The sequence below is a fragment of the Labeo rohita genome, chromosome 4, assembly GCF_022985175.1.
Source record: "Labeo rohita strain BAU-BD-2019 chromosome 4, IGBB_LRoh.1.0, whole genome shotgun sequence".
In the NCBI taxonomy this organism is placed as follows: Eukaryota; Metazoa; Chordata; class Actinopteri; order Cypriniformes; family Cyprinidae; genus Labeo; species Labeo rohita.
Genome location: NC_066872.1, coordinates 38,648,210 through 38,767,755, shown reverse-complemented (window position 1 = coordinate 38,767,755; position 119,546 = coordinate 38,648,210). Strand labels below are relative to the sequence as shown.

At 34.5% G+C, this 119,546-nt stretch overlaps 4 protein-coding genes across 6 annotated transcripts; 3 read left to right on the top strand and 1 right to left on the bottom strand.

The window, feature by feature from the left end:
* Positions 1 to 756: 756 nt before the first annotated feature.
* On the bottom strand, positions 757 to 21,271 carry tspan12 (tetraspanin 12). Of its 2 annotated transcripts, XM_051108450.1 has the most exons (8): positions 20,810 to 21,271; positions 20,327 to 20,458; positions 18,767 to 18,849; positions 15,890 to 16,025; positions 7,727 to 7,792; positions 5,519 to 5,626; positions 5,281 to 5,424; positions 759 to 2,732 (listed from the first exon to the last, which is right to left on the bottom strand). In XM_051108450.1, exons 2-8 carry the CDS (start codon positions 20,390 to 20,392, stop codon positions 2,430 to 2,432), a joined length of 906 nt encoding a protein of 301 aa, XP_050964407.1. In that variant the 5' UTR covers positions 20,393 to 20,458; positions 20,810 to 21,271; the 3' UTR covers positions 759 to 2,429. The 2 variants fall into 2 exon arrangements, with proteins under 2 accessions (XP_050964408.1, XP_050964407.1); XM_051108451.1 differs by lacking the exon at positions 20,810 to 21,271 and having other exon boundaries at positions 757 to 2,732; positions 20,327 to 20,428.
* A 4,098-nt stretch (positions 21,272 to 25,369) lies between these two features.
* On the top strand, positions 25,370 to 34,007 carry ing3 (inhibitor of growth family, member 3). 2 transcript variants are annotated; one of them, XM_051108489.1, is made up of 12 exons: positions 25,370 to 25,509; positions 25,641 to 25,712; positions 26,634 to 26,734; positions 27,472 to 27,537; positions 27,781 to 27,877; positions 28,123 to 28,194; positions 28,276 to 28,392; positions 29,425 to 29,553; positions 30,567 to 30,602; positions 30,777 to 30,963; positions 31,687 to 31,725; positions 33,157 to 34,007. In XM_051108489.1, the coding sequence occupies exons 1-12, from the start codon at positions 25,482 to 25,484 to the stop codon at positions 33,188 to 33,190; spliced, it is 978 nt and encodes a 325-aa protein (XP_050964446.1). In that variant the 5' UTR covers positions 25,370 to 25,481; the 3' UTR covers positions 33,191 to 34,007. The 2 variants fall into 2 exon arrangements, with proteins under 2 accessions (XP_050964446.1, XP_050964444.1); XM_051108487.1 differs by having other exon boundaries at positions 29,425 to 29,585; positions 30,412 to 30,602.
* A 1,596-nt stretch (positions 34,008 to 35,603) lies between these two features.
* On the top strand, positions 35,604 to 105,802 carry cped1 (cadherin-like and PC-esterase domain containing 1). The gene is made up of 21 exons (XM_051107581.1): positions 35,604 to 36,240; positions 46,584 to 46,755; positions 54,409 to 54,503; positions 55,116 to 55,197; positions 64,649 to 64,733; positions 64,819 to 64,975; positions 67,089 to 67,219; positions 67,444 to 67,516; positions 67,692 to 67,856; positions 68,896 to 69,000; positions 69,194 to 69,345; positions 70,625 to 70,674; positions 70,800 to 70,986; positions 72,621 to 72,789; positions 95,169 to 95,286; positions 96,248 to 96,384; positions 100,641 to 100,861; positions 101,846 to 101,947; positions 102,157 to 102,244; positions 102,340 to 102,486; positions 104,600 to 105,802. Exons 1-21 carry the CDS (start codon positions 36,004 to 36,006, stop codon positions 104,837 to 104,839), a joined length of 2,913 nt encoding a protein of 970 aa, XP_050963538.1. The 5' UTR covers positions 35,604 to 36,003; the 3' UTR covers positions 104,840 to 105,802.
* Positions 105,803 to 107,139: 1,337 nt separating this feature from the next.
* Positions 107,140 to 112,746, top strand: wnt16 (wingless-type MMTV integration site family, member 16). Its single transcript, XM_051108142.1, has 4 exons — positions 107,140 to 107,422; positions 107,587 to 107,813; positions 109,618 to 109,904; positions 111,773 to 112,746. Exons 1-4 carry the CDS (start codon positions 107,262 to 107,264, stop codon positions 112,235 to 112,237), a joined length of 1,140 nt encoding a protein of 379 aa, XP_050964099.1. The 5' UTR covers positions 107,140 to 107,261; the 3' UTR covers positions 112,238 to 112,746.
* The last annotated feature ends 6,800 nt before the right edge of the window (positions 112,747 to 119,546 follow it).

Genomic DNA, 119,546 nt, shown 5'->3' with positions numbered 1-119,546 from the left:
AAAGAAATTCATGATGCTACTGCTTAAAATATTTAGTGTTGCAATGACGCATTCTGTTTTTAAAAATTGGCATTACGAATACAGTGCAGTATACAGTATTCTAGTGTTCTATTCAAGCATAGCTTGTGTCTACTTCCTCCCTCTCTCAGTGCGCTCTCCATTGAGATGTTTTATTCATTGCTGTACATCTGTTAAAATTCATGAAGCAGGCCAGAGCTAAATCCCTTCGCTTTCCCTCAGCCAAGGATGTCTCCCATCAAGTCCGGAGCGGGGCCAAAAATTCCACCGTGTTTCCACCCAGTAGCACTTAAGCGTGACACCTCTGGAATGCTCCCACTTACAAAAAGAGCGCTCTGCAGAAAATCAGCTTGATTCAGCGGAAGTGACTGCGCGGTAAGAAAACCAGGCTTTGCTACATGCCTCAGTTGTTTGAAATGCAGCGTTATGGTTGTTGCTAGGCATGAAATTGGTGAATTATCTGTCAGATACATGTTTGTGAAATATGCTGGAGCTTGCAGTGTTACGACAAAAGTTTGGCCACTCGTAAGGAATTTTAGGCCTTTGGGTTAGCCCAGTAGACTGGTTATTTGAAAACGTTATGAAACATGAATTCAAAATTAATCAAAGATGATTTTCACTTTCTTAATGCATTTGTTGGATCATATGAGTGATTCATTAGTGCACATTATTCCAAAGAGAAAAAAAACAAACATAATAAAATAAAACTTTTTTATATTTGACCCTGGACCACAAAACCAGTCATATGGGTCAATTTTCTAAAATTGAGATTTATACATCAGCTGAAAGTTGAATAAGCTTGTTAAGATAGGACAATATTTGGCCGAGATACAGCTATTTGAAAATCTGTAATCTGAGGGTGCAAAAAATCTAAATATTGAGAAAACCGCCTTTAAAGTTGTCCAAATGAAGTCCTTAGCAATGCATATTACTAATCAAAAATTAAGTTTTGATACATTTATAACAGGATAAATAGTAGTAGTATAATAGGATGTATAGTAGTTTTTGGCTATTGCTACAAATATACCCGTTCTACTTATTGTTTTTAGGTTTTGTGGTCCAGGGTCACATATTACACAATAATATAAAAAATAAAATTAAAAATCTAATTTTATTGACCCACCCTAAACTTGTTGGTGTTCAAGACCTTTTGTAATTTGCTCCTTTGATTCATCCATTGTTAAAATTAAATGAATTCAAATTTTGTGGGGTACGGTTTAGGTTTTGGCTGAAATATTAAGGCCTTGAACAAACACACATTGGATTCGAAAAGCATTATCTTGACGTGTTTAATGCACTGTGATTCACATGCAAGAGGTTTCTCAAACTTTCAGCAGAGTTTAAACATCTTATAATGTATTTTATGTGCAGACTATTACTGCATAGAAAATTAATACTACTTTTGGGATCTAAAACACACTTTAATGCACCAGTCCATATGAATCATATCACGGAGCTGTTAAATTAAGACAATTCGAAAATGTATCCTACAATCTCTACAATGAGCTTTTAGCAGCGACGTTGACATTTACATGGCCATTTTTTTTACTGTGACTATAGAGTTCAATGGTGTGACAAAAATAGAAAAAACGAAGAATTATGGAGAATCATTAAATTATGAATGATTTGATTGACACAAAATATTTTTTCTGTCCTTTATGACTGTCAGATTTCACAATATGAGCCTGTTGAGAAAAGCTGAAGCAAACTGTTTTTGTTTTGTCTGTCACACTGTATGATATATCTTAGACAAAACTGTCATGAAAGCTCATTTAAATGCATATGAATGTTAAAACATTTAAATAGTACCACACAAACCTGTAGAGAAAAAAAGTCGGAGTGTTTGAAGTCTGTCGTAGCTTAGTGAAAGAAGGAATTTGTGAATTTTTCTGAACAAACTTGAGGTATATTGTGATCATAGCGTGACGAGAATGCTAAAAGACTGCCAGTTTTGGACTGCGATAAAAGAAATCTCTTACAATGCTTGTCTCACATGGCAAAACAGTGGCCAAAATCACTATGTTTGCAACTAGGTCAGTGTAAGTGGTGACGGGCCATTTCACAGAGAGGAAGGAAGATTTAAGCGAAAATTGTTCATTCCATAAACCTCCCTCTGGAGAATTCAAGTCTGTAGAGACAGAAGCAGTGGCTTTATTTAAAAAGAACCTAGTAAATCCTCTTGATCTTCCATGTGATGACCACAAAAAGCCACTTTATCCACAGGTATATAAAGTTTTTTTTTTTCTATAAAACCATTCACACCATCTAAATCTTGTTATTCAGGCACCCAGAACTACTTCACATTCCACAAGGTCCATTTTCTGGTCCAGTTCACTGCTGTCCCTTCCATTCAGTGTCATTTTTAGTCTCTGCAGTGTTGAAGTAGCCCATGGGTCACCATGAAGTTACTGCTAGGAAAGTTGCTCCATCTCAAACTGGGTGTGTCCGTTAGCAGGCGCATTGGCCCAGGCTTCAGACGCTCGTGGATGTGAGTGGCTGGGCTTCAGGCCGTCTTCTGCGGAGCTCTGCGTGTGGATTAAAGCATCTGGGGATGCTGGGTCAGGTGGTTTGTGGTCATAATAAAGAGCCCATAGGAGTGTCACAGTCAACGTCATGGCTAAGATCTGAGCCACGCCAATCGACACGCCCAGGAACCTCAACACCTGCAGCTGCTTGGTGCCACGGATAAAACCGTAGATCTTGGGACCACAACCCTGTTAAAATAAATTTAGTATATTAAGTTCTATCATGACAACTCTGGGAATAACATGGTAATGGATATGACAATGTTAACTTTAGTTAGTAGTTGAGCCAAATGTTAACATGTCAGATCAGTCAAACAAACAATGTGGGAAGCACAAAAAAAGCTTCTAATGTCTAGTCCTTTACACGTTAAACTGATCTATGAGAAAGAATTTTAACAGAAAAAATTCACACTTCCGCTTTAACATGTTTTCATGTAACTCTCCCCTACATTTCTGCCAGGACGACAGCTGGCACGTTGATATGCGAGCGATGCGACACGTTCATCCGCTCGCGTGCGAGCCTGTGTGTTTTGGGTATTTCCTATGCTGAATTGTGGAAGGGCAGGTAAACTATTTCCTGTTAGTGAGGGATTTATACTGTGGAGTAATTCCCCTGTCATCCACTTAGAAACAGAGACAAAGAGATAGAGACAGGAAGTGGGTGAGGATCAGTGTCCACACCCTCAATCCTTCACTCCTGACTTTCCCCCAGTGATCAATGTTCCTGTCTTACTTAACAAAGCCCTGCTTTCACTCTTCTGCTGTGGGATCTGTCTGAAAGACTGAGCTGTGCTGGCTGCTTTACCACAAACACACTGTGTTTATATTGTTTACACTATTACTGATAAAGATCTATCTGTCTGGGCGATCTAGAGCTATATTTTAGAAGTTGCTGTAATTTATTTTGTAAAATATCTATCTATCTATCTATCTATCTATCTGTCTATCTATCTATCTATCTATCTATCTATCTATCTATCTATTTATCTATCTGTCTGTCTGTCTGTCTGTCTGTCTATCAGTTGTTTCATTCATCCATCCATCTCTTTCTTTTTCTTTCTTTCTTTCTTTCTTTCTTTCTCCTTCTGTCTATATGTCCATTGTTCAATTGCTCTACTGTTCCATCATCCATCCATCCATCCCTTTGCTTCTATCTTTTGTCCTTTCTTTCCTGTCTAGTTTATACGTCCATCAATCAGTTGTTCTGCTGTTCCATCATCCATTCATCCATCCATCCATCATCCATCCATTCATTCATTCATCCGTCCATCCATCTCTTTTCTTTCTTTCTTTTTTCTTTCTTTCTTTCTTTCTTTCTTTCTTTCTTTCTTTCTTTCGTCTATACGTCTGTTGATCAGTTGTTCGATTGTTCCATCATTCATCCATCCATTCATCCATCATCCCTTTTCTTTCTTTCTTTCTTTCTTTCTTTTTCTTTCTTTCTCCTTCTGTCTATATGTCCATTGTTTGATTGATCTACTGTCCCATTATCCATTCATCCATCCCTTTTCTTCTATATTTTGTCCTTTCTTGTGTATCTATATGTCCGTCGATGAATTGTTCTGCTGTTCCATCCACCCATCATCCATTCATCCATCCATCCATCCAGCCATCCCTGTTCTTTCTTTCTTTCTTTTTCTTTCTTTCTCCTTCTATTTGTCCATTGTTCAATTGATCTACTGTTTCATTATCCATTCATCCATCCCTTTTCTTCTATATTTTGTCCTTTCTTGTGTAGTCTATATCTCCGTCGATGAATTGTTCTGCTGTTCCATCCACCCATCATCCATTCATCCATCCATCCATCCAGCCATCCCTGTTCTTTCTTTCTTTCTTTTTCTTTCTTTCTCCTTCTGTCTATTTGTCCATTGTTCAATTGATCTACTGTTTCATTATCCATTCATCCATCCCTTTTCTTCTATCTTTTGTCTGTCTCTATCTATCTGTCTGTCTGTCTGTCTGTCTGTCTATCTATCTATCTATCTATCTATCATTCTTTTGTTCTATTGTTCTATCGCGCTATTGTTTTATCTTATCTACAAAAAAAAAACCTCCAAACTTCAAAGCTTTTTAAACCTTTTTCAAAACCTTCAAAGTCTAAACTATAGTGTGCAGACGAGTCACAGACAGGGCATTTGAAGAGCAGGGGGTTGGATGAGACTGTGTTGGGTTTGTCCCAGACAGTGTGTTCTGGTGCTCAACACACAGGTGTGTCTCTGAGCTACGTGACTGACTTTAATTGCACCGCTGGAGTCGCTCATAACACTCACTAGCAATACAGCTTGATTTAACACACGCTCAGCAGGTGAGTGAATCTCTCCACTGTCTGGCCTCATTTTCACAAAGTCAACTGCAAAGTCATGTTTTAATTAGGGCTGTCAATCAATTCAAATTTTAATCAAATTAATTACATGCTATTCCACACATATCAATATTTGCCAAGAAAAGCTCCCAAATGAAGATGTCATTATTGCAACAGACAAGTAAATCGCTAAATAAATAGACATTACAAAAAATGGCTTTAGAAGTCCATGTTGCTTTCTTTGTATTTCCATCACTTACCACAATTTATTTTGCAAGTTTATCTATCAGTCCAGGTTAGACTTGACAATATTTTTTTTATGCAGACGAACATCTTTGGCTGTTGCAGCATGACTTGCCATGAGATGCCATTGGACCACTTTAAGAAGACTCTTACGTAAGTACATTATGAAGATTAGCTCAAAAATTAGCTCACCTCCTGGTAAAGGTCGCTGAGGTCATGGTAGTGGGCTTGGCGGGCACATCCTGGATACTGATCGGAGCAGCAGGAGTCAGGTGGCCACTCCATCTCTGTCATTTCCAGCCAATCAGTGAAGTAGATCACTCCACAACACTTTAACTGCAAGGCAGGAATGAAAATTAGTAATTGACAGTAATGATGTTTTCATGATATTTGCATACTGCCATTGTGGCTGGTTATTTTGACTTCTCACCTCTGTTTGTAAAGAGTTCCAGGCATGTGTGAGCCACTGGTAGCGCTGCAGGCCGAAATGAGGCATGCGTGACTTTAGACTTATCATATCAGACCTCTGTACCATAGGCTGAAAAGAGAAAGAGAGAAATGTTCAAAAAGAAATCATTTCACATTTTTAAACACCTTGCAACTGTCCCTTGTGATTTCATAATCACATAAAATCAATTTCCCACACGCTCAGTAATTGTGTCTTTTAAATAACAAAAACAATGTGATTTCCAGGCAGTTTAAAGGACCCTCCACACACCCACACTTCCAATTTTAGGCACTCTTATGACCAGTTTATTGGCTAGTTATGAAATGCCCTATTCACAAGTGTGTGCAAGTGTTGTTTATATACTAGTTGGCATTTTACAGTTCAGTCCTCATGAGACACTTCTGTTTTTACACCTCAGAGACCATCGTGATGGGCATATGATAAGTACCCACAATGCCCAGGGCTAGGTGTGTCGTCTGTTTTTTTTTTTTTTGTTTGTTTTTTTTTTGTTTGTTTGTTTTCAGCAGAACTGGCTAAAGCTTGTCAGTTTAAAGTCAACATGATATTACAATGGATTTTATTAATACATATTCCTGGCCTTATTGAGAGTAATTCATGACTGCATGTTATTCTAAAGAAAAACGTCTTTGTAATATTTCATTTATTTATATATATATATATATATATATATATATATGATTAGATTATATTTTTTATTTTTTTTTTATTTTTATCTTTTTTAATTTAAAGCCGATAAACCTATGTATTTTTTATTTTCTTATTTTTGTGCTTTAATTTTTGTTAATGCATGCAAATATATTATTTTATATAATTTTATATTATATTATTTATTTTCTTAGTCTTATTGCAAGCAGTTTTAGTATTTACAGTGTGCATGCATGCAAAAAAATATAATATTATATCAAATAATAATAATTTTATATATATATATATATATATATATAGTGTATTTTATATAAAGACATTAAAAATATTTTAAAATATTCTATATATTTTTTAAAAACTATAAAACTGACCTATTTATTATTTATTTTCTTAATGTTATTGCAAGTCATTTTTGTATTTATGCATGAAAATATATTATATTATATATTTAAAAATGTATATTTAATGTATATTTTATTTATATTTAATATAAATAATTTTTACATTAAAAAAATAAAACTGACCTATTTATTATTCTTTTTTTAATCTTGAAAATATTAAATTTCTATTAATTAGATTATTTCAAACAATCTTATTATCTTATTACAAACAATTTTTTGTATTTATGCATGTTATTATATTATATTATATTATATTATAAATATTTGTATTCATACATTTTTTTTTTAGTACTTTTAAACATTTTTCATTCTAATGGCCACTTTTCACAGTCCACTAATTCTGATTAATAATTAAGTGTCACCCTTTTTCTCAATAATATACTGATTCACTTTTAAATATGTCACATTTCAGAAACAGGATAGGTTGCGAATGATATTTCATGTTGACTTTAAGCCAAGGAAAGTTGGAGTGGATGCACTGTTGATACAACTGCTAACATGTAACCAGGCCAGGTGCGACGGAGTAAACAAGCTCATTGCCCACCCGCTCACCCACACACAGGGGTCACATTAGGTCACAACAGCACAATAGGACCATCACACCCAACAAAGGTTTTTAGCTTGGTGATAACAGCGTGTCATGCCGCAGAAGCTGTTTAGCTGTCTGAGTGAGAGAAACTAGATTAAGGCCAGGTGTGAGTGATATCTTCCCCTGGAGGTACGCCTTATCTCTCGTATCCCTGGGCTAACAGAAGCAGATGCTACCTGCAATCCCTTTTCCCCTTTGCTGATCAAATCTTTTAGTCTGCACAGATCAGAGGCAGGTTTCTGTAAAGCCTGATGCTAATCTTGCTTCAAGAGCCAACTAGAGCATTTACATAGGTGACTCCACCCTCCATCCGCACATAAATAAACGTAAACGCTCTGCTTATTAACTCCCCGAAAGGAAATGTGCTAGAGCCGGGCTTTTGAAGTCATAATAGTTAAGATTAGATCGTAAACGGGCGGCTTAGAAATCGGATCCTCGTTTCATTGCTTCTGGGAACGGCCGTGTGGCCGCCATGTTGTTGACGTGAGAGAGAGGAGAGTGTAGGCATTCCTGTTTATTCATAGTATCACGCACCTCGTCGTACGTCCACACTCCGCTGGCCAGCTCCACGCAGAATATCACCATCAGACTGCCAAAATACTGCGAACACACACACAGATCAAAACAGATTGGTTAAATATATCCTTTCAAACAATAGGGCAGAAGGAAGGTGTTGATGATTGGACATAGAAAAAGGAGAGCAAATGTTTGTGTGTGTGTGTGTGTGCTCATGTATGCTGGGATCTGACGTCTGGTTTGTCTCTCAGGTTGTCTCTCGGGAGTTTTGCATAATTGTGACAGGCTGTGTACAGAGTAGCACACTAAGCATACCATTTTTTGCAGTATGGAGTAAGTACTGTGCAAAATATAGAAATATAATAGAACTTGCTCATTAACTTCTCATTATACAATCCACTTGACATGACTGTCGAGGTATTATTTTATCACAATTACTATAATTTTTTAAGTCAAGATTAAACTGATCCTATTTAATTTCTTTTTTTTTTGTATTTTTTTTTTGTATTTATTTATGTATTTATATAAAATATACATTTCAAATATTATATTATATTATATTATAAAAAAGTATATTTAATAGAAATACATTTTTTTTAAATATTGTAAAAGTTATATATATTTTTATTTAAAACAGACAAAACTGACGTATTTATTATTTATTTTCTTAATTGTATTGAAAGCAATTTTTGTATTTATACATGCAAACATTTTATTATATTATATTAAATTTATATGTATTATATTTTAAAATAAATACATTTTTTAAAATAATTTAAAATATTATTTTTTATTTAAAACAGATAAAATTGATCAAATTTAATTTATTTTCGTAATCTTACTGCAAGCAATTTTTCATTTATGCATCCAAATATTATGTTATATTACATTATATTACATTATATTACATTATATTATATTATATTATATTATATTATATTATTTTTTAAAAAAGTATATTTAATAGAAATACATTTTTAAAAAATATTTAAAAATATTCCATTTAAATATATTCCTTAATCTTATTGCAAGCAATTTTTGTATTTATGCATGCAAACATATTATATTATATTTGTATATTATATTATATTTATTACAAAATATTCAAAATGTATATTTAATATAAATAAATTCTTAAAATATTTTTAAATATTATATTTTAATTTAAAACCAATAAAACCGACCAAATTATTATTTATTTTCCTTAATCTTATTGCAAGCTATTTTTGCATTTATGCATGCAAATACTATTATATGATATTATATTATATGATATTATAATGTATTATTATATTATATTATATTATATTTAAAAATGTATATTTAATAGAAATACATCAATTTTTTTATATTTAAATCAGTTAAATCTTTGTTATCGTCATAATATTCAACATTTATATGTTATGTTTCATATTTAAGTCATCACGTGGTGCCCAATTTTCATCTTTGAAATGATAAAATAAATTTAATAATATATATTTTAAAACATGATTTTGCCCCTCAATCACTTAAATATGAAATATAATGAGAACAAAATGACAAAAATGTAGCGTACTACTACCTGAATTGTCTATTTTTTGCTTAATTTTCCCCATACAATTATAAAAAAATACTATGCAGTATGAATGCACAGATTGAAGGGAACAAAAGAGTATCAAAATTCCAAAAATATGCTTTTTGGCATTCACAGATGCACAGATTTTGTCTTTAGGGCCTTGTGAACTAACACATCCATCCCATCTCCATCGTCTTTCTCAAACTCTCTTTAACATGTACATAGTTCCCCTCTGTTGAACACACTCTCTGAAAGAGATTATCAAGATGAATGACAGTGTTAGGAGCAGCATTCAGAGCAGACCCCCAGTCTGACAGCTTGTTTATTTGGGAGACTCTAAATATTTGTGGCTGTTCTACTGCTGTGTTAGCATTTCAGTCCATTTGGTCTGCCACAAAAAATGACAACCTTTTCTCTTCACACTCTTCCCTGCTAATATCTTCTGTTCAAATATGTCCAGTGTGAACTTGTAACCTCTGGAAGTTCCCAACAAGCTGGCTCATCTGCAAACACGCACATATTTTTTCTCAGGGTAAGAGAGGTTACATTCTCTCTGCGACCTCTCGGTTTATTGATTTGTTGAGAGTTTTACTCTTCCTCTTTCACACTCACATATTTTTTTGGCAAGTACTGTAACAGAAAACAGGACACGTCAAAAGCGGATGGATTTCCTTTTCACCGGAACAATTTGCACCCCCTTTATCACTTAGTCATGCAAACAGAGCGAGATGCATTTAGAGGCGATTATTAAGTCGTATCAGATTTGTTTTGACAGATGGCTACTGTTAATGCTATTAAACTGGTGCTTTTAGGTTTACTTTTGGGTGAACAGACTGTGCTGTGGACATGAATGACACTTTGATATACCTGTGATATATTGAGGAAAGATGTGCTATTACTTTTTTGGTACCATATCAATTACTGGCCAACATTAAAGGGATAGTTCACACAAAAGTGAAAATTCTGTCATTAATCACTCACCCTCATGTCATTCCAAACCCGTAAGACCTTTGTTCATCTTCAGAACAAATTAAGGTATTTTTTATGAAATCCAAGAGCTTTCTGACCCTGCATAGACAGCAGGGGTCCCACCACGGTCAAGGCACAGAAATTTAGTATTTTGGTTTTCTTTGCGCACAAAGAGTGTTCTTGTAGCTTCGTTAAAATTACAGTTAGGACCCTTGCTGTCTATGCAGGGTCAGAAAGCTCTCAGATTTCATCAAAAATATCTTAATTTGTGTTCTGAAGATGAAGGAAGGTCTTATGGGTTTGGAACGACATGAGGGTGAGTGATTAATGTGAGTGATTGTGAAACAGAATTTTCATTTTTGAGTGAACTGACCCTTTAAACTGTAGTCATATTGATTGATACTGGATGTTTAATTATAAGACTGCACATCGGCTGGACCAACTTTAAATACTTATATAGTTTTGATATTATAAGCAACATGTGACTGATGATAGTTATATGCGAGTAATCTAGTAACAACACTAGAGCAAAATGGGTTAAAATATGGTTTTTGGGGGAGTTAAATAATGGCACACAACATGCAAACATTAGTAAATCATCTTCTCTCATAAAGTTTGCATCTGAAAAGGGAAACTCCTACGAATGCTATGATAAGGTCAGCCACACAAATAAGTGTGTCAATGCCTTTCATCACCAAGTTTTCACTGCTTGTAAATCTTGACTGTAGTTTAATGTCAAAAGAGGTTGATGAAAACTGTTAGTAAATATTAAATATTAAGTGCAGATGTGCAGAAAATATGCTAATACGGGACAGTATGATGTCACACTGCTCGGACAATCAAAACTCTTGATAATTGAGACTATTTAGGTTTTTTAGGGACTAAAAAAAGGAGGGAAAGGAATTTTTAACATTGCAGGGTGGTTGTGTCCACACACTGCTAAGTAAATTTTGCATTTGATGTCCCTTTGCTATGCATTCATGTTTGATCTCCCGATTGTGTGAGTGTTTGACTTAATGTGTGTGTGTGTGTTCGGCCAGGTCGCAGCATTCGGTGAGAGCGCGGCTGGTGAATAGAGCGACCACGTAACCCAAGCGCCTCTCCTCTCTTCATGTCTTCCCGCTCTCCTCCTGGATTGGTTTACCTATTGTATCTCAGCCAGATAATATTGTTTGTCACCCAGCCTCTTGGTAACACAAGCCCACTGGGGCAGAGAGGAGAGGAGAAAGGCTCCTGAGGAGATGAATGGAGACCCAGAGAGAGGAGGAGGGGGAGAGATGGGCCAAGGAGTCCCAGAAAACAGGCCTTCAGTCTGGGTCAGTAGACGGGAACCCCACCCTCTCGCCCGTTGCACACCTGGGACAGAGAGCCACAAAACAGCCCTCCGCCTGGTCTCTCCTCCCCCTCTATGCTGGGATTTCTTAAATTCATCAAAACAGATTTGCTCCACTTGTAAATCACACTGATACAGCATTTAAAAGGGAGCCTGCATAGAAAACAGGATTATCCTTGCTCTATTGAAATACAACAGTCCAACGTGAATACAGTTGGAAAATGGCTGACAAGTAATATGACCATGAACTTTTCTTATTTACCAAGATATTTTAGGTTAAAAATTACAGTGTGATTGAAAAATGGTTAGTTTTTGTAGTTTTCTTAATTAATGCTATTCTTTCATTACACATTATATTATATATAAAATCCCATTAAATAAGAAATATGCATGCATGTAAAAGAAGATTTACCTATTTTAAAAAATAATTTAAATGTATAAAAGTATGAAGATAAGAGACATTTTTATTAATTAATTCAATAAAAAATCACATCTTTAAAATATATCTTTTTAATAATATTAAATGCTATTTTTCATGACAAAAATTAGGAAAAATATAAAATTTTATCTGCAGAATGTAATATGAATTAGTATAAGTTAAGCTCAATCAACAGCAATTTTTAATGCTACTAATAATGATTAATTGAGTATATATAAAAAATGTTTTAATAAAAAAATATAGGTGTTGAGGTGATACACTTACAATGGAAGTGAAAATTAGAATAACATTTTTATAAAATATATATTTTTAATGATTAAAAAAACATTGAATTTTGACATTGTAAAATTTCCTTTTTCATGCAATGCTTTTATAAAATGTGGTATATGTTATGTGTGTGTAAATATATATATATATATATATATATATATATATATATATATAATAACAGATGTTTTTTTTGTTTGTTTTTTAGTTTTCAAAAATCAGTTGTTTTCCTTATGTGTTATGTTATCATGTTTTTTGTGTGTTACTGTGTTTGGTAGCTGTATTTTTTTTATTGTATTTTAGCTGTACTTTTACTTTGAGATTAGTTGGAAAGCACAATGAAAAAGCATATATATACATATATATATATATGTATGTAGTCCTTTTCGTTTCCCTATCAAATGGGTTTGTAACAACATATGAGTGAGTAAATGATGACAGATTTTCATTTTTTTTTTGGGTGGACTGTCGTTCTAAAGTAGGAAAAACAGCCTGTTTAAATTCTAAGGGTCAAATAGAGGGTGGATTTTCCTTCCTCCCCAAATCATTTATATCATCTGTGCTAACAGCCTGTCAAGATCTTGCAATTTCACAAGTCATAATGTCACCGACATATCCGTCTAAACACACAAAAATCTCTCACAATGGATATAACTATGTGCCCTCTGTTTGGCCCTCCCAGACAGTCCATCATGTTGAGTGATGTGCAGTGCTCATATATTACTGCTGTCTAATTCTGTGTCTCAGAGACGCAGAAGCTTCACGGCCTCCATAACCTATGGAACAAGTTGCTACAAGTGTCTGAGGGGGTTATTATCATCTGACACATTCTGATGATAAGCATAACTAGACGCAGGGTGCACCATGACATCTAATAGAAAAAGATATGGGCAGTGTAGTTATGAGATGAGACTTCCTGTGGACATATATCAGGGGCGATTCCTCCAAGAGATACTTGGTTTTAATAAATAGAATATTGATTCTATTTCTGATTCTATTGATATTATTAAAATGACTTTTCCTTTTGGGTGACATCATTAAGGCTGCTTTTGTTTTAACCACCTGATTCCATTTCTTGTATATAATGCCTGCTTTTCACAATCCAATGAATTAACAAGTCCCATTCCCTCTATTTCACTTGGAAATACATCACATTACCAGTGTTGGGCACATTAAAAAAGTAATTAGTTATAGTTACTAGTTCCTTCTCGCAAATAGTAACTAAGTTAGTAACTGAATTACATCATTATAAAAGTAACTAATTACCAGCGAAAGTAACTTTTGTGTCAGTTTTTTAAATGTTCAAATATGTCAAATAACTTGGATACCCCCAATATTAAATATGATAAATGAATAAAACATTGTACACTAATCTACACTATTTTAATGTTGCTGTGGATAATGTGAGAGACACTTAAACCTACGGATATGAAAAAACATCCCACGGCAACACTGTTAAACCTCTAGGGTCGAAGACCGCACCTGCCTTATTTTTTTCTTGATGACCGTGAAAAAATACTCTGTAATTTTGAAACTGCAAAGGATCTACTTTTATTTGTGTATCCACTGTTAAACAAAAAAAACAATTTGTTGAGTCAACTTAATTTAATAATTTGTGACCCTGCTGTAATAAAATTTTAAGTTCAGTCAACTTCAAATGTTAAGTTGTACTAAGTCACAACTTAGATATTTGAGCTGACTAAACTAAAAATTTGGTTTGTTAAACTTAAAATTTTTAGTTGAATCAACAAAATATATAAATTGTCACTTAGTACAACTTAACGTTTCAAGTTGACTAAACTTATTTGAGCTGACTGAACTTTAAAGGCAGCCAGGTAACAAATTATTTTAAGTTGACTCAATAAATTGTTTTTTACAGTGTAGTCATAATAACAAAAACAATGTGTTTTTGTAAAATAAATAAAATAAACAGGGTGCGCTCCCTGCCATCTTGGTCTCTGTCACTTCTCTTCACTGACACGTAAATAAAAAAAAACCTGAACTCTGTGAATGTTTACTTTTAAATGAAGTCAGTCACGTTGAAAACACGTATTTTTTTGATAAAGTAATCCGTATGATACCAACACCCACACTCAAGAGCGGCTCCGCTTTTTAAATGTTAAAGGAGAAGTTCACTGCCAGAACAAAAATTTACAGATAATGTACTCACCCCCTTGTTATCCAAAGTATTCGTCTTTCTTTCTTCAGTCGTAAAGAAATTATGTTTTTTGAGGAAAACTTTTCAGCATTTTTCTCCATATAATGGGCTGATATGGTGCCCCGAGTTTGAACTTCCAAAATGCAGTTTAAATGTGGCTTCAAACGATCACAAATGCGGTTGTAAACGATCCCAGCCAAAGAAGAAGGGTCTTATCTAGCGAAACGATCGGTTATTTTCATAAAAATAATACAATGTAAATACTTATTAATCTCAAACGCTTGTCTTGTCTCGCTGTCCCTGAACTTTTAGGGTATGTTGAAAAACTCCAATCATATTTTCTCCCTCAACTTCAAAAATCATTTCAAAATCATCCTACATCGCTGCAGAAGTACTGACCCAGTCTTTGCAAAGTGAACATGCAAAGAAGGTCAAACACCCTTAAGAAAAAAGGTAAAACAGTGATGTAGGACGATTTTGAAGTTGAGGGAGAACATGAGCTGGGAGTTTTTCGACATACCCTAACTGTCATGAACCAGAAAAAAAACAGAGTCCAGGCAGAGTAAGACGAGTGTTTGACATTAAAAATTATTTAAATTGTATTATTTTTAAGAAAATAACCGATGGTTTGGCTAGATAAGACCCTTCTTCCCTGGCTGGGATCGTTTACAACCGCATTTGGGATCATTTGAAGCCGCATTTAAACTGCATTTTGGAAGTTCAAACTATGGGAACCATAGAAGTCCACTATATGGAGAAAAATGCTGAAATGTTTTCCTCAAAAAACATAATTTCTTTACAACTGAAGAAAGAAAGGCATGAACATCTTGGATGACAAGGGGGTGAGTAAATTATCTGTAAATCTTAGTTCTGGAAGTGGACTTCTCCTTTAAACATCCACATGAGAAGCGCAGACATGTATTTGAACGCCTACATCAGCTCCGTAAACAAATGTGTTCATTTCTGGAAGAAGACGCGCTGAGTGGAATAAGCCAGAATTTACCTCAGAAGAAGAGCGCAATGCAAATTATAAAATAATTATAGTAATGCCACATTTTATTGTCAGTAATGGTGACAGCGTTGTAACGGGGGAAACATTAGTTTGTATAGTCGTTACTAAAAACGTAGTGTAGTTAGTAACGCCGTTTATTTATAACGCCGTTATTCCCATCACTTCACATCACACAAGTAAAATAGTTCAGCAAGACTTCAAGGCTGTGATATCTCTCTCTGCTCCCCTCTAGTGTATGAAGTGAAGACACAGTGGTCTCAGAGGGGATGCGTGGATAAAGAAAGCATGACTTGTTGGAATCTTGTTGGAGGGCGGTTGGGGTCAAAAACGTCACTGCCAGCTAAACTTAAAATATTCTCGGTACACAAAACCACACACATTCCAAACCACACAATGTTCTTTCTGTCCTTGTCATTTGTTTTTTTTCCTTCTTCCCAGTTCTACTTACCCAAGACAGTAGGAGCAGATTGCACTTGAGTGTGCCGCAGTAGCCCACCATAGCCACGATGATTAGAAAACAGCACACGGCGATGACGACAGGATGGACGACGGGGGAGTATGTGAGAACGGCTGCCTCCTCCAGTCTGAGAGAGAAAGAGAGAGAGAGAGAGAGAGGAAGAGTCATTTCTTGGCAGGCCTTTTGTTTATTTATCCGTCCATCCTGCTCACTTGTCTCTTCCTTCTCTCATAGGGCAGCATATTTGAGTAATACACCAGTTGCAAATAAACTGTGATTATACTCTGTAGGAATGCAAGCTCTCTCTCTCTTCCTGTCTCTTGCTGTCTTCTGTTTAGCTTTCTTTTGCTTCAGGTCGCAAAGATGCAACAGTGTTTTTACTATGGGAGGACATGGGTTCAGTACACGTTGTGCTCAGTCGACAGCTTTTGTGGCATAATGTTGTATACCACAATTGTAATGTTTACAGTGAGACACTTACAGTTGAACTGAGGTCTGTCTTTAAGCTTTAAAATACTCATGGTTTCAACAGTATAGCCACAAAATGTAAACAATATGCATGTAAACATGATTTTACGGTGGAAAAAAAACTACAAACCATTTCTGTGTAAATTTATATCCACTTTCCATGACTATGCAATACCATAAAACGACTGTAAAATTATTTGAACCAATTTACTAAGTTTTAACAGAAGAATGAAAGTCTTTTTGAAAATTAGAAGCTATAAAATTGTTTTTTTTCTTATTAATACTTTTCTATATATTTAATTTCTACATATATTTAAAATGCATGTACATGTTAGTACGTTTTTTGTCTTATTAATACTTTTATAAATTAAAATTCTTTTTAAACATTGTTAATTTTTTTGCATGCATTTTTCTTATTTAATGGGGTATTTATATTACATATATTAATAAAAAATTATATATATATATAATTTATAGATTTCATTTATATATTTTAAATGCATGTACATTTATAGTACATGTTAATATTTACATATTAATGTATTAATTTAATGTATTAGTATTACAAATATGTTTAGATATTTTAATTTGTTAATAAAAATGTTTTATCTTATTAATGCTTTCATAAATCTTTTTTGCATGCATTGTTTTTAGTAGGATTTTTATATTACATATATTAATAAATGTTATATATATAATTTATAGTTTTAAAATGCATGTACATTAATAGTACGTTAATAATATATCATTAAAATGTGTTAATATTACAATTAACAATTAATATTAACATCTTTTTTGCATGCATTTTTATATTATATTATTATATTATATTTTCTATATATTTATATTTGATATAATTATAGATAGATTTTTTTTATTTATATATTCAAAATGCATGTACATGTATAGTACATGTTAATAATATTTAAATATTAACACACTGATAAAATCTATTAATATTAAAATTATATACACTACCGTTCAAAAGTTTGGGGTCAGTACATTTTTATTGTTTCTTTTTTTTTTTTTTTTAAGAAATTAATACTTTTATTCACCAAGGATGTGTTAAGTTAATAATTAAAAGTGTCTTAAAAGTTAATAATAAATAATTTACATTGTTATAAAATATTTATATTTTGAATAAACACTGTACTTTTTAAACTTGTTATTCATGAAAGAATCCTGAAAAAAAAAAATCACAGGTTCCAAAAAATATTTGGCAGCACAACTGTTGATATTATCCAACATTGATCATTCTAATAATAAATCCGCATATTAGAATGATTTCTGAAGGATCATGTGACACTTGAGACTGGAGTAACAGCTGATAAAAATTCAGCTTTTCATCACAGGAATAAATTCTATTTTTAAAGTATGTTAAAATAAAAAAAAATATTATTTTATATTGTAAAAACATTTTGCAATATTACTGATTTTCTATATTTTTAATCAAATAAATGCAGCCTTGATGAGCATAAGAGACTTCTTTAAAGACTATTACAAGTCTTACTGGCCCCAAACTTTTGAACGGTAGTGTATGTATATTTTTTATTTATTACTTAATAAAAATGTCTTTTATCTTATTAATACTTTTTAGTTTTTTTTTTAAGCATCATTAAATCTTTTTTTTGCCTGTTTTTGTCTTATTTAAGGGGAATTTTTATACTACAAATATTACAAATGTGTGTATCTGTATGTGTGTGTTAAAATTGCTGTTAAGCACAACTTATACTGAATATTACATAGTGAAATATCTAATTAAGGATCACACATCTATATAAATCTGAAATGTTTCTAGTTGATATCCTATTATGTTTCATTCTGCAGAGACAAGATTTAATAGTCATGGAAGGAGGGCTGATTCAGCATGTTACTGCAGTGCAACTCTGGAAAACCTATTCATTGTGTACAATCAGGTTTTAACACAATTTTCTCTCTGTTGATTCCCATTCATGTCATGACGTGAGCCACAGAAGGCTCAGTAACGAATCTGAATTATAATACACACCTTGGTGATAAATTGCTTTTTGTCAACACTAATTAGATATCACTCGCCTCCAGGATAATATTGATACTTTAGGGATTTTATCCTCTGGATTTGCTGAGTTTTCCTTTAATGCTTGAGAGGATTTGGGAAAACAACTCAACACAATTACAAAACATACACAAATGAATGGTTCTCAACCTGGGCCCTGTCTCAACTGGCAACTTAATGTATTTATCTGATTTCTTCTCCAGAACTGCACACCTCATTCATGCTTGTAATTACTTCATAAGCTCAAGGCAATTTGATCCAAACTGGTTGAAAAGTGGGAAAACAGTAAATTAGACCTTTACATGGACCGCTGCCCCGACTGAAAGGATTTTACGGCTCACACCTGTCCGTCCGCTACCACTCACCTGGTGTCGGCAGTTAAGGTGAGCACATTGTTCAGCTGATCCCTGAGGCAGGCGGACACTCCCAACACACACAAGGCCATAAGCTTGAAAAAAACAAAAGAAAACATGGTACTTGAGCCACAGTTAAACACAGAAATCCTTATTTTTGACAAAGAATCACACGTTTTAAGCAAGACAATAAATCCCCCCCTAAAAGTTTTAATTTAAATGTATTTTTTATATATTTTAGTGGTCGTACTTTACAGTAAGGTCCCGTTAGTTTACACTAATGCATTATCAATTGGCAATACCTTTGTTACAGTATTTATATAAAGAATTTTAATACTTTAAATTTTACTTTATACTTGTTTCTTTATATTAATACTATTAAATACTTTTATAAATGAGAAATATTTTTAAACAATTAAATCTTGTGTGCATATATTACATATATTAATATATTTGCATATATATATATATATATATATATATATATATATATATACATAACATACAACTTTATTTTTTTATAATTACTAAATGCTGAAATTAAAATGAAATTAAATGCTTAAAAAGTGTTTCTCATTGTTAACGACAAATGTAGTTAACGAAATACAAACTTATTGTTAATTTATTAGTTAGTGAAACATCATGAACCTTGACTTCAACAATAATACAATGTACGGGTCAAAATTACAATACAATGTAGTAATATGCACTGCTAAGAACTTCATTCAGGCAACTTTAAAGGCGATTTTCTTGATTTTTATTTATTTATTTTTTGAAGCACCCTCAGATTCCAGATTTTCAATTATCCTAACAAACCATACCTCAATGAAAAGCTTATTTATTCAGCTTTCAGATAATGTCTAAAATTTAAAAAGAATTGACCATTATGATTGGTTTTGTGGTCCAGGGTCACATTTGGACCAGCTGGTAAATGCAAAATTGGCTTAGAAAAGTGAAATTAGTTCTGCATTTGCATTCTTTGCTTATGGATGCCATTTCATGCATTTTATTTGTTTTCAGGTTTTTGGGCTGAAAAAAAAAAAGGTACAAAACTGGAATAATATGTACTTTTCAGTGTAAGTATGTTACAAAGATGTACCTTTTAGCTTTTTTGCGTTATGATACCTTCAGTGACAGCTTTGTAACTTTTTAGTGTATATTAAGAAACTAGTAAGCATTACATGGATCTTTGTTTGTGTACATGGTTGGCTTGGAAACCTATTTAGGTACTGTGCTATGTTTGACATGCTGCAATATTAGTGGCATGGGTTTAGTTTGCCCTACGCAGGCATTCTCGGTCTAAAAACACACCGTGGTGCTTATCACATTTAATTCCCTAAAAATAGCGCCCTGCAGAATGTGAGCTGTGCGCCATTCGAGCATAGCTGGGATTCAGGCTGTCCGCTACATAAAGATAACATAGGATGGGGAGGGAGGCAACACAGATTGCTCGTGTGTCGGAGAGCGAGTGGCTGTTGCGCGTCTTGGAGAGCGCAGAGAGCGCACAGCAGCACCGTGCCATGTAACGTGAGCGCTCGCCCGGCCACCTGCTCCGACTTGGACTCGTCTTACCCAGAAGAGAAAGTTGAGCGCGTAGAGCAGACAGCGCAGACACTTCACCGAATCCTCCCGGGCCATTCTGAGCGCACCAACTGCTCGCCAAAAGACCTCATTTTAACTTCTGCCACCACGGCACCATAACCGCTGAGGAGAAAAAGTCCATTTGAAAGCATTTTAAAACGTTTAACAATCATACAGCTTGCTTGAGATGTCAAGTGGAACACATCGCTGCTGCAGAAACCAGTCTAAAGGGGTTGCTGGTCACCCAGCATGGTCAGATTGAACTGCTTGTTCATTTTAAAGTGATGTTGGACACCTTGTCAATTAGTTTAAATCATCTAAGGCCAGCTGGCCAGGCTGGGAGACAATCTCAGACCACCTAAGAACATCTAAAGACCAGCTTTGCCAGGCTGGAGACCAGCTAAGCGCATCCTAAACGAGTTAAGACCATCTAAAGACCATCTTGGCCATTAGGAGAGATTTTTGAAAACATACCATGTCATAAGTGCTTGTGCGCGTTCAGCGCGCATCCAGAATGTCTTGATATGGTGTTCTAAATATCCGTGGGATGTTTAACACACAACATGTGATTTTAAAAAGAGCAACAGGTTGCAACTTTCTTCTCTTGAACGGCGGTTAAATTCACTCTGGACACTTTTCACACCAAAAACTTTTCTGGAGTATCCAAAAGAGAGAAAGAAAAATGCACTACACAGACGATCCCTTTATATTTTGTCCAGCGTGAAGTTGCAGGAAACTCCTCCAACTTAGTTGCGGCTGCGGTGTAAAATCATATTAGTATTCCTAACAGAGTTGCGCGCAACAGTCGGGCGTTTTCGCTGCGATCCATTCACCGCCACTGTCATTCCAGGCGTTATATACTCCAGTCAGGGCCAGCTGTGTGCACCTCGCCTTTCCACAAGTGTTCTGTTTAACTTGTGCTTGTAAGAGACTTTCGCTCCAAACGCGCGAGTGTTATCCGGATCGGCGGTGCCTCCGGGTCCTAAAGGCAAACCCCGGGTCATCGTATCCATCTCGATTATGGCAAGCCGTTTTAACATGTATTCATATATTCCTATAAACCAACTATTGTCTATGTATGCACTATGGAGGCCAATTTCTGAATTCTGAAAGAAAGCAAGCTATTTTTAACTCAATTCTATCTCATAAGTGAGACTTTAATCTCAAGATTCTAAAATATAAGATCACAAATGCAAGAAAAACGTCAGAATTGTCTTATTAGTCTTACTGGTAACTATTCAACAGGTACACTACCAGTCAAAAGTTTTTGAACTGTAAGATTTTTAATGCTTTTTAAAAGAAGTCTCTTCTGCTCACCAAGCCTGCATTTATTTGATCCAAACTACAGCAAAAATAGTACAATTTTGAAATATTTTTGCTATTTCAAAGCTGTATTTTTAGCATCATTACTCCAGTCACACGATCCTTCAGAAATCATTCAAATATTCTGATTAGCTGCTCAAAAAAACATTTATTATTATTTTTATATTGAAAACAGCTGAGTAAAATTTTTCAGGTTTCTTTGATGAATAGAAAGTTTAGAAGAACAGCATTTATCTGAAATATACATTTCGTCACCCTAAATGGAAGGATCATGTGACTGGAGTAATGATGCTGAAAATTTAGCTTTAAAATCACAAAAATAAATTACATTTTAAAAATATTTAAATAGAAAACAGTTTTTTTTAATAGTAAAAAATATTTCAAAATTGTATTGTTTTGCTGTACTTTGGATCAAATAAACAGCCTTGGTGAGCTTCTTTAAAAAAATTTTTTAAAATCTTACTGTTCAAAAACTTTTGACTGGTAGTGAACGTAAAAATCTTAAACAGGTACTAGTATTTTTTTTCCAGCTGCTATATTAGTATCTATTCCAGCTTTATTACATGCTAGCATGCTAGAATCTAGTATTCTAGTGTTATTTAAAAATATATACACTTTGAAATAAAATGGTTAAGAATAAACTAGGTCATTCAAATAATTAATCCCACAAGCATGTCATTTCTAATAAATAAATAAATATTTTGTTTTTTTTTAATCAGAGAGTAGTAATTCTATAAAGAGGAAACGTGAACAAAACATAGCTGGTAACACTTTACAATAAGGTTCATTTGTTAACATTAGTTTACACTAACTAAGAATGAATAGTACTTTTATACCATTTATTAATCTTAGCTAATGTTAATTTCAACATTTACTCATGCATTATTAAAATCAAAAGTTGTGCTTGGTAACATTAGTTAATGCACTGACTAACATCAACAAACAATCTGTATTTCATTGTATGTCAAAAGTGAGTAAAAACAGGATTCATAAAAGCAAAAACTGACATACAAATATTTATGCATTTGCCAACAAAGCGTAAAAACCTTTTTTTCCCCAAAAAATAATCATAATTATGCACCCATTTTAGGGACAAATTCTGGGCATGCTTATTTTTTGCTGCCACATATTAATTCTAATATGTCATTCTACCCACTTAATCTGTTTCTATGCTCATTACAAACGCATGCATCAGCAGTGCTTGGCATATATCCAGATCCCCGCCCCCGAGATATCATATGCCAGGGTGAAGAGGTCAGATCTGATGGGCGTATTATTGTCTTGAGAAAGACTGTCACAATCTGCTATTATCTGGGAATGTGTGTTGATGAATATTACTATGCTGCAGCTGTCCTGGTACTAATTTATATCAGAGTATCCATGTAAATATTCATTTAGAAAAGCAGTAATAACTACAGCAGTTTATTAATAAGTTGTGTTAATGAATCCATAAAAATAATCTCATTATGGGATAGCTTTGGGCAAGGAAAATACTTGCCCTTTAAGTTGTCTATACTTAGACTTGCTTACTTGCATATTACTTCTTCACTGAGTTCTCACAAAGTGGTCTATTTAAAACTCAGGGTTTAAATATATATGGTAATAGTTGGGTTTTTATACATATTAACTGTTAAACATTCAAAAGCAATACACAAACCAATACAGTCTGGATTGTTTTATTTGGAGCATCCTCACTGCTGACGGACTTATATTATTTGATATTCTAGTGTGCAAATATAGCACCAGGAAACACAGATGAAAAGAAATATAAAAAGACAACTAGAAATAGATTTCAAACTGCCACAAATGCAGATGGAACAGCCATCAGAGGAGCCACATTTCCTGTTTATGAGTTGGAGCATATTTTCATTTGATCTAAATTGAGAGCTGAGGTGCAATGTCACTTTGTGGGACAATTCATGTCTACAGCTGTGTGGTAATTTTGTCTTGGAAATAAAAGATTTTAATGGGATGTTTTATAAAAGCCTCTTCCACCACGACTGCTCCAAGTCATAACTGTCTACAATGAACGTAGGGTCAAGCTGAGGTTTTTTCCTCTCAGGAGACAGCTGGGTAGTTACATTGTCTTCCACTGGCAAATGTCTAGTGGTATGTTTTACAAAAGCCAGACAGCACCAAATCATGTCAAAAGCAAACATCGGAACTGTCAACCCAAATTGCAGGCAGTGCTGCCCTCCAAAGGCCAGAACTGTGTGAAACCGGTCTAATGGAAAACCATACAGAAGTACAAGGGTTGTGTGTTTCTGTTAACTATGATGATGCAGCATTTAAAGAAGGTAAGAATATCTTTCATGCTTAAGCTATACAACAATATTATTTAACTAAAGAAAACGGATAAAGATTTTGTTCAATGCACAGAATTTTTCTTGGAAAAAATGTAATATGACAGAAATAATTTTATAATGTTAAAAAAACAGTTTTATATTATAGAATTAAAAAGTTCATTACATTATCATTATACAGACAGAAACACAAATAAATAAATAGATAAATTATCATTATACAGACAGAAACACAAATAAATAAATAGATAAATTATATATATATATATATATATATATATATATAACATTTATATAACATTTTAATTTAGAGGACCAAATACAAATTAAAAATTTTAATTTCATTAAAACACACAAATAAATAAGTGTTTTATGTAGCATTTTAATTTAGAGGACAAAATGCACAAATAAATAAAGATTTTGCTCAAAACACTATTACTATAAAATGTAAAAAGTCAAGGAAACACATTTTTCTTAACATTTTCTCAAGAAAATCTTAAAATTTTAAGCTTAAAATGACTCTGAGCAAGAAAAAAAATTATATAATAATTTAAAAAATTATATATAATTTAATTATGCATTATATATTATATATCATGTTAAATATTTTTTATATTATATATATATATATTGTTATAAATAACCTTATATATTATTTTACTTTTTCATTTAATTTTGCACTATATATTATAATAAAACATGTTATAGAGCACATAAATAAATAAATCTCAAGTGTTCTATATAACAATTTAATTTAGAGGACAAAAAGCGAATAAAAATAGTCATGTCATTATCATTATACACAGAAACACACACACAAATAAATAAATCTCAAGTGTTCTATATAACAATTTAATTTAGAGGACAAAATGCACAAATAAAGAAAGATTATATTATTGTAATTATTATGGTAAAAGAAACTTTTAAGGAAACTGCACACATTTTTCTTAAAATACTTCTTTAAAAAATCTTAAATTTTTAAGCTTTAAATGACCCTGAGCAAGAAAAAAATTATATAATTTAATAATACAAAAATAATAATAATATATAATTTAATTATGCATTATATATTATATATCATGTTATAGAGCATTTCATATTGTTAAACACCATTTTAAATTAGAGGAGAGAATTCACAAAAAATATTGTTTTGAACTAGTGCTAGAAACCAGCATAAACACACACTGCTAGAGAAAACACATTTGTGTACCAGTGCGTCTGCATACTACCCATATATTGCACGACGGTCCATATGAACATGCGTACATCCAACAACTCGCAGCGATTGATTTAGTTATGAAGTTGCGCAACTAAAGAACTACAAATCCCATGCAAGCCATTCACAAAAAGTCAGCTTCGCGCAACTCCCTCATCGTCCAATCAAATCCCACGCCCTTCACGTAAGCCCCTCCCCTACCAACTTGTGTTTTTTCCTCCCCTTCAGTTCTCCGCTACCTGCGACGCCATATTGACGAAAAACACCCTTTCTCAAAAACGCCTGAAACACTCTCTCCGCCAGAATGTTGTACCTTGAGGACTACCTCGAGAGTGAGTATATGATTTATTTTAATGGTTCGTGTTTATATTAGAGGGGTTAGGTGTCTTAGAGGGCTGTTTTGTACGTGTGAATGCGTCGCAGCCGTTAGCCTGTAACGCGCCTCTGTTCTTCTCCCCGGCAGTGATCGAGCAGCTACCCATGGATCTCCGCGACAGGTTTACGGAAATGAGAGAGATGGACCTGCAAGTGCAGAGTACGAATTCAGTTTACACTCACACTTCTGCCGTAAAACATCACACATGACCTTGGCTAATGCAGAAGGCCATTTATATTAGCGGGGCTTTGTTTGGTGGATTTGCATGCTTAAGGAGCATGCATTTGTTATGCATTTCACATCAGCATGCAATATCATAAGTCCATGTGGAAGTTGAGAGCAACAAACTCAGCTAAGGAAAAACTTGGGATTTGAATGCATTGTTAATTTTAATAAATTATGATTTTGCCGTTCACCAGCTCTGTTGACACTGTCATGAATACTGATATGAATAGGCTCTTCATAATCTTCATCACAATGGTGTTTCATTCATTTGTTGACCGTTATAGGTTTGCATGGTGTGCAAACTGTACGTATTTTGTCTACTTAATAACTCATTTTAGTTTTGACTAACCCTAAACTGCTAATTTAGCCATGGTTATAGTATTATTAGTATAAGGACTGTCGTTCTTGACAGGGTTCACAACTAATTTCATGTGCAAGAACATGTCCAGGTAATAATTCACATAAAAAAACATAAGAAAAATAAGCATATATACTTTATTGATCTATTTATTTGTTTATTTTTAAATATACAATAAACCTTATTTAAACTATAACATTTATTTTATTTTTATTATTTTTTTTTTTTTGAGACTTTTTATTATTATTTTGAGGTGACCTGGACATATTTTTTCCTTTAAACGCCTTGCGTTCAATTGTTATGGTTCACAGATCACCCTTTGTGGGGGTTGAACCTACAACCTTTTAATGATCTACCCAGCCAATAGGCTTCACCACCTCCTCCATCAAAACATTTATTTCAGTGAACTGACCATAGATTCCACAGTAGCCAATCAGTGCGATTGTGAGCTGACTGTTGGGTTCTTGACTCATTCCTGCCCCTGTTCTTTTGTTCAGATGCGATGGATCAGCTAGAGCAGCGGGTTAATGAGTTCTTTACTAACGCCAAGAAGAACAAGCCTGAATGGAGGGAAGAACAGATGGAAATTATTAAAAAGGTAAAGAACAGATGCTGTGCTGATACTGAAATCCAAAAGTGAAATTTTTAAAGGAATAGTTCAGCCAAAAATGAACATTAGCTAAAAATGTACTCACCCCAGGTCATCCAAGATGTAGATGAGTATGTTTCTTCATTGTAATAGATTTTTAAAAATTCAACATTTGGATCACTTGCTCACCAGTGGATCCTCTGCAGTTAATGGGTGCCGTCAGAATTAGATTTCAAACAGCTGATTAAAAAAAAACGTAACATTGTGGATTGAAAAGCTGTGTGCTTGTAATAAACCCATTAAGATGTTTTTAATTTTAAACCATTGTTTCCAGCTAAAATATGAATCTTCTACCCATAATATTGCATTTTCAAGTGAAAAAGCTATCTTTTCTAAACCTGGAGTGAAATGATCTTGATCTGTGCAATATGAACAGTCCAAAAGAGTTCTAAGCAGATATGTTGGTGGATTTTTGTGTTTTCAGTTTCCAAGATGTTAATTTGATAGACTGAAGTCATAGATTTTTGTGATGTTTTTATTCTGACTCTCATTCTGATGGCACCCGTTCACTGCAGAGGATCCTTTGCTCAGCAAGTGATGTAATGCTAAATTTCTACATCTTGGATGGCCTGAGAATTTTCAGAAACTTTTGAGTGAACTATTCCTTTAAGCGTTGACGGATAGTTTTGTATTTGAGTGATCATATGCACAGTTTTCTTTTAAACGTATCTCTTGCTGTTTATCAGGACTACTATAAAGCTTTAGAAGATGCGGATGAAAAGGTCCAATTAGCCAATCAAATTTATGATCTGGTGAGTAATTTTGTTTCCACTAGGTGGCAGCATATCATAGATAGTGAATAGGCCATAGCTCTCAGGGATGCTACTACTCCCACAGTTGATCAACACTGCTTTTCATGTGCTATAACTCAAGTTTATTTAAAAATGTATTTTTTCACAGTCAGAATGATGGGATATGACTATGATCCTGGTGAGAAGGTTTAGGGAATATCTGCTCCCTGTAAATCTTATGCTGATATGTGGGTCTCTACATAGGTTGATAGACATTTGCGGAAGTTGGATCAGGAGTTGGCGAAGTTCAAAATGGAGTTGGAGGCAGATAACGCAGGCATTACAGAAATCCTGGAGAGACGTGAGTGGCACCTGTCAATCACCTTCTTTGTAGTTTGTTCAAGCGCTTATTAAAAAAATGCTTAAATGCCTCGTGTTTTTAAAGATGGTGTTTCCAATGTGTAGCAAATAAACTACTACTTAGTCTTTGGAATAATACCTGATAGGAAGAATTAAAGCTAGTCTGGGTGCATTTCAGTGAACTGATCATTTGGCTTTGCGCTGATTTGAAACTGTTTACCTGAAAGTCAGTTTTACTTTTTCTAGGGTCACTGGAGATGGACAGCCCCTCCCAGCCTGTCAATAACCACCATGTACATTCACACACCACTGTGGAGAGTAAGCCTGATTCAAGACAATGTCTGCCCCTTGTCCTCCTTCTGTTTCAATCCTCTTACCTGTGTTTGTGTCTTTTAACAGAGAGGAAGTATAGCACGCCAGCCCACCACACTACTGAACACGTACCAGAAAAGAAGTTTAAGTCCGAGGCCCTTCTCTCCACACTCACGTCAGACGCCTCTAAAGAAAACACACCGGGTAAGACATACATTCTGTTGCCATATGAAAACATGTCAGACACAACCAAAACATTTTTCAGAGAAAGTAAAATTTTTTAGGCTTTTGACAGTATTTGGTATATTTCAACATTTATACTACCGTTCAGAAGTTTGTCATTTAATGCTCACCAAGACTGCTTTTGTTTGATCAAAACTTAAGTTAAAACCGTAATATTGCGAAAAGAATTTTGCAAAGCAGAATTATCATATTTTCATTGTTCCATGATCTTTTAGAAATCATTCTGATATGCTGATTTGGTGTTATTATCTGTGTTGAAAACTAAAAAATTAATTCATTTAAAAAAAAATCTTAAGCCCAAACTTTTGAACTTTTGAGTGAAAGTATATTTGCTATTAAATGTATTAAACAGGTGAAAAAAAAAAAAAAAAAAATATATATATATATATATATATATTTATTTATTTTAAATAAATATTTTATTTTGCCTTATTTTGATCAAATAGCCATTGTTGCCAAATGCTCATTCAAAATGATTTATGATTTAGAGAATTAATCTGTAAAAAAAAGTAAGGTGATTTTTATTTATTTATTTTTATTAAACGAACACAGGAAATAATATTTTATAGTTACTTGCATCAGAATGCTTACAAAAATGTAGAAAATGTAAGTAAACTTTGCTATTCTCATACACTCTCATACATGCATTTTATGTAAGAGTATTGTTAAATTAATCTAATTTAATCTTTAGGGAACATTATGGCTCAATAAAAAGTGCATTTAAATTACAGTGATTTCCAGCAAATATATAGCAAATATTCAGTATAACTGCAGTCCTAATCCTGATCCTAATCAGTGTCAAGGGAAATAAACAATTATGATTTGTTATAATCATGCTTCAGAACTACTTGCTGTGTATGGTAACTACTGAACTTTTCAAAAGAAATAAGTTTAATGGTGTAACAAGATTAGTTATCCCTCATTGTTACACTGTTACATTGTTCCTCACAAATGTGATTTTTTTTTTTTTTTTTTTTTTGATGTGCGTTGCAGGCTGCAGAGTAAACAGCACGTCCTCTTCTAACAGCGTGTATAACGTAAACTCCTCCCAGTCGCTTTCCTCGTACAACCTGAGCCCACTTCCTGCCGGGCCCGCTGCAGGGGCGGGGGCCATTTCCATGGCAGCAGCTCAGGCAGTGCAAGCCACCGCACAGGTAAAACCGCCATCCCCCGTCTTCCCCTCTAATTCTACATCTATTTGCACCCCCTCCACCCTTCACTTCCTATTTCCGCTATTTTTGGCCTCTTAGAGGTCCTTTTTTCCTCCTGTTTTTGTGTCAGATTATCTTATCGTGGCACTCAGCCCATGTTAATTTCAGCGTTCACTACACAGGGGCACTTTGATATTATCTCTAGAGGGAAATCGTATCGACACATCCTGTCCTGTAATTTTGGAGTTTCAGTTTAAGCTTTTATTTTGTATTTAGGTCCAGTGAGACTCTTTTACATCAAAAAAGCCTAAATAATAAAAGCAACTATAATAAGATAGACACGCAGAATACTTTGTCATTTAAAATGCATTAATAATTTAAATAAAGATAAATAAAAAATAAATAAATGAACTGTATTTTTGATCTATATTTTGATGTAAATGTGTATTTAAAATGTAAATAATATTGTATGTATTTCACCTTTTTTGTATTTTTTGTTTTGTTTTTGTCCTTTAAATAATGTATATGTGTGCATGTACACATTTACATCTAAATATAGACCAAAAATACATTTTATTTATTTATTTTTATTTTATCTTTATTTTAATTATAAATGCAATTTAAATGAAAAAAATATTCAGATATTGTGGCATTTAAAATGCATTTATAATTAAAATAAATAAAAAATGAAAATAAATATATAAATAAAAAGTATTTTTGATCTATATTTTGATGTATATGTGTATTTAAAATGTAAAATTATATATATATAGAGCGAGAGAGAGAGAATTTGTTTCTTCATCCTCTTTAATATTTGTGTGTTTTCAAGATGAAAGAGGGCAGGAGAACAAGCAGTCTCAAGGCCAGTTATGAAGCGGTCAAGAACAATGATTTCTTGGGCCGGGAGTTTGCTCTGAGCCGGGACACTAGCAGTTACTCTTCTTCAGCGCTGGCTAGCACACTCACACAGCCCCTCACGTCCAACAACAGCTCGGACTCTCGCACGGGACGTAAGACCAAGTAAGACTCACAGTGTTGCCGTATTCATCTATTCAGTTCCTGAATGAGCCACCCAGATACATTTTTGTGGTGTTCTGTACATTGTGCCTCCTCTACAAGCACAAAGCTCTTTATCTGGCACATTTTGTGTCAAATTCATATAATTTGCAACCACTTTCTTGCTTGGATTTTCAGAGGCAACACTAAGTCTTCCAACCACCAGTCCTCTTCATCCTCCTCTTCCTCTTCACTGTCATCCTGCTCGTCATCATCAGCATTGGCTCATGAGCTGGTACAGACCACCGTCACAGAAACGGACACCAGCAGTCAGGTGGATTGGACCTACGATCCCAACGAACCCAGATACTGCATCTGCAACCAGGTGCGTTTATGTCACATCGTGTTCATTCTAGATTTACACGCCCTCATTTCAAAAATGTCCTGGCTCTTTCAAGCTTTATAATGGCGGTGAATGGGTGTTGAGATTTTGAAGCCCAATAAAGTTCATCCATCCACTATAAAAAGTACTCTATTTGGCTCTGAGGGGTTAATAAAGTCCTACTAAAGTGAATCAATCCATTTGTGTAAGAAAAATATCTATATTTAAAACTTCATGAGCTGTAATCTCTTGCTTCTATTATTAAAAAAAAACATAAGCATTAAACAATTGCCAGATATGATCAGAGTGAATGTACTGAAAAGGAAAAACTTCTATTTCTCGAGCTATTTATAACCATCCCTGCTAGAGCAAGTTCATACAGGAAAATCAAAGACTTGTTCAGGGAGGTGAGGTGTGTGTGACTCCAATAACGGTTTGCAGAAGGATTCTGTGAGAGTGTGTGTGTGGGTGTGTGTGTTAGTTTATGTGTGAGTGCAAAAGAATTGTCTCCCCATGAATGCATTTGTTTTATGGCCTCAAAGTAATATTGCTTTTGTCAAAGTATCAAAAATAGAAGTGTGTGTGTGTCTCTGAATAGACTTCAAAGAGAAAACTTGCACAGTCTTTGTTTGCAGGTGCGCACATCCGTGACACTCGGCTGCAGGTGTGTATGCGCGTGTTTGTCTCTAACGCTCTGTGTCTCATTCTCTTTCTGTCATTGTGCAGGTGTCATACGGAGAGATGGTCGGCTGCGATAACCAAGATGTAAGTAAACCCTTCATCTCTAGAGACACACAGGCACGTTTCCTCTTCAAACAACTCACACTAGCTCACTTGTGACCCTTGGGCAGTCATGTTTTGCAGAGATGACAGCAAGAAGTCACGAGTATTGTTGTTAATATAATATGAATTTTATTATATATTTATTATTTTATTAAAATAATTTTTGTAATTATTTCATATAAATAAAAAACTATAAGTTGATATTATACATAAAATATTATTTATTAATAAAATGATTGATTGGAAAATATCTATATTATAATTATTTTATAAAACAAAATATTCTATTATATACAATACTACCAGTCCAAAGTTTTTGAACGGTAAGATTTTTAATGTTTTTTTTAAAGAAGTCTCCACTGCTCACCAAACCTGCATTTGTTTCATCCAAAATACAGCAGAAGCTGTAATATTGTGAAATATTTTTACCATTTAAAGTAACTGCTTTCTATTTGAATATTTTAAAATGTAATTCATTCCTGTGATCAAAGCTAAATTTTCAGCATAATCACACATCAGTCTTCAGTGTCATATGATCCTTCAGAAATCATTCTAATATGCTGATTTGTTGTTCAAGAAACATTTTATTTTATTATTATTATTATTATAAATATTTAAAACAGTTGGGTACTTTTTTCAGGATTCTTTGAATAGAAAGATCCATATATCAGCATTTATCTTAAATAAAAAGCTTTGTTACATTATACACTATAACATTCAAATGTTTTTGTTTTTTTGGAAAAGAAATACAGAAATTAATACTTTTATTTAACGAGGATGCTTTAAATTGATTAAAACTGATGATAAAAACATTTATAATGTTACAAAAGATTTTTTATTTGAGATAAATGCTGTTCTTCTGAACTTTCTGTTCATCAGAGAAACCTGAAAAAATTCTCCTCGCCTGTTTTCAACAATAATAATAATAATAATAATAATAATAATAACAAATGTTTTTGAGCAGCAAATCAGAATATTAGAATGATTTCTGAAGGATCATGTGACTGGAGTAATAATGCTAAAAATTCAGCAGTGAAATCACAAGAATAAATTACATTTTAAAATATATTCACATAGAAAACAGTTATTTTAAATAGTAAAAATATTTCAAGATTTTGCAGATTACTTTGGATTAAATAAATGCAGGCTTGGTGAGCAGAAGAGACCTTTTTAAAAAACATTAAAAATGTTACGGTTCAAAAACTTTTGACTGGTAGTGTATAACAAGTTATAAAATATACTGAATTAAACTTCAGTATTTTTTTTTTTTTTTTTTTTTTTTCAGCATTTTTTTTAAAAAATATCTAGTCTTACTAAATATCTAGTAAATTCATTCTAGTCATTCTAAGTGACATTTTGATTGCAGTCAGAGAAATCAATTCGATTCTGACTCTTTCCCGTCTTTTCCCACAGTGTCCGATTGAGTGGTTCCACTACGGCTGCGTAGGTTTGACCGAGGCACCCAAAGGGAAGTGGTACTGCCCGCAGTGTACGGCGGCCATGAAGAGGAGGGGAAGCCGGCACAAATAAACGCCAAATCACCTTGGCCGACCTCTCTGAAATGACTGTCCCCCTCGACTGAGTGTGTACATGTCACATCACCATGCGAGAGAGTTGATGCCTGAAAGATGGTGTGGCTGCTGTGTGTGTGTTGGGCGTTTTTAGCTGGTGAATCTAAGCGCACACTGCCCTCGAAACTTTTCCTGTTTTTATGTTTTTCTCTTCATCTCCATTAATCTTTGGAGGCGGATGGGCAAGATGGTATTGGGAGGCCCATGTTTTTTAACATTCAAGACATTCCTCGGCTTGCCATGTGTGATGACCATTCGCATCTGGCAGCTCCTGCTAATCCATAACGGCATAGTATGGATTGACATGACGCAGACTGGGAATTGTAGTCTTGAACGGTTTGATGGACTACAAGTCTCGAGACATTCAGCTCTGACAAATCTTAAAGGACCCTGATATGAACAGATTACGACGGCAACGGTGACGCCTCATTGCTCGCCAGTGAACGTGACAATTATGCGGGATTATTTGTGTGTAATGGATAGATGATGTATTATGCTCCGCTTAAAGGACAGGATGTTTCTTATTTTACCGAGGAGCTCTTAAGGTGTACAATAGAACAAATGACAACTGTGACAAATGTGTGTATGTTTGTGTGTCTGTGTCTCTAGCCTGTACTGCACTGATGTGGTGATACGTTTTGAGAGATGTGAGGGGAAAAAAAAACAATAAAATGATCAAGAACTTTTGGTATACATTGTCTTAAAGTGCATTGTAAAGGTTGAATAGATTTTTGCATTTTACAGTTTCTTTTCCCACGTAGGACATGCAACTTCCTTTTGGTCCTTGAACACCATTAATATCACCTAGTCGGTGCCCTCTGATTTTAATTGGAGCGTGGGAAGGATATGACAATTGCGAAACGAACTGAGCCACATTCATGAAACAAGTAGAATGCAAATAGCCATCCTTTTCATATTAACTCATTTAATCACAACCCATAAAACCCCATTTGTAAGCAAAATTTGCTGAGTTTGAATGGTTAACAAATGTGTTTTGAGCTACAGATGTTAAAAGTAAATGTCAAAGCTCCATAGATTGTTTCATAATACATGCGGTAAATATTACTTATAATATTTAAAGGTCCTATTCACCTATTATTCCTGTATGAGTGGGCGCAACCATATCAGTGTTGCCAAATCTGTGGTTTTCCTGCAGAATTGGGCTACTTTAACACTGTTGCCACAGGTGGTTTTTCATGTCCTTGTGTCCCTAATAAGGTAATATTTAGCCCCAGAATGCTAATTTTACCAGGGTAACCCCACCAAAAAATGTGTATTTTGGCCCCAGAATGTGATTTTTACCGGGGACCCCTTTCAAAACATGATTGGGATAGTTTTGAGAAGCATTTGGGTGGGTTTTGTTGTGAAAACCTGGCAACCCTGTGCCATGCTTTCATTTTTAGGCTTTGGCTTCCAGTCTTATCCACATACAAATTTTAATTTTATATTTATTTTTTGCTGCTTAATATTGCAAATTGGTATGTCTTACTATATTATTTTAATGTATTATCTTAATTATGAGCACACTAGTTTGTAGTGCAAACAGCTTTGTTGTTTATGGCACGTAACTCTTTTGGCTAATGAACCGGAAGTCTTACCCATAGGCTTACTAGTTATTACTTTCATCAATTTTTTTGTAAATTGATGAAAAGGTGATATAATACAAAGTATAGTGTTACAAATGTAGGTACGTTTAAAAAAAAATCAAAATGTATAAAAAAATAAACGGTTTATGACGCTGATGACCGTTGAAACGCGTCATCAGTCTTGTGAAAAGGGTCCTCATAAGCTTGTTTGTTTGTTTTTGGTAGAATATTAATTTATTTTGTTTCCTTGGGCTCTCCAAGGAGTAAAATGTATGTGCTCGCATTGCTGGGAAAATGTTGGGATTAAATGGGTTAACGCAAACCAGGTGTGCACTTAACAAATCAAAAGAACAGACCCAAACATCCTCTTTTTTGCTGGATTTAACAGTATTTACTACAGTTACCTCAATTTAAGTATCTATGAACAGGAGTAGCACACTTCTCGAGACACGCTTTGTAAACGTTAAGGTAATTCTGAGATAAACGTTAAAAAAACGCACGCGTTTACGCGCGAAATACCTTTTAAAAACAGTGAGACGCGACGCAACGGCTGTAGCTGTCAGTCTCACCCGTCTAGATTGACCAACAATTAAAAAGGAGTGTTAAACACGTTATGTGTGAAAAGGCCTTTAAGTTTGGTATGTTTGAGAAGCCCAGCCGAACCCACAACATTCACAGCGGTTTGGTAAAGGGAGGCAGGCGCTCTCTGACAGCGAGCGCTCAGCGTGAAGGAGGCGTATCATTACTCTCAGTCATGAGGTTTCGCTGCTCGGGAGTGTTTTTAATCAACCGTGGGGCTCAGCAGCTTTGAGGAGAAGAAAGAAGCCTTCAGAGAAACTTTTCACTCTGTTTGGATAGCCGGACCGTTGATACGAGACTTCACAAGCAGCTCTGACGCACGTCGAATTACTTAAAGATCATGTCATGAAGCGTTTCTCAGATATGTGCGCTTTAACCCAGCGCGTCGGATTCCTGAGCTGCGCGTTTGAGCGCTTGTAGCTCGACAGCGCGCCGTGATCCGGAGGGATGATGTGGGGACCAAACGCATATTCCCAATGGTATGTCTCTTGACTCTGTCCAGGAACGTTTGCGCATAAGTGGGAATGCTTTTCCGTGGGATCTGGACGCTCCGCCGGAGGTGCTGCACGGGTCCCCTTCTGCTGCTGGGGATAGCGGTCGGACTGTTTTACCACACTGTGACTATGGACCGGGACGGAACTGAGTTCAAGTCCAGTCAACGGGACCAAAGGAACAAATCTGCGGTGTTTGATTATAAAGTACTACTCAAGAACCCAGAGAGACTCATATCTCTACTAGAAGCATCACAGACAGATCGTTTTGTAAGTATGATACTGTCTTCATGTTGGAAAGCTGTTTGTTTATTTCATCATTGTCTAATAATAATTATAATACTTATTATCACTGTGAATTATTAAAGTATAGATAAAATATTTAAATAGTTATAATACTAAAAAATATTTATGTCTACTAGCCTACTCCTCTTACACCATTAATGTATTTAAATGTATTTGTTAATGTATTTTTCCTGTATTTAATTGGGAACTGAATGCTTTTTTTTTTTTGTAGAAGTAATACTCAAATTTTTTTTATGTTTTGTACTCCTTATCTTACACCATTAATGTATTTATGTATTTATAATAAATTATTCTTTCTGTATTTAATTTGAAATTAAAATAGTTAAAATATATTTTAATTAATAGTTTAATTCTGAAAAATATTTTTAATATTTAATACTCATAAATTAAAATTTATTAAATTAATTTAAAATTATTTATTAATGTATTATTCATGTATTTAATGTTAAACCTAATGCATAATTAATATAATTATAATGCTGAAAAAATTGAGTATTAAATACTCATAATATTCTAGAATTAATGTATTTACTTTTTATTTTTGCATTGTTCGTGTATTTAATTTTAAATGTGATGATTAATTAAAATAGCTTTTTATGTTACTGAAAAATAGTTTTAATATTTGATACTCCGAGTATTACAGAATTAGTGTATTTAAATATAATAATTAATATAGTATTTGTGTTTAATGTGCAATTTAATGGGTAATTAAAATAGTTATTTATAATGCTGAAAATATTTTGAATATTAAATACTAATAATATTACAGCATCAATGTACTTACATTTTATCAGTGTAATATATATATATTTATATATATTTTTAATTTAATTTAATTAAATTTAATTAAGTGACATTTATAATACAGAAAAATATTAAGAATATTTAGGTCATAGTACAGCATTAATGTATCTAAATGTAATTATTTATTAATTTATAAACTTATTAATAATTAATAATAAAAATAGTTATTTATAATACTGAAAATATTTATAATATTAAATACTCATTACAGTATTAATGCATTTTTATTAATGTATTCATGTATTTAATTTTCAATTTAATGCCTAATTAAAAGAGCTCTTTATAATACTGAAAAAAAATATTTTGAATATTTAAGTCATACTACTGCATCACAAGTAATGCATAATTAAATGTTACTTATAATACTGAAAATATTTAGAATATTTAATACTTATATTACAGCATTAATGTATTTGCACTGCATTTATTATTCATGTACTTAATTTTAAATTTAATACTTAATGAAAAGACATAGAATATTAAGACAAGAATATTAAACTCATATTACAACATTAATGTGATTATTTATTGTATTAATGTATTCATGGATTAAATTTTTATTTTCATGCATAATTAAAATATTATATACAAGTTATTTATATTATATATAAGTTATTTATAATACAAATTTTTAGAATATTTAATACTCATAATATTTCTGAATTAATGTTTAATATGTAATTATTTATGTATTATTCAGTGTATATGTATTATTCAATTTAGTGTTATTGTCATTACTCTTTCATTACTCAATGAAATGTCATTACTCAAGTTATTACTCTTTTTTTTCATAGTTTGATATCTGTGATAAATAACCTTAAAGATTTATTTCCACATGTCCTATAGATTTCAAAACAATGGATGTGTTGCTGTTACAAACGTTGTCCAAATCAAAAACTTTATTTTTAAGTTCTCATCACTCACAACTTGCTGTTGTATTGGGATATTTATCTTGCCTCCTTTCAGTCTGATAAAAATAGCCAGTATTGTTTATTTATGATGGGTGTCTTTGTTGTGGGTATTTTAGGAGGAGAAACTCAAGGCTGGACATTCATTGGTTTAAAAGAGCACATGAAGGAGGGGTTATTTATGAGCGCGCACATGCTTTCGTTCGAGCGCCGGGATGATTGACAACTGCGGGGAAGTGTTATGTCAGTACGGGATAGAAAGATCTAAGGAGAGACGCTGGGAATAAAGAACGGCTGTCATGTAGGATGCCCAGCCATAGGTTTATTTATGACTTCTGTATGAGGAGGTGGAGCATGTGTGAAAGAGAGAGAGTGTGTGCAAAGCATGGAAAGAAGCGAGAGAGAATTGGGAAACAGATTTAGGGTCAGTGAGGCAGAAGATGAGGGCAGGAAAGCAATGAGAGGTGAGAGAGGTTTAGTTTTAAGCCGGGACTGCGGCAGTATGTCTTCCCATAATCCCACACTAACTAACTCCTAGCAGGAAGTCAACACTGAGAAGTATGACAGCTGTCCTCAATCAGCTGTTATTTGAGTGTGTGTGTGGAGTTATCAGTCTGTGGTGCTGCCATATAAAAAGTCATAAACACACACAGAGTTAAGCAGAAAATGAAGAATTACCTATTGCATTTGTGGCCATTATGATTGTGAGTGTGTGGGAGTTTGTATTGACGAATTAAGGATTCTGGGCATTTGTTTTGCTTTTGGAAGTTTTTAGCCTCTCAGCAACAGCACATAATGTTTGTTGTGCGAATTAGCATAATGTCATTTCACATTAACATATATTCATAATGTTCATTTGAAGAAGATGCCTATTTCTGTGGTTGCTGTGCGTGCTGTAAAAAGTGTGAAAAAGTTTTCCCATCCCGCAAACCATTGCTGTATCGTTGTCCCTGGAGACTGTTGGAGGACGTTCATTTATGTTAACGAAGTCACGTCTTGTCTGTGCTTTTGGACTGCCTGGTTCTGATCCAGGATCAGTCAATTGCATTCACTTTCAGCTGATTAACTTCTAGTGTTTACACACACACACGTGGTGAATGTGAATAACTGCTTTGACTGTTGCCATATGTCAGTCTAATATGAACCTCGCTATGTAGTGTTTAGACATCGCACTTTAACAGCCAGCCAGAAGGAAGGTCATAATCACATACTAATCTCACACAGTCTACACTATTTTTTAAAATAAATAAATATAATGTTTATTTTTATTTAACGTTTATTATTATTATTATTATTTACACACTTACTATTGTTCGAATTACTTAAGCATTAATGTTTAGCAGTGTTTTTAAAGTTTTATTTTTGAATTTTGGAACCCAAACTATATTGAAAGACCTAAATATCATTGAGAAATTCAGTAAATAATCCAAAATAAAAGTTCAGAATATAAAAATTAATTAAACTGATTAAAATATATTTATAATACTATAAAATATTTGTTTAGTATAATTTTATGTATTTAGGTATTTTTATATATTATTTATGTACTTAATTTTAAATTTAATGCATAATAAAAAAGTTATAATACTGAAGAATATTTGTAGTATGTAATACAATATTACAGCATTAATGTATTTAAATACATAAATGTAATTATTTATTAATGTATTATTCATGTATTTAATATTAAATTTAATGCACAATTAACACAGTTATATATTATATGGAACAATATTTATATTTTATACTCATTACAGCATTAATGTATTTAATTGAAATTTTTAAACAAAAAGAAACTAAAAATGTATTTAGTTTTAAATTTAATGCATAACAAAAAATATATTTATATATAATACTGAACAATATTTGTAATTTTTAATACTCATATTGCAGTGTTATTGTATTTAAATGTAATTATTTATTAAATTATTATTAGTTTATTTAATTAAATGTAATGCATAATTATAGTTATATATATAATACTGAACAATATTTATATTTTATACTCAATATTACAGCATGCATGTATTTAAATGTTATTATTTATATAAGTATTATTCATGTATTTGATTTTAATTTACTACATAATTAAAATAGTTATTTATAATAATGAAAACTATCTGTAATATTTAATACTAATATTATAGCGTTAATATATTAAATTTATTAATTTTATATTTTATGCATAAATATATAGTTATATATAACACTGACCAATATTTCTAATATTTAATTATTGCAATATCGTATTATATTGCATTTAATTTTTTGGGGGGTAATGTATTATTCATATATTTAATATTAAATTTAATGCTTAATTAAATATATTTATATATAGTACTGAACAATATTCATAATTTTTAATACTCACAATACTACAGCATTAATGTATTTAAATGTAATTATTTATTAATGTATTCTTCATGTATTTAATATTAAATATATTAAAATATAGTTATATATAATACTAAACAATATTTATGTTTTATACTTATTATTTTACGGCATTAATATTTTTAAATGTTACTGTTTATTAATGTATTATTTATGTATGTGGTATAAAGGGTGTAAAGTCAAACCTCTGCTGTGACATTACTGTCAGGAGACAGTGTAACCTACTGTCTAGCACATGCTATACATGTTATAGTCTATATTAGGCCTGCGGTTTGCACAAACAACTGCACTCCATCAGTGTTGGGCTGAACGTTCCCCAAGGAGACTATCTTTGAAGTATGCTGAGAGTTTATTGTCTGCCGTTTTCACTGTGTGGGGAGAGGACAAGTACAGGAGGTCAGCAAGTAGCGCGCACTACTTTTCTACACCATGCGTTGCATTGTTTTAGAGGGTTTAGATGTGGCATAGAGGCGGGTTTGGTATGTTATACGTTTGTGAGTGTGTTTGATGTGATTTGTGTTCAAATACGTCTCTAGGAGAAAGGAAAAAGGGTTATTTTTATATATAGGGGCCTCTCGACAGCCATGATTAACCTCTGAACCTTATACATGGAGCCAGTGGTAACAGAACCCCTCATCCAGAGTGGCACAGAGAGAGAGAGAGGTATTTGTGGAGGGGGAGGAAGAATGAGAAAAAGTGCAGAAAAACAGGGAGAAGTAGTTTGTGGGGGGAAAGCTTGAATAAAATGTTGAACAAGTGCCAAAAGTTTAGCCAAGTAAACCATTCACTTTGCATGGACAAGCAGAGTTCGAGGTCTCCTCTGAATACTAACAGAACCCACATTTTGTTTTCTCCCTCCTTTCCACAATCTCAAGCGCTCTCCTGAAGTCTAGGACATGTTAACCCGACCCAGCTGTGCTTTGCGCTGGGTTCAAATATTGAATCTGGATTACAGAGTCTATTTATGTTCTTTTCTATGCAGAAAATGCCTTAGATGAATGAAATATCACATTTTCAACAAAAAGTCTAATAAACACTTCATCTGGCAAGTAAGCATCTATTTATGTAGTACTCATTACGGCGTTAATATATTTAAATGTAATTATTTATTAGTGTATAACTCATGTATTTGATTTTGACTTTAATGCATAATTAAAATATATATACAACACTGAACAATATTTGTAATATTTAGCACTCATATTACAGTGTTTTACAACATTACAACATTTACTTGTTTATTAATTTTACATATTTTGCATAATTAAGAAAAAAGTTAAAGTAAAAAAAAAAATATATATATATATATATATATATATATATACATACTAAACAATTTATATTTTATACTGGTATTACAGCGTTAAAGTATTTAAATGTTATTATTTATTAAAGTATTATTCATGTATTTGATTTTAAATTTAATGCATAATTAAAATATGGTTATTTATAATACTGAACAATATTTGTCAGATTTAATACTCGTATTACAGCATTAGTGTATTTAAATATACTTATTTATAAATTTTACATTTAATGCATAATTACATAGTTATATAACACTGACCAATATTTGTAATTTTTAATTATTGCAATTGCATATTATATTGCATTTAAATATATGTGGTTTTTTATGTAATATTCATGTATTATAATATTATATATAATACCGAGCAAAATTTGTAATATTTAATACTCAGATTACAGCATTAATGTATTTAAATTTACTTATTAATTTTACATTTTATAAATATTTAAATATAGTTATATATAATACTGAACAATGTTTATAATATTTAATTCTTGCAATATTGTATTACATTGTATTTAAATTTAATTATTTAATAATATATTGTCCATGTATTTAATATTAAATTTAATGCTTGATTAAAATATAGTTATATACAATACTGAACAAAATATATTTATATAATTTTGTATATTTAAATAATATACAAAATAATATTTTATACTAATAATATTACAGCATTAATATATTTACATGTTATTATTTAAATATTTATATATTCAAATGAGAATTTAATGCATAAATAAAATAGTTATATACAATACTGAACAATATTAGTAATATTTAATACTCATATTACAACGCTGATGTATTTAAATGCACTTATTTATTAATTTTACATTTTATGCATAATTAAATATAGTTATTCGTTTGTTAAGTCTGGCGTCACGTGTCACCACTTCCGTGTCCAAATGCTCTATCAGAGAAAAACAACTCACAATGTGATATAATACTACCAAAAAAGTTATAATCCTACCCATTAACTTAATACCGAAATCCCAGATAGCCAGACAATGAATATAAATATAAATAAAATAATGTATAAAATTGGGACATTCTTAAGACAGAAGACTTTATTAAATATATTTAAATTAATATTAATTTATATTATTTAATATTAATGTATACATTTTGTGAATTTGTTGATGTATATTATCATTAATATATTTATTATTATTATTATTATTATTATATACTTAAGTAATATGCAGTAAATGCAGTGTTGCAAATTGGCACTTTATTATAGAATCAGTTTGTATAATATAGGCCTATACAATATTATATAATATAATAATTGAAGAGTACAGCTGCTCAAAATGTGAATCGGATGTTAAATGCATCATTTTTCTGATTTCACAGACAGTTTGTGTTCTTGTGTGAATGTTTACGTCCTGCACTTTCCCGGAATATAAACTTGTCTGTGTTAATTTCAGTAGTTAATTTTATAGTTACTTTTTGAAATGCCATTGCTCTGATGCATCTGAGTGCAGAGAGTGACTTTAATAATGATGCTAATTTAGTTTGGCATGCCTTTCCACATTGCTGACGTAAGAAAACACAGCAGAGTTTTTGAGATGATAATAGTATTTTGCCATGGACACTAACTCCCAAAGTGCTATCCTGACCACACAAAAACCTCTGGATAATTTTATCAGGCCTGACTAGTGCACTGAATGTTTTAGCAGCCTTCACAGCCAAACATTTACCATGGAAATACAATCTGATACAGTACCACTGCATTACTTTCTGGTAAGGTTGTGTGTGGGATTTCTGCATATCTGTCAGGGTGGTCTGTTCTTTATCTGTGTGTTTACTGGGTCAGAGGCCATGTGAGGATTGAGTTGTTTAAATCCGAGTACAGATGTTGTTATGCTTAGATTTGTTTCATTGTATTATATACAACACTTGTGACCCATTTGTATATGTGTGTGACAGAGAGAGAATATGCCATTCTTGCTTTGTCAGTAATGCATGGATGTAAACATATGTCTTTGTGCGTTTTTCTGCACCATGTGTGCTGTAAAAGTCATGACCCTTTGGGGATGGTGTTAGGAGGTTGGCTTTTAAAGATAGTAGTATTATTTTTAGTCCAAACACTTTTGGAGTTTAGTTGCACATACCGAAATACCATCTACTCTGTCTCTGTCATATGTTCTCATACATTTGCATTCAAGACTCATGGATTTTAATGTCTGGTTTCCACTGTTTAAAATGACCTCTGCTTGTTCATTTACAAGTTAGCGACAAAAGGGGATGCTTTTCCACAAAAGAGCAATTTCACACTGCATTTCAAAAGATCTCTGCACCAGAGGACTAAATTAATATTTATGTGTATATTCATCTCCTGTTTTTATGTGGGGGGAATTAAAGGAAGATCTCCCTGAGAGGATTTAATGTTTTGTGTATAGCTGATTTAATTTCAGATCTTATTAAAGTTAATGTATCATTGTGCTCTCTCAGCTCTTTGGGTTTTATATATATATATATATATTCCTTTCCCTCCCGACTTCCTTTTTATTTCCCTCTTTCTTCATGAGACGTTTCTTATTGGTTGTTATTACTTCCTTTGAGCGCTGGGCTGTTTTAGGCAGCACTTTAATGAAGTAATGATGTTTGTGTCTTGGGCCGCAGACACGGATGGTGAAATGAATGCAGTCCAGTAATTGCATGTTTTAGATTAGCGTCTGCAGCCTGAGGTCTCACAGAGGAGCAGGAGAGAGGGAGCAGATGGGAGGAGGAGAGACAGACTGGGGGATGTAGGGAGGAAAGAGTGGGAAGCTAAGTATGAATGGAAATGAGATTCCTCTTGTTTCTTCTAAGTTGGTGATGAAGTTGGAATTCCTCTAAAGAAAAGAGAAGATAAGTTAGATTTTTAGTGGTGCTGGCCCGTCCAAACTTACCATCATGACTCTTGTGTGTTGCCAAGATGGTTATAATTGATGGTTGCTTGTTAGATGGCCAAGTCTCTGGTATTCTAGATATGAGTTAAGTCCATCCTTCAATGTAAGTGCATGGATTTTTTTTAAACTCATTTTGTTCAAGTGAAAGTCTAATTGCTTAATGAGTACACATCTCCAAAACAAGCCGCATTATTCAGTGAGCTTGATTTTATTGTTTTGAGGCCCCAGGTCCCCTGATGTACTTGTACAAATGTGAAATTAACAAATGAAATTTGAACATCCAATAGAATATATGAGAGGGAAATAAAATATGTAATGATATATTTTTTTATTATATTTAAATGTAATTAGAAATATTAGTATTACATGTATTACTAATAATATTTATTATTATTATTATTATTATTATTATTATTATTGCTGTTGTTGATATAAAAGTGTCATACATCTCTGTAGTTGTAAATATAGTTAAAAATATTTTTATATTTAATTAAACGTATATTTACATGTACTACTATTATTAATAATAATAATTGTTTTAATATTTAAGCAAAAAAGTTAGTTATACATTTACTTGGTAATATATTTCTAAAATATTTAAGTATTAGTTTACAAATAATAATAATAATAATAATAATAATAATAATAATTATTATTGCTGTTGTTCATATAAAATGCTTGTACATTTCTGTAGTTGTATATGTAATTAGAAATAAAATTATTATATTTACTACTGCTACTACTAATAATAATGTATTAATAATAATGATAATAATAATATTGAAACTAAATGGTTATAAATTAATATTACATTTCTAATATATTTAAGTATTAGTTTATATAATAATAATAATTAAAATAATAATAATAATAATAATAATAATAATATTCAAACAAAAGATTTAGTTATACATTTCCTTGGTAATATATTTCTAATATATTTAAGTATTAGTTTACGTATAATAATAATAATACTATATTATTATTATTATTATTGTTATTATTATTATTATTGCTGTTGTTGATATAAAAGGGTCATACATTACCATAGTTGTAAATATAAATATAAATAAAATTATTATATTTACTACTGCTACTAATAATGTATTATTATTATTATTATTATTAAATTGTTGTTGTTGTATACTATGTCCTCTGATAGGAGTTTGTCAAAGTTGTTTGAAGTTTTATTTTTGAAATCCCCAACCTATCTACTGTATGAGCAATGAGCAGTAAAGTGTCTACTTTGAAGACTAAATGAGCGAATAATGGGGTGCAGGGGTTGACTTTGGCCATTTGGGAGCCTTTCATTAATGTGGCTGAGATCCCAGATGGAAACATTTACAAGCAGAGGAGGAGTGGACCCCTGAGAGAGAGCGAGAGAGAGCGAGAGAGAACAGCACAGCACGACGGTACAAAAAGATGACCACATACAGAGAGAAAAGAAAGGGGAACAGTATCATCCATGCTGAAAGAGAGGAAATGCTCCCCTCCCTTCCTCAGTCACACACTCCATGCCCAAATAACGCCGTGTTCCTCCGATTCTGTTATGCAACACGGAACTGGATGATTGTGTGCTATGTTTAATATGACTTTTAATAGGACTCATGTTGTCAAGCTTTCCTCTGGTGCTAAACTGAACAATATCCCAAAATTCTCTACTGCACTAGCCGTCTCCTGAAACTCTGAACTAGTCCAGGCGTCTGTAGTCTGCTCTGATCTAATGGGGGTTCAGCCCTCTTCCCTACCTGACGGTTATTACCACGCTAGATTGCATTATGGGTACTTTGGAAATGCTCAGCTGCTTTTCTGATTAGCCCCCGTTGTTATGATCCTTGCATGTGGCAAAGCCAGAGCACGGTTTAATCCCTGTTATGAACTTCATGAAGCATTTGTAACATACAAATCAAGTTTATTGTGCATTTTTTAAGCTTTAAAGGAAGTAATATCAAGAATAAATAAATGTTTTTTTCTCTTTTCTTTCTCTTTCAGGTGCATTATTCTAAACACAGCTGTGCAGAAAAAGCCATTATTTTGACAGGTCAGCATGCTCCGACGGACACAGAGGTCCAGTTGTACCAGAGAGTCCTGCAGCAGCAGGGCTATCGAGTGGATCAGGCCCGTTATGCAGAGACCAGTGCCTCACTCAGACAGGACAGAAGAGGTGAGAGGGGGACATCCTGCCCTTTTGTGTGTAAATCCAAGTTATATTTGGAATACTAGCATACTACTTACTCCACAGTGAGCAGTACACTGAATGCTCCCTATTTTTGTTTTTTCAGTATGTAAAAGGTATGCATAGCCAACACTTTAAACTAAAGCATACTGCCTAATTCAGTGATCAGTGTCTGGTTATCAGCTCTAATATGCTGTACAGTAAAAGAGTAATTCATCCAAAAATGAATCAAAAAACCTGATCAAACATTAGCCTTCCCATTATGAGGTGATATTTGACTCCTTAAAGTAATGGCATTTTTTCCAACTTTATTAAAAGTATGCCATCTTTTATGTCAAATTAAAAAAAGATGTATATATTTTATAAGCCTTTTAAAATTTCCAATTAAAACAACAGAATAAGAACAAGTAAAATAAGAATAAGTTCCTGATCAAATGAAATCAGTATTAACAAAATTAAGTACTACAGAGGCACAGAAGAACACAAAAGTGGCTTGTAGGTGTATTTTAATATGTTTAATGAGGCTCAGAGGAGGCATGAGCACAATCGAATTCATAAATTCATGTTGAGATTATTGTTTTAGAGCAAATCCAGTGTTATGGATGTGACATTTTGCATTATGGATGTGATATATAAATGCTTACAGAATGTATGTGTTACCAATATACCGGATCGTCTGTTTATATTTTAATAAACCCTTGCTGATAGAGTCTAAACATCAGAAAAATATCAATCTGTGCACGGGTTGTCTATCTTAAAAAAGGTAAATAATCATGCGTTATGGATGTGACAAAAAAGGACACTGTTTTTGAGAGACTACATACTTTATACAAATTAAAATGCACAAACCAGACACAATAATACCAAACAAATAGAGAAGCAATGGCTCTTCACAGAAAATATTGTTACTTTATTTTAATTTTGATGGATCTTATGAGGAATATGTACCGTTATGGATGAAAATAGCACTTACCAGGCTGTGGAAAATCATGCATTTAAAAAAAAAAAAAAAAAAAAAAAAAAAAAAAAAGAGAGACCTCACATGTGTATTTGAACCACCAAATGTTGACATCTGTTATCGGTATAGTCAAAACCTTTGATAGAAACTTTATTTTTTCATTTTTTTCATTGACATTTGCATGGAATTACCTTTTAAATATAAAATTTTGAAAATTGAAATATTAAATGATTTAAATAACTGAAAAGATATTCAAGTCACTGGTTTAATTACTGAATCATTCATTCATTTGATTAGTTCAACCAGGTGATTAATTCGTTTATAAATGGGAAATTGAGTCATTCATAAATGAAACAGCTGTTTTTGAATGGAGATGTTTCAATGGAGATTGTTTCAAACTATTTTTGACGGCGAAATAGAGCAAAATCAGGCAAAAGTGTCATAGTTAGACAATGTCACTCAGTATGTGACCCTGGATCACAAAACCAGTCTTAAGTCGTGCGGGTGTATTTGTAGCAATAGCTAAAAATACATTGTATGGATCAAAATTATCAAATTTTGTTTTATGCCAAAAATCATTAGGATATTAAGAACAGATCATGTTCCATGAAGATATTTTGTTAATTTCCTGCTGTAAATATATAAAAACTTTTGATTAGTAATATGAATTGCTAAGAACTTTATTTGGACAATTTAAAGGCGATTTGCTTAATATTTAGGTTTTTTTTTTTGGTTTTTTTTTTGCACCCTCAGGTTCCAGAGTTGTATCTCGAACAAATATTGTCCTATTCTAACAAACACACATCAATGGAAAGCTTATTTATTCAGCTTTCAGATGTATAAATCTCTATTTCAAAAAATGTACCCATATGACTGGTTTGGTGGTCCAGGGTCACATATTAGCTTCTTGTTTATTTAACTGTTGTAGTAAATCAATATCTCATTTACAAACTCCCTTAAAAGTCATTAAAAGAAGTCACTCATCTTAATTCATCATGATCTCACAAAGTTCCATTGTAATCTCTACACTGCACAATGAATCTCTTATTTACACTCTCTCTACACTTTGTTTATGAAAGGGTTCATGAGATATGTCTGTGATACATTACTCAACATTGCAAAAACACGTAGAAAATATGCTGATCGCGTCAGTTGCACTGCTGCTCCTAAATATATTTTTCATAGTCGCATGCAGTAGTTTTCAGAAATGGTCGCACTGACTCAGGCTATTCAAGATGTAAATGAGTTTGTTTATTCATTAAAAAAGACTTGGGGGGATTTAGCATTACATCACTTGCTCACCAATAGATGTTCTTCAGTGAATGGGTGCCGTTAGAATGAGAGTTCAAACAGCTGATAAAAAACATCACACATCCACAAGTAATCCAAACAACTCCAGTCCATCAATTAAAGTCTTGTGAAATGAAAAGCTGCATGTTTGTAAAAAACAAATCCATCATTAAAGCGTTTTTACTTATTAGTCCATAATCTGTATGCTTCATGCAGTTGAAAAAGTCCATCTCCTGTTGTCCTTTCACATCAAAATCCATCAACATATTTGTTTAGAACTGTTTTAGACTGTTTTTTTTTTCTTGTAAACAATGCTTGATCTGTGCGTATTTCTCTCCTGATTCAAACAAGGTGACTTTTTCTACTGGAAAAAGCAATATGGATAGTGGACTTCTATTTTTGAAGTTTCTTATAAACGTGTTGTTTTTTACTTCACAAACTTTTAGTTGATGCACTGGAGTTGTGGGGATTACTTGTGGATTATTGTGATGTTTGTATCAGCTGTTTGGATTCTGACGGCACCCATTCACTACAGAGGATCCTTTGGTGAGCAAGTAATGTAATACTGAATTTCTCCAAATCTGTTCTGATGAAAAAACAAACTCATCTACATTTTCGATGGCCTGAGGGTGAGTATATTTTCAGCATATTTGCATTTTTGGGTTAAATATTTCTTTAATCCAATTTAGTGTTAAATCATGGCTGAAATTACTTAAGATTCCATTCCCAATGTGGCAATTGAAACACAAGTGCATTGCATTGTATCAATATATGCAATAGGACATCTGTGTTTAATTATGCATACATAACATGAGTTTATGATACACAGAATGCATACTGCATACAGAATGTATACTTATTAATGTGCTGTGCAGAACAGCACACAAATGCATGCTTTAAACTGTATGGGCTCAGGACAGATTGAGTATGTTTAGACTGGCATGCTACCAACTTCTATTTTTGCACCATGTATCACAGTATGCAAATTTTCTGGATGCATGGAATGCCTGCTGTGAACTACTAAATTCATCAAAATGTGTTATATGCAACCTAAGCATGCTGCAAATACAATGCACTTGACTTTACCATCCATTTCTAATTTGAAGAGTGAACTAGAGCAGATATCAAAAATAATATAATCAGTTTTTATTATTGTATTCACCTTATTTGATTGAAATGAATTTTTGTTTAGTATGTAGTATGTGTTTCTAACAGTGATTTGTATGTATTATATAAGGTATCACTGATTGGTCTCCAAGGAAAATGGTCTAATATAGTTTGTTGGTCATTATACAAAACGATTTGACTGCAGCACGCTGCTATTGACCAATCAGAGTGAAGTATTCTAGGGAGCTGTGTAATAAACTGCACTTTTGTGAGCTGCTGGCTCATTATTCAGAGGTTTGTTATTCCTGTGCACCGTTAGGTGGTTCAGGGGTTAATTTGGTCTCCAGCTCAGTTTAAGTACTGCTTCACGGTCACACCAGGGGTCCTAAAACCTTCCTCCCCTCCTCCTCCTTCAGGTCGTGACTGGACACAGAGAGGTGATTGAGATGGAGGCCTCTCTACTGTGTTGTTTAGTTTCTTGTGTATACAAAGCACTGACCATTTATACTTGGTTATGCAATAATATTTATATTGATGCATATACTAGTATTATGCAACTTACTGAGATAATATGATGTGATTTCGAGCCATTTCTTCACTATATCCTTCTTTTTTCAAAAGAGATATTTTGACTGCTTTTGAAAACTCCATCCCTGATTGAAGTATGTAATGACACATTATTTGGGTGGATAAATTAGTGTATTTAGCCATTAGTGATAATGATTCTATTGTGCATTTTGAATATATGAATACACACTTTGACAAAATGACATATTATGTGTCAGCAGCATACCAATTTGAGTGAGAAGGTTTACCTAGACATAAATGTGATTTTTACATCATAAAATCATTTATTTTCACATCATAACGTTTACACTTAGTTGTTTGCTTTAAAGGTCCTAAAAATGTTTTAAGTTTAGGATGAATTTTGGATCACAGATTTTTAAAATGATTTAAAAAAAATATTAACTTTGCCCTTTTTATTTTATTTAGTTTTATTTTATATTTATTTTATTTTATTTGCTATTTTGTTTTGTTTTTATTTAATTTTTTGTTTTATTTTGTTGTTTTGTTCATTTTGTTCATTTTATTTTGTTATTCATTTTTTATTGTAATTGATTTTTTATTTGTTATTTTTAATTTAATTTTATTTGCTATTTTATTTTTTTATTTTGTTTTGTTTATTTTATTTGTCATTTCATTTTTTGTTTTATTTTAAGTTATTTGTTATTTCATTTTTTATTTTATTTGCTATTTTATTTTTTTTTGTTTTGTTTATTTTATTTGTTATTTCATTTTTTGTTTTTTATTATATTTTTTATTTTATTTGCTATTTTTTTGTTTTGTTTTGTTTTGTTTATTTTATTTTTTATTTTATTTTATTTTTAATTTGTTATTCTTAATTTTTTATTTTATTTTATTTTATTTCATTTTATTTTATTTTATTTTAGACCATGCAGTTTGTGCATGTGTATTATGTGGTGAAACAAGCAGGTGTTTATTTGCCGCTGCGGACAAAGTCAGGTTGTCGACAGCTGTCAGTAAGATTGACGGGCTGGCCTGCAGACACATCAAAAACTTAGAGGTCATCAGGCCAACAGCTCCACCCAAACAGCTTTACCAGAACCACACAGAAACACTGCTGATAAAACAAACACTCATCTTAATGCCAGGAACGCTGGAGGCATCAGTGAGCCTTGCAGTGCTTTCCATTACTGGCACATTAAACGTCTCAGATAGTGTGTGTGTGTATGCATGTGTGTAAAGCGTTTGATGATTGTAGGTTTACATGTGGTGACAGTTACGTAGTCAGTATAGACCATAATGAACATGCTTGTTTAACTATGGGCTATTTGGTATGCAGCACAAAATGTAGTCTAGGTTTTACCACAGGAAACAATGAGAAAACATTCAACTGCACTGAACTGATTAGAAATGATGAGCTGTTAACAGTACTATTAGAATGTAGAATGAGCTGAAATGATCATGATTGTATCAGGAGGGACATAACGGCTGATTTCCCATGATTCCCTTTGGCTATAAACAGTACTTCCTGTTGTTTGGGCTGGGACGGCACTCAGGCACAAATGTTTGGACTTTATGCCAAATACACACCAGCACATTTCCTGGAGCGATACAGACTACCACAATAACTACCAGATGTGCTTTTTCCAGTTTTTCTCTCTCTCTGTCTCTCTCAAAGAATGTGAGGTTTTATTAACGCAATAAAAAATGGTTCAAATTTCTAAAGCGTTAAACGTTACAAATGCACATAACTTGATTTAATTACGTAGAATATGTTCCTGAATTAACATCCTTTTGGTCTTCGATTGGAATGGTTAGTTGGAATTTATTATTATTATTATAAATATTTTTTGTTATTAATAAAATGTATTTATTTATTTATTAATTTATGGTTAATAAAGGCAGTATAAATAACATTTTACTTATTTCGTGCACTGAAGCACGTGCTTTAATATCTTCTGTTTGAAGTGGGAGACCATATTGTGACTTCTAGATGGCTAATTAGGCCTCTGAAGCTCTGGTCTGGCATTTTGGTGAATTAAAAACGGCACTCATAAATCATATGTGTTTGCATGCAGAGAGGTTGCGTAGGGGGCTTTGTGACTTTGATGTTTTGATAAAAAAATTTGAAACCATGAATGTCCCTCCTTTAATTCAGAGCTGCACAAAAGAAATTAAAGAGTTAAAAGAATGTCAAGTATAGATGAGGCAATCTTACGGTGAAAGGAAAATTGGCTACGCCTCAGTTTCTTCCTGACTGCGCGTAGTGTTTCTACAGCATTATGTAATCCACTTTTGTCCTCATTTTTAGGTCTGTAAAAGACTTCACAACTCTTGGCCGTCTTTATTATAGGAGCTACAATTTTTTCCAAGTCTTGAGCTTTCTTCCTTGTTTTCATATTATGAAAATACAGACAGACTTATGTAAGATTTTGTTACTTTTTACACTGTTTACTTCAGGGATTATTGTCCCCAGAAGTGAGCTAAATATGACAAAGTCTCCCTTTGGGGACAGTCAGGGATGTCCTAATTTGGAAAAAGTATTTATCAATAAAGTTATGGTATTTCAACATTTCCAACAGATTCACACAGACATACACACCAAATAAATAAATAAATGAAGACTTTAAAAAATATATTTGTTTCTTAAATTATTTATTTAGGCCTGTCTGCTATTTTTATTATTATTATTATTTATTTATTTATTTATTAGATTGACCTGGTTGTTGTTGTTATTTATTATTATTATTATTGTTATTATTATTATTATTATTATTATTATTATTATTATTATCAACATGTCTTTTAATTTTATTTATTCATTTATTCATTTATTCATTTATTCATTTATTCATTTATTTATTTATTTATTTATTTATAATTAGATTGGCCTGATTGTTGTTGTTGTTGTTGTTGTTGTTATTATTATCATTTGGGACAGAGATGTCCTCATTTGAAATAAACAAAATTAACATTATTTTCAGTTGATGCAGAAATGTCCTAAACTTATGTAAATATATTCTAGAGTGATTTCTTTGTTTGTGATTTATTTATTTACTTATTAATTTTTTATTACTACTTCTGCTACTACTATTACTACAGATTTAGTTTTATTTTATTTTATTTTATTTTACTAATTTATTTATTTACTACTAATACTTGTTGTTTTACTTTATTTTATTTTATTTTATTTTATTTATTCATTTATTTACTAGTACTAAATTTTAATTTTATTTTATTTTATTTTATAGTAGGTTGCTGGCTATTTGGACCATACATTGATTTTTTAATTTCATGGGGCCTTTAAATTATTAAACAATTGTTAATGGATAGGGCTTGTATTTGTCTGTAGTTGTAATTATAATGAACATTTATTTATTTATTTATTTACAACAAAAAAAAGTAGAAGTGTATGGCCTCATTTAAATAGCCAAGAAAATATAAATGTAAATAGAAAATATAAATACAGAATAAATGTTTTTTTTTTTTTAATCTAAAAATGTAGTTTTGTATGAAGGGTAGAGTTAGGGTAAGGGGACAGAAAACAGAGTTTGTTGATATAAAAACCATTACGCCTATGGAATGTCCTCATAAAACATGTACTAAAACTAATGTCTGTGTCTGTGAGAGAGTTTGTGCAACTGCCTTAATCCTCTGTTTTTGGCAAACTGTCATCAGCGCATAGTCAGTGCTGAACTTGCCATCTTTTTTCTTACTTTATTTCTTTATCTCTTGCTAAATATATTCTCCCTTGAACACAGATGGAAGAGACTGGTTCGTCTTAATATGCCTAAAGGGCTCCGAAAAAAGTTGCCTGCGAAAAATCAACTTGGCCCATCCGCAGCACCGCCAGAGGGTAAGACCACCCACTCCCTATATACATCCAGCTCTCTTAAAGAGATTCCTGTTTATGATGCAATGTAATGCACAAAAATAAAAAAAATATGGTGTATTATAGATCTGACGCTGAGAAGGAAAAGCGAACAAACGCCAAGCGCTAATGCCAAACTCTTTTTGTTGAAATGCATGTGAAATCTGGTCCAGATATTCAAAGGGAATGTTTATCGAAACCAGGACGCAATAAAACATTACAGCATCCTCAACTCCTCTGAGCTCACTCTCGAAAATTCAGAAAACTCATCTGTAAGAGCCTGAGCTGTTCCTGCCTTTTACTTACGATTCATTTGAAAGCTGTATTTAGTAATGCTCATATAATGATCAGATTTGCTTAAATATCCCATCTGTTGTGAGTCTCCTGGGCCAGTTATAGTTCTGGACGTGATCCAAGAACAACTGCTACTTACTGTCTAAGTTATTAAATCACTCTCGTTCATAAGCTGTTAGTCATCTCACGGGATCTCAAGGCATTACTGAATGACGACTGTTTTGAATGTTTTTAAACTATCTGTCATGGTGGTCTTCGATAAACTCTGGCCTCTGATCTCTCCAGTGTCAAATCTTCACACAGGTTAACATAATACCAGCCTTTGCTGGAGCATTTCTGGACATGGGCGGAGTCTGCCGGTTTTTGACGGACAGTCAGTTGTCAGGTGAGAAGGAATGTTCTAAGCATTTCTTTAACACTGATAATGAGACAATAATGTAGTTTTGCAGCCACTACATGAATTTACTTTAATATTAGTGTCAAATGACTTCCGTGTTCTGTGGAACACGAAAGAAGATTTTTTTACAGAATGTTCATGCTGCTCTTTTCTGTATTTTATGTATTGTTTTGAAATAATGAACACTATGATTTTCTGTGCAACAAAAAAGCATCGTAAAATCACCATAGCCCATAATTATTGTTTAATTTCATTTAGTTTTTTTTATTTTATTTTATTTTTATTATTTTGTTTTATTTTATGTTTCTTTTTTAAAATAATGAACACTGTTTTTCTGTACAACAAAAAAAAGCATCATAAAATCGCCATAGCCCATAATTATTTTATTTTATTTTATTTATAATGAATGCTGTTCTTTTCTGTTCAACAAAAAAGCATCATAAAATCAACGTAGCCCATATTTTATTTTATTAAAAATAATGAATCCTGCACTTTCCTGTACAAAGAAAAGGCATTAAAAAAATTACGATATGACATGTAAATTATATTCCAATATGATTTTTTTTTTTGGAAGAAATTGACATTTTTGGAAGAAATTGAAAAGAATAGTTCTCAAAAATTCAATTTCTGTCACCATTTCTTCACCTTCCTGTGGTTCCAAATGGAATTTCATTCATCTGTGGAACAAGATTTTTTATTAATATAGTTTTTGTCTGTATAATTTCTTAATAACTAATTATTTATAATTAGTTTAAGTACTTAAACTTGTTTCAGTTTTTAAGTTTAAGTTTCCTAGTTTTATCTAATACTTATTTCAGCTTTATTTCAATTTCCAAAAAAAAGATTTTTACTAGTTTTAGCTGTAGTTAACAATAACAAAACTACCCCTTTGGACCCCATTGGCTTTTATTGAACAAAAACATATCTTAAACATTCCTTCTTTTGTGAAAATGCTTTGTACTAAAGCGTCAGTGCTTAAATTGGTTGAAAAAGTCCTTTCTAAATTTAGCTGACATCTCTGACAATGCAGTGTGTGTGTGTGTGTGTGTGTGTGATGTGTCAGGTGTGTATTAGGGAGTTTTAAGCTTGTCTCTGTAATTACTTATAAAGGTCAGTGTCAAGAGTGATATTTACTGCGATTAACTCTCTGCTGCAGAGATTTTAAAAGGTAAGTGCACATCATAAATGCCATTTAATATAGTGGGTTATAGTATCGTTCATTCTTCAAAAAGTCATTTTTTTCTTGTATGTCAGAATGCTCTGCATTGCAAGGCTCTTTGAACTTGATCACGCTTAATTTTACCACTTTGAACCAAGTACGATCATCACTTCTCCAAGACCTCAAAGGAGGAGGATAACAGTGCCTACGTTTTGTGACAATAATGACCGATTTTTCACCCGCTGCCCCTGCGGCATCAAGACCGCCCAGCTTCAAAAAAGGAGGCTTTGTCTCCAGCTCTGAAACAATATTGTCCTTCCTGTTGGCCTGACGCCCACAGAAACACGAACGATTGAGTCCTGGTGTTTGGGGTTTGGCTAGGCCAGGTTGTGTCCTCTTCTTAATGGTATCTGAAGGCAGGCGTACTGAAGAGTGCACAAATATACACATGACATGGACGGGTCAGTGACCAAGTTGAATGTAAACTCAGCATAGCTTACACACTTGGGTTGGGAGTGACCGGGTTACGGAGATCCTGATGTTTTTCCAAGTGTTCAGTGGGGTTGGAAATGGGGCCCAAGGCTGGTGTGGTGTGTGGTTTAAATGAAAGAGGTTTGGAGACGTGTACTGTAGACATGTTTGAGAGTATTTAGTATTGCTTGAGTTGTATGGTGTGGTGACATCCTTTCTCTGAGACTGGAGAGACATCTGTATGTGTGTTTTTGATTAAATGGTGACATGATGACTGGAATCAGTGAAGGAATTTTGGAAAGGAAGGGAAATTCTGAGCTGTGCATGTGCTGATATGAGGTGTGACAGATCAGCGGAAGCGTTTGGATCCATTTGCAGCTTTTATTAACGAAGTCGGGTACAGGCAGGGTCAAAACAACAGCAAACGGGGTCCACAGGGAATAGACAGACTCAGAAACGAGAACCAGGCGGGGTGTCAGGGCAGGCGGCAGAGATACAAATCCAATATACAGTCCAAGGGTCGAGGTACACAGAGAAGAATCACAATCGAGTAACAGTCCAGGTGAGAAACGAGAAAGCAGTCCAGTAATACACAAATAACGCTCAGAAATGACAGCCGGGGCAAATCAAGACTTCGCGGGGAGGTGATGTGTGCGTGTGTGTTTTATACTGTGTGTGCGTAATGAGGTGCAGGTGTGTGTGACGTGTCAGTCCCAGGCATGAGGGGTTATGGGAGTTGGAGTCCGAATGAGACCGAATCAGTATTCTGGCGAGGGTTCCCTCTGGTGGTGCGGAGGAGGCGGTACGGAAGCCTCCTCTGTAACAGAGCCCCCCCCCCCCCTGCGAGCGGCTCCTGACGCGAGGAGGTGCATGGCGCCGGGGTCTTCCCGGGAACCTCCGATGAAACTCATCAGTGAGAGAGGGGTCGAGGATATCATCCGAGTTGACCCAGGAGCGTTCCTCCGGACCGAACCCCTCCCAATCGACCAGGTATTGTAGTCTGCCTCCCCGGCGCCTAGAATCCAGAAGTTCGTGCACCCGATAGGCCTCCTCGCCGTCGATCAAGATGGGGGAGGTCTGTGGACCGGCTTCCTCCTCCGACGCCTCCTCCGGACCCCCAGCGGGTTTCAGCAATGACATATGAAAAGTGGGAGAAATATGATAGTTAGCAGGTAAATCGAGACAGAAGGATACTGGAGTGATTTGTCTAATAATTTGGAATGGACCAACATACCTGGGACTGAGTTTTCTGCATGGGAGTTTGAGGCGTAGGTCACGGGTGGACAGCCATACCCATTGACCAGGGGTATAGTGAAGGCCTGGGCGGCGATGTAGGTTTGCCGACTGGGTCTGTCTTCTGACAGCGTGTGAGAGGTGTACGTGAGCCTGGTTCCATGTGTCCTCACTGCGCTGAAACCAGTCGTTGACAGAAGGGAGATCGGCTGGTTCATCTGTCCAGGGGAACATAGGCGGTTGGAAACCGAGGATACATTGAAAAGGGGTCATGCCCATGGAGGGCTTAGTCAGGGAGTTCTGCGCATATTCGGCCCACATGAGGTAACGGCTCCAGTCGGATTGGTGACTATAGCAGTAGCTTCTAAGGAATCTTATGACTTCTTGAGTTCTGTCTGGCCGTTCGACTGTGGATGGTAGCCGGAGGTCAAGCTGACATTGACGTTGAGTAGTTTGAAGAAGGCCGACCAGAGTCTGGAGGTGAATTGGGGTCCGCGGTCTGACACGATGTCTTCGGGGAGACCATAGAACCGGAAGACCTGGTTACAAAGGAGTTCAGCGGCCTCCAAAGCAGACGGGAGCTTCGGAATGGGGATGAGGCGGCAAGCCTTGGAGAATCTGTCGACGATAGTGAAGATAGTGGTGTTACCTTGTGAACTCGGTAGATCGGTGATGAAATCTATGGCGATGTGGGACCAAGGTCGTTGTGGCAAAGGCAATGGTTGCAGCAAACCAGCTGGCAGATGCTTGGAGGGTTTGGAGGTCTGGCAGACAGAGCATCGGTTAATGAATTGGATGGTTTCCGTAGCGAGGGTTGGCCACCAGAAACGATTCCTTAGGAGATGGATAGTAGCATCGATGCCCGGGTGACCAGAGCTGGGAACGCTGTGAACCTGGGTGAGTACTCGCTCTCTGAGGGCCTCCGGGACAAACAGCTTTCCGGCTGGACATTCTGGTGGGGCGGATGATTGTTGATTGGCATCCTCAATCTCGTTAATAATGTCCCACTGGACTGGTGCTAGCAGTAGAGCAGCTGGGAGTATAGTCTCCTGGTGTTCGGGACGAGTGGGCATTTCGGACTGACGAGAGAGAGAGTCTGCCTTGATGTTTTTTGTCCCTGGTCGGTAGGTCACAGTGAACTGGAATCTGGTGAAAAATAGAGCCCACCTGGCTTGCGGGGAATTGAGTCTTTTGGCTGTTCTGAGGTACTCGAGATTTTTGTGATCAGTGAGTATAGTGAAAGGATGCTTAGCCCCCTCTAACCAGTGTCGCCATTCCTCCAGGGCCAATTTCATGGCCAACAGCTCGCGGTTGCCAACGTCGTAGTTACGTTCCGCTGGTGTCAGTTTGCGAGAAAAGAAGGCGCAAGGGTGCATCTTGGCTGGGTTACCTTGTCGCTGGGAAAGCACAACTCCAACTCCAGTGTTGGAGGCATCCACCTCCACAATGAAGGGTTGATTGGGGTCTGGGTGACGTAGTATGGGTGCTGAGGTGAATCGTGCTCGTAATTCATCAAAGGCCCTTAATGCTTCGGGAGTCCAGTTTAGCCGGGCGGTCTGACGCTTGGTCATGGCTGTCAGGGGGGCTGCCACCGTGCTAAATCCCCTAATGAACCGCCTGTAGAAGTTTGCAAACCCCAAAAACCTCTGTAACTCCTTGAGAGTCTGGGGCTGCGGCCAGCGTAGAACCGCCTCCACCTTTCCATCGTCCATAGCGACTCCCTCCTGGCTGATGATGTATCCGAGGAAGGTGGTGGAGGTTTGGTGGAACTCGCACTTTTCGAGTTTGGCATAGAGCTGGTATTGAATAAGACGTTTGAGAACTGACCTGACGTGCTGGATGTGTTCAGACATGGAGTTGGAAAAAATCAGGATGTCGTCAATGTACACGATGACCCATTTGTCCAGCATGTCCCGGAAGACGTCATTCATGAAGGCCTGAAAGACCGACGGACTGTTGGATAACCCGAAGGGCATCACCCGGTATTCATAGTGCCCACTAGTAGTTGAAAAGGCCGTTTTCCACTCGTCCCCTTCTCTGATGCGGATTAGGTTGTAGGCATTGCGTAAGTCCAGTTTGGTATAATATTTCGCTTGACGAAGTTGTTCTAGAGCTGAGGGGACTAGTGGTAGTGGGTATCGGAACTTGACTGTTACCTCATTAAGGCCGCGGTAGTCAATGCAGGGCCGTAGGCCTCCGTCTTTCTTCTTTACGAAGAAAAATCCCGCAGAAGCCGGTGACGTGGATGGACGAATGAATCCCTTGGCTAGTTCTTCCCTGATGTATTCCTTCATGGCTAGCGATTCAGGTTGGGAGAGAGGGAAAATACGACCTTTAGGGGGCGACTGTCCTGGCAGTAACTCGATGGCACAGTCAATCGAGCGATGTGGTGGGAGTTGTGTCGCCTTTGTCTTGCTGAAGGCCAATCTCAGGTCGTGATACATAGCGGGTAGTTTGGCCGTTTCGACGTCGGCCTCTGGAGGCACTGGTGCGCGGCGGACAATGGGTTGGATGGTGGAGACACAGTTCTTCAGACAGAAGTCGCCCCATTGGAGTAATCTCCCCTCCCTCCATTCGATATGTGGGTCGTGTTTACGCAGCCAGGGGAGTCCTAGAATCAGCTTGTGGTGAGCAGATTGAATGGTGTAGAATTGGATAGATTCCTTGTGAAGGGCCCCGATGTGCATGCGGATGGTTTCAGTGACGTTCTGCACACTCCCCTCACCAAGGGGTCGGCCGTCTAGCGCCTCCACTGCCAGAAAAGAGGAAAACGGGGTGAGAGCAATATTATGTTTCCGAGCGAACTCGGCAGAAATGAAATTTCCTGCGGCGCCAGAATCGATTAATGCAGTGGTTGTTATCATCTGATTAGCGACATGCAAGACTACCGGTAGCTGGATGGTTGAAGAAGTGTTTACACTCACCGCACGATTGGGACGGATGGGACAGGTGGATTTGGCGTGGCCCGCCTGTCCGCAGTAGAGACAGAGATGATCCTGCATGCGCCTTTCTTTTCCTCCGGAGTAAGGTGAGTGTTGCCGATCTGCATGGGTTCTGGAGAATTGTGGGTTTCAGTGAAAGACGGGGTCATGCTTCGTGGGGAGCGTCGAGTACGAATGAGATTATCCACTTGAATGGTGAGTTCAATAAAGTCGTTGAGCGAGCGACCCTCATCGCGGCACGCCAACTCCGACTGGAGTTCGTGGTTGAGACCGCGACGGAAAAGCAGCTTTAAGGTGTCCTCTACCCACGTTGTTTGGGCGGCCAGCGTGCGAAAGGTTAGGGCGTAATCTGCTGCCGTTCTCCTTCCCTGCGATAAGTTTAATAACTCCTCACCCGCGCTTCTTCCTCCGGCGGGATGTTCGAAAACCTCGCGAAAGTGTGCCAAGAAATCGCAGAAGGTGGTGTGAACTGGAGTGTCGGTCCTCCATACCGCCGTAGCCCAATCCAAAGCTCTTCCGGTTAGCAGAGCACAAACGAAAGCTATACGGCTCGAGTCTGTGGGATATAGAGCTGGTTGTTGATTTACAAACAATGTACATTGTAGTAAGAAGCCCTTACATTTGGTTGGATCGCCGTTAAACTTTTCTGGGAAGGCGAGACGAGGACTGGTGGGCGCTGGAGGGCTCGTGACGGCAGGAGTAGCGGGAGTTGGAGGCGGCATGCTAGGCTCAGGAGTTACTGCTGCAGGGGTAATTTGCAGGCCCTGCAAGGTTCTCACCAGCTCCTCAGTGAGTGTTGTCAGGCGTGCTAGCTGGTGGTGGTGCATCGCGAGCTGGGTGGCTTGGGCAGAGAGCTCCGATGACAATTGAGCCACAGCTGCTGGATCACCGTGTGGCGAAGTCTTCTGTGACAGATCAGCGGAAGCGTTTGGATCCATTTGCAGCTTTTATTAACGAAGTCGGGTACAGGCAGGGTCAAAACAACAGCAAACAGGGTCCACAGGGAATAGACAGACTCAGAAACGAGAACCAGGCGGGGTGTCAGGGCAGGCGGCAGAGATACAAATCCAATATACAGTCCAAGGGTCGAGGTACACAGAGAAGAATCACAATCGAGTAACAGTCCAGGTGAGAAACGAGAAAGCAGTCCAGTAATACACAAATAACGCTCAGAAATGACAGCCGGGGCAAATCAAGACTTCGCAGGGAGGTGATGTGTGCGTGTGTGTTTTATACTGTGTGTGCGTAATGAGGTGCAGATGTGTGTGACGTGTCAGTCCCAGGCATGAGAGGTTATGGGAGTTGGAGTCCGAATGAGACCGAATCAGTATTCTGGCGAGGGTTCCCTCTGGTGGTGCGGAGGAGGCGGTACGGAAGCCTCCTCTGTAACATGAGGACTAGTAAATGCATACATATGCACACTGCACACACATTGACTTCTATCTACCTTATTTTTGCTGTATAAGTGTGTGTGTGGCCATTGGAAATTTTATGAGTCTGGCTTCCGGTCTCATCCTCGTCCAGCTATTTTTAGCTGTACAACATGACTTGTTTTGCTTGATATTGCAAATTGGTGTGTCTTACCATATTATTTTAATGTTTAGTCCTAATTATGAACACTCTGGTTTGTAGTGCAAACAGTTTAACCATCTACTGCAAGTGTTATTCTTCTTGTCATTTCCCTTTAGCGTCTAATTAACCAGAGGTCTCACCCATAGGCTTACTTATGCGTTGAAGAATAAGGTGGATTGGTTTCGAATTAAGCAATAATAATTGCGATCAAGTGATCCTAACAACAGATAGTCATCTAGGTCTAGCAATGGTACCTTGTGCATTGCAACAGAAATACAAACTCAGAGGATGACAAAATGTCCTGTGACTCAATGTTTGTTGTGACTGTGGCTGGAAAAAAATGGAAAGGGAATTTTTTAATGTTGCATCTAACATAAAATAACTTATGCAACTTCTGGCAGTTTTTAAGAAGTGATTAAAGAAGGGCTGTAACTATTCCTCGACTAATTTCACGTACTCAAAAATCCTCAATTTCATTTTTCCCGTGTTGATTAACCGGTAAAATACTGGAAGTGGCGCATTCTATGGACAGGAATCCATGAAAAGCATGAACTGTTAGACTGTACTCGAATAATCGTCAGAATAATAAACCAATTACCAAAATAATCATTAGTAACAGGCCTAGACTAAAACTATGTAATCCCTTCATGAACAGTTTTGTGAACGTGGCCTACAGTTAGAAATTTTAGGGTCAGTATTTATTTATTTATTTTTTTAAAGAAATGAAAACTTTTATTTAGAGAGGATGTATTAAATTGATCAAAAGTGACAGTAAAGACTTATATTTTTACAAAATATATAAATATTTTTGAGTATAAATGCTGTTCTTTGGAATTTTTAATTTAACGAAGAATAATAGTATTTCATATTAAACAGCACAACTATTTTTAACACTGATGATAATAAGAAAAATTTCTTGAGCAGCAAGTCAGCATATTAGAATGATTTCATGAAGTTAGTATGGAGAAAAGTTGACTCAACCTTTGTGTTCTGTGTCACACTGAGCATGGAGAAAAGAAAGAAGTGTAAAGAGAGAAATTAATTTGAGAGAAAAAATTGTGGAAAAACATGGACAGTCTCGAGGCTACAAGTCCATTTACAGAGATCTTAATGTTCCTGTGTCCACTGTGCACAGTATCATCAAGAGGTTTACAGCCCATGGCACTGTAGCTAACCTCCCTGGACGTGGACGGAAGAGCAAAATTAATGAAAAATTACAACAAAGGATTGTTTGAATAGTGGATAAAGAACCCTTCCAAACTAATTCAAGCTGATCTGCAGACACAGGGTACAACAGTGTCAGCTCGCACTATCCCTCGAAAAGGGACGCTATGGTAGGAGACCCAGGAGGACACCACTGCTGACACAAAGGCATAAAAAAGCAAGACTGGAGTTTGCCAAAACTTATGTGATAAAACCACAATCCTACTGAGAGAATGTACTGTGGACAGATGAGACAAAAGTAGAGCTTTTTGGTAAAGGACAGCATGGCACTGTTTACAGAAAAAGAAATGAGGCCTTCAAAGAAAAGAACACAGTCCCTACAGTCAAACATGGTGGAGGTTCAAAAATGTTTTGGGGTTGCTTTGCTGCTTCTGGCACTGGATGCCTTGACTGAGTGAACGGTATCATGAAATCTGATGATTACCAAAGAATTTTGGGGCGCAACTTAGTGGCCAGTGTCAAAAAGCTGCGTCTCAACCAGAGGTCATGGGTCTTCCAGCAGGACAATGACCCGAAACACACTTCAAAAAGCACTCAGAAATGGCCAGAATTCTGAAATGGCCAGCAATGAGTCCAGATCTGAGGCAGCTCACTATGTTTTACAACAGAGCTGCAGTTTACTTATCATGGAAGCAAAGCCTGCATGTGAGAAACGTGGCAGGATTCAATGATTTAGGAACATGCTATCTCAAGACACATGTCTGGAGGTCTTTGTGGAAAGAACTGAAGTATCTTTGGCCTTCATGTCAATACATGTGCTATGTGTCTCCCTAACAGAGGAAATCAATGCGCCTGAACTCAGACTCTATGCTCTTCTCCCGTCTGTTTTCCATCTCAGGAGTGACATTACCAATACGCCCTTCTGCCTGCTCTTTTTCCACATCTCCACCAGAGGGAACCCCAAATGCAGCTGAAGATGAATGGTAAGTCAAGACACATCTTAAGGAAAAAGGCCAAATATCAAGGAAATGTTGCAATGCCAAGTGTTATTGTGATTGTTTCCTACAGGAGGCGGCCAATCACACACAGCCACTCGGACAATCAGGACCTGACTGCCACCGTAAACGTATACGTCCTGGTTACCTCAGCAACACCATTGACCGCTTTTGTCCACCGCACAGCCTTGGTCAAAACCCACTTGGATAAAGCTAGTTATGCCACCGAGGTAAGAAAGTGTTTTCCTTGAATGAGAGCTGTAAAACAATTAAAGTCAAAATAAAACAATATCTGCGTCTCAATACTCAAATGAGCTTAGAAATGATTATTAGGTGCCTTTTAGCGATTTCAATAACGTTTATATTTTTAAATCAGATCAGATGAGATTTTTCCAGGCTTAATATTGCAGTTTGGATCCCTGAGCTGCAGTTTACTTATGATGAAGCCCTGGCTAAGCATTTATTCCCCTTGTGATGTTTATTAGGCTTCCACAGCTGCGAAACACTGCTCTCATTGCAGTTTAACATTGTGTGTGTGTGTGTGTGTGTGTGTGTGTAATGCCAGATTACAGAAGAGGTTTCAGTCAGGGTCTTGTAAACAGCTGGAGGGCACATTGAGATCTAATATAAGACAGATCATGTTTACTGAGTTTCAAGGGTTGATAAAAGAGCCCTGACAAACAAGCAGATCACTATAAAGTCTTTATAAAAGTCTGCTCGTTCCCCTCTGGTCGTATAGAGATGTAGAGCACTAGCTTGTGCAAAACTAAGTGTTGGGCTGCTTGTGTGCAACAGTGTGTGTCCTTGTGACACAACTTCCCTTTGGTGACATCCTCGTTATAAGTAAAAAAAATAAAGCTATACAATACAGGGTTGCCAGGTTCATTCAGGATAGCAGATATATTTATGTAAAAATGAAAACTTATTTTTGCCTGTACTTATTAAAATATCTAAAATAATAATTTTGTTATATTTTAAATGATTAAAAACTTCTTGCTGACAAATAGGTAAAACCTAGTGGTTTGAAGTATAGTGGAAAAGATAGGTAAAAACAATTAGGGCTGCACTGTGATCTTTAAATAGTCTTTTATTGTCATCTAATGATTTTTGTTCTAAATTTGCCTGACAAGATTTTTACACTAAATTACTTTTTTTTTCCCTCTCAAAATCATGGTAAAAATAGTCATTGTTTTTTTTTCTCAGAAAAAAAAAATAAAAAATTACACAGGGCGCATTATAATGTATGGGGAAAAAAAGTTGTATTAAACTTTGGTTTTGGTGCTTTTGGTGACCCTGGACCACAAAACCAGTCATAAGGGTAATTAAAAAAAAATAAAAAAAGAGATTAATACATCATCTGAACGCTGAATAAATAAACTTATTGATGTATGATTTGTTAGGATATTTGACGAGATACAATTATTTGAAAATCTGCAATCTGAGGGTGCAAAAACACAAAATATTGAGGAAATCGCCTTCAAGGTTGTCCAAATGAAGATCTTAGCAATGCATATTACTAATGAAAAATTACATTTTGATATATTTATGGTAGGAAATTTACAAAATATCTTCGTGGAACATGAGCTCATTTTGACCCATACAATGTATTGTTGGCTATTGCTACAAATATACCCGTGCTACGTAAGACTGGTTTTGTGGTCCAGGGTCACACTGGATGTCTATCATTGTGTGTAGTACCGTGTAGTGATGGACTATTGTTCTTCTACTGCCCTCTAATGGTACCGCTGTGTCATTACACTTCAGCTGAGCTCAACAACTTCCTCTGTCTGTTGTTGTACAATGGAAAGGTTTCTCTGACATGATATAATGTTGATACTAGCATGTCTGCAGATTACTCACAGTTAACATATTAAATACATACTAATGGTTTGCTGTTGACAAACGTGTTATTAAAATCTAATATTGAGATGTTGATATTAACTGCATAGGCCAAACACTATGCAAAATTACAAACATGACATAAACTGAAAAGGAAAACTGACAATTTATGACTTAAACATAACTGCTGTATAACTGATTCGCCCAGAAATGAAAGTTTTAAATGACCCTTTAACTCTCAACAAGTCTTAGTATAGTTTGTGTCACCACCTAGTGGTTATCAAGTTATAAGGGATAAATCTCTTCTCTGCAGCTGTAGGTGTGAGAATGTCTGTCAGTGTGAAATCAGTATTGATGAACTGTAGTTGTGGTGTAGATATTGCAGTGTTCTGCTCAATCTGTTTAGAGAGGCTTAATGATGAAGTAATGGGATCTTTCTGTTTGCCTCTCAGCTTTGAGTTTATGTTCTGTGTCAGACTGAGACAGATCTCCTCTCTCTTTCAGTTGCAGGTATTCTTTAGAGAAAGACTGGGTCCTGTTCTCTCTCATCAGGCCATTGAGCACATGAATAACGTCATCAGTGATATCCTGAAAGCTGCTCTATTAACTACTAAGGACAGCAGCTCCTCACCCAGGTCATATACACACACACTTTAACCAGAAAATGCCCACATTTTTAAAACAAGTACATAAAAAGCATATTTGTTGATATTTAAATCTAATGAGTTTTTGTAAAATGCAGGACTAAAATTGTGTTTATTTATATCGTAATGCATTTGAGTTTATGGTATGCATGTGTTTTGATCGGTGAATGTGTATCTAGTTTGAAAGTTTGTGTATCTATGTTTTTTTCTTATAGGTGTCAGCTTTGTTTTCAGTTAATGACCTTCTCATTGCGCTATAACTCTTCTCTTCATCCAGTAGTGGTGAAGGTAAGAATAATCACCCATTTTGAATCCGTTTTGAATTTTGTTTGGTGAGGTCACAGGTGTAAAAATCACTATAACGGTAGATGGTCTGCTGTGCAAGCTCTCAGTATGACCACTAGATGGCAGCATGTCAATATACATTCACATTTACTTTATGTGTGCTGTCTTTCTGTCTCAGCTTCAGACTGATCTACACTTTGACGGAATGAATGACCCTCACTTTGATGGACAGATAGCCAAAGAGTATATGCTGGAGGATGTGCTGAAACTGCTTTTTCCAGCATGCAACAGCAAGGCTATGGAGCCCAGTTTGCCGTTAAGAACGCAGGAAGAGAACCAAAAGGTGAAACGCACTTCAGTTTTTCCTGATATTACCATATGCAAGTAAATTAAATAACACAGTTTTTCATTAATTCATTAATTCATTCATTCATTTCTTTCTTTCTTTCTTTCTTCCTTCCTTTATATTCTACTGTAGAAATAAATGGTTAATTTACTTAGTGAATGAGGAAAAATGACATGTTTTAATGAGATAAAGTTTGTATTTCAGACTGATCTGACTGATCAGACTAGTCTGATCTTAACGTGTTTGCACCATGTAAAATAAAACATCCTTTTTTAGGACACTGATATGACTTCAGTAATTTTAATGAGAGTGCACATTATTTTATGTTAAGAAACCTGAAAAAAGGTCGAGTGATTATTCTGTTTTAGTCATTATTATTATTATTATTATTATTATTATTATTATTATTATTATTATTATTATTATTATTATTATTATTATTAAATTCCGATTTACAATCAAATCATTTCCTATTAAATAAATGTTTTCATTTTCCTGCAAAAGTCAAAGTCAGAATAGCATCATTTCAGATATTCTTGCATTTTATTTATTTTTTTTTTTAAGAAAACTTGGTTTTTATTTATACATTTTAATCATATACATTTTAATTAAATTAAATTAATTAATTTATTTATTTAGCCAGTGAAAATGTAGACAATTCATTTTAATCCAATAAATGCTTTGCAATTTAGATATTTTGTAGATTTCCTACTGTAAATATATCAAAACTTAATTTTTAATTAGTAATATGCATTGCTAAGAACTTTACAATGTTTTTATTTTTATTTTATTTTATTTTATTATTATTTTTTTTTTTTTCTCAGATTCCACATTTTCATATAGTTTTATTTCATCCAAATATTGTCCTATCTTAACAAACCATACATCAATGGAAAGCTTATTTATTCAACTTTTAGATGATGTATAAATCTCAATTTCAAAGAATTGACCTTTATGACTTTGTAAAGTATGGTCATTTTTTATGCATATCAATAGTTTTCATTGTTGTGGTCTAATTATTTGAACTTGTTTGCAGTATGGTGACTGTGAAGGGCCAAACAGTCTGTGCTTGCCGCCAGATGAGATGCATTTTTTGCGGCAGTTTAATCAGCATCTCAAGAGACCAGGACCCTTTGAGCTGGTAAAGACACATTTTATGCACTTCAAAGCTTATACTGTAGACAAATTTAATTGAATTTGATTGCACGTAGTGTTAAGGATACAGGTCTGATACTTGTTCCAAGGCTCTTTCCATGTAAAATTACCACATGATAAACCTGTATGTCCTTGTTATGCATTTTTCTGTCAAATAAATCAAGTGTGTGTGTTGGCAGCTCTACCCCATATCTCCTCTTCCTGACGATCTCCGCCATGATCTAATCCAGACAGAGTCCCTCAGCGCACAGGATTATGGATGGAGACCAGCTCTCATGGCTCTGCTCCAAGAGCTCAGCCTTTACTACACAAGAAAACATCAGACTGAAAGGTTACACGCACACAAACGCATACTTACACAATACTTCCCCCGGGTCATATCATCAGACCTTATTCTGTCTCAAGCAATTAAATGAGTTATGCTGCAGGCTTGCAAAAATCCTGGAGTGGTCCGGAGATATTATCATGCAAAACATTATTTATAAATGTTTTTATATTTTATTTTATATTCAGTCATTCTCAGTGGTGTCCTTTTGATTTAAGCCTGTGGTGCTTTGGGTCACCTGCAGTCCAGACAAAACATTTATTTTTACAGTCTTTCACCCACAATAATTCCCAAACCTCCTGATGTCGTACTTTTTATATATTTCATTTTGTTTTTAATTTTCTTACTCTGTCTTTGTTTAAAAAAGAGAGAAAGAGAGAGAGAGAGAGAGAGAGAGAGAGAGAGAGAGAGAAAACCTTTTGAGTGATTATTATTATTATTATTATTATTAATTTACAGTCAAATAAATTGCTGTCAAATAAATATTTGCATTTTCCTGCAAAAAGTAGGTTAGAATAACATAATTTTAGATATGCTCAAAAATAAAAATTGTTTCTTTTTCTTTTCTAAAGAACATTTATTTTATTTTATTTTATTTTATTTTATTTTATTTTAATTTATTTTATTTTATTTTACACTAGGTTGCTGCCTGTTTGGACCATAGATGATTTTAATTTCATGGGGCTTTTAATTATTAAATAATTGTTTATGGATGGGGCTTGTATTTGTTTGTAGTTGTAATTATAATGAACTTTATTTATTTATTTATTTATTTAACAAAAAAAAGGTAGTGTATGGCCTCACTTAGATAAAATACAAATGCAGAATGAAGATTTTATTTTATTTTATTTCATTTTATTTTATTTTATTTATTTTTAATAAAAGACAGTGAAAACATAGAGAAGGCACGTACAAATCTGTACAAAAACATTATTGTTGAGCTATGTAAGTTCTTGGTATCTATGATGATTGGGTTTGTGTGTTTGTTGGATGGTGGGAAATAAATGGTCTGCATCTGTCTGCCTGGACACAACTTCATTGCTAGATGATATAACGGTCTTTGAGAATCTTGCTTCATTGACTAAAATTAAGACACTTTTTCAAGCCAACACTGATTGTTTTTATATGTGAAAAAGTGGGAGAAGATATAAAAGCCTCACGTTCACTATTCCTGGAAAAAATCTGCTAACGTCCCATGCTTCCAATCACCTGCATTTAACAGACCATTATAGAGCACTTGTTGAGTTTTCTACTAAAATTGCTGTGTTTTCTGTAATTCCAACAGCTTTGACGACCCAAAGAGCCCAGAGGCATCAAACACGCTGTCAGGAAAAGGCAAGTAGCATGTGGTAACATATTAGCCTGACTATATGAATTACACATACACATTTGACTCGTCACCTGTTTCTATTTAATTCAAAAATAAAGTAAAACTGTTAAATGTGCGTCTTGTTTTCAAGGGAGGTGTGTTGATCCCCACCTGAGGCAGCTGTACACAGATCCTCCGTTGGTGCTGATGCCAGCGTTTAACGCTTGGGAGAAGGAATATCGAGCCGAGGTTCCATTTGATGTGGTGACCATTCGAATCCGGCCAGAACCGGTCAGCCCTTACTGCCACATTCACCTGGATGAACATCGAGGACCCAGGTAAACCAAACACAAATTGCATAACTGCAAACGCAACTGCCAGGTTGTGGAATTAATATTGTGGCATTAAAATTTTGCCTTACTGATTACATTTTGTGGGTAAAAACATGAAAACGTCATCGTGTGGACTATGCAGGCAGTCAGTGTTGTAAAACACAGCAGCCTAAGCTGGGAAACAATGAACAAAGGGGCTGTGGTACGGTAGTGCCGTCGCTTCCTTTTTCTTGGTAATCAGATCTGGCTTCTTATGTGTCAGTTCAAACTGACTTCACAGTTTGATTGATTTATCAGATTAATTTCTGAATTTGCTTTCCCATGCCTGGCGAGTCACACACATACATTTAAAATCCCTGATTACTGTCTATTAGACTCTGTTACAGTCTGTAATCTCTAATACTTTTTACATGCTTAAAGCTGACCCTGACCCAAGATTACAACAGGTGACTAGACATTAATAAAGAAAAAAAAATTCTTTGTTAGTGCTTGGGCATTAATTATTATTATTATTATTATTATTATTAGTGAGAGATTAAATTAAATTATTAAAATTAAGCGAGGGAATATATAAACTAAGTAAAAATTGGGTAAAATGAATAACATCTAATATTTAATTGTAAATTATAGTTAATTCTTAGAAAAATGTTAATTAATTCTGGGGCATTAGTTAAAAATAAATAAATGAATTAATAAAAAGAGTAGCCTACGAATAACATGGCCATGAAAATTAAATTATTATTATTATTGTTAGTGAGAGATTAAATTAAATTATTAAAATTAAGTTAAATTATTAGTGAGAGAACATCTATTATTCAATTATACAATTATAAAATTAATTATTCCTTATTTATTTATTTTTTTAATGAAATGTGTCTCATATGTTGTCAGGCACATTTTAAAATGTTTGATGTAAAAAAAATGGCTTTATTGGAGGCAAAATATTTAAATTACAATAACTGTTTCATAAAAATATTTATTTTGAAAATAGAGAATATAATTTTCAATATTTTAGGTTAAATTAATAATGCCTGCGTTAATAAATGTGCATTTAGTTGTTGTTTTTTACAGGCAACTTGTAATATATCTAAAATAAATGATTTACATGTTTCATAAAATTATAATTTTGCACTATAAAATTCTATGAACTATTATAAAATATTTAATTATTTTTAATGACTGAATCAACCTGACTTCATTAGATTCATTATTAATTTTAATGACTGAATCAACCTGACTTCATTAGACCACTGAAAGTAATGGTTTCGGTCACATAAATAACACATTTATGTAACAACAGCAAATTTTCATTTTTTACGATAAAGCGTTTCAGAGAAAGACTAAAGATTGTACCAAAGACTGGTTAAGTTAATAGTTCTACGCATAGAAAGCAAAGGGTTGACTGATCTATCTGCAAGCAGTCTGGGCTGTCTCCTTTCTCAAGGTTTTGTGAAAGCACAGCCTTATTTGTCCACGAGTGAGGGGTCACCTGTCGACTGGGACCCAGTTTTAATCCACAGTAATCCTCCTCCCCTGTCACGACATCAATAACCCCAAAAGTGAAGGGTGAGAGTGTGTGTGTGTGCACATATGTGATCAAGTACACTGAGTTTCTCTGAGCTTTTCTCTGTTTTCTTCAGGATGGCAAACTACCCGGTCGGCCTGGGCAACAGCAGAATCAACATTCTGGTGATGGACGAATCGGAGGCCGAGCCCGTCGTCATGACGATATACACTCTGCACATATACCGCGAAAGCAGGCCCAGTCTGCCAATGTTTGATGAGTATGTGATGTGCAGCTTTGTGCAGGTACAAACACACACACACACACAGCAGCTCCTCTCCTAAACACTAACACACATCTGTCTAAAAGGAATTTGTCTGCCTGCTTATGAAGTTTGTTACATTCCTGGAGCTGGAGATTCTTATAGGCCACAAGAGGAGGTGTGAATCTTATCTTTTTCATTTAATTTTTAATGCAGTACAGTCTTTAGAACTGGTTGTGAATCAAGAAACGATCAATTTGAAGATTCCGACTTCTATCTTGGATTCACTCCATTCAAAACGTAGTAATTCTGGCACTTTCATTCTCGTGGATGTTCAAGTTTCAGTGCAAGCTGATAGCGCTGATCGTAGACTCACAATTATAGTGGATCACAGCAGGCTTCTACCACACAGTGTTGACTCATGTTGTGTGTGCATATATTTGTCTGAATTTGAGAAATTATTTAATAGCTTCTATTTATATTCATTTGTCAGTTTTGAGTTTTTGGCGGTTTTGGCTTTTAATGGAGTTTTTTTTTTTTTTTCAGACTAGTGGAAAGAAATCATCCAAAATAAGTGTTTCATTTATACTTTTATACCAAAAGTTTTTTCTTTTTGAGTCTGTAGATTTCAATTACAACTCACATCTTTAAAGGCCTTTTTCTCAAAACAAGATTTTTCTCCTGCTCTGAGCCAAAAATCTCCACTTTAGTAGTACTTACATTCACCAAACTTTACAGTTTTATTCCTATAATCTGACAGATACATTTGTTTATATATATATATATTGTATCTCGACCAAATATTGTCCTTTTGTCCTATCAAACTATAAATCATTGGAAAGCTTATTTATTCAGCTTTCAGATGACGTATAAATATCAATTTTGAAAAATTGACCCTTATGACTGGTTTTGTGGTCCAGGGTCACATATGTCTCTTTAAGATACCAATATGGACCCATTAGGCACAAAGTACCTTTTGAAAACGTACTGCTCCAGTGACAGCATTCGTATAGCCATAACACATAGTTATTGTTATAATGATCTATAGTTACCATTCTTGGTGCGGATGGGCCTTTTAAGTTTATTCCAATTTTTTCACTGCCTTCTAATCGTTACATTGTATTTTATGCTTAACTGGATCAAAGTGATGCAACAGAATGGCGAAAGGAAATGAGCTAGTGACAGTGTTCGTGACTTCTAGCTCACACCAGTTCATAATGAAAGTGTTTTATGGCTGTGTATCTCCAGTTATGATGTGTTGATGACAGCATCTTCCCCAGGGAGCCATGTTTGGTTGGAGCTTCAGAGACCATCAACCACTTGCTGTCTCAAGTATCATAAATAAGTTAGGTGTGAGAGTTACTGGAGTGTTTTCTATAAAGATTCAGAACTTCAAGAAACCTTCCAAGTGTTAGGCTGTGAGTATTCCTAATAAGTTAATCCCATTCGCTAGCTGTATTTTTCTAAAACGAACATAGGAAATGAAACGGATTACTTCATGTGTTCTCAATTGTTCAGAACTTTTCTGTGAACACTAGAGACTTTACAAGACAAATATTAACGTCAGGCATAAACAGCTAGAGATTTTGATTGCATGTGTGGAATAGTTAAGTTATCAGCCGAACCAACTCGTGTCCTCTGTGTCCCATTTTGGTCTTCGGTCTTTAATGTGTGTGAGAATTGAGATTGAGAACCGATCCTTTCTTACATACAACATTCCTTCATTTATGCCTTGATCCCTAGAGACATGAATGGGCTGGAAATTGCGCATTTTATCACGTTTCCCTTCAAAGACCAATCAAAAGGTTGTCTGATGCCTTATTTACAGCGAAGCAAACACATTCATAACTCTTTTCTCCATGCATCAGGGACACGATCCGAAAACCATAAGCAGCATCAGTATTTGCTGAATAGCAGTCACATGGATATAGTCAGAAAGCAAACTTTTGTTGACGAGTGACTGAAAGATGTGTCCAATCTGTATGTGTCAAAGGATAATTCACTACTTTCAGCACCATGTGCATTTCATTAATACACACAGGACTTCCACTAAGCTTGATGAATTGTCCACTGTTTTGAAAACATCCAGCTGGAAAGCTTATGTTTGCAACACATTGTATTTTTCATTCATTCACTTATTTAAGGTTGACTTGAAGCTGTTTTGTCAGCTTTATGTGTGTTTATGGGCCATTCTACAGAATTGGTGTCAACTGCTTTCCCACAACCAAAAAACACATTTGAAAAGCAATTAAGTATTCAAATTGTCACTACCGAAACATTTGTTGGAGTTTCGGTAGTAACATCTTTGTTTTTTTAGGTGTTATTCCATAAAAGTTCATTTTTATATGTGTACCACTGTGCTAGCTAACCATGTGCTGATTAGCATAGGTTCAAAAGTATCTAAAATTGTTACTACTGAAACATTTGGTGGAGTTTCGGTAGTGACATCTTGGTTTTTTAGGTGTTATTCCATAAAATTTAGTTTTTATATGTGTACAGAACTGTGCCAGCTAACCATGTGCTGATTATAAAAATAAGCAAAATAGTCACGACCGAAACATGTCATCATTGTTTCAGTAGTGACAAAAGGGAACCCATAATCGTTTTCTCCATGCATCAGGGACACGATCTGAAAACCATGAGCAGCATCAGTATTTGCTGAATAGCAGTCACATGGATATAGTCAGAAAGCAAACTTTTGTTGACGAGTGACTGAAAGATGTGTCCAATCTGTATGTGTCAAAGGATATTTCACTACTTTCAGCACCATGTGCGTTTTATTAATACACACAGGACTTCCACTAAGCTTGATGAATTGTCTACTGTTTTGAAAACATCCAGCTGGAAAGCTTATGTTTGCAACACATTATATTTTTGTGTTATTCCATAAAATGTAGTTTTTATATGTGTACAGAATTGTGCCAGCTAACCATGTGCTGTATCATAAGTTTAAAAGTAAACAAAATAGTCACGACCGAAACATGTCATCATTGTTTCAGTAGTGACAAAAGGGAACCCATAATCCTCATATTTGGTTGGAAATGAGCACAGTTATGTTTTTTTTTTTTTTTTTTTTGTATTTTAGTATGTTTTAATAGTGTTTTAGTTTTCAAGTTAAAATTCGGTGATGTATTCACAACCAAAGCATTACTGTCACTACCAAAACATGGGATGTTTTGTCAAAAATAAAGTATGCTGAATTATCAACTAAGATGTTATGACTCAATGTATATTCAAACTAATGAATCCTTAACTTTAAAATCAGTATGATCAACTTTTTATGTTTTACAAAGAAAATTTGGATTAAAAATACAAAAAAATGTCATAAATTACACTTGAAGTATTGTTAAAAATGTAATTATTGATTTTGAAAAAATGTTAATAAAATAGCAAAAAAATATATTTACATTGTTGATGTAATCACGATCTTAATATGTCAAAATAACCCATCTAATGAAATTATTATTACTGTGTTTCGATAGTGACAAATTTGGGAAGAGGACCAATATTCCAAAACTTTCTGAAGATACAATATGAGAATTAACTGCACAATTACTAGAAATATGTACCTTGGATATTATACAATTTGCATACTTTTTTGGAAATTTTTTTGGAAAAAGACACATTTCCAACTCTAAACTTGGACCAATTCTGTAAAATTGCCCATATGCATCAAAGAGAAGAAATTGTTGAATTAAGTTGTCATTTTTGTTTTCTTTGTGCACAAAGTATTCTCGTAGCTTCATAACATTACGGTTAAACCACCGATGTCTCATGGACTATTTTAACGATGTCCTTACTACCTTTCTGAGCCTTGAACATGGTCGTTTTGTTGCTGTCGGGGTCAGAAATATCTTAATTTGTATTCTGAAGATGAATGAAGGTCTTATGGGTTTGGAAGGACATGAGGATATTAATGACAGAGTTCATTTTTGGGTGAACTATCCCTTTAAGGCACAAATTGCGCACAAAAAATGTCAATTACGCACTTTATCGATCTGTTTTCTTCTTTTAGACACAAAAGAACATATTTTGAATCATTTGTAAATGATGTTTCTGACTTTCAAAGAACGCCAGTTTCCCTGTCTCTTCTCAGCTCTGTGTTGACATATGGCTTGTGATGGAATAGATTCGAAGTAGGAAGCGTTTTTTCTCAGCAGAAGCCACAGTGTGGTTTTAGAGATCTGGAGCTTTTTTCCCTGCACATGATGGGTGTTTTTCAAGCCTTGAGGTGACATTCAGACATAACGGAGGAGATTGGCTTGTCGCCGTCTGTTGGGTTGATTTATATGTACATATTTTATTTAAGGAACTTTCCCGAAACTCAATCGTAGCGCAATCTCAAGTACACACTTTCGTTTTCCATTTTTGTATTCCTAACTCAAAACACATAGGGTGGTCTTGAGGGAAAACAATGCAAGATACTTTAATTCTTTCCAACTGTTTACGCGCATCTTTTTGCACCACAATCCTTCTTGACTTCTAAGGAGCAGTTCACACAACCGTTTAAATCGCTGGACGGACTGCAATGAAACCGAACGCATGGGTCTCATTTTGACTTGACACGGCATCAAGACATCCATATTCTGATGCTCAGAACCTCTCGCTGGTTGCCTAAGGCGGGTTACTGTGGAAAACATTAGCGTAGAAGGGACAGAGGAGGCAAGGTGGCAGCGCAGAGGAATTCTTTTGAAGCTACAGCATGTCGACATCCACATCTACCATCTGCCCTCCTTCTCAACACACTCTCTGTTTGCCATTAGAACCGTCACCAGCCATCAAAAGCACTGCGGGGACAAACAATCGCCACTTTTTGAACTCTCTGATGTCCAAGCAATTAGATTAGCATATGTGATTGGACCAGAAGAAAAAATATTGTGCATCCATTTTTGAAAGCTTCTAAAGATCTAGACCTTGAAATATAAACCTCATCTGTTCTGGTGTGGTGCATTGTTACTTCATTCTGAAACAGTTAAAGCGAGTTGGTCTGTCTCTTGTTTTTTCTGTGGCTGTTGAGGCCTTTCATCTGGTGTTGTCATTAGTCAGCTGACCCCTGGTTCCTAAAGCCCTCTCCAGCTGAGAAGTACACCGCAGTGCGTTTGGCACATTGGTGTGTGTATGGAGTCTTCTGGATTTATTTAGTCCGTAATTAGGAGAAGGGACATATTCTGTGTCACGCTGGCACTGTAAATTTACAGATGAGGTCTTTCTAAAATGTGTGACCTTTTCAGCGCTGTATGGCTTATAAAACCAATGAAGTGCTAAAGGATGTAATGGTCTGTTAGGATTCTGTTGGGATTATTGCTGTAGGGAAACTGGCATGGGTTGGACAATCTGATGAATGTTTTTATTTTCAGTCTGACCACAACCTCAGGATGAAGAGAAAACCAGTAGAAACTTGTTTGCATTTTTCAGTTTTCGCTAAGGCTGTAGCGTTAATATGTTTAATTATGATATTTTACGCTTTTAACATAGGTATGATTTGGGTTTGAATCATGAACTTCAAATCTCTCTCTTTAGTATAAGATGTTGAAATGAATAAATTGTGTAAAAATGTGTATAATATTAATATACATTACAGTTCAAAAGTTTGGTGTCGGTAAGATTTTTTTTTAATGTTTGAAATATGTCTCTTATGCTTGCCAAACTTGCATTTATTTGCATTGCATTTTTATGATTCAAAATACAGTAAAAAAGTGAAATATTATTACAATTTAAAATAACTGTTTTCTATTTTAATATATTTTAAAATGTAATTTATTCCTGTGACTTTTCAGCATCATTACTCCAGTCTTCAGTGTCACATGATCCTTCAGAAATTATTTTAATATGCTGGTTTGATGCTCAAGAAAAATGTATTATTATTATGTTAAAAACATTTAACATTCACATGAGTTGTGCTACTTAATATTTTGGTGGAAACCATGATACATTTTTGTTTTCAGTATTCTTAGGTTTGAAATTTGATTTGATTTAAAAATTAGATTTAAAATGATTTTATTATCTATTGACAGACTCTCTATATCTTATGGAAGCCCATTGTAACCACTGAATTAAAAATTGAAAAAGGTAATTGTGACTTTTTATCTCACAATTCAGATTTTTTTTTCAGAATTGTGATATAAACTCGAAATTGCAAGAAAAAACTCAGGATTACGAGATTTAAATATCTAAACTTTATAACATAAAATTGTGAGTTCAGTGAGAATTGCAATATATAAACTTTCATATCTGACTTTATAACAATCCTGACTTTATAGCACAATTTTGAGGGAAAAAAAATGTCAGAATTGTGAGTTTATATCTTGCAATTACAAGAAAAAAGTCAGAATTGCGGAAGGTGAATTCAAAATTGTGAGAAAAAAACACAGATATACATTCTGATAAATAAAGTTAGAATTGCAAGTTTAATTCAGACTTTTTATTCTCAGAATTGCAATTCTAACTTTATAACGAGTTATTATCTTTTTCCCCTTGGAAATGGATTTTATAACTCGCAATTGCGAGTTTATATCTCACAATTCTAAGAAAAAAATCAGAATTACGAGAAAAACAATTCAGAAATGCGTGTTTATATCCTGCAGAAGTGGTCAGAAGTCAGAATTGTGAGATAAAAATGTTTTATTCCATGGCAGAATCGGGCTTCCATAATATCTTGTGTACAAGCTTTAAGAAATTTTTAGCATGTGAACTAAATTTTTAGAATGTGAACGTGTTGCTTCAGTCCATTTAACTGACTCCCTAAAAACCACCTGGACTCTTTTCCCCTACCAAGTGCTCTATCATCTGTTCTCTTTTCATGTTTTTCTCTCATCTCTTCCCCCTCCACCTCAATGGGTCAGCGAGAGTACCATGATGGTCAGAGCTGGATGTCTGTAAACTGGGCAGGGGGGTTGAGGACCACCAGCACCCCCTACCAAACACAAGCTCCATTCACCCTGCTGGGCTTTGAAGTCCTCTCAAGTGTCTCTGGCCACTGTATTGTCAGGCTAATGCAGAATGTTGCCTGATTGTTGGGGCAATTTGATTTTTAATTAGTTGAAGACGACACAGGCAGGATGGCAGGTATGCAAACAGTTATTACTCCCACCCACAAAGGGTCGTATGGATGTATCGACTCACATACATGTGTGTTCCTCCTCTGTATATCTATGTCTGTTCCTGCTTTCATCTTGTAGTGAAAACAAACACACTGAAGACAATTATGAAGATAGCACTATTCTAATGAACCCAGTTAGAGTCCCACAGAGTCGTGGCCTAGTGGTTAGTCTGTTTGTAATGTTCATGTTTTCAATTTGCTGTACATCTGAACTTGGTGTGTGTGTGTGTGCGAGAGAAAGAGAGAGAGAGAGAGAGTTTTTTTTTTGTACTTTTTGTTTAAATACTTGCAGAATCCTGCAGTGATTCCAGAGAAGCTGTGGCTTAGCTGTTTTTGTTTTGTTTTGTTGTTTTTTTGTTTTTGTTTTACTTTGCTTTGTTGTTTTGCCAAAATACTGATAGAATCCTCAAATAATACGGAATTAGTTGTAGCTTTTTGTTGCATTTTTGTTTTGTTTTTTGTTTTTTAATAACCCAGCAAGTAAAAATCATAAGCATGCAAATGCTTATTTTAAAAGTTTAAAACCCAGGTTTATGTAAATGCTACATTATAATAGTTCATACTATATGAATTATTTTGTCTAAAATTATGGCTGTTAATGTTTTCAAGGGCTAAACTTTGACCTGATTTAAAGTAAAGTAAAAACAAAAAAGAGTAATTTTATTTTTATTTGATTTACCTTTGCATTTTTAAGCATTTTTATTGCATATTATTACTTCATATTCCATTCATTGTGTTTTCATTTTATTTATTTAATATTTATTTCACATTTATTTTGTATTTAGTTTTAAGGACTTTTTTCATTTAATATTATGTTTAAGAATGTAATGCGTTACTTTTTCATTTTTTTTTTTTTTTCAAAAGCAGATTTTGTTACCATTTTATATCTAATCTTTCTTAAACTCTACTTCAGTTATAAAGGTGTATTGATGTAAAATCTGTTTATTTTATTTTATTTTATTTTATTTTATCATTTATTTTATCATTTATTTTATTTTTCAAATACTTGCAGAATCCTGCAGAAACACCAAACTAGCTGTGTGCTATTATTTTATTATATTATATTATTTATATTATAAATAACATTTTTATAATATTTAAAATATTTATTTTTAAATACTTGCAGAATCCTGCAGAAACACCAAATTAGCTGTGGGCTATTATTGTATTATATATATATATATATATATATATATATATATATATATATATATTATAAATGTATTATAAATTATATTTATATATTATATTTTTGAATATTTAGAACATTTTGTATTTTTTTAGTTATTTTATTTTATTTTATTTTATTTTATTTTATTTTATTTTATTTTATTTTATTTTATTTTATTTTTAATTACTTGCAGAAAAACCCAGGTTTTACAAACACAGTGTAGAAAAGGTGAGCAGTTAAAAGCTGTTTATTTTATTTTATTTTATTTTATTTTATTTTATTTTATTTTTTTTTTTAAATACTTGCAGAATCCTGCAGAAACACCAGACTAGCTATGGACTATTATATTATATTATATTATATTATATTATAAAAATTACATTTTTAAACATTTATTTTTAATATTTATAACATATTGTATTTATTTTTATTTTTCATTTTTTAATTGTATTTATAAATACTTGCCGAAAAACCCAGGTTTTACAAATGCTACATTATGAACACAGTGTAGTAACATGATTTCAACTACTTCCACTGAAGTTTGAGTGATTGGCTCACAAAACATTTTGGACTGATTTTAAACCTTTATTTAGCGCTGTCCACTTATAAACGGATCACCCGAAACTGATCTTAATACCAGCTGTAAAGAGACTCAAGGAACAGTTAATGAGGCATGGATGATTTCCTCGGCTCCTCTGTGATGTGCTTGTTCTAGTATTGCTGTACTTGTCCAATTTGTTTCTCACCGATTCTGTCTGACCGTAAGTTCACCTGCTTACGTGACCGAGTCCACCTCACTTTAAAACCCAAAGAAACTATGCTTATTCTGCTTACTTTGCTAGTCGGTATGGCAATAGAGAGTAACAGTGCTCATTTCCTCACTTTGTCGGAAGCTCTTAATCCCGCTTTGAAGTGTACCAATTTGGAGAATCCTCCACCGGGAGCCTCAATCCTATTTTGTAGAGAAAGCTGCCTACGTTTGCTCATCAGAGAGCCATCGGCTTGCTACCCGCAGTCTTTCACGCACATCTGGAGCTCGCCAGCTTACCTCAGAGAGTGAATGACTACAATGACAGACTTCATTGGCCTTATTAGTGCTGGACAGAGTTAGCACCCGCTAAGGGAAATGCCAGTTTGACACAGCGTGCCACATTCACACAATCTTAATAAGATACAGCTGTTTTCCTGCAAATTTGATTAAGGAAATAGGTTGTCGTTGTTACTGTCCGAGGGACACACGCAGCTGTTGGTCATATGCAACTAAATTCAAGAGATAACGTCTCACTTATAAAAACTTACAATGCTAGCGATGGTGTCTGCCAGTTACTGTAAAATTAACCAAGATTTACATTAATTATATTAATAACTGTGCTTGTTGTATTGTAGTAAAAATAACTGTAAGAAATATTTTGTCTAACACTATGGCTGCTAATGTTTTAAAGAGCAAAAATGACCTAATTTGTCAAAACAACAACAACAACAACAACAAAAAAAAACAAATAAAACATTTTATTATATTTGATGTTCTTTTGCACAGATTTTTTTTAATTTCATATCATTTCATATTCCATTAATTTGTTTTTGTTTTATTTATTTTAGATTTATTTTACATTTATTTTGTATTAATTATTTAGTATTAATTTTAGCTTTTTATTTAATATCCAGTTTAACAATGTAACGTCAGTTTTTCATTTTAATTTTTTTTTAAAAAGCAGATTGTTACCATTGTTACCATATTATATCTAATAATTCTCAATCTCTGCTTCATTTATAAAGGTGTATTCATGTATTCATTATTTTATTGTAATTTTATTTTATTTTATTTTATTTTATTTTATTTTATTTTATTTTATTTTATTTTATTTTATTTTATTTTATTTTTATTTTTATTTTTTTTTTTTTTCAAATACTTGCATAATCCTCCAGAAACATCAAACCAGCTATGGGCTATTCTATTCTATTCTATTCTATTACATTATATAGTTATTTTATATTAACATTTTGTATTTTATTTTATTTTGAGAATGATTAGATATAAAATGGTAACAAAATCCTGTAGAAACCAAACTATTATAGTATGCTATTATATTATGTTGTTATTTTATTTTATTTATTTTTTTAAAATTGTTTCATGAAAGTAAAGTGGTTTGCAAACACTTGCTATCCTGTACTTTTAGAACAAACTTGCTGTATCTTATTTTGCTAATCCTTCATCCTTCGGTTTTCCTTCTGCATTTTTTGACTCGAGTTTCAGTCAGGTGAGGACAGAAGGTTTTGATTGGGATGACTGATGGAGGTGGATATATATGGAGAGAGACATGTGAAACCTCCTGAACCCTCCCACCCACGCTATTCATCTCTCTCTTTCCCTCTCGCACACTAAAATCTCTTGTTTTTTTTACTCTCTCTGCATCTCAATCACTCACACTGGGTCTTGGGGCCTTGCTTTGGTCCATCAGGATCCGGGCTGGAATCTAAGAGATTACGTAGTGGCCCATATGCGCGCGTGATTGGGAGCTCTGCTTTTGAAGTCTGTCAGATCAGGGATTAACCTCTTACAGCAGCGTCTGGGTCAGAGCAGATGTTATGATGTGTGGTTACTCCTTACTTCTGTGTGAGGATTTTAGGCCAGGAATAATCAGAGAACAAGCCTCCTCTCTGTTTGGTGATTTTACATCTGGTTTGTGATCACCGAGTCAAGGAGACTCTACTTTTTTTTTTTTTTTTTTTTTTTTAACTTGCATTGCCAGCATTGTCTGTTTGCCTCTTTTTTATTGCGCATGTTTAAGTGTTTTTCTGTTGCACATAAAAAGATATTTTGAAGAATGTGCGTAAATGAATAGTAGCTGATCCCCATTGACATTTCAATAGTATGAAAAAAAATACTATGGAAGTCAATGGGGACCAAAACAGTTTGGTTCAAAATATCTCTTTTGTGTTCAGCAGAGAAAAGAAACTTGAAAGTCAGTTGATGATGACACAGTTTTCATTTTGGGTGAACTGTCCCTTTAAGTATCTGTTGGTTTGCAGTACGAGTTTGGTACCAGAAACAGGCAAGATGGGGAAACTGGTTTAGGGCCCGAGAAACATTCCCCACTAATCCTGTTTTAAGAAATGCGAACCCATGTGGTAAAGTTTGGACCTGACTGCTGGGTTTCATTGAGCAGTTCTGTGGTCTGGCCACAGCCCACTTTTTGCTTTGTACCTAATCAGCTCACTTGTAGTAGAGAATTGAGTAAATGTATCCATTCTATCCTTAGTCAGTCCCTGTTAAAGGATAAATCCAGCTAAATGCTGTTTGCCAGTCTCACTCAGAGGCTGACTGCGTCCTGCTCTGCCTTGGGCTTTTGTGGTCCAACGGCTTAATTATTTCACAATAACAAAACCTCTGGCGGTCCACTATTTCCTATGCTTGAGTCAGTTTGTGTGCTCTTTCATGGATTATACAGTATGGACCTTATAATATATATATATATTATATATGTATACTTATTATTTATTACATTTTTTTTGTTTGTTTGTTTTTTCCTTCTTTATCCTTTTTTAGATTTTTTCATAGACCCAGAAGTTTGGGGTCAGCATTTCATTCATTTAATTTAATTTTATTTTTAAGAACCTTTTTCTTTTAAAAAAAAAAATTCTCCCGGAAGTTAAATTTTTTTTTAAAACACACCCAAAAGTTTGGGGTCAGCATTTCATTTCATTTTTTGGCTTTTTTAGATATTTTTTTTAATTTAGGTTTGGTTCAGCATTTTATATACCCAGAAATTTTGGGTCAGTATTTTATTTTATTTTATTTTGGCTTTTTTCCATTTTTTTTTAATACACCCAGAAGTTTATGGTAATTATTTCATTTCATTTCACTTTTTAGTATATATGTATATACACACACATTGCTTTTTAATGTATGTTTATACACCTAGAAGTTTGGGGTCAGTTTTTATTGCGTTTTTTATTTTTTATTTTTTTTATTTATTTATTTTTTTTTTTTTTATTTTATTTTATTTTGTTTTGTTTTATTTGTTTTTTTAATACACCCTGAAGTTTCTGGTCAGTATTTATTTTATTTTATTTTATTTTATTTTATTTTATTTTATTTTATTTTATTTTATTTTATTTTATTTTATTTTGTTGTCTTTTTAAAGTTTGGGGTCAGTATTTTTTAAATTAATAATATCAGTCACAGTAATTTTAAATTGAAGTAATAATAATCAAATAAATAAAGGCAGAGTGGTGTGAGCATAAGAAACTTTGAAAAATCTTACTGACTCAAACTGCAGTAGTGTATATGTGCATATATATATATATATATTTTTTTGTATATTGTAAACTTATTTCTACATATATACACGCACATGATGCATGCCTAGAAAATCTTGCTATTGAGATGAATGAGAACGCTAACAGCTCTTTCCAGCTATTACAGACTTTTTTTTTTACCCCAGTCAGTAAAAGAAAGATCTGCTTTGGCAGTGATTCGTTCTGGCCACAGTAAAGATGCAGCATTTTTGACCTTAGTCCAATTTGTCTTCAATGACTGGAAATTTCCCGCCGTTAAATCTCACACTTACGTTCCTGAACAACTCAGGCCTGTTTTCGTTCTTCAGCTCTCCTACCGAGAGACAGATCGGTGAAGTAAGAGCAGCTGTGCATGCGCGTCTCTGTCCAACTGCCTCTACTCTTAACAGGACAGAAAGATCTCTTGATTATAGCCAAGCTGTGTGCGTTTGACTTTATTCCATGCCCCTGTGTGTGTGTGTGTGTGGAGTGGGAACGAGGGTCATGAGTGTGTGTTGCAGGTGGTACAGGGCTGTGTCATATTACAGAGGAGGTTAGTGTGTGCGTTCTGAAAAGATGAGACTGACAGCATTGACTTCTGCTCATTTCCTCACTGTAATTAGTAAATGCTTATCTGATGCCACAGTTCGCCTGAGAAAGAGGAAAAGAAAGTAAGAGAGAAACAGAAGAGAATAGAGACAGCAAACTTATAAATAGGCCAGACTGGGACAGTTGTAATAGAGACAATTATGCCATTACTATTTTCTTATTATATACTGTGTTGTAACTCAGCTTATTTAAATAATTAATAAAATTACTTAAGCCAATGAAATAAAATGAAGTAAAATTACTTATTTTCATGATTAAAAGTGTGTATGTGTGTGTGTGTGTGTGTGTGTGTGTATATATATATATATATATATATATATATGTATATATATATATACATATATATAAAACTATAGTAACTATAGTAACTATAATAATAGTTGTAATAATAACAATAAAATAATTAATAATTTTATATAAAAATGTTTTAAAGATAGTAATAATAGAAAACATACAAAAAATACAATTACTTAAGCTGATACAAATGTATAAAAATAACTATAAATATGTAAATTTAATAAAAATAAATGATGGAGAAAAATAAATAAATAAAAAATATACAATTATTATTATTATTATTATTATTATTAACATTTATATAAATAAAACATTTTCTGAAGTAAAATGTTGTATACAATGTTACAAAAATATAAAAAGAAAATAAGATTTTCACTTTTGAGGTTTTGTTTGTTATATTTAGATTTTTTTAAAAGATAATAATAATAATAATAATAATAATAGACAAATTACAAACAAATAATAAAATTACTTAAGCTGATGAAATAAAATTAAATAAAATTACTTATGTTAAAGTAATTGATAAAAAAATCATAAAACTAACAATAAATGTAAATATAATTAATATATAACCATATAACTATTATTATTATTATTTATATAAATATAATTTTTTTAAAATAAAGTAAAATGTTTTGAAATGTTTTAAAACAAGTTATGAAATGTAAAAAAAAAATAAACAGGAAAATAAGAATTTCTCTTTGTTGAGATTTAATTTGATATATTTTATAGTTTAATCATTTTAAAGATAATTTTAATAATAATAATAATAACAATAATAATTTTAAAAATTACAAAAAAATTACTTAAGCTTATGAAATAAAATTAAGTAAAATTACTTATGTTAAAGTAATTTATAAAAAGAGAATAAAATAATTATAAATATGTAAATATAATTAATAAAAAAAAAATATAACTGTTGTTGTTGTTGCAACATATATACTAATAATAAATGTAAAAATAATATTTTTACGAAATAAAAAAAATATTTTAGAAAATGTTATATGTTTTGGACAAAAATGTGAAAAGAAAATATGCTGTGTATATAAAAAAAAGATACAATGTATAGCATGTTTTCTCATTTTTGAGGTTTCATTATTATAGATTGATTATATTTAATAAATAGTAATAACACAAACATGTAAAAAAAAAAAAAAAAACAACAACTCAATTTCTCTCCAATTCCAAGGCGTGTCATTCCATCAGTTATGACTAACATGGAAAGGAAATAAACAGATACAGAATTTGACTGGCTTCTCATTGCATCCTCGTGTTGTATCTTCTGTAGATGATGGATGCACATTTTGATTGCTCAGATCCTTTAATAAAGCTTGACTTAACACCGGATTCCATCCGTCATCTTCCATTACGACTCATATTTGTCAGAACCGCAGCTGTCGAACACCACTTCAGTAAAAAAGAAAAAAACGAGCCAGCGATGGCAGTGTTCAAACACATCAACCCCAAACCTCCAGAGCTTTGATCTGACCCCCTCAGAACAGATGCTGACACTGACTGCTGATGCAATCACAGGTCATGAACCTCTGAACCCTGCCTGGCATACAGTTCAGCCTGGCCTGGAAAGCATTTACAGTCAGCATATCCAATAAGTATTCTGAAGACCATTGCAAATATCAGTAATTACATATTCAGCATGTTTGTGTGTGTACTCATGTGGTTTGTATTAGTGGAAACCCCTGATCTCATATCAGATACAGACTACAGATTCATTATTAACAATGGCAGTGGATCTAGAGTCCACTATGAGGTTTGTGGAATGGAATGTAGCATATTGCTTATTTACACCCTATTTATTTTTTTATTTATAAAAAACATTTTCATTACTTGAAATAAAATAAATTATATATATATATATATATATATAGTGTTGTATTATTGTTTGATTATTTTAAAGATAATAATAATAATAGTAATCATGATAATAATAATACAGAAAAATGACCAAAAATATAAAAATGACTTAAGCTGATGAAATATAATTACGTACAATTACTTATGTTAAAGTAATTGATAAATGACTATACTAAATAACTATATGTAAATATAATTAATACGTTTATTATAATTATATATTTTTTTTAATTTATATTTATTTATTTATTATAAATTCTTTTTTTTTTTAAACGGTGATTTTAGTTAACTAAAACTAAAATTATTTCATTAAAAACATTTTCATTACTTGAAATAAAATAAATGTTTTATATATTACTTGACGTACTCAAATAACTAAAACAAGCTGAAAAAAAAAACTTGTATATTATAATATAGTAAAAATGTTACAAAAATGTAAAATGTAAATAAGATTAGTGTTGTATTATAGTTTGATTGTTTTACGCACACAGACTCTCTCTAAAAATGACAAAACCTACAAAAAGGTACTAAAACTTCCACCAAAATTACAGTGGAAAATAGAAATATTAATAGGATAATATTAAAGTTTTATTAATTTCATTTTATTTTATATTAATAAGAAAATACTACATCCACAAAAAAATTATTTTATTTTAATAAGAAAGTTAGAAAATATTAATATAAAACTACTTAACTATTAATACTATCTATAATGTTGTAATAATATCTATAATTCTAAAATAATGCTAAAATAGCACTTTTTAAAGCTTGCATGTATTAAGTTTTGCACCTTTGCAGAAAATGTGCATATTCTGCACATACTGTATGCCATACTGCTAAAATAGTGTGCATAGTATTGTGTTATGCCACTATTCATTCAGATTCACTATTTTTGTGAATTGAATGTAAAGAGAAGAACATCAGCAGGCTTTTTTTTCTGTGGATTTGAGTGAGATCCTCCTGTCTCTTTATATTGCCTCAGATTTATCTCGCATCCATAAGTGAGTGCCTATTTAGTTTATAAATGGTAGTAGCTCTGCATACAGCTCTAATAGAGATCTACTATATGAAAACAAAATCCAGATGTGGAGTAAAACACTTCTTCTGATAACCTGACCTTTTTTCCAAAAAAAAAAAAGAGCTGTTTGGCTTGGACCTGCTACAGATGATTGCATCCATGTGTGTATGTTCGTGTATGTTTATGTATTTAAATATGTTTGGAGACATACAACTTAAGAGGAGAGCCTGAGACAGTTTTTGAGAAACATTTTTTCAAAAAATTATCTTGATTTTATATGTAGTCATTCCCAGTCTCTGGGAAGGCTTATTTTATTTTATTTTATTTTATTTTATTTTATTTTCCCATATGTTATCTTCTTTCTCTTTACTTATTCCTTCAGAATATTCTGTGATCTTTCACTTGCTAAAAGCTAGAATTCACTTTTGAAGTTACACTAAATAAAACCTCTCTTTCTGTTCTTTTAGCTGATTAAAGGATCCAGTCAGAATACCTCCTTTATATTCGTTCGAATAAAGCTTTTTGAGGCCTGCAGCATATGCTGCTTCCATTTCTCACCATCCTAATTGAAATGAAACCCAATAGCCTGTCTTATAGTGTGAGGGATTGGCTGACAGCATGACGGTTCTATAGGATTACAATCCACAATCCACAGGATTACATTAAACACTCTCGGTAAAGCCACTTCAGCCTTTCATAACAAAGGCTGTATTTCAGTGACCAGATGGGACATCTGTATGGCACTCTCACAATGCTTCCAATTTAATTACACTTTCGTTTTTGCATTGATTAGTGTTGAAGAAAGCATGCAACAAATTCATCAGCTTATCTGCCAGTTTTTCAGTCTTTTTGTTGGCTGGACACTTGGACGTCTCACACTGACCTGTAATAAAACATCTGTCAAATCAAGTTTTCATTTGACAGAATGTCATGGTTATTTTATCTTAGTTTCAGGCCAAAAGAGGAAGGCTTTTAAAGGCTTTTATTTCGCAATTCTGCCACACTACATCTTGCAATTCTGACATTTTTCCTCGGAATTGAGTCCTATAAACTCAAAGTTGCAAGTTATAAAGTCAGAATTGTGGGATATAAACTCACAATTGCGATTAAAAAGGGTTATTTTGACTTTATCTCACAATTCAGATGTTTTTCTTGCAATTGTGAATTTACCTCGCAATTCAGACCAATACATCTCGCAATTATGACTTTTTCTCAGAAATGCATGATATAAACTTGCAATTACAAGTAATAACGTCAGAATTGTGGGATATAAAATTGCAGCTTTATTCCTTGCAATTTTAACTATTTCTCACAATTGCAAATTTATACTTTACAATTCTGACACAGTACATTTCCCAATTCTGACTTTTTTCTTAGAACTGCATGATATAAACTCGCAATTGCGATAAAATGAAGGTAATGGTGACTTTATCTTGCAATTCTGACTTTTTTCTCACAAATGTGAGTTTATACCTTCTTTTTTTAAAGTTAAGATATAAACCTGCTATTGCGAGTTATAAAGTCCAATTTTGAGAGTAAAAAGACTATTTTCTTATAATTGTGTTATTATATCTCTTAATAATTCAATAATTCACAATTGCAAGTGTATATATTGCAATTCTAAAAAAAAAAAAAAGTCAGAATTATACATTTATATCATGCAATTCTGAGATTTGTTTTGTTTGAGTTTACATCTTGCATTTGCTAGAATGCAAGATATTGCCAGAATTGCTGTTTACCTTTTTTCTCACAATTACAAATTTGCATCTCACAATTCTGACATTTTTCTTAGAATTTAGAGATGTAAACTTTTTGCAAGTTATAATTGCAAGCAATTGCAAGTTATAAAGTCAGAATTGTGGGATATACATTTGCAGTTGAGATACAAAGGGTAATGGTGACATTATCTTACAAATGTGAGTTTATACTTCGCAATTCTGACACTTTCTCACATTTTTCTGACTTCTTTTCTCAAAGTGTAAGAGATAAACCCACAATTGCGAGTTATAAAGTCAAATTTTATTTAAACTCGTAATTGTGAGTTTATATCTTGCAATTCTGAGAAAAAAATGTCAGAATTGTCATAAACTTGCAATTGCTAATAAAATTTCAGAATTGTCTGGAAAAAGTGTCAGTTGCCTTTTTTATTCAGTGTCAAAAATGGGCTTCCATTATTTCTGCTGTCTAATGAATAAAATGGCCAAAAAGGTGAAATACATTTTAAATAATCAGCAGTCCGCATAAGAATGTTTCCTTTATCTCAACTTTTCTCAAAGTTTCATTTCAACTAGCATTTGCTTTACTTTCATCCCATATAGAGGAACGCCTGATCCCGCTGGAATGGTTTTACATGTTTGATCCTGACAGAAAGCTGCTAATCTCCTGCTTGTAAATTTTTATGTCTTTCATTGCACTACAGCTGAGGGCTTTGTCTCCAGTGGTGGCTTATTAAAACAACCCCCTTAAGTATGTGTCCTTCCTCTCAGAGGGCTTAAGACTCTCTCTCGAAACAAACTTTTAAAGATAAAAGCTAAGCAGAGGGTTCTCGTGGAATCTGAAGGGGTTTGTGAGAGCTGGTACGAGGGCAGAGACTTGACCGTGGTGGTCGCCGAGAACAAGGTCTGATGTACGGCAGTAATCCTGGCTTTTCTAGCAGCGCGGGTTATTCACTTTGATCAGTGGTGATTACACTGCCGTTGCTGCTGGTCTCTGATCCCTGTAACCAACACGAGTGGCTCGGCGGGCTTTCAAAGCTTAAATGTTCACACACACACTCTGAAAAACGCACACCGTCTTTAAAAAAGAGTGTTTAAGTGGTCTCACTGAATTTCTGTAATATGTAATTGCATAAAGAATTTTTACAGTTCTGACTTTTTCTTGAAATTGCAAATCTATACATAGCAATTCTGACTTTGTTCTTGCAATTTTTCTCTTTTCTTTTAAAATTGTGAGCAATTGCAAGTTAAGTCCAATTCTGAGGAAAAAAAGAGAACGTTTTCTTACAATTGCGAATTTATATCTCATGATTCTGACTTTGCAACTGTATGTTTGTTTCTCGCAATTCTAAGGAAAAAATCAGAATTTTGAGATTCTATTACCTGTAACCAACATCAACATGAGTGGCTCAGACAAGCTTTAAGAGTTTAAATGTTCACACACGCTCTGAAAAACGCACACATACAGTGAATGCGTGAAAACACTTCTTTAAAAAAGAGTGTTTAAGCTGTCTTAAAAACTGTATTTCTGCAATACTGTACAAACAAAATTTTACCAGTCAAAAGTCATTTTTAATATTGTTAAAAAAGAATCTTATTCTCAACAAGGCTGCATTTATTTGATCACAAATATAGTAAAAACAGTAATATTGTCAAATATTAATACAATTTAAAATAATTGTTTGATCGAAATTGAATGCATTTTAATATGTAATTTATTCCTTTGATGCAAAGCTGAATCAGCCATTACTCCAGTCTTCAGTGTCACATTTTTAAAGAAATTAACACTTACGTTCAGCAATGATACATTAAAATTGATCAAAAATGGCAAGAAAGTTATTTGTAATGTTTCAAAATATTTCTATTTCAAATAAATGCTGTTGTTTTGAATTTTCTGTTCATCAAAGAATCCTGAAAAAAAGGTGTTTGCAATTGCTAATAAGAAGCATATTTTATATTTTAAGTATATATTTAATACATTTAATATATATATATATTTAAAAATATATATATTTTTAAATAGAACAGCAGTAATATTTCACATTATTGCTGTTTTTATTGTACTTTTAATCAAATAAATGCAGCTTTGGTGAGCATAAGAGATTTAAAAAAAAACAACAAAAAATGAAAAAATATAAATTATTTCAAACTTTGAAATGAATGTATGTCAATATTAAAAAAAAACTATGCTCTATTAATAATTTAATAATACTCTTAAGTGTAATTAATCTTCAGCATATCTTAAAATCGTATGTTTATGGTAAGTTTTTGATACTGTTCATTTGAATTTTGTTACATTTATATTTACTTGTAGCATTTAAAATCTGTTTTAATCTTTCATAAATAGTATAGAATATTAATAATGCTACATCCTCAAATTTAAAGTATTGTTTATGTCTGTAACATAAATATTGCAAATCATCCCTGTAACATAAATGGTAAAAAATTTACAGAACATGTTAAATAACTTAAGTGAATCAATAAATACTGTCAAGTTCCATTTCAGCATTTTTTTCTATTCCCCAGTCTCATGTTTTCTCATTCATGCTGGTTTTGTGATATCCTCATTAACCAGATGCTGCTGATTCATTATTCTCTGGTGATATAGAAGCAGAAGGATTTACTCTATCATCTGAAAGCCAAGCTCTGATCTCAAGTTCATCCGCTGACTCCCCTGCTAAACCATCACCGCGAGAACCTGAGAGTACCTGTTGGATGAAAGTCTTTATTCCGTCATTTTCTGTTTCTGGGAATGGAAAAATGACAGATGAGAGAGATAAAATGAAGGTTCTTGTTCTTTCATGTTTCTTTGCCCTCTGTGTGAATTAATTACACGCGTTTTCCTTTCCGGAGGGATGCTAACTTTTCGCCGGCTCCGATGCTGAAGGTGCTAGGTGGTTTCCGCCAGGCTCGGACTAAGCTGCTGATTTATGCCGACCCGCTCGGAATCAAAAGCCTGCTCGTGTTTGCACGCACACACTGTGTGCAGGTACGAACAAGAAAATCCCTGTTAAGTTGTCTTGTGGCACTTTGTCGAGAACAGCGGCGGGAGCTTGGGGAATGTTACGTGGCTTCGAGAAGCCCCTGTGCAAAGTGCTAAGGAAGGGGGCAAACGAAAGAGCCAACGAAGAGCCGCTCTTCTGAAGTGGAGCCAGACCCGATGGCTCCCGTGAGGGACCTCGGGGGTCAGCGGAGCAGCCTCGATGTTGTCATTTAGCCTGTTGGGTTTGTTTGACCCTTGACCTCTAACAAGGGGCAAGGCCGCAGGGCAGGTGTCGGGCGGCGCGCCTGCTTTAATTTGTCTGTGAGGAACCTTGCGTACGCAGCCACATGAAAGCAAAAAAAAGCTTTGGTGAAACGTTGAAACTACTCAATCTATTTGTCAAAAAGCAATTTTAATGTCTTAAAGGAGAAGTCCACTTCCAGAACAAAAATTTACAGATATTGTACTAACCCCCTTGTCATCCAAGATGTTTATGTCTTTCTGTCTTCAGTTGTAAAGAAATTATATTTTTTGAGGAAAACATTTCAGCATTTTTCTCCATATAATGGACTGCTATGGTGCCCCGAGTTTGAACTTCCGAACTGCAGTTTAAATGCGGCTTCAAACGATCCCAAATGCGGTTGTAAACGATCCCAGCTGAGGAAGGGTCTTATCTAGCGAAACGATCGATTATTTCATTAAAAAAATACAGTTTAAATACTTCTTAATCTTAAATGCTCATCTTGCCTTGCTCTCCCTGAACTCTGTGTATTCTGGCTCAAGACAGTTAGGGTATGTCGAAAAACTCCAATCGTATTTTCTTCCTCAACTTCAAAAGTCATTTCAAAATCATCCTACATCGCTGCAGAAGTACAGACCCAGTCTATGCAAAGTGAACATACAAAGAAGATAAAACACCCTTAACAAAAAAGGTAAAACAATGATGTAGGATGAGTCCAGGCAGAGTAAGACGAGTGTTTGACATTAAAAATTATATAAATTGTATTATTTTTAAGAAAATAACTGATGGTTTGGCTAGATAAGACCATGCTTCCTCGGCTGGGATCGTTTACAACCACATTTGGGATCGTTTGAAGCCGCATTTAAACTGCATTTTGGAAGTTCAAACTCGGGGCACCATTGAAGTCCACTATTTGGAGAAAAATGCTGAAATGTTTTCCTCAAAAAACAATTTCTTTACGACTGAAGAAAGAAAGACATGAACATCTCGGATGACAATGGGGTGAGTACATTATCTGTAAATCTTTGTTCTGGAAATGAACTTCTCCTTTAAGTGCTTACATTTTTAACTCAAGAGTGTGACTGTCTCAGAATGTCTTTCCAAACTCAAAGCTCACCTGTTTCTCTTTCTTTTCTCAGGACTGTGGCCTGGTGGTCAGTCCAGATAAGCCCTGCGGTTTGGAGTCCGTTCCAGGGATGAGATCTTCAGAAGAGGCCCAGGCCTCACCTCGGCCTTGCCTCTCAGGAGATGAGCCTGGTAGGTTTATTCCAGGTTTTGATCATGGGCTTTTGAAGCATCTGAAATTTGAATCTAAAACTTGCTGTAAGATTTACAGTCCTGTTTTTTTCATGCAAGGCAGTAAGTCAAACTGCTCAGTTTTCTGTATGTCTGTTTTGTGGACAGATGATACTTTTTCCGCACATTTTTTCTCCTGTAAGAAAAATGATGTTGGCCCTTAAAGCATATATTTCTTTTGCAAAGTAGTTCATCATGTGTTTGGCTATATTAGCATGAGATTCACGGCTTATTAGCTGCTCCACTAGAGGATGGGAAAGGTTTGCTAGTGAACTCAGAGTTTGGTAATTTATGTGTCTGCTTTTACAATGTGATAATGCACTGATTCATTGCCTGAGTTGAATCATTGCTCAATTACAAGGTTAGGACCTCCATGCTGACTTTATGGCAGAATATAATCACTTCATACAGGTTTTCTGAGTGAGTTGTTCCTCTGAAAGTTTCACTTCTGTGAGTGTGTGTTCATCTGCTAGGCCTTTTAGATTTAAAGCCACCAGGTTAGGGTTCAGAGGACGGTTTAGTCAGTGCCATAAAAGTAAAAAGGCCATCCTCAGCAGGGTAGTACATCAAAGTCAGCGGGGATCTAGTTTAATTGACTGTTTAGGATGGAGTTACACAGTGTGTGTTAGAGAACAGTTAATGGGAAAATATGTGTATATGGCACAAATAGTGTATTATGCCATGTGGGGGACTGTCTGTAACTGGCACAATGAAGTAATCTTGTCTAGCTGGAGTTTCCCAGCTGATTCTTCAATTTATGCTGAACTTTTGACATTCGGCTGTTGAAGACTTTAAAACTTCACAGAGATTCACTCCACTATGAATCACCTGTGGACGCTGTAACCTGAGTAGATGCTGTCATGGAAATTTAGTGTAATGCACTGTAAAGACAGTGTAACAAAATGTCTTCTGTCTCTGTCAGGTCGTTGGGTCGTCCCATGCCTGAGCTGTTCAGACAACAGGACTTGTGATTGGAGAGAGGTCGTCTGGCAGCCCGACAGCTGTTATCACCCCTTGCTGGACCAACCTCAGTTGCAAACCTGCATGATGGACCGGAAGGTGAGGAACCAGGAACCAAAAACACTTTGAAAATTACATCAATACTGGTGCTTGGTTAACCTATATTGTCAGAAATAAAAGTTGTCACTAGGATCCTTTCAAAAGCTATACCTTATTTACCCCTAAAGAATGCATAATAGTAGCTCAAAGGTACATATTTGTACCTAATTTGTAAATATTAGTGTCTTTTGAAAAGTTACTGCCCCAGAGACAGCTTTTGTACCTGTATTTACATTTCTTCTTATTATCAATGTTAAAAACAGGTGGAAGTATAATTTTGGGGGGGATTGTGATACATTTTTTGGCAGGAGTATAACGTTTTTAATTTTTGAAGTTTTCAAAATCAAATTTTAATTCATTTTTTTTAATAAATAAAAACCTTTTGTAACATTTTAAATGTTTTTACTGAGATTTTTGATCAGTTGAATGCATCCTTGCTGAATAAAAATATTAATTTCTTTAAAAATAAATAAATAAATAAAAAATCTCACCAAGGCTGCATTTATATAATCAAAAATACAGTAAAATTGTGAAATATTACTACTATGTTTTATCTATTTCAATATATTTTAAAAAGTAACTTATTCCTGTGCTTACGCCAGTCTTCAGTGTCATACAATCTTTTAGAAATCATTCTAATATGCTGATTTGGTGCTCAGAAAACCTTTCTTCTTATTATCGATGTTGAAAACAGTTCTGAAAACAGCTTAATAATTTTGGGGGGATTGTGATACATTTTTGTCAGGATTTTTTGATGTTTTTAAATATTTTTAAAAGATTTTTGTAGTCTTTTGTAACATTATAAATGTTTTTACTGAGATTTTTGATAAATTGAATGCATCCTTGCTAAATAAAAATTTTGACCCCAAACTTTTGAACATTAGTGTAAATACTTATACTATATAGATAACTATAGATAACTATATATTTGTTTAAATGTACAATTTTTAATGAATCGTTAATGGAAGTTTTTATAAAGTGCTACCAGTACTTAGTTTGAATCAACTGTTTAGACTAGCTTTTTTTTTTCCTGGACTTAATGTAAACATACATTTTGTCAGCTCTTCTGTATGCAGCTGACAGCTGCACCGTGTGTGTTTATATACAGTACTGAGGAATAAATTAAAGGCAGACAGCACAAATACCATTGAAGTTCCAGTGGCAATGAGCAGCTGTTTATCAGAGATTAACAGCAGGTGTTGAGCTTCATCTACAGCTGAGCTCACAGCAACCTGCTGCTTTTATATACCTACACATAGGTGTAGTGCATAATTCCTTAGAAAAGAAGTGGAAAGAGATTCTGGAAAAGAAAGCCAATACTCTCCTGTGTTTGGTGCGATTTATTTTATTGTAATTCTTTTTCTTGATGTAATCTGCACACCTCCTGTGTTTTGGGTTGTTTTTAAATCATTGCTTAAAGCCTAGAAGGGGTTTTCGAAGCTGTGTGCCAAACCTACAGTCTGTTCCTGCTTCAGATGCTCCCACAGCGCACATCCTCACAGCATGACTCTTTCCACCCTGTTTCGATTTAAGACTCACAAGATCAGATCTGACATAAACAAATGGCCACATTACACAAGGGCCCGAGCTCTCGCTATACACAAACCACAGCTCTCTGACTGCAAGCCCATTCAACAGGAAAAGAGGGACTCTTCAGGAAAGATTGTTTCAAATAAGAGAGCTTTAGATTGTCAAGGTCTATATGCAGAGTTTGTTTCATGTTATATCCATTTCTGCCGTCTGGAGACAGACTTGTTTGGAGTTTACTCCAAACTTGTCTTTCCAGACTTGTATACTGTTACGTTTCCTTTACAAAACAAATTTGTTGCACAGCTACTGACATAAAATGTAAGTTAAAAAGGACAAAAAAGTGGCATGGACTACTTTATTAGATGATTATGTGTTTGGAACTACTAGTTTGGAATAATATGAGAGCAACTTCTGACTTCTTGTTGAAAATATGTGTCCTTAATCTTGTGAGCATGTCTGCAGACCACAGTGTCAGCCAATGCCAGCTCCCGGAGATCTTGTGATTTAGACTGGCATTCCTGCCAACTTCACTGCCAAAAGCACACACACAGATGAACATCCAAAATTAATAGACTCTTGTGAAGTGTTTCATGGCGACTGTGATCTCAAAAGGCCATGTTAGACCTTTTGCTGATATAATGACAATTATTACATTTTCTGTAGGCTGCCACTCACAAGAGAGCTTTTAAAGGGATAGTTCACCAAAAAATGAAAGTTGCCCCATGATTTACTCACCCTCAAGCCATCCTGTATATGACTTTCTTCTTTCAGAAGAGTACAATTAGTGTTATATTAAAAAATGTCCTGGCTCTTCTAATTTTGAAGTCCAGTAAAGAGCATCTATCATAAAGTATACTCCACATAGCTCCAGGGGTTAATAAAGGCCTTCTGAAGTGAATCGATGTGTTTATGTAAGAAAAATATCTATATTTAAAACTTCATATACAGTATTTCTAGCTTTCGCTAACTGTCGTACCACGTTCACAAGAGAGTGGCGTTTCAGCAGATGACATAGTATGTAAGCGAATGCGGTGCTGAAAGTGGAAGCATAGCAGAAAAAGCAATACAAAAAACGGTCATGAATTAGAAGTGCAAAACGAGGATTGGTAAAGACAAATTGCAGAGGATTTCGATATAAGCCAAGTGGAGACTAGTTTTCCTTTGCTGTTAACAAAACTTCACATTGACTACATCATCGGCTGAAACGCCACTCTCTCGTGAACACACATACTACTACTTTATGATGGATGGATGCACTTTAATGGACTTAAAAATCTCAACAGCTATTCACTGCCATTATAAAGCATGAAAGAGCCAGGACTTTTCTTTAATATAACTCTGTTTGTATTTGTCTGAAAGAAGAAAGTCATATACACCTAGGATGGCTTGAGGGTGAGTAAATCATGTGCTAATTTTAAGTTTTGGGTGAAATATCCCTTTTTTTTATCCAAAAACCACAAGAACAGTATTATATATTGTGCTGACTTGTTTACTTACATTATCCCGAATGTTTCCAAGAATGTTGAAATCCACAGAAATAAGCAATTTTAACTAGTGTAACGGACTGTGTCATTGCGTAGCCTGCCAGTGACATCATACACCCTCGATTTTCCACTTTTATTTTGTAGAAAACGTGGAAATCCCAAAGACACTTTAATATGCATTTTATTAGACAGGTGATGAACGCACAGAGTAGCATTATAACAGAACCTTTATAAAACGGATAGTTTCAGTCCTTGATTCTGATTGGTTGAGCCACGTTCTAAGCTGTTGTAAATACTCTACAAACATACACCTTTGTTTACATTTGTGTGTTGCTCAGCAACCACTTTATTGCAACCACAACCGTTTCTGAGGAACTACACTGTTTGGTGGAAGAATAATGTTTGTATTAATATCATTACACTTTATTTGCTCCATTTTATTTTGTGAAACCTTACTACGTATTTGGAATGACCATTTCATAAAAGCAATAATCCTCATGAAGCCGTGGTTTACAATGAATTTATAAAAGCTAAAGGGCTTTGCATCGTGCCTAACAACACCCCTTAGCTGTTATAAATTTACTGTAAACCACGGCTTCTTGGGGCTCATTGCTTTATCAACGCACTCAAATGTATCTAATATGATAAAACAATGCACATACACGTGGAAGGAGCAGATACGCTCAAGTGTGGCATAATAAAACCTCCGCTGCTTTCGAGCCGTGTATCGTGCTCATCCTTCATTAGCAATCCCTCCAGCATCCTCATTTCTCTTCCACAACTTTCAGCTCACCCTGCTTCATACTATATTGACCTTAATAAGTCTTTAATACATTCGCTCTTCCATGAACATGATTTCTGCCTGAACAACTCCCAAGATTTCACACTCATTCAAGGCGTCATCAAACTACACCTTTGTTTCTTTGTTTGTTTTGAATATGCGCCCTCTAGTGGTGAAAACATACATATTGTGCCTTCAAGTTTCACACACACACACCCTTTATGCTGGTGGCCATGTTGAGATCACATAACCATTCGAGTAATAACTTTATAGGTTTTAAAAACCATTCGGTTTGATGTGTCTTTCAAGAACTTGAATTAAAAGCTAGTAAAACACAGACAATGACGTGTTTATTTTGCGGTCTTATTCTGGACTTTACCAGAACTAGGTTTAAGAAACCAGTCCAGGTTTAGCCTGTTTTATTCTCACTGCATCTAACATACATGCATGTTTTCCCTTAGGTCCTGTTTATTGGCGACTCCACCAATCGAGGGATGATGTACTATCTGATGGAGAGGGTGAACAGTACTCTGGAAGACTGGGACAAGGCTCACGACACCATCGTCTACCACAACCTGAATCAGGGCCGAACTATCGTCAGCTACTCTTACTACCCACAATTCTGGCTGCCGAAAGCTCAGAGACCTACTTTCCAAAAAGCTCTGCAGCAGCTTTTAGAAAGGTCTGTGTATGTGCATGTTGGATGATGTTTGTCTCCGTGTGGCTGTGGATTACGTCCATTAAGCTGTGAATGTGCGGGTTTGGTGTCGGTCTAAAGTGGCAAAGGCCTTGTTAACACACTGAATGACTTTGGCAGCGTGTTTGATGGTGGGATGTGGGCTGTGTGTGGTTGGGAGGCTGTGTGTCAGATCAGAGTATGTCAGCAGGGATGGTAACCGCTGCTGGCTCAGCGCGCCGTTGATCTCACACAGCTACTGATGTGGGCAGAGGGGTGGGATATGCAGCACAGATGTGACTGTATGTGTGTTTGAGTGTGTTATAACATGCATCTGTTGAGGACATGTGTTTTGGGAGCTGCTTGAATGAGCTGACGCATTTTGTTTTTGCTAAATTAAATTGAAAAGGACAGTTTTGTCTAAGTGTTGAAATATGCGTATACACTACCATTTGAATGTTTGAGGTTAATAAAAAAAATACTTTTTTTTTTTTAGGAATGATGCATGATGCATTGTTTGAAAGTACCAGTAAAGACATTTATAATCTTTCAAAATGTTTCTATTTCAAATAAAGATTGATCTTTTGAGCTTTCTATTCATCAAATAGTCCCTTAAAACATCAAATTTGATAGTAATAAATGTTTCTTGAGCACCAAATCAGCATACAAGAATGATTTCCAAAGGATCATGTGACACTGGAGTAATGATGCTAAAAATTTAGCTTTGCATCACAGGAATAAATTACATTTTAAAATATATTAAATTGTAATAATATTTCACAATATTACTGTTTTTTACTGTATTTTTGATCAAATAAATGCAGTTTCTTTACAAAACATTACAAAATTCTTTCTTTTCAGTGGTGCAAAACTAAAACGTTTGGAATATTTACATATTTTTCTGGAATTAATTCAAGGACTGTTGATTATGTCTTCAGCATATACTGTTGATCTTTATCCTCTTCTCTGAAACCACTTCCACCGGGACAGGTCACAACCCCTGGAGAACTCGCCTCAGACAGTGCTGGTCGCTGGTGGGGTGCAATGGCTAAACCTGAACCATTTGAGGACAATTCAGCAGGTTTTACAGAGGTAAACATGTTCCCAAATGCAACACAAAACCAGCCTGTTCATTGTTAGCTTGACTCAACCGCATTTTAATTACCTATGTTCTAATGGCAAAGGCTTTTATTTCTTTTTAAGGTTGCTGGTTTTGATTTCTGTAGTTTGCTGCCAATCTGTCTATGTGGTTTTGAATGTTTAACATCATATCTCCAACGTATTTCCAACTTATCTCCAAGGGAGGGTCTTGAGAAAATCATGGTGGTGGTGAAGTCTTTAGGAATGGGTTTCCATCTGCCTGTGGATGGTATTCGCTCCCTTCCACTGGTACGTAAACCAGATATTCTTTTTTTACTTTATTTATTAATTTATTGACATGTATAAACTAGTCAGACTTCATTATCTTAATTTATTCGTTCTAGAATGGAGTGCAAGAACTCTATAATGTGAACAAGAATATTCTGGAAAATGCCAAGCATCTTGGATATGAGGTCATTGACACTCTCAGCATCACTATGGGTCGTTATAAAGAGTTCCTGCAAGGACGATGTGCCTGCCATTTCCATGAGGTAAAAGAATTAGTTGCAGCAGGAGTCTGTGTTTCTCTCGCCTCCCCTGAGCCCATTGAGTTTTAACAGACCCCCAAAGCATGCGGTGAGTTTGGTGGGAGATAATTAAGAGTGAATGGGGGAAAGTCACGCAAAAGAAGGCAATGCCTCCATCACAGTATGATTGGATATGACTGGTTATGATCGGCTGTGATTGGTTCATCCAATAAATTCGTCTGTTGTGCTCATCCTGCATTCACAAATCAGTCTGAATGAACAATATAATGGTGTTAATGGAAAGACTAATTTGTAGATATAACCATGTTGTTACAACAAAATAAGACTTAAAATGTCATGAAAACATGATCTGTGGGAGTTTTTAGTGAATAATTAGCTTGGTGAAATTTTAAATAAATCTCTATGTTTGTGACCAATATATACTGAGCTTTGATGACTAATGATCTGAAAAATTCCAAATAGTTAAAAGTTAGCTATTAAAAAGAATAGCTGTACATAATTTCAGCTTAAAAAATATTGTTTAAATTGTTACAGCCTTGAGTTATTACTTTGGAATAAATGTAAAATGCTTAAAACACTAACTTGATGGGATTCATACTTGGCTTTAATAAATAGAATTTGTAAACATAAAATCATTTTTTTTCTTCTTCTTCTTCTTTTTGTGATAGTATAAAGAATATTTATTTAACCAAGAAAATCAAATCAAAGAATCTTTATACAAATCTTTCCAAACTTTCCAAAAAACCAAACCAAAACAAAACAAAAAAACAATGTTTTCAACACTGAATAATAAAAAAAAAATGTTTCTTTAGCAGCAAATCCACATATTAGGATGATTTTGGAAGAATATTGAATATTGAATATTAGAGTAATACCATTACAGGGAAAAACATCTATTTAAAACAAGAAAAGGTTGTTTTAAATTGTAAAAATATTCCCAATGTTACTGTTTTGTATGATTAATGAATAAATGCAGTATTACATTATAAGAACCTTACAAAAATTGCAAAATCTTACAAACCCTACACTGGTAGTGTACATAGTTAATCTTGTTAAATAATCATTACTAGATTCTCATTAATACAGTAAATATGCAATGTAATTAAATGAATGAAAAATGTACTTATACTGATTAAAAGACCTACCTTGCATAAATAATTTTATTAAACAATTTGCATATCTTATATTATATACCATATTCACCAATTCTGCATTTAGGTAGAAATACAGTAAAATGGTAGTACTGCTAAATATTATTACAATTTATCTTGGTTGATAAACAGAGAATCAGTGTTTCAGATTTCTCATCCAACATTCCACAAAAACATACAAAGCCAAAGAACATAAATTATTGTAATAGCCATGTTGCTGAAACAGGCTCTCTGTGCTAATTTTGTGAAATTTGTATCTGTAATTATATTATTATGGGTGTAATTTACTACACAGAAGGCTTATCTGATTAACTTTGTATTACTTAGATCCACACATCCATGTGTGCAAATGTAACTGTTCTTCTGTTCATATGCATGAATGTAGATCCTGCTCGAAACACTTTTCCAGCCTTCCAGCCCCATAAATCTTTTAAAAGAGAAGCCATTCCTTTTTTACTTCACCCTAAAAGTGCCTGGCAGATCAGTTAATGAGTAATTAGCAATTAGGCGGCTTTTTATTAGCCAATAAAGGGCAGGTTGGGAACAGATGTATTAGTGTGTGAAGTGGTGGTAGAAATGCCAAACCTGCTCACATATGGGACTGATATCACTGTAGAGCGGCCACATCTGACAACAGGCCGACAGATTGAGACCTTGCTATACATAACATCAGGGGCTTTCTCTCAAGTTTTAGATGAGCTGTTGCTTGTTTTTTTGATACTTTTACAATGTATTTTTGTTGTTTAGTGCTCAGAGGAAACAAGCTCTTAACCATTAAGTATTTTGTAGAGCAGGGAGCTAATAAGAATTGGCATTTTAAGAGGAAATAAAACTGAAATGGGATAAAGGCTAAATCTCTAATTTAAAAAATGTGTCAGAGCCACACACACAACTGGGCATAATGTTTGCTTACGTGCAATCTATAATTTTCTATGCAATAAATCATCAATGAAATGTGTTTGCAGGTCTATAAGCTTCCCTTTGCAACCGCTGCTTCCCAAAGAAAGCTGAAGATCTTTAGGCTTGGTGGAGAAAGCAGGAACCCGGCCAATGAGCAAACAGGGCCTCAAGAGCACGAGGAACCGTCGTCTCAACCCGACGTGTCCTATCACGTAAAGGGACCAGTGAACGCGGTGTATTCGGAGATCCTCCTCAGCAGGATATGTGTGAGTCACGCCAACAACAGGACCAATCGCCAACAGTGACAAAAAGATATTTAGCGGCTGGTGACGCTAACCTGTGCGTGTTTTTCAGGTGTGTCTCTGTATGATTAGCTGTGAATATGTATATCTGTTGAGAAGTCTGTGTAAAAGGGCTAAACTGTGCATATTGGTCTGAATGTACTTAAGCATATGCTGGATCAAAGAGGTAAATTGCAGGGCGAGCTAGGTAGGTGTCTGTTTGCGCATGTGTGTTTTTGTGTAGAGTGATCCAGATGGAGGTGCGAAGGGGTTCACTGAGACCCCCTGAAGCCCTGCCAAAATGACTTTGGCAGCTGCAGCTTAAAACCAGGCAGTGGCTGCGGTGCGACGGTCGCGCGGCCCCTTCAAACAGCCTTGCAAAAACTTTCCGAAAACGCTGGTGCAACGTTTTCACAATGCTGCTACTGCTGAACCACAGGTCCGAGACATTGTGGAGTGCCTTTGATGTCACCCTGCCTCACACTGTCACTTTTATGGAAGCTCGGGCGACGTTTTGAAGTCTAGCTTTACACCGCCTTTCCTTCACATGCCAGGTTCACAAGTATTTATGAAGAATTTTCTATGCCAAAGGTCTTATGAAGTATATTGTATATTATAGTATTACTGTCTTATGTTTCTCACACGTTTATTTTTCTACCAGTTTTCCAGTGCCTTTAATAATAATCTGTGTAAAATGTTATTAAATGCTGTTTACAAAAAAAAAAAAGAAAGATATTTATACTGTTTTGATGGTAAACATTTTATATTGTTGGTGGGTTTACTCTAAATTGCTGGAATGCATGATGTTTCGTTTGTCCATAATTTACGTTAAACAGGAAGCGGTTTGTGGAGAGAGAAAATTAGGAGGATTTATTTGAAATATCCCATAAATCTTATCTTCCCACCAGTTGTTAAGCTGAGCTCAGTATGGGCACGAACGCTATTTCCACTTAAAGTAAAATGAATTCACATGAAACCATGTGTTGACCTGTAAATATTCCACAGCGCGTGATAACTCTTTTTAATGTCAGAATTTTAGGGTCAGATGTTTTGGATGTATGAAAAGCTATGCTAAGATATTTGTCTGTGTAGCCTGTGCATGAAATGTATGATTCCAACAATCATCATGAATGTCACATATCCTGAACAATTAAAAATGTATATTTTCATAATTTAAAACACATTGCTTCTTGAATTTATTTATCTAATGTTTTTGTCTTATTTAATTTGATTCCACCATTATAGTTCATGGATATTTTTTCTTTTAAATCTAAATAATTTAAGCAGTTTTGAAAGCTTTTTGACTTTTTTTACCCCTTCATCGACGTCAAATCAAAAATGTGTTGCTTTATAACGTATTTAGTTTTTTTTCGACTGGAACGTTTAATTATTAATGTTTAGTTGTTTGTTTGCGCAAAATCGAAATACTTTTTTTTTAAGTGTAGATCGAAATTAGATAAAAAGTTACACATTATTGCTATTTCAATTTACTCGCAGAAAAATAAATAAATACATAAACGGAAATAACGTTTCAGTAATGATAAAAGCGCGCGTTTTCACCTGACGCTGAAGGTAACCATAACAACAGTCAGTTGCTCAAAAACAGCGGGATTTTCAGGCGTCCGTATTTCGATGAAGAGTGAGTTCGTATCACTTTATTATTGCTTAAAACAATTTTAAATATCAGAAATAGATCACAAAACGTCATGTTTTTGTTGTATAAGTACAGTAGGCTCTATGTTAGTGGTGTCAAACTGCTTTGCGGACGACAATCTTCAAGTAATTGCGCCTGCATGGAAAGTAACCTTCAATTTAGTCTACTTAACAGTTTGTTGAACGTTTAAAAGTATTACTTTTTAGTTATTTAAAAAAAGTCGACGCCGTTTGAAGTTATTGTATAATGTAAACACGACGTGCACTTAAGTAGTATTAATTAAACAGCCTTTTCGGTTTTTAAATGTGTTACTAAGCCGTGTCTTTCTGTGTTTCTGTTGTTCTGCCTTTTGTTTAAATCCTGGTTTCAGAATATATGTTAAACACTAAGTTAAAAAGTCCTTTTTATTCCTAACACAGTTCTTTCTATCTCACAAAATCCCAAGTGAGCTGCTGAAATAACTGATTCTTTCTGCCCGTCAGTCAGTTGCGCTCGCTTTGTGCTCTCTCACCGGCCTCCTGCCAAAATCACTTTGTCCAATCAGTGTTAAGAACGGTCTTATCTTATGAATATTAATGAGCGGTTCGACCAATCACAATGTGGGAGCGCTTCACAGGAGAGTGTTTAGTTGCGCGTTTTCGAACAGCAGCATATAACTGTTTGTGTCTTTTTGAGCTCGTACTGAATCTGATGGAGAAGGTGATTTGGCGGTGGTTGGACGCTTTTGCTCGTACCTGCGACTTAATGGATACATAAAAAGGACGTTTATGAACTTAAAAGCGCCGTTTGTGGATGTTAGATGTAGTGGACCGGTATGTGTCGAAACATTCAATTCGGAACTTGTTAAATGAAGTGGACATGGATAAAAGCGGTTGCGGGATACATCATGCAGTTTACCATTTATTCCTTCTGTGGCTTTCAGTTTGCCCTCTGTGCTCTCAGGGAAGTTGGATGTAAGTATTATAAGTGCCGTGTTGTTTTTACTGTCAATCAATGTTTGAATAAAATGTTTGAAAATTGTCTCCTTTTCCTCGGGCCTGGTTATGGCGTTTCAATCCAGGCCGACAGGAGAGGAGAACCGCTTCTGATCTTTGTGTCACACTGCTCCGCATCACAGGTGGTTGGGCATCACATCTGTAGGAGTACCCCAGAAGTTGGGTTGCGCGCATTTGCCCCTGTCGCACAAGCAGAAGGAGCTGTGTGAGCGCAAACCGCACCTTCTACCGAGCATTAAAGAGGGCGCCCGCCTGGGCATCACCGAATGCCAGACGCAGTTCAAACACGAACGCTGGAACTGCTCGACCCGACGGGACCCGAACGTGTTCGGCTACGAACTCACCAGTGGTATGCATGCGAAGTGTCATACTGAAATAGACTTCATTTGAATGTGGTTTAACTTTATAATCGTGTTTTTGATTTATTTTATTCATGAAAGTTAGTAGTGAAGTTTGACCAACACTTTGACCAAAAATAACGAGACGAAAATTATTGCAGTTTAGGGTGGTAATACTGGCAATAAATGTCATTTTAAGCGTCATTTGTGACTCTGGACCACAAAACCTGTCATAAGGGTCAATTTTCTGAAATAGAGATTTATACACCAGAATAAATAGGCTTTCCATTAATGTATGGTTTGTTAGAATAGGACAACATTTGGCCGAGATACAACTATTTGAAAATCAGAGGGTGCAAAAATCTAAATATTGAGAAAATCAGTTGATTAGTAATGCATATTACTAATCAGAAATTAAGTTTTGATATATTTATGGTAGGAAATTTACAAAATATCTTCATGGAACATGAAGAACATAATATCCTAATGATTTTGGCAAAAGAAAAATCAATAATTTTGACCCATAGAGTGTATTTTTGCTTATTGCTACAAATATACCTGTGCTACTTGTGTCTGGTTTTCTGGTCCAGGGTCACGTTTATCAAATTTTGATTTAAAGAAACTGTGCAAAGAATTACATTTTGAGGAGCATTGTATATGGCTAGAAAAATGATAAATTATTTTTTTTAAGTGCAATGTCATAAAAAACGTTAATGTTTAGAAGTTAGTAATAATCTAAGTAATAATCTAAATATTTTTTTAATTGACTGTCAATCTTATTTTTGACCCCTTAATGGCCATCTTGATTTGAAATGCTGATGAAAAAGACAATTTGATTCTGGAAACAGCTGTGACACACATCTGTTTTAGGTTAACTATCTCTATGCTAAATTTACTATGGTCTTCAGCTGGCTCTGAATTTAGTACAAACAAAGAGTAGAACTGAAATTCTAGAACTTGTTTCTCGATTTTTGAGAATCCATTTCTAATATTTGCCCAAACTTTCTGTCCCAGAACAGTTCAAATCCAAGCTCAGTTCAAGGGCAAACTGAATTTGATATACTGTGAGTCTGATTTAATGCAGCAACAACAAGGGTTTAAAAGTAATTTTATAGTCATATTGCTATTTTGTCTAAAAAGATGCACCATTTAGATTTAATATCATAAGTGAAAGAGTTTATTCTATTCTATTCTATTCTATTCCATTTTTTTTAGGTTTCTTGCTTTAAAGGTTTTTGTTCACCTCTTTTGAAAGCAATAAAAATCATAGCAGTCAGATATTTTTGAAAGTAAATAAGACAAAATCAACTTAAAGTTAAACATAAACCAAATTTAATCAAAAATGAGCCTTATAAATATTATTTTATACAATGTATTAAAATTAGTTTTATAGAAACTACATGCATACATTTATGACTAGATAGTTTGCTCCCAGTTAACAATCTGCAGAAAGAGATTTTTTATTGGAATCTGCAGTTAAATTTATATATTTATTGTCAATAAATTTTAATCAGAATCGCTGAAATGTACAGAGCCATTTACTTCATGTATAAAATGTCACTTTAAACAAATCTTTTCATTTAAAAGGAAGTTAAGAAACATCATCTGTTCTCATAATAAAAAAGAATATATACGTTCTTTTTATATATAATATATATAGAATATATACTACATATATATATACATATATTCCTATAACATTTTTTTTTTTTTTTTTTCATTTTTTATAGTGTGATATCAGTGTTTCTCTCTAGGTAACATTCCCAAGTACTTGGACTGGAATCTTGCTTAAATTCTCTTTTTTGTTTTTTTAAGGAACGAAAGAGACAGCGTTTATCTACGCAGTAATGGCTGCCGGCCTGGTTCACGCAGTCACACGCTCTTGCAGTGCGGGAAACATGACAGAGTGTTCATGTGATATGAGTCTGTTGGGCACTGGTTCACCCACGGAGGGCTGGCACTGGGGCGGGTGCTCTGACGACATCGCATTCGGGACTTCGTTCAGCCGTCGCTTCATCGAAAATTCAATAAAGAACACATCAGCCCGTGGTGAGGACGCCCTGTTCACTATGAACCAGCATAACAGCGAAGCTGGGAGACAGGTGGGTGACAAACAACTAACCTATAACTAGTACAACTAGTTGTATGCACAACAGAAATGAAATGCACAACAGAGACTGCTCACTTTTTCAGCAGCCTACATTTTTTCCCTTCATTTTCTCCATAGGGATTTCAAGAAGTACTTTAATAACAGCTTTAATAAGAAGTCATGGACGGAAACTAACCAGCTCTGAGATGAATCATAACATTCCAAACTTTATTTGTAACAAAAAAAAGAGTATGAAAAGACAGACAAAGGTACAAGACTTTGTACTTAATGTTGTTTATGGAAGCATAAACTACAATCCTAGTAGTATTGCAAATTATGTAATCTAATCAGTTTAAAGTGCTTTGTAGTGTGTGGTTATTTCTGAGCTCTTTTGCTGCAGTTGACTTATTTGATCTTTTTGTAAGAATTATGAGTATTTAAATTAAATATGGTTTTAAAGCTTTTAACACATACTGACTTGGAAAGTGAGATTTTTACATAATCTAAAAGCTGAATAATTAAGCTTTCCATTGATGCTTGTTTGGATAGGACAATATTTGGCTGAGATACAGCTATTTGAAAATCTGGAATCTGAGGATGCAAAAAAAATATATATATATTGAAAAAAAAGTTCTTAGCAATGCATATTACTTAAGAGTTTATATATTTACAGTAGCAAATTTACCAAATATCTTCATGGAACATGATCTTTACTTAATATCCTAATGATTTTTGACATAAAAGAAAAGTTGATCATTTTGACCCATACAATGTACTGTTGGCTATTGCTACAAATATACCCGTACTACTTATAATTTTACAATTTTTCTTTATCATAAATATTTGTTTTTCTATGGAGAAAATGGGAATTTTCCTTCTGAATCAAGACTGTTTCCCTTGATTTTTGCCTTTCCATTCATGTTTTGATTGATATGTGAAGCTGAGGCATTAATTTGCATGTGACTGTGCTTGCCTGCTTGAAAAAAGAACTAGAGAGCGCTCTTAATTCAGTGCTGTGTTTCCCTGTATAGACGCTAATTCACTCTAACTGAAGAAAATATGAAAAGTGTGACAGTGGAGAAAATGTCGGTCCTTTCCAATTCACTCAGACAGCATTCCTGCAACATTCATAGCACATTCACATCCAAGTTCTAGTGATCTTACAGCCTTGTTTATAAACAAGTCTAATCTCCAAAACTGAATTTTGATCATTCATTCCAAGGTCTCCCCAATCGCTTTAAGGTTTAAAGCAAGACAACGAACTTAAAATATGACTGTTTTCTCCAACAAATGAATCGTTGACTCGTTCTGGCTGACAAGAAAAACCATTTCAAAACGACCAAATAAGAACAGAAATAGTAATGGTCTCTTTCAGCTCTTGCAATTTGTCGATCAAATGAGTTACATCTCCCCACATGTTCTTGATTATTCTGAGAAGCTGATGATTTGCACCGAATTCCACAGCATTGACTGAAGAACACTTGTAAGTGTTTGGAGACCCGAAACCACCGAGGAGCGTTTAAGCGAGACAAAATCCCCCTCAAGTCAGCGATGGGCCTCCATAATCCTTCACCCAAACAAACGCTCCTATTTTATGAAAGTCGTCAGCTCACAAAAAACTCCTTCCGCTCTCATGGTGCATAACATGAAGGGATGGGAGAACATAAAAGCTTTATCCGTAAAAATTATATAGTCCTTAGAAATGGGGTTTATAGCAAAACCAAGGATATCTCTCTTGCCGATTTACATTAGTTCTGCGTTTTTGCCTGAAATCCAGGAAGCTCACATGGCTGCATGCTTTTTTATTTCGTGCTGGCATTGTCTAGAAAACAAGCTGCTCGATCAAATATATAATGATCTCCATATCCTCTTCTTCTACAGGCGGTGGCCAAAACAATGTTGACAGACTGCCGCTGTCACGGCGTGTCGGGTTCGTGTGCGGTAAAAACGTGTTGGCGCTCAATGGCCGCGTTTGAGCGTGTGGGCGCCTACCTGAAGGAGCGCTACGAAAACAGCGTTCAGGTGGTGGACCGTTTTAAACGCAAGGTGCGACGTAAGGACAAAGACCATCGCCACATGCCTATTAGCAAAGAGGAGTTAATCTTCCTCAACAAATCGCCTAATTACTGCTTGGAGGACCGGCGGTTGGGTGTGACGGGGACCAGGGGCCGCAGGTGTAACAGAACTTCAGCCGGGCCGGACGGCTGCAACCTGTTGTGCTGTGGGCGGGGCTACAACACGCACGTGGTGCGACATGTAGAGCGCTGCGAGTGTAAGTTCGTCTGGTGCTGTTACGTTCGCTGTCGCCGCTGTGAGACGATGAACGACATGCACACCTGCAAGTAGGAATGGACCTTCTTTACGCTTTCAGCCCCGTTGGGTCTATACAAACAAGCGTGTTGACAAAATATCCATGGCAACCGGCAATCAAAAACTAGGGAGAAATGGTATAACTCCATATGCATAACTCCTCCCATGGGCTGAAGTGGGAATCAAGCCATTTTGTATATAATTGACTGTGGAATATAACTGGAGCATAAAGGGAACTAAAATACTGGGAACAGCAGAAAAAGTGTAAATAGATGCTTTTGTTCTGGTTTGTATTGAGGGCTCTTACAATTATAGTTGGAATTATGTAGATAATATGCCAAGATATTTTTGATACAGTGTTTTATAGGTTGCAAATGAGAATCCCTTGAATTAAAGACAGAGATAATTCCAAAAGGATGTATTCTGTCATTTTAGCTTTATATTTGATGATTTAAATGTACATATTAAATTATGAACAAGCGATTTCACCTCATTTTAGACTTAATTAAACTTAAATAAAGTTTTTTAGAGACGCTGTACATTCATTTTGCTTTGTTTTTCCAGTTGTTCCTTTCCTTCCTAAACAAATGAACACGTATTACCCAAAAGTGTACGTAACGAAAGCATACTGCAGTAGCAGCTTTATACCCAGGTGAAAAACAAGTGCACTTCCATAAGTGCTCTGTTTTAACACACTCATTTTGTACTTGATATACTAAAATTATTTTGATGAATATGAACTAAAATGAGACCCTGGACCACAAATCCAGTCATAAGGGTCAATTTTTTGAAATTGAGATTTATATATTACCTGAATGCTGAATAAATATGCTTTCCATTGTATGGTTTGTTGGACAATATTTGGTCAAGATACAACTATTTGTAAATCTAGAATCTGAGGGTGCAAAAAATCTACATTTTGAGAAAATTACCTTTAAATTTGTCCAGATGAAGTTCTTAGCAATGCATATTACTAAGCAAAAATTTACTAAATATCTTAATGAAACATGATCTTTATTTAATATCCTAATGATTTTTGGCATAAAAGAAAATTTGATCATTTTCACCCATACAGTGTATTGTTTGCTATTGCTGCAAATATACCTGTGCTACTTAAGACTGGTTTTGTGGTCCAGGGTCACAAATGTACTTAGTTACCACTTTTAGTATACTTGAACTCAGTGTATGAAAAATGGGTTTAAGTGTACTACAGGTGGTAACTAAATATATGTTTTTAATACAGAGATAGTATGTTAAAAGCACATTTGTGACGTTGGACCACAAAACCAGTCATAAGTAGCATGGGTATATTTGTAGCAATAGCCAACAATACACTGAATGGGTCAAAATGATATTATATTAAGTAAAGATCATGTTCCATGAAGATATTTTGTAAATTTCCTACCGTAAATATATCAAAACTTATTTTTTTTATTAGTAACATGCATTGCTAAGCAGTTCATTTGAAATTGGCAATTTTCTCAATGTTTTTTATTGTCTTAGCCTAACAAACGATACATCAATAAGCATATTTGCTCAGCTTTCAGCTGATGTATAAATCTCACATATTACTGTGGTTCATATTCATGGTGTCCCAAAGTAGCACATTTGAGTACACTTATATGTTCTTAAGAAAGATTAAGGAATATTTTTTAGTATATTAAGTACAAAATTAGTGCGTGAAAATATAGTACTTTATGTACATTATGGAAGTGCACTTTTTTTTTTTTTTTTTTTTTTAACCTGCAGGCATCGATTTAAAATTTAAATGTATATTTCAAATTAGGAATCATGGTTGTTGTCTTTCCAGTTCTTGTTTCTTATGACTGATGTTTGTGTCTCATTCCGTCCCCCTTAAACTCTAATCCCACACACACATCTTCCTGAAAGAGTAGTGCTTTGCTAGAAGTAACAGAGTTGTGCCAAATACCATGGCTGCATTCTCTTAGACGGCCCTTAAATGCTAATGCAAGTGGCCCTTTTATGTAGCCACATTCCAGCCAACAGGACGGTGACAATTTACGGCAGCACACGCAGAACATATCGGAGATGTTCTGTGCAGTGACAGAAGGGGAAACATTCCTGTGAGTTCTTGCACATGCTGGTAAATCTATTAAAGTCATTGGAAATTCTCGCTCACGTTGCATTTCGTGATTTCACTCTGAATGCCTGCTTGTTCATTCTCATGTGGTTGTATTTACCGCTGAGTGGAAGTTGCATCAAGCTTTCTTAAAAGCGTTCTTCTGTCCATGTAAAAATCACTTTGGATTACTCTCTACACTGACACACAAAACTCTCAACCCAATTCCATCCAATAAATAATTCGCTTTTGGACATGTTGCTGTTTTCTTATTTTTTTTTTATCATTTATTCCTCCAGAAGATTATTCATGGTTCAAATGAGACATTTTTCATATTTCACCCTAGAAGAGATTTCTCAGTGGTCAGTTCTACACCTTGTGGGCAGTGATTCCCACATCAATTCCATTGAAAACCTGCAGTAATCGCTGCAACCTTAAGGTATATTTTTAAGAGCAGTGCTCAGGCCTTCAGCCCTGGAAACCTGGTTCCAACCCATCCTGAAGAGACCTCCAGACAAGTCCACGTGGACTCATCTGTTCTCTCAGACCAGACGTAGCCAACAGCTCAGGTGGCTGCCAACCTCTTGGTTTCCTCAGTTTCTTCTTTCCCCCCCTCTCATTCTCTTTGTTATGTGTTTTAATGGGTAAATCATACATGAAATGAGATGATTTGTCAGATTAAATCTGCTGTACTGCAATATTACCTTTTCAGATTTTGTTCCATCATGGTTAATGAGCTGAAATGCTTTCTTAATGTTCTGGAAGTGTAGTTTGGTGAGGAAGAAGCAGCTCAACTGTTAAAACAAAGACAAATATTTCTGCAGATGAAATTCAGTCATACAGTAAATGGAAGAATATGGGGTTCCCCTCCTTCCTTATACTTCAGTGAAATTACTCGGCCTTTTATACTCAGCCCCAGAGATTTTTGAGGCATGTCCATGCAATATTTTACATTCCTTTAATCTTAGGCTGAATTGATTCAGTTCTTTTTTCTGAAATTATTCAGTTTTTCTGAGTCTGTGCTGTTGAGTGGAGACTGAATGCATCGCAGTGGGTGGTGCGACCACATGCGCACACGCACAATATGTTTTGGATGTTAATTTGATCCACGCTGGCCTGTGAAGACACGGGTCGTCGCTCATCCCGATCATCGTTTATCTTTTATGTCAGTATGTGAATGATCAGTTATGTCCATCCGAGCATAGCACCACATCCAAAGCCAAGAGTCACGCTTTTTTTCACTGGCCCATTCCTGCACGCTCTATGAGTGGTGCCATGCTCTGTACGCCTTCCCAGAAGTCTGTAGGAGCTCGTGGCTGTGTCTGGTTGTGTTGGTTAAGGCCTGAGGGGTTTTGGATTGGCGGCACTGTTTTCCTGCCAATAACTGTTGCTTAAATGTCGACAATTCCCACAACAACTGCTGCAGAGTCAATGTTAAGATTCTACACACGTCTTACTGCTCGCTCTGCCTTAATTCATTCTGTATGTTTTGTTTCTTTGTTTCTTTCTTACTGTATCTCACCATATTGCTATGAAATGTTTTTCAAAGCAATTCATCATGCAGTCGCCAGTTGTTTTGTTTACATAAACACTGGACTGACTTTTTCTTTTTGTCTTATATACATATGGGGGAAATATGAACAGAATGAATCCATCCATCACTGACATTATGGTATCTGCCTCCCTCTGGTGGAGTCACAGAGTCTTGCCACAGAAGACCACAAGAGACTGATTCAAGACATAGACATTTGTGACCCTGGACCACAAAACCAGTCATTAGTAGCATAGGTTTATTTGTAGCAATAGCCAATAATACATTGCAATGATCGATTTTTCCAAAATTCATTAGGATATTACGTATTAAGTGTATATTAAGTATTCCTACCATAAATATATCAAAGCTTAATTTCTGATTAGTAATATGCATTGTTATGAACTTCATTTGGACAATTTTGAAGGTGATTTTCTCAGTATTTAGATCTTTTTGCACCCTTAGATTCCAGATTTTCAAATAGTTGTATCTCAGCCAAATATTGATGATGTATAAATCTCAATTTCAAAACACTGACCCTTATGACTGGTTTTGTAGTCCAGGGTCGTATTTAATAATTATTTTAGCACTAAAAAGGGTTTTACACCCTGATACCACAGGGTAACGTTTAATTCTATAAACTGTACTACTGTATAAAGGCCTCTGAATTATCAACAAGATCAAAACTGATCAAAACAATTCCTTCTGCCCCTTGATTCATAGTTCTTACTTTTTTAGTAAGTAGTAGGCTTTTTTTTTTGTAGAATGTGCACTGAATGAAGATTTCTGTTTTCTAGTGATATAGTGTGTTTGTACTGCTTTGTCATTTAAATGCTGGCTGTCATTTGAGAAAATGGCTCTTATTTCTATTAGGTGACATGATGTTCATACACTTTATTGACGTCTTTATGCAATACATTTTATTAAGTTGTATTGCATCTTTCAACATAATATACTGTAGATTTACCTCTGACATTCTGTTCTAGTTACATTTTCTTGGTTAAATAAAAAAAACTATTTTATATTTTTACATTAGGAATGTAATCAATATTCTATTTGTTAAAGTCAAGTTCTCATCAAGTTAGTGTTTTTAAGCGTTTTACGTTTATTCCAAAATAATAACTCAAGTAAGTAACAATTTAAACCGGGGTGCCCAACCCTGTTCCTAGAGATCGACTTTCCTGCAGAGTTTAGTTCCAACCCTAATCAAACACACCTGTCTGTAATTATCAAATTATCCTAATTAGCTGGTTCAGGTGTGTTTGGTCAGGGTTGGAGCTGAATTCTGCAGGAAAGTCGATCTCCAGGACCAGGGTTGAGCACCACTGATTTAAACAATATATTTTATTTGTGAACTTATGTTCAGCTATTATTTTTAGTAGTTAACTTTTAACTATTTTTGAATTTTTCGCATCACAAGTCATCAAAGCTTGGTGACACGGATTTACTTTAAATCTTGCCAAGCTGATTACTCACTAAAAACTTCCACAGATCATGTTTTCATGTCATTTTAAGTCTTATTTTGACATAACAAAGTGGTTATGTCTAAGTGTGTGAGTTGTTTACTTTTTTTTTAATTAGTCTTCCCATTAACACCATTATATTTTTCATTAAGACTGATTCACGAACACGGAACGTGCACAAACTCGAGGTGGGATTTATCGCATGAACCGGTCACAGCCGAACATAACCAGTCATATCCAGTCATATCCCAATGGAGGCATTGCCTCCTCTCACATGACTTTCCCCCATTAATCCTCAATTACCCCCACCAAACTCACCACACACTTTAGAGGGTCTGTTAAAACTCAATGGGTTCAGAGGAGGTGAGCCGTGCTGGTGACACTGTTGGACGATGTTTCTTTAGAAAAACAAGTGATTTATACACTTTTAATGTTATGTTTTGCAATATTGGCATTGTTTTATTTTTGTACTAAAATTTTTTTCTAATGTTTTGAGGAGACACTACCTCCCTTGGATCCTTGTGGGAAAAGGGCAGTAAATTTTAACATGCAAATAACACGTCAGCGATTAATTGCGTGTTGATCATTCATGCATAAATAATGCATAGTTGACGCAACACAAAGCAAATGTGGAAACAAAAAAAAAATGAAGATTGTTCCTGTTTTAGTGCAACTAGAGTTAAAAGTGTAGCCTGCAACTACACAACTAACTTTTGCAGGTCAGGTCAAGGTCGGTTTAAGTGTCCTTAAACATCTCTTTCAAAACCCCAGTTCATGTATAAATGTCAATTTCAGGAAACAAATCTTAAACAAATCCCTTCTGAATAGACCAAAGTAATTCTTGTGGTGAGTAGGCCCACATAGGTTCATTGTTAGCATATTATATAGTACATTGTGTTCTTGTGGTTGGGGTGTCAATTATAGTATAAATGGGAAAACACAAAAACGTGTTTGATTTTTTACAGCTGGTTGGGAGTCCATTCAGAGCAGATTGCAGAGAACCATTTTAAATAACTTTTGGCACGCAGAAACAACAATTGAGCGGGTTGTCCTGCAGTTTTTCATTTGTTTTCCTAAGCAGTTGGGGAAAACAACAAGCAACACATGCGCAAGTGTTAATTGCACTCTCACGATTATAAAGCATTTTAACCACCTCATAGGCAAATATACATATACAGATGCTTGTGGTCTACAAGGAATTCCTTAGTATGAATGTTCTGGATCTATGAAAGGAAAGTCATGATGCAGCAAGACATGCAGGAAGTGTGTGTGTGTGACAGGGTATCTTCACCTGACCACTTGGCTTATTTATGAGTGAGGACATCCTGTGATTTTTCTCCTTTCAGCTCTATTTATTCAGTACACGTACGCACAACAGTTTCATTGCTCCTGGAAATCGACCAGCTTCTTTCCAGCTTTCTACATTGGTCACCAACTATTCAGCAAAATATTTGTTGATTGGTGTTCATAATCGTAAATGTGTTGCGTCAATGCCAAAGAAATCAGGATTTTTCAACACATCTCTCCTTGATGGCACAACTAACCTTGATCTATGGAAGCTAGTTTCTGCCACGAGATGTAAAACAAACAAACAAAAAAAACATATCATACAATTTTGACTTTTTTTCTTGCAATTATGAGTTTGTATATCACAATTCTGACTTTTTGAGAAAAAGAAAAGGTTAGAATCGCAATTTATAAACTCAGAAGTATGAGATATGAACTCGCAATTCTGTGAAGTCCAAATTGTGAGATATAAAATCACAATTGTGAGAACAAAAGTCAAAATTCAAGATATAATATTGCAGTTCTGAGAAAAAAAGTTATGAGATATAAACTTACAATTGCAAGAAAAAGTCACAATTACTTTTTTATTTATATTTTTTAATTTTTTTAATCAGGTTCTATTATGATCTCATTGCCATGCTGCAAAAATATTTTTCTTTATCAGCATTTTCCATGGCAGAAAGGTTCTTTAATGATCTAATTTCCACACTGAAAAATCAGCATTTTTGTCTGATTTTTTCAGTAAAAATATGTCAACATCTTTCAAATAAAAATAATCCAAAATCTTGAGCTAATTTTATTTATTTTTTTCCCACATTTTTTCTCTATTTATTTTAATCATAAACCTGACATAAATATGTCTTGTCTACTCATTTTATCTTTTTGTTTTTCTTATTTTAATCATACACCTCACTAAATTTAGCAAAATTATGCTGGGAACATTCCTAAAACAACAACAACAAAAAATTAAACCATTAAACGTAT

Bases quoted from the DNA above. Each gene is read 5' to 3' on its own strand.
- tspan12 (XM_051108450.1), bottom strand. From the start codon at position 20,392: ATGGCCCGGGAGGATTCGGTGAAGTGTCTGCGCTGTCTGCTCTACGCG. The intron at 7,793-15,889 runs GTAAGTAGAACT...GTGTGTTCGCAG, and splicing joins ATCTGCTCCTACTGTCTTGG to TATTTTGGCAGTCTGATGGT. The intron at 2,733-5,280 runs GTGAGCTAATTT...TTATTTTAACAG, and splicing joins TCAGCGACCTTTACCAGGAG to GGTTGTGGTCCCAAGATCTA.
- ing3 (XM_051108487.1), top strand. From the start codon at position 25,482: ATGTTGTACCTTGAGGACTACCTCGAGA. The intron at 25,713-26,633 runs GTACGAATTCAG...TCTTTTGTTCAG, and splicing joins GATGGACCTGCAAGTGCAGA to ATGCGATGGATCAGCTAGAG. The intron at 27,538-27,780 runs GTGAGTAATTTT...GTCTCTACATAG, and splicing joins CCAATCAAATTTATGATCTG to GTTGATAGACATTTGCGGAA.
- cped1 (XM_051107581.1), top strand. From the start codon at position 36,004: ATGCTTTTCCGTGGGATCTGGACGCTCCGCCGGAGGTGCTGCACGGGT. The intron at 64,734-64,818 runs GTAAGTCAAGAC...TGTTTCCTACAG, and splicing joins AATGCAGCTGAAGATGAATG to GAGGCGGCCAATCACACACA. The intron at 70,987-72,620 runs GTAAACCAAACA...TGTTTTCTTCAG, and splicing joins GATGAACATCGAGGACCCAG to GATGGCAAACTACCCGGTCG.
- wnt16 (XM_051108142.1), top strand. From the start codon at position 107,262: ATGTTAGATGTAGTGGACCGGTATGTGTCGAAACATTCAATTCGGAAC. The intron at 107,423-107,586 runs GTAAGTATTATA...TCCGCATCACAG, and splicing joins TGCTCTCAGGGAAGTTGGAT to GTGGTTGGGCATCACATCTG. The intron at 107,814-109,617 runs GTATGCATGCGA...TGTTTTTTTAAG, and splicing joins CGGCTACGAACTCACCAGTG to GAACGAAAGAGACAGCGTTT.